This window comes from Hippopotamus amphibius, chromosome 5, assembly GCF_030028045.1.
Source record: "Hippopotamus amphibius kiboko isolate mHipAmp2 chromosome 5, mHipAmp2.hap2, whole genome shotgun sequence".
NCBI lineage: Eukaryota > Metazoa > Chordata > Mammalia > Artiodactyla > Hippopotamidae > Hippopotamus > Hippopotamus amphibius.
The window spans coordinates 84,133,677-84,277,855 of NC_080190.1; the positions used below are offsets into that span (position 1 = coordinate 84,133,677).

The 144,179-nt window shown below is 42.0% G+C and overlaps 3 protein-coding genes across 4 annotated transcripts; 1 reads left to right on the plus strand and 2 right to left on the minus strand.

The window, feature by feature from the left end:
* Nucleotides 1–10,837: 10,837 nt before the first annotated feature.
* GPR137B (G protein-coupled receptor 137B) lies at nucleotides 10,838–54,621 on the plus strand. 2 transcript variants are annotated; one of them, XM_057734427.1, is made up of 7 exons: nucleotides 10,838–11,427; nucleotides 33,309–33,358; nucleotides 38,876–39,098; nucleotides 41,690–41,839; nucleotides 44,353–44,481; nucleotides 52,118–52,242; nucleotides 53,781–54,621. In XM_057734427.1, exons 1-7 carry the CDS (start codon nucleotides 11,059–11,061, stop codon nucleotides 53,890–53,892), a joined length of 1,158 nt encoding a protein of 385 aa, XP_057590410.1. In that variant the 5' UTR covers nucleotides 10,838–11,058; the 3' UTR covers nucleotides 53,893–54,621. The 2 variants fall into 2 exon arrangements, with proteins under 2 accessions (XP_057590410.1, XP_057590409.1); XM_057734426.1 differs by lacking the exon at nucleotides 44,353–44,481 and having other exon boundaries at nucleotides 10,925–11,427.
* A 6,982-nt stretch (nucleotides 54,622–61,603) lies between these two features.
* Nucleotides 61,604–117,923, minus strand: ERO1B (endoplasmic reticulum oxidoreductase 1 beta). Its single transcript, XM_057734429.1, has 18 exons — nucleotides 117,617–117,923; nucleotides 105,968–106,087; nucleotides 99,966–100,049; nucleotides 95,284–95,325; nucleotides 93,637–93,719; nucleotides 87,926–87,999; nucleotides 82,688–82,808; nucleotides 82,504–82,550; nucleotides 79,766–79,777; nucleotides 77,086–77,112; nucleotides 73,854–73,946; nucleotides 73,494–73,740; nucleotides 72,697–72,766; nucleotides 70,413–70,499; nucleotides 69,300–69,433; nucleotides 64,493–64,549; nucleotide 63,568; nucleotides 61,604–62,983 (listed from the first exon to the last, which is right to left on the minus strand). The coding sequence occupies exons 1-18, from the start codon at nucleotides 117,716–117,718 to the stop codon at nucleotides 62,924–62,926; spliced, it is 1,461 nt and encodes a 486-aa protein (XP_057590412.1). The 5' UTR covers nucleotides 117,719–117,923; the 3' UTR covers nucleotides 61,604–62,923.
* On the minus strand, nucleotides 79,016–79,517 carry LOC130853146 (60S ribosomal protein L21-like). The gene has a single exon (XM_057734428.1). It carries the CDS (start codon nucleotides 79,512–79,514, stop codon nucleotides 79,032–79,034), a length of 483 nt encoding a protein of 160 aa, XP_057590411.1. The 5' UTR covers nucleotides 79,515–79,517; the 3' UTR covers nucleotides 79,016–79,031.
* Nucleotides 117,924–144,179: the final 26,256 nt, after the last annotated feature.

The following is a 144,179-nucleotide window of genomic DNA, read 5'->3' on the forward strand; positions in this document are numbered from 1 at the left end:
AGGACTGAAGCGGCCATAATTCTGAGAATTGGCCTCAAGGAAATGGGAACAAACCAACCCTGGAACTGAAGGTTAACTGCACCTAAAACAACCAAGATGACGCTGATCAGACCACTGCGTGACCAGTTTCAAGATGACTGTCAAAACTGACTGTGCTGTTTCTGCATGTAGCCCCCTCCCACTGTCTGTAAAAGCACCCCCCACACCCCCATTGCCAACATCCAAAGTAAAGTGAACTTTCCTTTCTGCCACCTTCACCTCTTGGCTTTTGAGTGGCAAGCAGCTGGACCCCACTTTCAGCTACAGGTCCATTCCCAGGGCATCTCTGAGACCCTAGCATCCAGACCACCTGGACCCCCAGAGCCTGGCCCTCCCACCTGGTCTGCTTTCCCTGCATCCTCTTCCTCCCCTTTCCCTCGTCTCCAGACAGAGGGCCAGAGGATGCAGGAGGCCGCTCCCTGGCACCGTGGGCAGGAACTCATTCTTCCCTTTCTAAACACAAAGCAATCTCTATGCACTGCCTCACAGAGGAAAACTGCAAATGAGGCTCTGGGCGTGGTGAGTCCGGGCTCCAGGAGCCAGTAGGCATTTTTTCTTAGGGAGGCTTTTGTTTTCCTTTTCAGCATCTGGCCTGAAATATGGAGGCAACTCAACATTCTTAATACCATACGCCATGACCGGGACTTTGCGATAAGCTGGGTAAGGAGTGTCACCAACTCAAAGCCTCCTTAAGATGAATCACCGCACAAGGAAACTTAAGATGCCCTGAAAGCTATGATCATAAGGAAAAAAGCTCATTGAGGTTTCCCCAAGCTGACAACAATCCTAAAAATCCCTGTGACTAACAATAACGAGTTGTGAGCCTGAAACTCCCCTGAACTTCAATAACAAAAGCAGTGTTTGATCAGTTCTGGAAAAAAGAATTCTCTGTCTATTCTCTCTACAGAAAATTATATTGCAGAATCGTTCATACAGAGAGCAGTGTGAAGACCAAAAAGAAAAAAAAAGAAAGAAAGAAAGGTAGGGAAAAGGGAATTTAGAGATGCCTCAGATAAATACATAAAAATATTGCACTATTGTTCTGAATTTTGTGGTGTTTGTAGGATTGGCCAGCTTCTTTAAACGTGTGATGTGTTATTCTAAAGCCACGATTCACTTTAGTTCCCAGTTTTGTATCTGTAGTTTTCTTTTGCTTTTCCTAAAGAGGGTCTCTGACCGTGAAGAAGAGGCTTCAGGACTCACAAAAACCAGATGTGGTCCAGCCTCTTGAACGGCTTTCTCAGAAGGATTTTCAACACACCCCTCACCTTCGTCCTTTTGGTCCTGCCCTGGGGGGTATCAGCTAGCCTGTCTTCATAGTTCACTGGACCTAGAAGCTCAGACCACTCTCAGTGGGGAGACCCACGGTGCCATCATAATAGCTCATTTCCCTGCAGTGCACACAATCCTGAAAATAGGATGTGGCCATTCTCACACCCCAAGATGTCATGGAGTTCCATGGGTAGAATCAGTGCCCTCTTTGGCTCAAGCTACCTGAAGTACTATTTCTGGGGATGAGAATGGAAACCTATAAGAAGAACACAGAGCAACAGCCAGCAGTTTAAATGCCTTTCCAAGAATTCCTGGAAAGGACTTCACTGGCGATCCTGTGGTTAAGATTCCACGCTTCCAATGCAGGGGGCGTGGGTTCGATCCCTAGTGGGGGAACTAAGATCCCACATGCTGCGTGGCCAAAATGAAACAAACAAACAAAAACTCCTGGAAAGAACTGAATCTAGATTTCCCCCCAGAGACTTGAGCAAACCCCTGAAAATACCTTCCCTGGAGCAGAGTATGAAGTGAAAGTGCTTTGGGGGATTTGTTGGTAGCAAACATTCCGTTCTGTTTTCAGGTAAATAGGTATTATTCCATGTTCTTGACCACTGCGGGCTTCCAGTTATACTAAGTTCCCTTTTCACCCCATATCCACCTAATACCAAAGTTTTAATGAGATTATTGAATCATTGAAAGAGCACATCTGAGCAACCGTAGGAGAGCTGCACCATCTGCCTGTCTGCTTAGACAGGGTTAAGGATTGTCCTAGATTTAGAGTTTGCTATAAATAATCCCATACCTGACCGAATTAAAATCTGATATACTTGTTATGGGCAGGGCAGGGGGGTGGGGAATGAAACTGTCCAACACAGATTTATGGTAATAGTTGCCCCACGAGGTGAAGTTACTAAAAATCACTGAATTATGCACTGGAAATGGGTGAATTTATGATCCAATAGAGTTGTTTTAAAACTCTAATATGCTTCATGGTCTTTACATTTAGGAATTACAAACATGGGATCAATGAACATAGATATGTAAGTCATATTTCACAAAATGTAAGATGTATTTGTTGAAACAGGAACTTTCCCGCAAGAATCATCTTAGCTTGCAAAGCCCTTATCACTTATGCTATCTGACCCCTTGAATCTCTTAGCATTCCTGAAACATTTGACACCCTTAGCTTTCAGAGTCTGACTGCAATTTAGACCAAAAACAAACACACAAACAAACAAAAAACCCCACAAGCGATGTTGACTTTGTCCTGAATAGCTGAGAACAAAAACTACAGGCATCGAATCGGTTGCTCATTCAACAATGAATCAACCACACCTAAATACGTGTTGATCACGGAAATGAAAAGATGGTTTTGTTTTTCTATCACTTCATGTTTGGCAAAGCAGGACTCATCACTCAGAGCAAAAATAAAACCACACCAATAAAACCAGTCTTGTTAGGAGGGGAACCGGGAGGCTGAAAGCCACATGACACAAAGTATTCAGGGGTTGAATACAAAAAATGTAAAAAAGCAATAATTCTGTGGCCACTGTAACGGCTGGGCAGTTTCATCTAACAATTTACATCCATTAATATGAAAAAACATAGTTTCCATTGTCCGGGAGCTCGCCGTTTTTAGTTGGCTGAGACTCCTAGTATGTGTGTACCTCTTAGGGGCCTTTCTTTACGCCCTTGACTGAGCAGGCTGTGGTTAGTTCTGCCGTTTCTGACTATCCTTCATTTCTCTAGCTGGAATCAGCAGTACCCAGGAGTGCTCTTTCCCAGGAAAACACCAGCAAGGATTTGTTTATTGAGATGAGCTACTTACCACCTTGGAAATTGGAGTTCTCTGAAGTGGAACACAGACAGACACGTTTAACCTGGCGTGGAGCCTGGGTGGAGGTGTGGCAAAGGCCTGGAGGCTGGGCCTGCTGGGGTCGGTAGGCTCAGGGCAGCTGTGCAGCTGGGGGTTCCTGGCTCTCCGGGCGCTTGGTCAGGACAGGAAGGTCAGAGCTGGGAGAGATGCCTGGTGGTAGCGGCATCTCAGTGACCGGCCAAGGGGCAGAAGAGAAATTCCTTCTATGGCCTGCCTTCTTCTCACCTCTTAAACATTTAAAAGAATTTCTGAGGATAGCTGACAGATAATTTAAAAAAGATAATTTCATGCAACTCTTAGATCCCTCTTCCAAAAAGTTACCTCGAAACTTTTAACTATGTGCATCTAATCATCTGGGGAAATCTGTAACAGTATGGGAAGCTATTTGTCACCATTTTCTCCCCCTAGCATCTGAACTCCCTTCCTACATCGGGGAATTTCCTACCCTAGGAAGCAGAAGCACCCACCACGGAAGCTGAACATGCTAGATGCTCATGTTCTCAGCCCCTGTGGCTGCTGGGATGTGGGCACATGGTCTAGGCTCAGCCCATCAAATGACTCTGACCCTGATTTTAATTGGAAGCTCTTGATTCAAAGCAGCATAAACTACATACTCTATTCTAGAAAGGGATTCACTCATGCAACACCTTTTACCAACTCTTTTCTTAGCCTGCCCCTACCACCCAGCCTGGTCATGTTCCTAACTTCTTTCCTATCTCTGGATGACTATATGGCACTCTTCTGGCTGGGGAGATACAGATGGAGGCTTGTCTTGAGATTTCTGGAAAACTTTTGCCTTGTTGCTACAGGAATCACCCTTTGTCTTCTCTCGATTTCTGCCTGGAATGTACATGCAATAGCTAGGGCTGCAGCAGCCATCTTGCAACCATGAGAGAACAACTGAGAAGATTAAAGCCAGTATGCTAAGGGTGGTGAAGCGGACTGAAAGAGCCAGGATCCCTGGCAGATTTTTTAGATACTTGAATCCATGTTTGCAACCACTAATTTCTAGATAGGTGAAAAAAATAAGCACTTATTACTTAACCTACTATTAGCCATGTTTTCTATTGTTTGCAACTGTCTTCATTCCTAACTGATAACAGGCAGTTTCCAGGGTCCGGCATGGGGGAGGTCTGTGGTGCAGACTACCACATCAGAGCCAGGGGTGGCAGCAGCAGTGTTGTTACAGAACTAGTTCTGCAGCATTATTTTGAGTGTCATTCTTCTTTCATAGCTTGCAAACTCCTTCAGAACTCCTGAGGATTTCATGAGCTCCATAAAGTATCTTTTAATGCATTATTTTTCTGCTTAAATTTACCAAAGTTTAACAATAATAATAATAATAAAAGATGAGGTCATTAGGGTAGGTCCTATAAATATGACTGGAGTCTGTATAAAAGGAGGAAATTTGGACACACGGAGAACACCATGTGAAGACAAAGGCAGAGACTGGGATAAAAGAAATTAAACAAAATTGATTTCTCTTGCTTGCAATCAAGCATCCTGAGAAATACAAGAAATTGACATCAGGAGAGGTGACAGCAACATACTCTCAGGGACTAGGGGAAGATTCGAGATTGATTGCCTGGTCTGGTTGGACCTAAGGACAGTGAAAATTCAAGTAGTATTTGGAGAGTTCACGGCACAATGTCACCTGTGGTCGCTTGCGTGGAGGTCACCCAGCACAGTGAAGTTCTCACTGAAGTTAAGGCATTGAGAAATCAAGTGGTTGCTGCCAGAGAAAAGCATGAAGGGCACAAAGGATTTGAAAACTGTGGGGTGGAGTGGTTGATACTAAGACTGGAAAGCATAAGAAGTGATTGGCAGAGTCTTAAATTGTAGTTCAAGGCAGTCTGAAAACCAAGGACTTTCACTGACTCTGCTAAAAGCATATCTTATCTTTTGCAACCACAACTAAACCAAAAAAGAGATTCTGTGGGTTCCTGATTTACAACATCTGTTAAAGTCACAACCTCCTCTTGTGTCTCACGGATAGTTAGGGGACCGATTAGAAAGAGTGAGAATTGGGAGATTCTGAAAGAGGACATGGGGCCCTGAGGACCTTAGAACACACAGCTTCCCCTGTTACAAGAAGTAACCCCTCCTTCTGTATAAAGAGCTGTTTCTCACTTGCTTGACGACCTAGTATATCATTCTTGCCTGAGGAAGTCATTTTGCAAAGGGAATTGCAGGCCCTTTGAACCTCCCCTCTTCTCAGTGTCTCCAGACCAAAACCAGAGCTAGGTTCCAACATACACCTCACTTTATAAAGCCAGACCTGGATGGGGCAGATTGAGACACCAAAGACACGGCAAGAGAAGCTGAGATGCCTGCATTGCTTCGGCATCATGTAGAAGCAGGGATCCAAGAAAATAGGAAGGTTGGTGTGAATACACTGTGTATGACTCACTCGCCAATCCCCTAACTCTCTCACCTGAAAGGGACCGGAAGATACTCCCTTCATCAAGGCATTGAGAAATACACCACCTCTCAAAAGCACTGTCATGGCTATTTCATGCACATCAGGGATGCTGCTGAGAGCTGCTGGGGTCAAACAGACTCTGTCACGTTTCCCAGGATCCCAGGCACCAGAGGCCAGCAGTGGCACAACCACCAGGGGAGGCAAGGTCATTTCGGTAGAAGACATGGTGACCGTGAACATGCCCAGGGTCAGCCTGAGAATCAGAACTGTCTGAACATCAGATGTCCTTTAGCAGAAACTAATTGATCGCGAGCCCCTGGACCCCAAAACAGCTGAGCAGCCCTCGATGGTCCTATGTAATTCTTACAATGGAAGCAAACCAAAATGCTCTAGGTCTGACTTAAGTCATGAACAGACAACCTTATACTCACGTCCAGTGCTTAGGCCTGAACTTGAATGCTACAGAAGTGGCAAATTCCTACAACATCCCAATTGTACCGTCCAAGTGCTGTAGAAGATGGACAGGTCTTGGAGAGTCACGATGGGTTATCATAAACTTAATCAGCAGACCACACAGCCCCTGGAGGAAAGTGGATTTTTTTCTCATTTCCAATAAGCAAAGAACTCCAAAAACTGCTTTGTCTCATCTGGCAGGAATGACTCCCCATCTTGCTTTCAACATCAGCTTGATTATGTCAGTGTGATCCGTAGAAATCTTAATCACCTCAATACCTTTAAGACATAGGGACTGCTACATTGATGATATGTTTTGAGAATCTGAAGAGCAGGAACAGTAGTTATTCTAGTTACATTAGTATGAAACATTCAAATGGTTGTGTGGGAAATATCTCTTACTAATCTACAGAGGCTTGTGACCTTGGGGAAGATTTTTAGAAGGTCTAGTGATCTAGGTTGAAATATCTCCTTCCAAGTGAAGGACAAATTGTTGCATCTTATACCACCTCCTGCAGGAGAGAGATATACAATGCCTGAAGGTCCTCTTTATGGAAGTAACATTTGCCACATTAACCCGGGCTTCTCGGACCCATTCACTGGGTTACTCAGTGGGTGCTAATTTTGAGGAGAAGCCTGGGGATAGAGGAGAAGCTCCATCTGGTCTGGGCTGCAGTGAGATCTGGCCTGCCACCTGCAACTAAGTGGATTCAGTGGTGCTCCAAGTGTCAATGGCAGATTGGAATGAGGTATGGTGCCTGTGACAAGCCCTGTTAGGAGAATCACAGTGTCAGCTATTAGCGTTTTGAAGTAAACACACGCCTTCTTTGTCAAACAACTCTTTTCCTTTTGGAACGAAGAATTGGCTTGCTATTGCACCGTGGAAGAAATTGAATGCATGATCAAGGAAGTCAGATCCCCATGCAGGTTGAGCTGTCCATCTTGAGTTGGATATTATTTTGACACATTAAGCCACCAGGTCAGGTTCAGCAAAAGACCCAGCTACACTGGAGAGTCTCAATAGTCAGGAGGACAGGTTAACATGCCCCAGGGATATTAATGATGGCAGTCAACTTCTCCCCCCAGCTGGCCCACTGCTTATTCAATAATTTATGGAAACAGTGACTGTGCAGGCAGAGACTGAGACCACCCATGTTTTTAACAATCTAGACGTCCCTTCCCAAGGCTAACCTGGCTCCTTACCAGAATTTACTAACCATCTGTGAGTTCTTCCTAAAGGTACCAGGCTTAGGCACCTGGAAGCAGATTACATAGATTGGACTTCTTTCGTCCTGGAGGAGATCAACAATTTGTCCTCACTGGAATAGACAATGCTTCTGAACATGGATGTACTTTTTTTTTGCCCAGCTGTCATCCTCGGACTTTCCAAATGCCTTGTTCATCATCATGGTATCCTATACAATATCACTTCTGACCAAGGTCTCACTTTACACCAGAAGAAGAAATGTGGTGGGTATATTTCTGTCCCCAGCAGCGGCTGGCCTTATAGAATAGTGGAATGACTAATTGTAGATGTAGTTATAGCTACTGCTGAAAGACACATCTGTAAAGACAATATGACTGTCCTATAGCATATAGAATATCTTATGAACTCTAGGCCAATGTATGGCATTGCTTCTCCTGCAGCCAGGATACATGGCTATAGATCCAAGAGGATGGCATCTCTCACAAATACGCCCAATGACCCACTTGCAAATTTTTCGTTTCTGTTTCCTTTACCTCTGGACTCTGCTAGTTTGAAGGTCTTAGCAATCAGCGAGGAATTCTTCCACCAGGGGACTCAAACATAGTTCCCTGAAGATTGAAATTGAGACACTGCCTATTTCAGACACCCCGTGCCAGTGGGTGGGAGTGTAAAAGGAGTGTGATGTAGTGACGATCAAGGGGATGCAAGGTTGCTGTCATATGGTGAGCAAAAGAAGCCAATAGATAGAATACAGCCATGGTGGTGCCTCATGTTACTGGCATGTCCAGTGGCAAACAATTTTTTGTTAGGAAAATTAACATACTCAGATCCCTCAGTCATCAGGGGTATCCCCTGATTAGCTAAAATGCTTGATAAAGGGAAAGGGGTATTTGTAATGTGAATTAAAGACAGGAGTCATAAATTGACATAATGATACACCCACTAAAGACCTTGTGACCAACTGCAGAAATAAGAACTCTAATTTCTACTTATATTTTCTTCCTTGCTGTTATATGTATATTTATATCTATTTTAACTAATTACCCTTTACTTTTAACTTTCTTCTATTTTATATAGGGTAAATTAGTGAAAGAGATCTTAACAATTTAGTCTATGAGATTAGAATATTGAGATGGGACTGTGGCAGAATTAAAGGAGGAATTACTATCATGCAGAGATCCTGGACTTCAGCCGGACCCAGAAAGTGATCTTTTAGTGTGACCCCTTTGGGGGAAGGAGTGAAGGTATTTTCAATTGTGTAAGGAATGTTGCATTATATTAAGTGGGAGCATTTTTATTTTATACAGTTTTTATTTTCAGAATTGCAAGAAACGTTTGATGCTGGGTAGTCAAAGGGACAGACTATTGCAGACATTTGATGTTTTGGGGGGCAGCTTTGGAAGTATGGTGAAGATTGCTAGTTCCTCCCCAAATCCATTCTCTCATTCATCCATAGTAACAGAACCTTGACATTTAGCTGTGCATGTTGCCATGTGGAACAAAAATTACATTTCCCAATCTCTCTTGTAGTTATCTTTTTAAGGTAACTAAGTTCTACCAATGAGCAGTGGATGCATTGTGTGCTATTTCTGGGAAGGCTCCTTGAACAAGAGAGGACAAGTGCCCTTTAGTCCTTCCCTGTTCCTCCTAATGCCAGCCTGGGAGGTGCATTCAATGGCTGGAGAGCCAGCAGCCATCTTGGATCATAAGGTTGTCTTATGAATAGAGGTCTTGCATGGTGGAGGAGAAATAACAGCACCTGGGCCTCTGAAGACACTATATTCTTTCAGTAAAATAAAATATAAACATATTGTTTGATTGTCCAGGCAAGCACAGGGAAGACCAATGTAAGCAAGGCATAGTTTCTATACTAAGGAAACATAAACAAGTGGGGTGTGACAATTATGCACGGATGCTCTGTAAGCACACAGGTGGGGCACCTAACCTAATCCTGAGTGGATGGTGGTGTGGTCTGGGAAGACTTTCTGGAGGAAGTAACCCCCTTACAAATCAATGGGATTTGGCCAGTTGTCGGAGGAAGGGGTGGAAAGAGTTTCCTTGGCAACAGGAGTTAAGAGGTGCTAACACTCATTAACACCTCTTAAGAGACAAGTCTGGTCAGCTAGGGTAGGAGTTCGGACTTTATCCTCAGAACAACAGGGGCAAGTGAGAGAGGGAAAGGATAGAGGAACTAGAAAGGAGCGTAACACCAAAGGCACACCTGGCCCTGATGAAGTCCCTGAAATATATTAGCAGGGTGTAGGCACTAAATAGTTTGTTGGAAAAGCAGGGCTGGTCCAGGCTCCGTGGGGCGGGTGGGGGTTGGGGGGGGAGGATCTTTTAAGGAAAGAGAACGAAGTTGACTATTAATTTGACATGAAAAAATAAATCGCAAGATACGTCTAGAGTCTTGGAGATTCGGGTCCTCCTCTTCTGTTTACTCGAACTGCTTGCCTGGAAGTGCTTCCAGACGGCCGCTTGGCCATCCCTTTCTACCCACAGCGCTCTACCATTCCCCCACCCCGACCCTCACCCCTCGCCAAGGTGATGCTCGAGAGACACCCTGGGGTGTAAACTAAGTCACCGCCTCGGAAGAGCGCCCCCTCAGCCACAGCAAACGAGAGGGCTTGTCTGCCTGACGGGCCGACCGTCCTACTGGATGCGCTGGACCGGATCGGGAGGCAGCAGCCGAGAGCGGCCGCCCCGCTCGGAGGTCCCGCGGGCTCCCTCCGCCGCCCCGCCCCCCGAGGAAGCACCGTGCGGGGCGCAGGGTCAGGATCCCCGGGAGCAAACAGCCCCGCTTACCGCCGAGGCCAGGCGGCAGCCACAGGGACCCCGCAGCGCATACAAACCTGACCTCACACGCACAAAGCCTGTCTTTGCCATTTCTGGGTTTAGAGATAAACATCACTCCAGCAGGAGCTGTGCCAGGAAAAACGCCAGTCCGTTCACAGCCACGGAGTCGCAAAGCTTTATTTTTGTTTAAAAGAATTGCGTTTGTCGCTGTTGAAATAAAATAACTAACTTCTGCAAAACGACAAGTAATCATCAGCGGCGAGCGCGAGGCGCGGGGCTCAGTCACGGGAGAAGGGGGCGACGCGGCAACCGGCGGGGGCTTCTGGGGGCTTCGCCGGGTGGGGCGGGGCGGGGCGGCCCGGGGGGGCGCGCGGGGCGGGGGGCGCGCAGTGCAAGGGGCGGGGAGGGGGCGCGCGGCGCGGGGCAGGGGGCGGGGCTCCGGGGGGCGCGCGGCGCGGGGCAGGGGGCGGGGCTCCGGGGGGCGCGCGGCGCGGGCAGGGGGCGGGGCCCCGGGGGCGTGAGGCGCGGGCAGGGGGCGGGGCCCCGGGGGGAGAGCGGCGGCTGGGGGCGCTCAGTGCAAGGGGCGGGACGGGGGCGCGTGGCGCGGGGCAGGGGGCGTGGCCCCAGGGCCGTGCGTCGCAGGCAGGGGGCGGGGCCCCGGGGGGCGCGCGGCGCGGGCAGGGGGCGGGGCAGGGGGGCCAGACGGGGGCGCGCGGCACGGCGCGCGGGGCGGGACTCTGGGGGCCGGGACTCCGGGGGGCGCGCCGTGCACAGCCCGGGCGCGCGGGGGCGGCGGGCTCGGCGCTGCCAATCGCAGACAAAGGCCGCCCCAGTGAATCATGTGGTGCTGGGGGAGGAAGTGCCGCTTGTTTTCTTTCCTCCAGTCGCCGGGCTCCGGGCGGAGCGCGATGCGCGGAGACCCCCGCGGGGGCGGCGGCCGCGAGCCCCGATGAAGTCCGAGCGCCCTGGCCTCGCCGCAGCGCCCCCGGCCCGATGGAGGCCCCGCCGTGGGACCCCCTCCGCAACGACTCGCTGCCGCCCACGCTGACCCCGGCCGTGCCCCCCTATGTGAAGCTCGGCCTCACGATCGTCTACACCGTGTTCTACTCGCTGCTCTTCTTGTTCATCTACGTGCAGCTCTGGCTGGTGCTGCGCTACCGCCACAAGCGGCTCAGCTACCAGAGCGTCTTCCTCTTCCTCTGCCTCTTCTGGGCCTCCCTGCGGACGGTCCTCTTCTCCTTCTACTTCAGAGACTTCGTGGCGGCCAACGCGCTCAGCCCCTTCGTCTTCTGGCTGCTCTACTGCTTCCCCGTGTGCCTCCAGTTCTTCACCCTCACGCTCATGAACTTGTATTTCACGCAGGTGAGTCGCGGGAGGCCGCCCTCGCGGGCGGGAGGCACCTGGAGGGCGCTCAGCCGGCGGAGGCGATGACAGCCGCGGGGGCGGGTCACAGCCACAGGGCTGAGGGTGTGTGTGTGGGGGGGAGCGTTGGTTCTGGAGTGGTCCGAGCCCTGTCCCTACCTGCAGGCCTTCGTCCCAGGTAACGCCCTCCCAGTCCCAAGGGAGGCAAAGGAGACGGGACAGGAAAGTGAGGGCTGGAGGCCAGCCTCAGCGTCCGCCCTCAGCCCCGCATCACCCAGCGGGTATGGTCTTCCCTGCGCGGGGAGCAGCGTCTCCGCGCGCGCATCAGAATCGGTACTGATGGGGGCTGTGCCCACCAGGGACACTCGAAGTCTTGAGTTTCCCCTCTATCCCCTCATCTCAAAGCATCTTAAGTCCCAGCCTTGTAAGATGACCCGCACGTTGGCCTCCAGATTGGGGCCAGACACTGGCTTTGTGACGGCCGGGTGGGACGGCCCTGGTTCGGAAGGGATGTTTTGAGCCTCCAGCATGGGAGCCCTGCTGCTAACTCATTCCGCAGGATTGCGTTTGGGGTAACACCCAGCTCCTGAGCTGATGCCGCGGAGGCAGGGCAGGGTTGCCGTCTGAGCTCATCTGAGAGGCCCCGAGAACAAGCCGTAAAAGTTTACGCGGGCCCTTTTACAGGCACACGGGAGTCGTTTTATGAGGTAGATTGTTAATAAGCTGATGGGAGAACGTGCGAATGCCCTGACGGTTGACTTGATGAAGGTCAGTAATTGGAAAGTACTTTGCAAATACTGTGTAAAGCATTGCATAAAGGTATAACAGCACAATTCCGTTGTCGCCACCATCATCATCGTCATCTCTGCTTCTCATTAGCTTTCCAAGCACTAAAATGTCCATTTTCACTAGGACCCCGCCCAGGGGGAAGGCACCGACCATGTCACCTGGTGAGGGGAATTTCAGAGCTGTCTCTTAGGTAGAGGCATTGTGCCAGCGAGCATTCCATTCCTTTTAATAGTGTCCTTGTTTATTAAAAGAAAATGCTATTGATTTAAAAAAAAAAAAAAAAAGGGAAGGAAAGGTAGGAAACGGATTGCCCTGATGTAGTGGGAGCCCCTGACTGAAAATTTGCAGGAAATATTGATACTTTTGGCTAAAAACTAGCATATGTACTCTTTAGTAGCTATTATAATCTTATCAAAAGGCATCTATACTCAAAGCCTTCTCCTCAGTCCAGTGTATCAGCATATTTTCCAGTCCACGAGTAATGTGTATCATCTGTCCAAATACAACTTTTCAACCCGAAAACCCGTTCAGGCAGTCAGCTACGTAGCAGACACTCCAGCTTTTTCATTGGATTCCAGCAAGATAAAAAAGTCAAGTAGGTTGATGTTCCTTCAAGAACTGAGATGTTGGGCTGATTGCACGTTGAGATCGTTATTCTGCTCCCTTTTTGAGAAAAGAAGGACAGCATAGGGCCCTACCATGGCTCTCTGGCAATTATATGCAAATTCTGCACTCAGAGCTGGATTAGGGGCAGGGCTGCACATTTTCTGCACCGTCTGCTGGCTGGCAAGTAAATGCTGAGCGAGGGAAAGAGTGACCAGGCTGACGGCCTTGGAAGCCAAGAGGCCACAAGCCACCGCCCTGGTTTCTTTGTAATTCTCAGGACTTGTTTGCTTTATATCTCCAGGGTTGCTGGCAGGGGAAAGTGGTACCAACGCGTGGCATCTCAGACCCTAGCAGAGAAGCCATTCCCTGGCAGATACTTCTGGGGGGATTATAAAGGGGTCGCCCTTTGACTCCCTGCTCTGACACCCCTCTCCCTCTTCCCCTCCCACACACCTTCTCTTAGGCAGGGTTCTCAATCACTGGAATGGCCTGGGGAGCTTTAAGGATTACGGTGGCTTGGGGCCCTGTCTCAGAGCCCGTAAATCAGATTTGGAGGGTGGGGGGGTGGGTAGTGGCTAACCGTGAAGAAGCATGTGCTATGTTGTAGGCACGGTCCTAAGTGGTTTGCCTTATTTATTCTTCCCAACGACCCTCTGAAGGAAGTACAGATGGTGTTCCCATTTTTCAGACGAGGGTCAGGGAGGTTGTATGACTCACTCAAGGTCACACGACCAGTGAGCACAGGAGCCAGGAGTCACACCCACATCTGTGACAGCTGAGTGCGAGGTTTATCCTTCGTGGTACGGTAGTTGAAACTTCTTATAGTGGGAAAACATACCCTACTCCGAATGTCACATCGTGTCCTCTGGGAGCTCAGCATCCAGTTGGAGAGATGCCGAGTGTACATCCGACACCGCAGAGTAATGCTTCAGGGATTTAAGGGAGCGTGTCGTTCAGCTTCAGGGGACCCCGCTCTGCAGCTCCTCATAGTGGCTGCAGAGGCGGGGAGGCGGCTGGTGGTGGGACCCGTTCTGTCGTTCGCAGGCCCTGTGTGGAGTGTGTGTACCTCTGGCCCTGAGTGTCTGGGGTTCTCCTTGGAGCACTGGGCATGGAGTTGCTTCCAGCTCCGGGCCCTGCTGGGTCCAGCAGACTCCTACTTGGCTCCTGCTGCTGTAGGAGATGGGGGTGCTGGGGCCGGAGTGGAAGCATTTACTCCAGAGCCTGTTCTTCTAGCACAGTACTTACTTGCTTTTGGGGGGATTTACTTTATTTATTTATTTAATTATTAATTTTTATTGGCGTATCATTGCTTTACCATGTTGTGTTGATATGCTTTTTTAACGGGGTTTAGAGGGGGCAGAAGCCTGAGAGCTGAGGTGCGTAGGGGTGTCTGCTCATGAGGTGTGACGGGCAGCCCTCTGCCCCCCGCCACCGGGCTGTATGCAGCAGAGGCTCCGAGGCCAAGGCCGCCAGCTTCTGGGCCAGGGCAGCCCCGCATGAGGCAGGTCTGTCTGCAGAGCTGGGGCGGAGGGTCCTGGTGAGGCGGGGGGCTCGGGGACACCTGGGCAGCCGTGTCTTCCAGCTGTTCTCCCTCGGAATTTCTGGGGTTCCTGGGTGTGACAGGCTCAGCGTCCCCCTGGTTCAGCCTCGTCTTGAGCTCTGGGACAGATTCCTGTTATTAGACGCTGGTTTGAGGAAGGAAAAGGAGAAGTGAGGCCTCTCAGTGGGGAAGAGGTGGTGTGATTAATGGACACTGACGCAGGAGCCGGCACCTGCCACGCCTTAGATCGCGGCTGGGAAGCTGCAGGGGGGGTTCCTGTGGGCGCTGGGGGCTCATGGTGGGGTTGGAGGTCATGGGGGGGCCCTGGGGGTCATGGGGGGCCAGCAAAAGCCTGTGACTTTGGACGGCACCGGGAGTGGACGGAGCAGCCCACCGTGTCATTGAAATCCCTTTTCCCACCAACCTGCAACTTTTATGTTTGTCAGGTGGCCGTGGCACCGGGCCTCCCTGTGTGGAGAGGAGGGAAGTCACCAGTTCCTCATAGCTGCAGCTCCCGACACCCAGAGCCGAAGGGACTGGGGGGTGCAGCCGCGCAGCCCTTATTCTGTAGATGAGCCAGCCCAGGCCTCGAGGATCCTGGCGACTGGTCCAGGGTCCCCCAGCCAGGCTCGCGGAGCCAGGAAGAGTGCTTGCTGCATATACCACCCCCACCTCGAAATGCACCTCAGGCCTCAACCCTGCTGACGGGCAGCGGCAAATCTAATCTGGAGACCCTGTCTCCACCCTCACCAGGAAAAGGGAGGTGGTGACCTCAGGCAGAAGTAGATCTCGCTATGGCTTTTGGCCATCCATTTAATCAGGAAATGGTTACTGAATCTGTTGTGTGCCAGGCCCTAATCTAGAAATTGTGAAGAAGGAAGCTTCTAGGCCTGTTGATGATTATGAAGAAGTAAGAAGCTTAGCGACGCACAGAGCAAGCCTTTGCGGGTCCCCAAGTATCTTATTTCAAAGCCAGGACCTGTACACGGTCACACGAGGGCCGGGAATCCTCACCTCTGCACCGTATCGCGGCCGCGCGGCCCTGGGCACCGGCTCCTTGTTGTCATTCAGTGGGCTCACAGCCACCAGAGCTGTGTGTGTGTGTGTGTACACACACCTGTGCGTGTGCCCAGGCCTGCACACGCAGGACCAATAGAAGTTTCCTTATTAGCGTTCAGTCTCCCATCTACTACCAGCACCCCCCAGGAAGTTACTTCCTAATTTTACTTCCAAACATCATCCCCCCCTCCCCCCCACCACCCCAAGAAGAAGCTTTCTAATTTCACAGCCCGGTTTCCTAAGATCTCTCCTCAAAGCACTAGTGCTTTGTTCTCTCTGCTTCCACTCTTTTGGCTTCAGTGCCAAAGGGCTCACCTGCCACCATCAGGGGGTCCAAATTTCCTGCATCTCCTCAGCACTTGTGGGAACAGTTAGCCTCTTCTTGGCGTATCTGAGTGCCTGCCCGTTGACCAGGAAGCCTCGATTTCCCAACAACAGAGGCTGAGCTGCATGACGCCAGCTTTGTCCCCGTGCCGTGAGCCCAGACGTACGGCTCCCATCCCCGTCAGTGCCTGGGTCTGGGTCCCACACACCCTCACGCCTGTAGGTTTTTGCTGCATCCTTTTGCTTCCCTGCCTTTCCTAGGGTCAGGCGGGCAGGGAGGCAGAAACAGAGCACCGTCCTAAGGCTCCTTGCGTTGCTCAGGTGGGGCACATGTGGCCGGGTCGGACAGCAGTGTCCGCCCCTCCAGAGGGCTGTGGCGTGCCCTCATTCTCTGGTCCCTGGCGCTGTCAGCTCGGAGGTGCAGGGTGGGGCACGGAGGAGCGGGCTGATTGGAGAAGAGCATTGATGAAATTGATGCCACTCATCCAAATGACATCATGAAGGGAGTCTTAGGTTTTCAAAAATGTCATAGCGTGTGATCCCAAGATCTGTTTTCATCTACCGATTCCTGATTGCCTCGTGGTTCCAGGGAGAGGAGAGAAGCTTTTTCCTGATGGTGGGTCTGGCAGGTTGGTTTTCTCAGCACAGAAATGGCCTCAGCGCACAGTGCCGACCACACCTGGCACGCAGGCATTCCAGAGGTCTGCAGAGGCTTGTAAATATTTTACTTTTGATTCATCCTGTGGCTAAAGTTTAGAGCCTGTTAACCTCTGAGGACAGAGGAGGTCCGAGGGGTTTTACTCTGAGTGGGTTATTTCCTCAAACATGGGTGTGGAGGGCACAGGAAAGGAAGTCAAGACGGTGTCTGCATCAGTATTTTAGGCCTCGTGCGTCACATTTGGTCTCTTTGTTGCATATTCTTTTTTTTTTTTAGACATCTCTTTAAAATGATAAAACCGATGCTTAGCTCATGGGCCATACATTAACAGGCTGCGGGCTGGACTTGATCCTCAGGACGAGGTTAGGACAAACCCGGTGTACGTCACTGAGCTCCCATCCCACCTTGCTGTTACTTTTCACTGCGGCAGGTCCTTTGGGCACATTGGAAACAGGTCATGGCCTCTCGTCTCAAGGTTAGAGAGTGTCATTCACTCAGCAAACAGATCTCATCAATCACCTGCACACAGGAGTCTGGGCTCAGAGACAGAAAGCCGGGATTTGTGCCTTGAGGGGTCACAGACTACAGGGAAAGACAGACACAAAGGCGGCAGTGCCGGGGGCCACACGCCACCCATGGCACCCAGAGGGGGACCTCTCCCCGCCTGCGGGGGGCTGGGGAGACACAGACAAGGGGCCTCAGGATGGATGTCTTGTGATGTCATCCACTCCCCACCTTTAATGACAGGCATGCCGGTCAAGCTACATAGTTAGTGAAATGCAGGGTAAACGTCTACACACGCTGAAATCAGCCCCCCGGGCTGCACCATGCCTTACCTGCTGCTCTCTCCGCTTCCCAGACCTAAGAGCCGTCAGAGGGCGTGCTGCCCATCAGGCCATGTGACGGTCTGCTGGTCCTGCATAACCGGGGGCAGACAGGGAGGGACGTGGGCCGAATGTGAGCCGGGCTGGCTCCCGTGGGCCCGGCCCCAGCAGGACCACACTCCTGCCCTGGTGAGACGGCATCACCTCCACACAGAGGTCCTGGTCTTCCCAGTGCTCAGTCGCACAGTCTATCGACGTGAAACTTGGAGACACATTTCATTCACTGGACAAAACGTATGTGCTTAAAGTTGGCGTGAAATTCACATCCCGTAAAATTAACCATTTTAATGGGTACGACTTAGTGGCATTTAGTACAGTCATTATTATGTAACAGTCACCTCTGTTCAGTTGCAGAACACTTTCATCACTCCAAAAGGACCTTCCACACCCATTACGCGGTCATTCCCCTGTCCCCGCTCACCCCAGCCCCTGGCAAACGCGCATCTGCTCTCTGTGGACTGGCCTGTTCTGGATACACGAAAGGGATCACACACTGAGCCACCTTTTGTGTCTGGCTTCTCTCACTTAGCGGATGTTTTCAAGGTTCACCCGTGTCATAGCGTGTGTCACTAGCTCATTCCTTTTTAAGGCTGGATGGTGTCCATGGCGAGTGTGTTCCACAGGTAACTTAGCCACTCATCCCCAGAAGGACACGGAGCTTGCTCCAGCACGTGCTTCTGAGTGAACGTTGTTCCCTGGAGGCGGTGCAGATTGGGTGAAGGTCACGTGTGGTTCCTGCCTTCAGGAAGCTTGGTGTTGAGCAGGGAGCACAGACCACATAAAGTCCATTTCCGTGGTGCCATGGGCCCCTGTGACTTAGTGACAGTCCTTACAGTGGTGACACCAAGTGTGAGATGTTTCTGATAGAATATTGGGGGCTTCATTCACTCCATCATCTCTGTAATTCTCCCTCTAGGACACACGCTTTAAAAAGAACCAGTGGCTTTTCTAATATTTAAGTATAAGTGAGATCCATTCCCCTGCTTTGTTCATGGCATCTTTGTAGGGGCCAGGCCACCACCAGGATGGAGAAGTGGAGCTGGGGGAGGAGTGGTCCCAACCCTTGGGGCCATGCGAAACGGTGTCACCCCTCCCATGACAGACTTGGTGGCACAAGTTGCTTCCTCTCGAGTCCTCCCTGCTCGGGGTGGGATGTTCTCAATTCCCTTCATTGCTTCTGATGGGATGTGCGTTTGTCTTTCACTGTCCTGGTCACTATCCCAGGTGTTCCTGTCCAGCGTCCCACAGTGAGTTGGGGGCAGCCCAGCAGCAGAGCTGCATCTCGTTCCCTGAGAGCAGTTTCTGTCACCTCTCTCCTTCCCCTGGAGGAGGTACTGCCGCAGTTGTCTTGAGCAGGATACAGGAGCATCCTCTGACCTTGTCTGAGTCTGTTTGGCTGCTACAATGGAATGCGACAGACTGGGTGGCTTCAACACCAGGCATTTCTTCATTTCTTCTTTCTTTTTCTTTTTTTATAACAATCAATCCATTGCTTTCTTTTCTTTAAAAATTTTTTATTTTATATTGGAGTATAGTTGATTTACAGTGTTGTGTTAGTTTCAGGTGTACAGCAAAGTGATGCAGTTATACATATACAGATACCTGTTCTCGTTCAAATTCTTTTCCCATTTGGGTTATTACAGAATATTGAGTAGAGTTCCCTGTGCTTTACAGTTGATCCTTGTTGGTTATCTGTTTTATATATAGTGCTGTGTATATGTTAATCCTAAACTCCTAATTTATACCTCCCCCCATCTTTCCCGTTTGGTAACCATAGTTTGTTTTCTAAATCTGTGTTTCTGTTTTGTAAATAAGTTCATTTGTGTCATTTTTTTGGATGCCACATGTAAGCAATGTCGTATGATGTTTGTCTTTCTCTGTCTGACTTCACTTAGTACAATAATCTCTAGGTCCATCCATGTTGCTCCAAATGGTATTATTTCATTCTTTTTTTTTATGGCTAATATTCCATTGTGTATATGTACCACATCTTCTTTGTCCATTCATCTGTTGATGGACATTTAGGTTGTTTCCATGTTTTGGCTATTGTGAATAGTGCTGCTACGTACACTGAGTGCATGTATCTTTTCGATGTACGGTTTTCTCCGGATATATGCCCAAGAGTGGGATGGCTGGATCATATGGTAACTCTATTTTTAGTTTTTAAAGGAACCTTCATACTATTCTCCACAGTGGCTGCACCAACTTACATTCCCACCAACTTACATTCCCACCAAAAGGAGGGTTCCCTTTTCTCCACACCCTCTCCAGCATTTATTGTTTGTAGGCTTTTTGGTAATGGCCATTCTCACTAACACCAGACACTTCTGTCTCAGTTCTGGAGGCTGGCTGTCCGAGGGCAGGGTGTCAGCAGGGTCGGGCGCTGGCGAAGGCCTCTTCCTGCTTGCAGACGGCCGGCTTCCCATCATGTCCTCACGTGGTAGAGAGCAGAGAGAGAGCTCCTTGGGGTCCCTTTGATAAGAGCACGAATCCCACCCACGAAGGCTCCATCCTCGTGACCTAAGTGCTCAAAGGCCTCACCTCCTAATACCACCACACTGGGGGTTAGGGTCTCAGTGTGTGAATTTGCGGGGGACACAAACGTGTAGTTCATGACAAATACCACCCTGCTCCCAGCAAGGACACGCGTGCCAGGAAACCTCAGCATTCTCCTTCCTTCCAAGGCAGAAAGTTATTTGCAGCAGGGCGGCGGCGGGGGAGGCCCTGAGGCATCTTCACCGCCAGCCTGTTTGGTCCTTTGCACGTCATTTGCCCAGAGGATCGGGGTCCAGTGGTGAGCCGTGACCCGATGCTGCTACAGCCACACCAAATCCTTCCTTGCCGGAGCCTTGGGGCCCGGCTGGCTGGTAACCCGGCTGAGCTTCCCAGGCGGGGAAATGTGTCCTCCGTGCTGTGATGTGTTACCTCATTTAAGCCCATTTAGAACAATCATGGGCAGGGCCCTGGCTGGTAACCTGTGACCTGCCACCGCCACGAGCCGTTCAGAAACATCCTGATGATCACGGTAGCTTGTGTGGCCACAGCCCTTCCCATTCATGAGCCCAAAGAGGGAGATCCTGCCAGGGAGGCGGATGGGCCGTGTTCATCTCCACCTGCACCAGCGAGGCGAGCTGGGCTGCCCTGGGGGCGGCTGGGCCCACGTCCCGCCCCTCCTCCCCGACAGGTCGGGCCCACCCCCACTTAGGAGCAAGGCTGCAGCAATCCCTGTGGGGCTGCCCTCTGGGAACTTCACGGCATAGTGTTGAAAGCAAAAGTCACTGTGAGGAACATCTGTGCTAACCCTCTTACCTCATAGGGGACACTGAGGCCCAGGAAGGTAAAGAGAGTTTATTAGGGGCAAGCGAAAAAACAGGCTCAGGGAACTCCTTGGCGGTCCAGTGGCTTGGACTTGGTGCATCACTGCCGTGGGCCCGGGTTCAATACCTGGTCAGGGAACTAAGATCCCATGGCCAAAAAAAACCCCAGCAGGTTCACGGTGGTCTGGTCAGCCGCGCCCCTAAGCCCAGATGCTTGGGTGGCAAGAGATGACGTGGGAAAAAGCAGGGCAACTGAAGCCAAGGGGTCTGTGTATCGTTAGGTGACTTTGAGGGCCTTTGGACAGGTGCGGCCTCCAGGGTGCCGCTGCCCCTTGTGGGTGGGACCTTGGGGCCTGACTCGACCAGTGTGGGGCCGATAGCCTGCGGGGTGGCCTGGCGGGTGTTGGTGCTTGGATGGAGCCGCAGTTCTGTTGAAGGGGACAGGGAGGCTCTGCTGAGCTGCTGGGAGGTGGAGGAGAGAGGAGCTTGGCTGCATCGCTGGGAGCTGGAGCAGGAGAGGAGCCTTCAGGAAGGGGCGAGGCAGGTGGAGATGCCTTTATCCTGCGAGACCTCATCCCTTCATCATTTATAAAGGGGCACCGAGAGGAAGGGGCGGATAGGTCTGAGGCCGAGCTCCTGCCTTCACGGGGCTCCCAGGCTAACTGTGGGGGTAGGACGGACACACACACGTGCACGAGCCTGAGGAGGGCTCTCAGGTGCCAGCTCAGCTGGACGGGACGGGGCAGTGGAGCTCTCGGGAGGGCAGGAGAAGACTGAGGATACTTTCAGGGAGTTCTGGGCTTTACAGAAGTTCAGAGGAGAGGCAGCGTCGTTGTTGGTCCAGAGATCACATATGAAAGGAGCTCGCCTAAGGGGACTCTGTGTCCCAAGGGTCAGCGTGAGGACGGGCAGTAAGCAGGACTCACTCCTTGAATCACTTGCTTACCAAGTTCAGAGACAGGAGATGACAGAGTGAAGACCTGACCTTGGGAGCTGGTCACCTCCCTGGGGACCTGTCACACTGGCCAGCTGGGGACACAGAGCACAGCTTGGCTCCAGGATGCTGCACACAGAGTGACTTGGTGTGGACAGCATACTCCTTTTTCTTTCATGGGGTTCTGTGTCTTTTTTTGAAAAAATTTTATCTTTTATTGAAGCATAGTTGATTTATAGTGTTGTGTTAGTTTCAGGTGTACAGCCAAGTGGTTCAGTTCTATATATATATTCTTTTTCAGATTCCTTTCTCTTATAGGTTATTACAAAATATTGAGTGTAGTTCCCTGTGCTGTACAGTAGGTCCTTGTTGGTTATTTATTTTATATATTCTGTGGCTTTAAAAACACGGCCAATGCCTGCAGACATGAAGATATCGCCCTTGCCCTTGCTGTCTTAAAGAGGGTTCACCTGAAATGCCAGACCTGTCTTGCTCCCCTTCATGGATTGCTGCAGAAAAGGAGACATCCCACGTTTGGATCCAGCAGGCTCCAAAACTGAAAAAACCACAGGTGGAGTCCCCCTCCTCTGGTGAATGCGGATGCTCAGCGTGTGGAAACACAGACTGTCACCCCGGAGACCTGGGCCTCAGGGTTTGCATAATTTCCCCAATAGATCAGGAAGTGGCCAGCACGGAGGGATCACGAGTGCAAATGCCAGATGTGTCAGTGGTTCCTGGTCTTTTTGAGTGTGAAAGTTCCTTTTATGGTCGAGAGAGCATTTATGATCACACTGTCATAGCTGTGCATTTAGAATCGTGGTTGGAGAGCGTATGCGGGGACTGATAATAATATAGCAGCGGCAGGGGCAGCACGCCCCTAATGAACACTGAGGTAGAGTCTGATGGGTGGCAGGCATTTGCCTGAGTGCTCGCTCTGTGTTAATTCACCTGATTCTCACAAAAACTTATGAGATGGGCACCACGATGTTCCTCATTTTACAGATAAGGTACTTGAAGCACAGAGAGGTTGGGTAACTTTTCTAAAGTCACATAGCTGATCACTGGTGGAGCCACAATTCAAGTCCAGGGGAGCTAGCTCGGAGTCCACAATCTTAACCATCCTTAGTGGTCTCTCTGCTGGAGATGGACACACAGCTGTGACCTGCAGACAGTGGAATGCCGCCCTTAGTATGCATGAGAGTGTTTCAGCATCTGTACATTGCAGACGTCTCATGGCAGGTGAACAGACAAGTTGCAGAAGGGTATAGGAGGCATTGATTCAAGCAAAGTGAGAAACCATGCAAGAGATATATGCAACCATGCAAGATAAATATGTTATTTATCCTCTTAAAAGTAGAAGCATGCTGGCTATTGGAACACCAGAGTCAGGTGGCCATGCCCTCTGTGGAGGAGGGAGGGATCAGGACCAAGGAGAGAGATGCTGGGGGCTTCAGTGGTGTTTGTGTTTCTTTTTTTTTTTTGGTTGTACCAGGTGTTAGTTGTGGCTTGTGAACTTTTTTTTTTTTCCCCTTCATTGCTGCACTCTGGCTTTCTCTGGTTGCAGCGAGCGGGGCTACTCTTTGTCGCAGTGCGCCGGCTCGTCAGTGTGGTGGCTTCTCTTGTGGAGCGCGGGCTGTAGGCTCACAGGCTTCAGTAGTTGCAGCACTCGGGCTCAGTAGTTGTGGCACATGGGCCCTAGAACATGTGGACTTCAGTAGTTGTGGCGCACAGGCTTAGTTGCTTAGTTGCATGTGGGATCTTCCCAGACTGGGGATCAAACCTGTGTCCCCTGCATTGGTGGGCTGATTCTTAACCACAGTGCCACCAAGGAAGTCCCTCAGTGGTGTCTTTTTATTTATTAGAAATAAAATGCACTGGAGCAAACAGAGCAGTGTCAAAGGTGACTGAACTGCATGGTGGGTAGAGAGTTTTGGTTACATTATCTCTTTGCGTACAGGTGACTCAGTTTATAGTAAAGTTTAAACCTACTATAAATGTGTAGCATTTTCAAACGAATTTGCATACATACATTTAAAAATAGATGTAGAGAACGGACTTGAGGACCCAGCAGGGGGCGGGGCGCAAAGGGGAAGCTGGGATGAAGTGAGAGAGTAGCATCCCCGTGTATACACTACCAAATGTAAAACAGATAGCTAGTGGGAAGCTGCTGCATAGCACAGGGAGATCGACTCGATGATGGGTGATGACTTAGAGGGCTGGAATAGGGAGGGTGGGAGGGAGTCGCGAGAGGGAGGGATGTGGGGATATATGTATAAATACAGCTGATTCACTTTGTTGTACAGCAGAAACTGGCACAACAGTGTAGAGCCAATATGCCAATAAAGAGCTTAAAAAAAATAGCATGAGAGAGAGATAGTATGGGGCAGAAATTGCTTTAGACATGGATCTGTGCTTGGTGCACACAGAGTTACGGACCATCTCGGTTACTCTGAGAGTCTGCAGGGGCCTCAGCCCCCGGGTGGGACCATGAACACAGGACCAGGTGTCCAGCCTGGGCTGGGGTCTGGAGCCTGTTCAGGGTGTGAGGGTTGCAAAGCGTCCACCTGCCTGTTTGCTTCTAAGGGGGCAGCATTTCAGGAAGTGGTGGCACTGAAGTGGAGACTCGGCGACATGGGTCGGGCCTTGGGGGGGGGGGGATTTATAAAGCAAAATGGCCACATAGAGAAATTGTGAATAAAGTGCAGGTCTGGAGGCATAGTGCTTCACTGAGTTGTCACGACTCTGCCTCTAGGGACAGAAGAGGTTACTTTTGTTTCGTTTCGCTGCATGTACCTGGGTCAGTGCCATCCCCACAAGGAAAAGCCTGGGACGTTTCTGCTAGAAGCAGCCGGCATGACATTAGGAAAAGTGATTGTAAAGTAGCAGAGGCCGGGGTTGGTAGGAGGCAAAAACAGGCAGGCAGGACTTCAAAGGGTGGGAACAGAATGGGTGGGACATGCAGGGGCTGTAATTTATGAGGGGAGGGAGGCCGAGGGCAGCAGCTGCTTCTAGAACCTTTGTGCTTCTGTCAAGCACATGCGTCATGGGCGGCTCTCTGGGCCCTGCTGCGTCAGTCATCCGTCAGCTGAGAGGTGGTGGGAAGGGTCTGGGGTTGCCGGGAGGGCACGGAGCCTGCCCGCAGGTGGGGGTGGTGAGGAGGGAGTGGGGCTGGGGTCGGAGGTGGGCTCTTCCCACATCCACCCCAGCCTCCCTTGGGCCAGGTTGGGGGTGGGGGGCGTCCTCCCACTTCCCCAAACCTGAATTAAATCTTCAGAAAATCACCTGGCTTTCCTGTCCTGGGAGTCAGTTCTAGGAGGTAGGACTCTTTAAGGCCATAGAAATGATGGTGAGAACAACAGGAATGGGTGAGGGGAAGATGCTTTATTCCCACAACGTGATAGGAGTTTCCATGGAAACTGCTGCTCAGCCCCTCTCTCTTGCCCTGCACCCCTGCCTCCCACCTCTCCCTCCCTCTGCTCTGCGGTCCTGGGGCCCAGGCTCCTGATCTTAAACCGGGTCCTAGTGCCCTTGAATAATCTCTCTCTCATTTCCCAAACACATTTTTAAACAGTAGCTGATGCTCTAGAATAGACTCCACTTCCTCCTGACTCCTCCCGTCCACCAGTGTCCCCCACTTCCCCCTCCAGGCCCCTCCCCATCTGCCAGAGCCCGGGCCCAGCTCCCCACCGTAATCCTGTGTACTTCTGGGCAGCATCGGACGCCCTGATGGTCCCGCACCCAGGCCTCGCTCTCCCTCTTTGCCCACCCATGTGCTGCCCCCACCCCGGGCCTGCTCCTTGCCTGCCTTTCTGCTCCTTTATGTTGATTGACACCAAGTCACACTCTGTACAGTTCCCCATTTAAAGCTCTGTATCCACAGACTTGTGCAACCATCACCACCATCAATTTCAGAACATTTTTTTAAATTGAAGTATAGCTGATTTACAATGTTGTGTTAATTTCTGCTGTACGGGAAAGTGATTCCGTTATACACATATATACACATTCTTTTTTTATATTCTCTCCCATTATGGTTTGTCACAGGATATTGAATATAGTTCCCTGTGCTACACAGGAGGACCTTGTTGTTTATCCATCCTATATGTAATAGTTCACATCTTCTAACCCCAAACTCCCAGTCCTTCCCTCCCCTCCCTGCAACTCGACGACCACAAGTCTGTTCTCTATGTCTGTGAGTCTGTTTCTGTTTCATAAACGTTCAGAATAATTGTCGTCAACTCCAGGAGAAACTCTGGATCCCTTAGCAGTCACCCTTATTTCTCTCCCCTGCTCCCCAGACCAGGCAGCCGCTAAGCTCCATTGCCTGTAAACATACACCTCCATGTCACCTTCTCTCTGAACTCTCTGAACTCCAGGCCCACTGACTCTGGTCCCCACCCCTGTCCCCTTCTTAAAGCACAGCTCTGAGTTCTGGTTGTGCTGACTCTACTGAAACCCTGCTGAGTTCTCTTACCAGGGAAGTACTTCAGGCTGCAGCCTCCCCCCTCGCCTGTACTGGCATCCCAGCCTAGCCTGCTGCCCACCCGGCCCTCCCCCGGGGGTCCAGGTTCCCCTCAGGCCGCCTCATCTCCCCACACAGTCTCACCTCCCCATACCATCTCACACCCCCTTGTGTCACCTCACACCCCCTCATGTCACCTCACACCCCCTCACACCCCCTCACACCCCTTAACACCCCCTCACACCCCCTCACACCACCTCACACCCCCTCACACCCCTTAACACCCCCTCACACCCCCTCACACCACCTCACACCACCTCACACCCCTTAACACCCCCTCACACCCCCTCACACCCCCTGCCACCCCCTCACACCCCCTGACACCCCCTCACACCCCCTGCCACCCCCTCACACCCCCTGACACCACCTCATACCCCCTGGCACCACCTCACACCTCCTCATACCACCTCACACCTCCTCACACCACCTCACACCCCTCACACCCCTTAACACCGCCTCACACCCCCTCACACACCCTGACACCACCTCATACCCCCTGGCACCACCTCACATCTCCTCACACCCCCTCACACCCCCTCACACCCCCTCACACCTCCTCACACCACCTCACACCCCTCACACCCCTTAACACTGCCTCACACCCCCTCACACCCCCTGCCACCCCCTCACACACCCTGACACCACCTCATACCCCCTGGCACCACCTCACACCTCCTCACACCCCCTCACACCTCCTCACACCACCTCACACCTCCTCACACCCCTTAACACCGCCTCACACCACCTCATACCCCCTCACACCCCCTGCCACCCCCTCACACCCCTCACACCACCTCATACCCCCTGGCACCACCTCACACCTCCTCACACCACCTCACACCCCTCACACCCCTTAACACTGCCTTACACCCCCTCACACCCCCTGCCACCCCCTCACACACCCTAACACCACCTCATACCCCCTGGCACCACCTCACACCTCCTCACACCCCCTCACACCCCCTCACACCACCTCATACCTCCTCACACCCCCTCACACCTCCTCACACCCCTTAACACCGCCTCACACCCCCTCACACACCCTGACACCACCTCATACCCCCTGGCACCACCTCACACCTCCTCACACCCCCTCACACCTCCTCACACCACCTCACACCTCCTCACACCCCTTAACACCGCCTCACACCACCTCATACCCCCTCACACCCCCTGCCACCTCCTCACACCACCTCACACCCCTCACACCCCTTAACACTGCCTCACACCCCCTCACACCCCCTGCCACCCCCTCACACACCCTGACACCACCTCATACCCCCTGGCACCACCTCACACCTCCTCACACCCCCTCACACCCCCTCACACCACCTCATACCTCCTCACACCCCCTCACACCTCCTCACACCCCTTAACACCGCCTCACACCCCCTCACACCCCCTGCCACCCCCTCACACACCCTGACACCACCTCATACCCCCTGGCACCACCTCACACCTCCTCACATGCCCTCACACCTCCTCACACCCCTCACGCCCCCCACACCTCCTCCTATCACCTCACACCACCTCACACATCCTCACACCCCCTCATACCTCCTTACACCCCCTCATACCTCCTTACACCCCCACACCTTCCCATACCACCTCAGACCCTCTCACACCTCCTCACACTTCCCCACACTACCTCACACCTCCCCACATCCTCTCACACCTCCCCACACCCCCTCACACCATGTCTGTGTCTGGTTGTGAGTTTTTCAAGGTCAGGGACCAGCCTTTCCATATTTTCACAATTCTTGATTCCAGATCTGGTGCTGGGTGTCAGCTGACCCCCCAGTCTGCATGTGGGGAGAACTGGAATTTTTCTCTGGTCTCACTTGTTTCCCAGCCACTCACACAGTCCCTGTCATCCTGCCCTGCCAGCTGGTGGGTCTGGTTTTGCAGGGAGCAGGCTGAGCCTGTGCTATCGGCAGCAGTGGCTGTACACCATGAAGGATTAATTCCTCCTCGTCTGCCTCCCACTCAGGAGCCCTGTCCTCCTCCCAGCCGGGTTCCTGCTGAGGTCAGCGGGAGCCAGCGCAAACTCTAGGAGATGGACAGCTCGATAGGAGAGCCGGAGTCAGCCCCGGAGGGTTAGCTCCAGTTCTGGGCACTAATCAATCTTTAATGAAGTTCCTTGGAGCGCAGACAGGAGTGGGGGAGGGGCGAGTAGGAGAGTTTCGAATTTTTTTTTTTGAAAACTGGGTCCAGACATTTATGTACTTTATTTAATGAGGGCAAAAATGACACTGCAATTAAATATATACTATGTCAGTTTAAAATGCCAGGAGTTTAAATACAACTTTAAGGAACTTAGGTTTAAGGGTTTTTAACTTGAAGGACAGGGCAGAGTTTCCAAGCACAGCTTAAAAAGGCCCAGGTGAATTCAAGACATAAACGTGTGACCCTCGAACAACACCGGTCCATGTAGATACGGACTTTTTGTCCACACTGGATACTACAGAACTACAGCAGCTGCGGTCAGTTGAATCCGTGGGTGCGAAGCTGTGTTTACACTGAGGGCCCACGATAAATTGTGCTCAGATTTTCACTCCTGACCCCCTTGTTACTCAGGGGTCAACTGTAATTGCCAGAAATTATAAAGAGTGGACAGAGCTTTCACTAATCGTGGTCAAGGCTTTTATTTTGATGTTGTGATCTGTCACCCTGGCTTTTAGCTTAGAGAGGCTCAAATGGTTTATTTCGTGTCAGACTGTGCCCTTACCTGGTGATGACTTTTCTCCTCCAGGCAGGGATGTGGCCTTAATAAGGATATGAGTTTTGTGGGCTTTCCCCATCTTTTACAGGATGGGGACTTGGGTTCCTTTCAGGGTAAACGCTTGACCTGGGGGACCCCTTGTGCCCAGTGCCTTGCTTGACTGGTATTCACAGGGGTGAATTGCTGAGTTTAATTTTAAAGTCGTCATTTTTTATTTGTTGTGGCAACCATTATTATTATTATTATTGATATTATTAAGGCCGCAATAAACATTCCACCCACGCTTAGTGCCTTAAGGGCAGTGTTTCCCAAACTCTGTTCCCTGGAACACTCATTAGGAACCCCTTCAGTGGCCAAGCAAGTTTGGAAAACTGCTGTGTTTTCCTTGAAGATTGCGTGTGTTCCCTGAAGATTTACAACATGTAGTAATTAGCCTTTTAAAGGCTCTGGGAATTCCTGCAGGGAAAGGCTGGGTAGCCTAGCAATTTCTAACTTTGTTGCTGACGTGGCACTTCCTTCCAGCCACCTTCGTGAATCCCCAGTTCTGTGAGTGCACCTTGAGAAGCCCCGCCTCAGAGTCAGTTGTTACCAGGAGAGTTGTGGGCGCAAAGCACGTGCTTGTTTATAAAGTTCGAGTCCTGGACCAGATAGTCAACGGTCATGGCTGGGAACCCTGATCTTCGCTGTGTTCCAGGAAGGAGCTTCTGGGGTCCAGGCTGGCCTCCCACTCCCCAGTCCCTTCAGTCCATCCCCCATCTGGCGCGTGCAGGCGGGGCTGCAGGGACCACGGAAAGTAGAGAAATGTCTCGTTTTATTTATTGGAGGAGGATGGTGTGCAGGTGGGCTACGCTTCCAGTTCACTGCTTTTGCAGCTCTTGGCTGGGGGTGTGGACCTTCAGGTCCCAGGCCCCGAAGACCCAGCACTGGCCAAGTAGTGGCAGTGAGCTGGGCGCCCGATAGGACACGTGTTGACCCTGATCCACACATGTGCACGCTGGTGCCATCCTGGTGGGACCAGGAACCGAGCGCGAGATGAGGCAGGATGTGGTGAAAGAGCAGGAAGAGCCGATGTGCCCACCACGCGGCCGAGCCCCTGACCCCCTGACCTGCAGATCAGCTCCCTGTGCCCCGACCACCTGAGCCCACAGCCTTCCTGGGCTGCATCTGCTCTTGTCGTTTGCCCTGTCTGGGTCTTCCCTCGCCAGCAGGAGCGTAAGCCTGTTGAAGGCAGAACGGGTCAACTTTTTCTTTCATTCGTGACAGCACTTTGCACAGAGTTGAGTCCATAGGATGGGACCACCCGTGGGTGGTTTCTGGGAGCCCAGCGATGGCCCTGGCCTGCAAGAGTCCACTGAGTTACCTGCCATCAAGTAAGGGGCCCCCAAGTGTGGCAAAATATTAAAACAATATTTGCGTATTTCCTTGACAAGTTCAAACACTTTTTAAAAAATACTGTAGTTTCAATATCATCTATCACTTATGTGTGGAATCTAAAAAATGGTACAATGTAACTTATTTATAAAACAGAAATAGTACCAAGGAATATAGAATTTAGCATAAATTAACTCATTTAATCCTCACAATATCCCTGGGATACGGGTACTATTATTATCCCATATTACAGATGAAGAAATTAAAAACAAAAACAAAACAGAAATAGACTCACAGACATAGAAAACAAACTTACAGTTACTGAAGGGGAAAGTGGGGGGATAAATCAGGAGTTTGGGAGTAACAGATATACACTACTATATATAAAATAAACAGCAGGGACCTACTGTATAGCATAGGGAAGTATATTCACTATCTTGTAATAACCTATAATGGAAAAGAATCTGAAAAATAATATATATAATATATATGCGTATATATATGTGTGTGTGTATAACTGAATCACTTTGCTGGACTCCTGAAACTAGCCCAACATTGTACGTTAACTAAACTTCAATTTAAAAAGTGGTTAAAAAATACTGTAGTTTCTTCTCCTCACTTTGGTATCTGAAGAATTCTCTTGCTTTTGAAAGCAAGTTCCCCAAGTGCTGTGTAACACAAGAGCATTTTTCTGAGAGCACTGCCTGAATCAGCGTTATATTTTGTAACAGAACTTTGAGTCATATATTAACCTACTCCTATCCCTAAGGGAGGTTGTTTTATAACATTTCTCCTTCTCATGGGCTGCAGAGAAATACCAAAGGTGATATGACGTGCCTAAAATCCCACGGGAGCTTGTCAGACAAATCTGAGCTCGGCGCCCCTTTGACGTAAGGGCCGGGTACTCACGCCATCTCTTTGTGTTTTTACCAGATACTTTATTTAGGACGTGAACCCCTACTGCCTACCTCCTTCCCAAAGAGATTTAGGACGGAGACAAAACTCATGTCACAAACAAAACAATTCTTCCATAAGTTTGGAATGCTCCCCTGTGAGGCTCTGAAAATGTTTTTAGAAAGCGGGGCATGGAGTTGCTTATTGTAAAGTCTGTAGGCACGTCTGTGTTCCCCTCACCCCCAGACGTTTATCCTGAGGATCCGAGTCCTCGGTTGGTGGCACAGTACTGTAAGCTTGAGGCGGGCGTGCGCGTGGACGTGGCGGGTGCTGTCCGTGGACTTGCAGCGTCCCCTGATCTCTGTTCTTGGCACCGTACCCGGGCTCTGCGGGTGTCGTTTCATTGCTGTGATCCCCTATTTCAGTGTGTTTGCAGTGAATGATTGCAGAGCTACTCAAGCATATCAGGTCAGGCAGTTGCATCTCTTTAGTATTTCCTACGAGGGGTCCTTGGGCTAGCTGAATTTGAATCCGGATCCCTCGCCTGGGGTGGGCCGTTTATTACAGTGCAGGTTGCCGTGCCCCCGCCAGACCCCCCGGCTTGGCACCTCGGCAGGTGGGGCCCTGGGACGTGCATCTTTAGCAAGTCCTGGGCGATTCATGTGCACGTATGAGTCCGAGAATTATTACCGAAGGTCCTCAGAGGAGTGTCTTCGGAAAGCCTCCCAGGGGAGCGGCTGCTGCTGCTGCACGTGTGCTGTGGGAATCGGCTCCTCGGGTCACCTGAAGGCGCGCTGCCCCTCGTGGCGTCTGTCTGCGTCCGCAGATGGCCAGGCACTTGCATCCCCCGAAGGCTTTCCCCGGGTTACGTTCACATAACCCTCCAGCAAACTCCTTCCTCACTGCTTGCTCCTCTGACAAGAGGGCGACAGTATCAAGCCCCCGTGAGCCCCCACAGGCGCCAGGGCTGCCTGTGCCCTCCTCCCCTGTCACCAGGACCGTGCTCTCACTCCCCACCCTCTTTCTCCGTGGTCCTTTGCTCCTTACCACTCAGGCCGGGTTTCTCTCCCTTAGACAGGTATTCGGGGGCCTGAGCAGATCCTGAGGGAAGGACCAAGGGCCCAGAGGGCTGAGGAGAGGGGGACAATGCGTGGCGGAGGACGGTGGGTTCCAGAGGGGCACGGCAGCCCTCGGGTCCAGCAGGAGGCCAGGGGAGGGCGTGTTTGGGAGCTCCGTGCGGAGGCGGGGCCTGGATGCAGGGAGCGTGTGGTCGTCTGTTCCTCACCGTCCACAGCAAGAGCATCTCAGAAGAATACCCTCCCTTCTTCACGCGTCCATGCTCTTTCTTTCCTTCTCCCGGTGCTGCCCCACCCGCTCCCAAACACCAGGGCTCAGGTGTGTGAGCAGGTGCACGGCTGCCCCCCCACACCCCGAGCCCTGACTGGTGACCCCCTCCAGGCTCCCGGGCACACACCGGGGAAGAGCTGCGTGATTGGTGGGGCTGGAGCCTGAGCTGACACCTGCGTTCTGTCTCCCCTAGTCCTTCCCACAGGCTCCGCCCGGCCAGCCGCTGCCCCCTGCCCGGGCACATTAACAACTGTGCAGGCTGCGGAAATCTGGAGAAATTCCAACAAGCAGCACGTCATCCATAGATAATGATTGAGTTTGACACTCCTGTACTCTAGTGGGCCGCACAGTCTGAGGCCTGAGTTGATGGACCCGTCCATTCAAACCACATTCTTTTGGTGCCAGTGAAAATCCTGATAAAGTGTGAGCGTGAACTGTTTGTCTCTGGGGGAAGTACAAGCTCAAACACAAATCTTTTTTTTTTTCTTTTTTTTTTTTTGGCCACACTGCTCAGCATGTGGGATCTTAGTTCCCCGACCAGGGATCGAACCCATGCCCCCTGCATTGGAAGCGCAGAGTCTTAAACACTGGACCACCAGGGGAGTCCCTCAAATACAGGTCTTAAAATAAGGGACATACTGGGTAGTGGTAGACCAGTAATACCTTTAAAAAAAACCAACAGCATTTTAACCATTTGCAAATACCTTTGCTTTTAAAATTTAAGTTAAGTTTAAATTGTATGCACAGCCTGAACAATGTTTAGCCTCACGAACTTTCTCATGAGGCAGACCTCTCAATTTCAGAGGCCGCTCCTGAGCGCCTGGGCACCAAGGGAAAAGGGAGTTCCGAGCAGTGTGTCCGTGTCAGCAGATTGTGGCCCCAACTTGCTGTGTTTTTTTTTTTTGTCATTGCAGGTGATTTTTAAAGCCAAGTCAAAATATTCTCCAGAATTGCTCAAATACCGGTAAGTACCCCCGGGGCAGTTCTCTATGACAGCAGATAACTGTTTCTCCAGCCTGGGTTTGCACACGTCACTCCTCTGTGAGCTGCCCAAAACCGGCCTCCTCACCTGGGGTTGCGTTCACTGCTCACTGATTCACAGCTTAGCAGGCCTTGCAGTATGTTGGCCTTGATTAGAAACAAGAGTTGGTGCCTTTCCTACCCAGGGAGGATGAAGGGGGGAATTAAGCCATGCATGCTGAGTCTAAACCTCTCCGAGGCGCTTGGGAGGTCAAGGGCTTCAGCAGAAGGAAGACCGGTTCCCTAAAGATGCTCACCTGGCCAGGTGCCCCCCTCCCCACCTTCTAGGTGCAGGTGCCACTCTGGTAAAGCCTTGTCCCCGAGGCCCTGCCCTCCCCCTGGTGGCCTGCCCCAGTCTCTGGCTACCGACTGCTGGCAGGCTCTTTTTCTGGAACTCCACAACCTGTTGTACGGTTACCAGCGAGGCCTGCAGTCTGGAAGGGGAGGCCTTAACTCCCATGCCGAATTCATGGCAGGAGGATGTGCATGTTTTTCTGGGGCGGGGCGGGGCGGCATCCATCACTTTCCCCAAGTGTTCAGAGAGGCCTGTCGACTCCCCAGCAGCAAAGAACCCGTGGCTTCGAGACTGGTCAGCATTGGCCAGAGAGGGAAGGGAGACAAGGTGCCCAGAAGGCGGGAGACGGGCACCACATGAGTCAGGGTGTCCCTATGAGGGACATCGGGACACCCTGCCCGGGCAGACATTTCTTTTTTTTTTTTTTTTTCTGGCTGTGCCACGTGGCATTTGGGTTCGGGATCTTAGTTCCCCAGCCAGGGCTCGAACCCGTGCTCCCTGCAATGGGAGTGCAGAGTCTTAACCACTGGACCGCCAGGGAAGTCCTGGGCGAACATGTCTGGAAAGGTGACTTTGGCCACTTACCTTCTCAAGTCAAAATGAAATTTTAGTTATTTTGTTACTTTAAAAATATGTAAAAATGTATACATATGTTATTTAAACATGTATCATCTTAAATTTACCAAGACTTTTTATTTAAAGTTCGGAAGGTGTATGTTTTCATCCTCCTTTTGTATCCCAGGAAGCTGTTAGTTCAGAAAGTTAGGCGACAGTACTCGGGCCAAGATACAAGTAATAAGACTTGTGTGCTGTGTGTTTGTTTTTGTTTTACATCTGATCTTGCTGTCTCCCTTCATTACTTTTTTTAAAAAAATTTTATTGAAGTATATTTGATTTATAATGTTGTGTTAATTTCTGCTGTACAGCAAAGTCACTCAGTTATACATATGTATTTTTTTTCATATTCTTTTCCATTGTGGTTTATCACGGGATATTGAATACAGTTCCCTGTGCTCTACGGTAGGACCTTGTTGTTAATCCATCCTGTATATAATAGTTTGTATCTGCTAATCCCAGACTCCCAATCCTTCCCTCCCCCACACCCCTCCCCCTTGGCAACCACAAGTCTGTTCTCCATGTCTGTCCCTTCATTACTTTTGAGGAGTTCCGTTCATGTGTCTGCCAGCCTATTCGTTTGGGACTTCAGAGTCTATCATGGGATGATGTTGATTCTAAGAAGGACGGTTTAACGTAGCAATACTTTACAGTCGGCCGTCCATATCTACGGGGTTTGTATCTGCAGATGCGGCGTGTGGGAGGGGCCCACAGTTCCTTCGATGACATGTACTGCACCACTCTCTATAAAGCACTTGAGCCTCCTTGGATTCTGGTATTGGCTGGAGGAAGCTGTCCCTTGCGGATACGGAGGGATGGCTGTTATTAGGAAAACTTGGGGATGTGCGGGAGGAGGAACATTAGGAATTGAGCTTGGACTTGGGCCTCAGTGGAGTTTGGAACATGAGTCGACTTGGACAGAGGCAGTGGCTGAAGACAAGTGCTTTTGAACTTGGTTGTACAAGAGCTGTGACTGAGCCTGGAGGAAGAGGGTGCGGAGCAGAGAACCACGGACTTCATCACTCCGGGGAAGAAGAGGAGGAAGAGGAACCAGGGACCTCCAGGCACAGGCTCAGAACAGGGAAGGATGGGGCGAGGGTCACGCCTTTGAGGTCAGTGAGTAGGTGGTGGGAGGACACGGGGCCAGCCCAGGGTACCTGCGGAGGAGGTGACGCCTTTTTCTAGAAGCTGCTCTTGATGAAGGTGAAACCTCACTGCTCCTGGGGTGACATCAGAGGGTCACCTTGAATTCCCATGGTGGCTGTTTGAGGCAGGAGACTTCGTGCGACCATCCAAGACAGAGAGGGTGGCCAGAGGCCACACACCAGCCATCTGGTGGGGAGCTGGGCCTGGTTGTCTTTTGCTTTCCCCGTTTCCAGTGTCCTCTAGGGGTCCTGTATTATTTTTGTAGTAAAGAAAGAGCAGTAAGAATTTATATCCACCATAGTACTTAAAGCAATATCCAGGAGGACTCTTCTGGAAAAGCTGAATGTCCAGACTGTGCCGTCCCGTGGATAGAAAGTGTGCGCACACAGCAGCGAGGGGCAGACGCAGGAGGGCTGATTCCAGAGGGTTCTGGAGGTTTCCACATTGTGTTCTTCACAAAAGCACAGCAGATACCAATAGAACAATAAAAATTGGGCTTTTGAGGAACCAGAATGCAGATTTTTGGCGACTCCCAGTTGGTCCTGCCTTTGGCTCTCCCCAGGCCCCTGATTCCTGCATCGCTGTGAGAACGCGGTACAGAGCAGATGAGGTGGATTGCAAGGCGCTGGACCAGTGGTCACGTCCTGTAAAAGAACCTGCAACTAATTCACGTTCATTTCCCACCCCCCACGTCTGTTTCTGCTTGAAAAACTTTGAATGCCTAACTACACATGGAGTTGAATCTCTGAGCCTTCAAACCGCTGCCCGCCACCACCCCCATGCACACAACTCCAGGGGGCGCCGGTGACTCTGGACCATGCCCTGGGGCAGTGGGTGGCGGCTCTCATCACCCCTGTGCACATCTCTCGTCTCCTTGAATGGCACCCCCTGTGTCCATCCCTGTGGCTCCTGTCCCCCTGCTTCTGGCACGCCTCCCTCCCCAGCTCCCAGGGGCTGTTGTCTCTCCTGACAGCGTGCCGGCTTTTTATCCCCTCCCTGCTCTGCTGGCCCTTCTTTCTCAAAGGCAGACATGGCCACGTCAGTCACTCCTTTACTTATCAACCTTGAGTGTTTCCCCAGCTCTCCTGTCTGCCCCTCCCGTCTCTCCTACGCCTGTCTGCCTCCCCTGCAGGGCTTGTGCTCAGTCCTACAGACACTCTTCAGCCCAATGGAGCATACTTCTTCCTGCACTTCTGACTTTGTACGCATCATACTCTCTCTTCTACGCACTTCATCCATCCCACCAGTATCTTCCCGGCCACCCTGAGCTGGGGGCCCGGGCCACCTCTTCTCCATCTTGATCTCAGCTCCCAGCACAGGGCTCTGGCAGGAAGAACCCGCAGTTCTTTCTCTCTAACCTTAAAAGAGACAACCCTCAAGTTAAGATTGTTTCCCCAAGAAAGGGGAGATCTAGTAGCTGCCACAGTGGTGTGTATGGAAAAGAAAGGGCAGCCCTCGTTTACGTAGCTAACTGATGGTTTTTGGATTCAAAGTGCACATCTTCATCTGAACTGACTCCTTCTTCCCTCTTCTCTCTCTTCAGCATATTTATTGAGCTCCTACTGTATACAGTGTGGATAGAGGGGGTAAAGGAAAGAGCCAGAGTCTCAACCCTTGTAGTGTACTGCCCAGGTAGAAGCAGCACTGGTCAGACTGCTGTCCACATGCTTCACTGTAAACTGGTGATGTCTGTGAAATTCAAGTGCAGGGGACCAGGGAACAGATCTCAGGGAGACCTGAGCATGGGGGGGTGGGGGGGGCGGGATGTGCAGGAGGGTGTCAGGAAGCCTTCTTTGAAGAAGTGATACTTGAGCTAAGATCTGAAGGTTGAGGAGGAGTGGGGTAGGCCAAGTTCCTTTGGTAGAATGCGGGTTCTGAAAATTATGTGAGAGCCTTTGCCAGTGGCTAGAAATTGTAAATTGCAAGATAAAAAATCCCATTCAGATTAGCTTGGGTAAGTGGGGGGGTTTATTCCATCACCCTGACATCTGATGGCAGGAAATCAAAACTGCAGCTGCACCGTGGCTGCCCCTACCTCCACCTCACCCCCAGTCACCGCACCGGCTCCTGCCAGTGGCGTGGAGCTGGGACCAGAATCCGGGTTTCTGTGTCGCGGTCTGTGATGACTTTGGAAGACCCCAACACCGCCTTCTAGCTTTAAACCCACTTTTAGTTGCTGGTTTTCTGCTTTGGGACTTGCAGATATATTCCACTTAAATGGTCTGTTTTTGAGCCAAACCAGTCTGTTCCTTGTTTGCTTCTTGAGTGATACTTAGCCTGAAGTAGACACGATGTGGACAAGTCCTGGAGAGAAACTTGAACTGACTTCAGTTTTGGTAAACCTGAGAAGCCTCTCTCTAGACCTTGTGCAGGTCACGCAGGCAGCCTGGAGCTCTGAGGAACCACAAGTTAAACACGGCCAATGACATAGCTTGTCCCCTGCTGCCCTGGGCAGGGTGCAGAGGCCGAGGCTCGCTCACTGCGGACCGTCCACTAGTGAGTGTTCCCACGAAGGCTGGGTGCTACCCAGACTCAGTGACTTGGGGGCGGTTGTAAAACCCTTTATGTATTTATTTATTTTGGCTGTGCTGAGCAGCTTGCAGGATCTTAGTCCCCCGACCAGGGATTGAACCCGGGTCCTCAGCAGTGAAAGCGCTACCCATTGGACCGCCAGAGAAGTCCCTAAAACCCTTTTTAAGCATTGTCTCACTTGATCCGCAAAAACAGCCTGCGAGGTCAGTGTTATGTAGGCTGTTTTCGGATGGTGACACGGGGGCGACGTGCCAGGCTCTCAGAGTGTAGGATGGTGGGCGCCAGCCCTGCCTCCCACCTGGGAGGCAGGCTCAGCTCTCCACATCCTTGTGAACAGCGGGTACCTCAGCCCGTGCACACACGGCTCTTCTGATCCTCACAGCCTCCCAGGGATGGGGCAGCGGGGCTCAGGTAGTGGACCTTCCTGAGGGCACCGTATGTCGTTGATGCGCGCCTTAAATCCGGGAACCCTCCAAAGTCTGAGCTATTTTTTTATTTTATTTTATTTTTTTATTGAAGTATAGTTGATTTACAGTGTTTTGCCAGTCTCTGCTGTACAGCAAAGTGACTCAGTTGTACATACATATATACACACATTCTTTTTCAGATTCTTTTCCATGATGGTTTGTCACAGGATATGGAACGTAGTTCCCTGGGCTGTGCAGCAGGACCTTGTTGTTTCCCTGTCCTGTATATAATAGTTCGCATCTGCTGACCCCAAACTGTGAGCTCTGAAGTGTTAACGTTGGCGTATTCTGCTTCTAGCATTTAACAGAAACAAACAAGCAAAACCCAGTTTCTGTGTGCATCGATCCAGAATGTACAGGCAGCATGTGGGGAAGGGTGCCTTCAGCCTCTCTCTGGTCCTTCCAGGTTGCCCCTCTACCTGGCCTCGCTCCTCATCAGCCTCGTTTTCCTGTTGGTGAATTTAACCTGTGCGGTGCTGGTGAAGACGGGCACCTGGGAGAGGAAAGTGATCGTCTCCGTGCGCGTGGCCATCAACGACACGCTCTTCGTGCTGTGTGCCGTCTCCCTGTCCATCTGTCTCTACAAAATCTCCAAGATGTCCTTAGCCAACATTTACTTGGAGTCTAAGGTAAGGTGGACATGAGGTCGACATCCCGCCATTAAACTGGTTCTCAGAAGGGTTGCCTGGTTCACAGACAGAACTCGACCGATGCCTCTCACGCCTGACCTCCTACAAATGACGTGCTGGGTTGTGGTTGCCAAGACACGGAGCCGTGTGGTTTGTTGCACTTTGTATGTGAGAAGAGTTGGCTCTGGGTGGCTCGCACATATGGGGGTGTGCAGAGTTACTGGCAGAGAGCTAAGACTCCAGTTTATGGATATAGTGGTTTAAGTGACATTTTAAAGGACCAGTGGCATTGATGGTGCCGCTGATATTAATAGAAACACACACCTGGTGTTCCCTGTGTTCCGGGCACTTTTACAAGCACTCTGCATGTGGAAACGACTGTAACCCTCACAACTCTATGGGGGTGGGTGTCACCCACTTGATAGATAGGGAGACTGAGGCACAAAGAAGTCAGAGGCGCGTCCCGGGTTGTGCACAAAGGAGATGCAGAGCCAAGATTTGGACTCGGCATCCTGGCTCCGGGTCCAGGGTCTGTCCTCTCCACCACCCGGGCGGAGTGCAGGGAGACGCAGAGCCAGGCTCACCCCTGCCTTGGCTGTGCCCCTGAGAGGGTCCCCCTTTACAGTGGGAACTGCTCCTGGGGTTCAGGATAGCAGGCTTCTCATGGCCACAGGTCAGCCATGGGCCCAGACGGGCCGCGTGTTGGGCTGCACCCTGTAGGTCTGCAAGCCCGGTGCTTGTCCAGCTTAAAGACCGAAGAAAGAGCCGGGAGTCAACACCAGAGCCATCACTGGTTTAATGGATGGGGGAGCTTACACATCTGAAGCAGGGACACCCCACCGTGTGCGGTGGGTGGCGGGTAGGACATGGTGGCAGTCTTCCCTCCTGGGGCGGGGGTGGGTGCAGGGGAGGTTACCAGTTACAGAGGAATTGATGTCAGGTAGGCTCATTCGTTTCCATGGAAACCAGCAGAGGGGCACACCCCTCACCACACCTTTGATAAGAACAATTACCAGATGGGGGGCGGGGCCTGGGGCTAGTACGAAGGAAGGTCAGTCAGGTGAGTAGGTGTAGGTGAAGCAGGCACAGGTCCTGCAGGGGAGGTACCGAGAGCAGAAGAACAGCCGTCTTGAGTGGCGTGTCCACACAGGGTGAGAGGGCAGCCCCTGCCTGTTCTCTTGTTTCTCTTGTGCCCCGCGCCCCGGAGTCCCTGTTTTCCCCTTTCCTTCCCCAGAGTTACGAGAGTGGCAGATGTGCTGGCTGAGGAGCCCCTCGCCAGCCTGGCCCCCGACTCGCCCTCATCAAGAAGCCTGGTGACGTGCGGAGGGTGGGAGGGAGGGATGCCCTGGGCTCTCGCTGGCTGCGGGACCCCAGCCCCCACCGCACGTCACCCCATTGGGTCTTGGTTTTCTCAGGTGTAGAGCTGTTGAGTGACTTCACAGCTGCTCTGCTTCTGAAATTCAGCGATGCTGTGCCCTGCGGCACCCCCTCTGCCTTCCTTGCCGCGTGGTCCACATGGCCGGACTGTCTTTGGCCTGAAGAGTTGAGCAGCTCTGCCCCCCATGATACTGTGTCCTCAGGAGCGATCAGTAGATTAAAGTCTGTGCCTCCAAGTTCAAATATACAGAGACTTCATCAGCGCATCCTGGGACTGGACTGAGCTCTTGCAAAATCCCAAAAGCTAGCATGGCAGTGTCCGTTTTTTCAGTGATAAAGGTCGACGAATTTTAGACTTGACCTTGCCTTAACTTTATTATTTATATTGTCTCCTGTATAAGGGCTATTCAAGGCTTTTTAAAAACAGAATTGGGTTTTTAATAGGAGGGGTCACATTTTAGACTGTCAAATTCCCATTTAGATCACCCCTATGGCAAACAAGCTAATAGACTACCACTGGCAAACTAAAATCATAGCTTAGTTAGTGATGTCCAAATACAAAACTCAAAAATGGATTTCAGGTTTTTAGCTAATGGTTTCTAGCCAGGGGTCATTTAACTGACTTTGGAAATTGATAGCTTCTTAAGTGGGGGCAGAAATGACCCATGTTCAGATAATTCCAAGCCCAGAGTCACATGGGCGCTCCAGCACTCCCAGCCTAGGAGATGCTAGGTCTTGAGGAAGTGCTCACCGCCCAGAGCCACTGTCCGCAGCACCGCTGTCTGCCAGCTGCCATCCCTCTGAGGTTGTTTTGTTGTCCTCAAGCCGGGGGCCAGGCCCTGGGCTCATAAGCTGAGAGGGTCCTTGGGGTTGAGCAGTGACGCCTAGAGATTTAACCAGATAAACTATATGACTTTCTTGTTCTTCCAAACCTAGGCCTTAGGCGGAAGGCTCATATTTTTCAGGTATCTCCAGATCAAGTCCGGGGTTTTGAAGCATCTCTATGAAGATAATTTGAAGTTTTAGGATGGGTGTGGAGTGAGATGAGGCTTACGTTTGGGTTTAAGGTCTGAGGGTGGAGGAGAAGCTCGGAGGAGACTGCAGTGCCTCTGAGACCAAAGGTTTAGCAGGTCCGAACACAGGCCATGTTCTGGGATGGGGTTGGGGTCCTGGGCCTGGAATGGGTGCCGCCCTCACGACTCCTGCTTTTCCAGGGCTCCTCCGTGTGTCAGGTGACTGCCATCGGTGTGACCGTCATCCTGCTCTATGCCTCCCGAGCCTGCTACAACCTGTTCATCCTGTCGTTTTCTCAGAGCAAGAACGTCCATTCCTTTGATTACGACTGGTACAATGTGTCAGACCAGGTCAGTTGGCGCCAACGGGGGCCGCCTGATCCGTGACTCGTTGCTTTGCAGCATCCCATGTGGCAGAGAGGTGTAAGCTCCTTGCTTCTGCTGCTAAATAGCTGGGGGACCTTGAGAGTCACTTACCTGGGTGGTGTCTGCATCTTCACCTGTAAAAGGGGATCATAGTACCTGCCTTGTTCCAGCTTACACATCTTCTGAGAAAACTAGGAAACACACACACATACTCACATACACACACACACTCACACACACACACACTCACACACACACACATACATACACTCTTCTTTCTCCTTTCTGGGGCTTTTGTCAAGCAGTACTTAAATTTTTTAAGTGCTTTCATATAAATGTAATATGTTATTAAAGGGTGAAATTTGCAAAGGTAAAAAAAATTGTATTCAGGTTTCAGAAAATACATAAAACTATGAAGTGTTTTTAAACGGAGCATGTAAACTAACAGCATTTGAGGAAATCTAGACAAAAGTGACGGAGAATATTAAGGTGTTAGTAAGAGCCCATTTTACATCTCAATGTGAAAGTCTTTCTTTTTTATATTATATCCTAAAAATTCATAAATTATAAAACAAAAAAGCAAAGGTAGTGAAATGTAATCTGGCATCCATGTTCACAAAAGCTCAAAATAAAAAAGAATGAGAGGGGAATTCCCTGGCGGTCCGGTGGCTAGAACTTGGCACTTTCACTGCCAGGGCCCGGGTTCAATCCCTGGTCGGGGAACTAAGATCCCGCAAGCTGCGCTGCGCAGCCAAAAAAAAAAAGAGTTAGCTGGCATTCTCTCATTTGAGATTTGAGAAGTATCGATTCTTTGTCTCCAGCGCCGGACAAAGTGCTGGAGACACAAAGAGGAACAGACCCATCCCTCCCTGTAGGAGTTTACGTCCACCGAAGAAAAGACACACACAGATAAGCCGTTACAATAAAGAAATAGAAGCTTGTATAGTAGGAGTCTATTGGATTGAACTGCCAACGCTCCTGAGGTTTTCCTGGAAGAACACTGAATACCCAACTATGGACAAATCCGCTTCTAAAATCCTAACAGTGCTCAAACCTTGCACTGAATCAAGACTCTGGAGGAAAGAATAAAATGACCATGAGAAGTTAAAACTGTGAGGACAAGATGAAATCTGGAAGAGGCACATGCAAGATGTTAGAAAGGATAAAAACCAGAACAGTAACCACCGCCATCAGCCCTCCCCCAAACTCACAGCACAAATACAGGACGGGAGTTAGGCGGGCGAGGTACTGCTGGAGGTGTGTCCTGTTGTGAGAAAGCAAATACATAAAAACCTAAACATTCAACAATGATAAGTTAGAGACTCATTCATAATACACAGAGGGTTTTTATTGTGGTAAAGTATACAGAAAATTGACTGTTTTAACCACTTGTAAGTGTGCCGGTCAGAGGTATCAAGTACATTCACGTTGCTGTGCAACCATCACCACCAGCATCCATCTCTAGAGCGTCTTCATCTTCCCAAACTGAGACTCTGTCCCCATTAAACAACAGAGATTTGGTTTTAACCAAATAATTATTACAGTGTTTCTTTCAATTGAAAGAAGGAGCTTATAATTATAACGAATTTCAATTATCACAATTTTAAAAATTCTGTTGTTTGGGGGATATCTATTTATAGATATCTAGATCTATGTGTTGCCACCAAAATAATCTAGGAGCAAGCAAAACAGACAGCCCCAAGATGCAGGTTATTTGTGCAGAATGCAAGAAGCACACACAACACCCTTTTGAGACAGCTAAGTAGAATTTGAGATGCAGAGTGTGAGAGTAGAGAAGGCAAAAGGATTCCGTTCAGGGATTGGCCCTTTATGGTTTCATGTTGGTGCAGTCTTCCTTTGAAATGATGGCCTTTCTGATTGACTTGCCCAGAAACAGCCTCACACACCTTCCCTCTGCCCTACAGAGAGAGGAGCACTGCTACACCACATCCACTCAGCCGTCTCACTGGTCCAGGAGGCAAACATCCTGGACTCAGAGAGTTTTTTCCTAGACAGTCTAGCCTGCAGGAAAGTTTTAAAGGGTGAATTGTAGGATGTGGTTCATGTGAAGAGAAATTTAAAAACTGACACGTTTATCCGAAGGGTGAGACCAAGGGTAATACGTGATACGCTGCTCTCAAGAATCGGGAGAAGGCAACAGAACATTCTCATTGTTCAGTTGTTGAAGAAAAGAAAATCAGCTTAGAGACTTATTTTGGATGTAGGGTAGATTCTTGGAGGGTAAAGGAATAAAACATCAGAGATTGGCAGTTTCTGTCTTTGAATATTTTGGAGAAGAGAATTATCCATCCTATGTGGTTTAAATAACCCCCCACCCGAGGTCTGGGCCACTAATATCTGATTTCAACGTGCACATTTTAGGGAGAAAGAAATACACTATATTAGATTTAGTCTCTGGCATGTTAGAAAGAATCAAATCAAACTTTTTTCCTCTGCCCTCAATCTAGTGGCTCTTTTTTTCTTCTCTTGTTCAACAGGCAGATTTGAAGAATCAGCTGGGAGATGCGGGGTACATAGTATTTGGTGTCGTCCTCTTTGTGTGGGAACTCTTACCTACCACCTTAGTAGTCTACTTCTTTCGAGTTAGAAATTCTGCGAAGGACCTTGTAAGTAAACCACTTTGTATTTGCAGAAAACATCTCCTAATTCTAATCACAAAGCATACAGTTGGAATTTTTTCTTAGATTTTCAGTACGGAGCCTCTTCCATCCTCTTCTGATAATGAAAACTGCCCTTATCTATTTAATTGAGACTTTCTTTTCCCTTAATTATCTTTTGAGGGAAATTTGTTTTTCAGTTTAGCTTTATTTTACAAAAAAAAAAAAAAAAAGAGAAAAAGAAAAAAATTAAGTTGCATCTTGAGGCCTGGAGATCGTGATTAACTTTTTTTTCCCTAATGAAACAGTCATTCACTAGTACTTGAGCCTTGACTTGCTGTGAACCAAATACAGAAGCTTTTTTTTAGCAGAGAATAAAGAATGGTAATCCAGCTCTTCAGCCTGAGTTGTGCTGGATGGGGATTAGGGAATGGGGTGAGAGGGGAGAGGGAACCTTATTGTGAAGAATGCTAAAGCCACTCCCCCGATTTGGTCACTTTTCTGTTCAAGGAACTTCATATAAATGTCTTTATGGGGGTGGGGTAGAAAGTGCAAAACCCACAAGAGGGAGGAGGCTCCTGGAAGCTTTACTCCGTGGATTATTCCATCCATAGGAACTAGCAGTAGGATTTTGAATCACTGATCTGTGAAGCCCACAGAAAAGTATAGTGAATGGCTTTTGGCCAATGTAAGCAACGTATGGGTGGCAAGGAAAGCACAGATACAATAACCAACCTGTTGTGTTTTATCTTGGTTTTTTTGTTTTTTTTTTCCCCCCTTATTCATCTCTGGATAGTCACTAGTGAGCCAGGAATAGGGAAAAAAAAAAAAAAGGAATACTGGAGCTGGGGCAAGGGGTGCAGAAGCACAGCCTGACCGATGGGCCCCTGAAGACAGAGTGGTGGTGGGCACCTGGAGGCTTCTGTAAAGTCAGACCCAAATGCCTCCCCTGTGCGACAAAGAAACACAAGGAAGGTGGGCACTGGACTCCAGGTTGGAGTCCAGTGCCTTGTTTTCCTTCCTTCTCTGAGGACACAGTTGAAGGTTTCTGGAAAGAGCCTCTTAACAAAAATCCCTTCAGCTCTCCATGGGCCTTCTCTCCACTTCCTAGTGTGTCAGAGGCTTAGGAACTGCACTCCTCAAACCCAAGGCAGGCTGAAGGAGAGAGTGCACATCTGAGTCCTAAGGCGTGAAAGGCTATTGTTCAAAGTACTATTTGTTTCCTTTTGACATTTAACGTTCTTTCCATCACATCTCTGTTGATTGAAAAGGAAAAAAAAATAGTATAAAGAATCATCCTGGTTGAGTTTCAAAGTGCTGTTTTATTAAGTGAATGCAGAATAATATGGACAGTCTCATCTGTACGTTTAGGTCTCATTGTCCAGGGAAATATGTCAGCCTTAACACGCTCTCTCTGTATACAGAGTTACTTGGCTATTGTGTTTGAATATATTTACTGTTTAGGGTATTTTCTAGAGCAGTTTCCCCAACTTTTAGTCTCAGGACTCTTTACACGGATACATTATTATTTGTTGATTTGTTTGTTTATATTGAGTTATAAAACTTTATTTTAGGTTTACAATGTAATGATTTGATATTTATATGTATATTGCAAAATGATCACCACCACAAGTCCAACTAATGTGTCACCACATACAGTTTAGTTTTTTTTTCTGTGATAGGAACTTTCGAGATCCATTCTTTTAACTACTTTCAAATATGCAATACAGTATTAACTATAGTCACCATGCTGTACATGAATCCCCATGACATTCACTTTATAACTTGGAAGTTTGTATCTTTTGACTCCCTTCACCCATTTCGCCCACCTCCCACCTTAGGCAACCACCAGTCTTTCTCTATATTTGTGAGCTTGGGGTCTGTTTTTAGATTCCACATACAAGTGAGATCATATGCTATTTATCTTTTTCTTTTTATCTTTTTCTAGTTGGCTTATTTCACAACATAATGTCCTCAGGGTCCAACCATATTTTTGCAAATGGCGAGATTTCATTCTTTTTTTAAAGTTTTATTGAAGTATAATTGATTTACAATGTTGTGTTAATTTCTACTATGCAGCAAAATGACTCAGTTATACATATATGTATTTTTTTTCATATTCTTTTCCATTATGGTTTATCAGGAGATTCCTTTTTGCGGCCAAACATTTCGTGTGTGTGTGTGTGTGTGTGTGTGTGTGTGTGTGTGTGTGTGTGTGTGTGTGTGTTTGTGTGTGTTACATTTTCTTTATCCATTCATGCACTGGTGGACATTTGGGTTGTTTCCACGTCTTGGCTATTGTAAGTAATGCTGCACTGAACGTGGGGGTGTATATATCTTTTTGAATTAGTGTTTACATTTTCTTCAGATAAATGTACAGAAGAGAAATTGCTGGATTGTGGTAGTTCTATGTTTAATTTTTTGAGGAATCCCCATAGCGGCTGCACCAGTTTACATCCCCACCAGCAGTGCACAAGGGCTACCTTTTCTCCACATCCTCACCAGCACTTGTTATTTCTTGTCTTTTTGATGATAGCCATTCTGACAGGTGTGCAGTGGTACTGATTGTGGTTTTGATTTTTATTTCCCTGATCATTAATGATACTGAGCATCTTTTCATGTAACCAGTTGGCCATCCATAGGTTTTCTTTGGAAAAATGTCTGTTCAGATCCTCTGCCCATTTTAAAATCATATCCTGGTGGTTTGGTTTTTTGTTTGGTTGGGTTTTGTTTTGCTGTTGAGTTGTATGAGTTCTTTATATATTTTGTATATCAACCCCTTATCAGATCTAGGATTTGCAAATATTTTCTCCCATTCAGTAGGTTGCCTTTTCAGTTTGTTGATGGTTTCTTTGGTGTGCAGAAGCTTTTTAGTTTGATGTAGTCTCACTTGTATATTTTTGCTTTTGTTTCCTTTGCTTTTGGAGTCAGATCCAAAAATCCTCAAGACTGATGTTAAGGAGATTACTGTCTATGTTTTTTCTAGGAGTTTTATAGTTTCAGGTCTTACAATCATCTTTCATCCATTTTGAGTTAATTTTTGTGCATGGTGTAAGATGGTGGTCCAGTTTTCCTGACACCATTTATTGAAGAGACTGTCCTTTCCCCATTGTATGTTCTTGGCTGCTTTGTTGTAAATTAATTGACTGTGTATTCTTAGGTTTCTTTCTGGGCTCTCTATACTGTTCCACTGATCTGTGTTTCCATGCCAACATCATACTGTTTTGATTACTATAGCTTCCTAATGTAGTTTGAAATCAGGGGACATGATGCTGCCAGCTTTGTTCTTTTTGCTCAAGATTGCTTTAGCTATTTGGGGTTACACTGATAAATTATTGAAGACCCCAAAAGTTTGTTTGGAGGTGTGTCTGTGTGTGAGAAAAATTTTAAATACTCATTTATTAATTCATTATAAATAAGCCATAACATGTTACCATAAAATTTTTGTATGCAAAAGAACTATATTGTCCATAACAAATTAGTGAGAAGAGTAGCATTGTTTTAAAATTTTGTGACTCTTTTTTAATGCCTGGCTTAGAAGACAGCTGGATTCTCATATCTGCTTCTTTGTTCTCTCTGTTGTGATATGTTGTTTTGGTCGAAGTATATAAAGAAAATCGAGCCTCACAGAGATACGTATTTGCAAAAATGAGTATTTTAATAGCTTTTTTATTAGCATAATTGTGAATATTCTTTAATATACAGCCAAACTCAACAAGTTGTGATTTCTTAAAAGTTAGCTACAATATGGAATCTAAAACCATATCAGAATCTAAAACCATATCAGTGAGCTTTTTGAATTCTGCCGTGCATTAATATCCATTGGTTTACCTTGCACTTTGAATGGATCTTTTACCCATGCATGGTTTTGTAGTTAATATCATGCCTTGGTCATTTGGAAAATCTCGTGTTTTGAGTTATACAGATCTTCTAAAAGTTAAGTTTTTATTATACCATATCAAAAATATATCTCATTCATTAATATCACCACTGATTATCAGAAAAATCTTTAAATAAATATTGAGAAGCTGTCAAGCTCATGGTGGGGAATACAAGTTTTCCGAAGTTTTAATTTTTGCTTAAAAACTCAAATTTGATCAGTGACAACAAATACTGTCCCATGTTTTCCTTGAATTGACAGCTCAGTTTATTCCCTTTTGCTGTGTCTGCCAAATGACAGCGTCTGAAAAACCATGGTTGTCATGAGCTGTCAAGTTGCATGAAAAAAGTAGCTACAACTCAGAGTTGTACAGGTTCTTTTCCTTGTAATAAAATTAGTTTTTCCTGCTTCATTAAGACCTTCTTACCTTTTTTAAACTGTGATTGTGTAGTGGTGAAGAACATGGTAACTACTAGTGCAGTTGGTGTCAGTGCTTTGAAATCTGCTAAGGCACAAGCACTTTTGCTCACTACTGCTTTTGAGCCACTGGTGCCAGTAGCCACACGATGGAAAAGCAGATAGCATCTTAATATGCTAATTTATGCAAATAGGTGCAAACTTGCTGATCCCTAAAAGCATCTCGGGGACCTCCAGTCCTCCAGCGTCCATGGGCCACACTGGTAACTGCTTATCTACAGTAGCATGTTAGTGAATTAGAATGACTGTTTATGGCCTAAAGGACAGTATCTCCTATTTCATCCGGAGAGAGTGAATTCAGCATGAAGGAGACATAATCATAAACGGAAAACCCTTCCCCCTTTTTATATTGTACCCAGGAAGTAACTCTCATTAGCAGGTAATCTACGTGTTAGATTTGACCCAGTGAAGCACCAGTGTTCATAAAATACCCTGGGCAAGGCTACCAGGGTTAATGCTGTTAGTACATACAGAACTTGGTAAAAATAACTTGCAATTATAAAGCACTTATGGATGCTACACTCTGTTCTAAGGACTTTATATTAACCTCTTTCATCCTCACAGTAACTCTGTAAGGTAAAATCTAGTGTTATACTCATTTTGAGATCAGGAAACTGAGGCTCAAGATCCCCATGGCTAGTAGGAGACAGAGCTCAGATTCAAACGGAGGCAGCCTGGCTCCTAAGTCCATGATTTTATTTACTTTATTTTATTTTATGTTTTATTTTATTTTATAATTTTTTGTTTCTTTTTGTGACTGGTTTATCTCACTTAGCATACTAAGCCCATGATTTTAATTCTGTGCTGCACTGTGGTTTTACTTGGCATAATAAGGTTTGCAGAAGAAATTAAATTCCTAATGACTCAGTAATAATCCTATTACTATCTGTAACTTCTGTAATTGCTTGGAGAAAAAAGTCAAATATTCTTTTGGAGTGAAATTTATAATTTAACTCATATTCATTGACTCTAAAAGAGCACATACTGCAGGTGGAGCATTTAAAAAAAAATGTTATCTACCATTTGTATCCAAAGTACAGTTGGTACAAACAAGCCTCTACACCTGGCATCCCTAGAGTGGGTGTAACACTATACTGCAGGTGTGGCTCTTTGCCGTCCACATCAGAACCCCGAGGCCTGCTTGGTATGAGCACTGACGCTTAGGCTATGCTCTGGACCCAGTTCAGAATCTCTGGGGTAGGTTCTGGGAGTCCACATTTTAAATAATTTAATAAGCACCCCAAGTGATTTGAATGCACTGTAGTTTGAGAATCTCTCTCCATTTCATACATATGTATATGTTTTTAAACAGCTTTATTGAGGTATAATTCCCATACCAAACAAGTCACCCATTTCACATGTATAATTCAGTGGTTTTTTTCAGTGGGATGTGCAATCATCACCAGTTTTTAGAACATATTTTATCACCTCGAAAAGAAACGCCATACCCTTTATCTATGACTCCCCATCTCCCTGCCCCTAAGCAACTACTGATCTACTTTCTGTCTATAGATTTCCCTGTTCTGGACTTTGATATGAATGGGATCGTATAGTATGCCACTTTCTGTCACTGGCTTCTTCCATCTAGCATAATGTGTTCAAGGTTCATCCATGCTGTAGCATGTGTCAGTACTTCATTCCTTTTTATGGCCAGTTAATATTTCATTGTGTGGATATGCCACGTCTTGTTTATCCATCTACTGATGGACATGCGGGGTGTTTCCATCTTTTGGCTACTTGTGAATAATGCTGCTATAGACATTCGTGTACAGTTTTCAGTACGTAGGTCTTCACGTCTCTTGGGTATATATCTAGTACGAGTGCAGTTGCCGGTTCATTTGGTAACTCTAAGTTTAACTTTTTGAGAAACGGCCAGACTGTTTCCCACGAGAGTGCACCACTTTACTTTCTCAGCAGCTTCTGGTTCCTCTGCATCTTCCCCAGCACTTGCTGTTATGACTTGTCTTTTTACTATTGAGTTGTAAGAGTTATTTTAGATACAAGTTCCTTGTAAGATATGTGATTTGCAAACATTTTCTCTCATTCTGTGGCTGTCTTTTCACTTTCTTGATGGTATCTTTTGAAGCAAAAAATGTTTTTAATTTTGAAGTTGTTTGTTTTTTGGGTTGTTGCTTATGTTTTTGGTGGCATATCTAGGAATCCTTTGCTAAATCGTAGGTCATGAAGATTTGCCCCTATATTTTCTTCTAAGAGTTTTATAATGTTTACTCTTACGTTTAGGTCTTTGATCCATTTTGAGTTACATTTTGTATATGTGTGAGGTAAGGGTCCAACTTCATTCTTTGTATAGACATTTTTTTTTCCAGCTGTGTAAACTCTGTTGTATAGACATTCTTGAACTGTTACAAATAGGAAATTTGAAGGCGTCCCACCTTGTATAAGTTCCGCTTTGCTTCCTATGTTTGGCTAGATTAGTCTTAGAAAAGCAGAAATTCACATATAGATACGCATCCTAGAATAACCTTTCTTCATACTCTGTTGGTTAACTTTTAAATAGACCACTAGGGACTTCCCTGGTGGTCCAGTGGTTAAGACTCCGCACTTCCACTACAGGGGGCACAGGTTCGATTCCTGGTCGGGGAACTAAGATCCCACATGCTGCATGGTGCAGCCAAAAAAAAAAGAAAAAGACCACTAATGATATGTACAAAGATGTCAAACAAATGTGGGATTTTATGCCAGGCTGAGTCCACAAATGTGGAACCTCAGCATACAGAGGGCTGACTGTACTGTGTCATTTCATATAAGGGACTTGAGCATCCTCAGATTTTGGTATGGGGGGCGGGGCGGTCTTAGAACCAGTCCCCTGTGGACAACTGTAATTTTTTTTTTTTGAGAGGTGAACTCGGCTTGGGAACAGAAACAGGAGAAGCAGATTATAGAAACTGGCTAAACTGTCTCAAAATTTCATCATTTCATTATTTTAATTTGTCGTGAATGCCCACATCATTATACGGGTTCATATCTAATTTGGGGCTGTCTCATTTGACTGATTTGGGCATTGTCTGGTTTTTCTGTAAGAGATGAAAACGGTGATAATTCACGGCTATAAGCACAACTCCGAAAGATGATTTTGTCCATAATGAGAAAAAGTTAATACCTCTTAAATATAAAAGCAATTGAAATGAACACGCCAGCTGAACAAGCACCTCCACTCAGGTGAACAGAACATCTTTAGTCTCTTGCAAGAAAGAGATGTTATTTATCTTTGCCTCGTGTGAGGCACAGTGTCTGAAAGTGTACTGAACAATTACACTGTGTTTCTAGACCAACCCTGGAATGGTCCCCAGCCATGGATTCGGCCCCAGGTCTTATTTCTTTGACAACCCTCGAAGATACGACAGTGACGATGACCTTGCCTGGAACATTGCCCCTCAGGGACTTCAGGGAAGGTGAGACCCTAGTTCCTGTTGGAGGGGCGTGGTTAGGAGGCTGAGGGCTGAGCCAGTGAAATGGATCCAGACTAAACGGAAATGCCTGCATAAGACCCTGGAGCTGGAGGTAGGGTGAGGCCAACAGAAAAAGGAGGGGAAGTGCCTGAGTGGGGAGACTGACTGCAGCCAGAGTCTAGACCCACCTCCTGGGGTCATGCGCTTCACGCTGTCTGCCAAGGCCATGGTCATGGTCTGCAAACAGGAGGCGTGGTAGCTACTGGATTCCCTTCCCCCTCCGAAGCCCAGGGACGCTTCAGCCACACTCCACCGCCCAGCGATCACCCTGTCCCCTCTTTCATCCTGTGAATCTGGGACTTCAAAGCCAGCAGCAGCGTCGAGGAGCAGAAAGGGCTGACCTCGTGTTTGCCAAGCCCCTCTCTGGATGTCCTCCCAGGACCCCGGACTGTTCCTGTGGAGGGGCAGCTTCAGGAGGAGTGTTTCTTAGAAATGAAAGCTTATCTTATGTAATCCTTTGTGAATTTAAAGACCTGCCAGTAACATTTTAAGGTAAAGTCTTTCTCCTCCTGGGGCAAAAATGATGAAGAGAATATACGCTTGCTTTCTGCTGTTTACTACTACAGTAAAATCTTTAGAAAACCTTAAAAGAGGTCTGAAAGGAGCCCTTGTTGTAGGGACAGGAAAAGCTGGGAGAAAACCATGCTTTCTCGGTGGACCAGGGAGCAGAGAAATCCTGGTCACGTAGAATAAAAGATGGTGCTGGGGAAACGGGAGAGCAGAGCAATCTGCCAAGCCAGCGGGTGTAAAGAACACAGATAATCTGGAAAGGAGTCAGTGAGCAGGAAGGACGTGGAGGTCAAAAGGTGTCCTAACTCTCTTCCCTAAAACTGTTCTCTTGTCCAGTTACCCGACTGCATTGCCTGTTCCCTCTGTAACCTGCTAGAGCAGCCCTAACCCCTCACCAGAAGAGACACAGCTGAGGGCACTAGCTTTGTGGAAGAAGAAAAGATCCCCTTTCCATTACATAGAGGAAAATAATAATGATGATGATAAAAACAGCAGTGTACATTACTGAGAGCTAATTGTATATTAAGATTCTGTTCTAAACATTTTACAGGTATTAACTCACAAAAGCCCAACAAGGTAGTTACTAATATTACTCCTGTTCTAACAGATGATAAAATTGAAGCACAGAAGTTATTGGTCCAAAGACACAGAGGCAGTGAGCTATACACTCCATTAGGATTCAGATACAATGTGTTGCTAAAGCATTTTGTTACACACAGTGATTGGCTTCTGGCTGCAGTATTACTACACTTCTGGGCTCTGTATATAGGGTTCAGGTAACGTCTTGGGGGTGGTCCTCTAGCCACCTTGCATAGAACTGTTGCGTGGGAAAATGGGCTTCAGGAAGCTGCTTTGAAAAGCTTTGGGATGGTATAGTTTATACACAACCCCAGTTCTGTCTGCCTAAAATAGGCATGTCATCAACAGTCAGCATGTTTCAGGTCACTGAAATTTCACTTTTTCTCTTCAAGTTTTGCTCCAGACTACTACGACTGGGGACAGCAAACTAACAGCTTCCTGGCACAAGTGGGAACTTTACAACCAGACTCAATTTTGGATCCTAACAAACCAAGCCATGGGTAATAGCATCAGTGAATGGTTTTATGGAAGATGCCTCAGCTGAAAAGCTTCAGAAAGACTGACTTAACGACAGCTGAATTTTTAGGGCGTTTCCCCTTCGGAAATAGGACTTGATTTTTATTTGTTAAGGTTTCTGATGGCTCCGTAGAACTAAGCAATAATTTAGATGGATAAAACCTTATTTTAGTACTAAAACGGGAGCCTGGCTGCCTGTGTCAGTGAGTATAATTTAAACTTTAAAAAAATTCTGTACTTTTATAAAGATGTATTTTATATAACTTAATGCTAAAATATACTAGGATTTTTTGAGAATGTTATTACAATATATGTTGTAGTTTGCACAGACTTTTATGCATAATTCACTTTAAAAAGTAGACAGTATATATATGGTCTGATGGTTTCAAGGCTTTTGGACTCAAGTATTCCTCACATCCTTACCTCTTCCTGGTAGACTCTTAAGTACAGCTGACATCTAGAAAGCCGGTGGCCACTCCAGTGCTGAAAGCTCTCATGTAGCAGAATGTCGGCCAACTGCATAGTAAGTAATTGGCTCCTTAGAGCTGCTGAAAGCACAGATGATTGGTTCCTCAAAGAACCTCCTAAATTTTGCCAAAATTTAGTACTCCTTTCAACAGGGTGCTACTGTATACACTTTGGTGATAAGCTGATAATGTTAATAAAATCATTGATAGAATTGACTTACACTATTAAACCTCCTCTGCTGTATTCAGAGATCTTTGCACAGTTTGTTAATAACCAGTGAATCTAATACCCATAACCTCGGGGCTTCAAGACTGCGCCTTTCCCAGCTCACTGAACATTCATTACTGAACAAAGCAGAGGTACTCAAAAGGGGATTAATAACAGATACCCCTGGGTCCTTGAGCCCTTTCAAAAGACTATGTGGAATCCTAAGAGTTTTCTAATAGTTTCCAACCATATTTAAAATAATACCCTTTATTTTTAAATAGCTCTGAAAGCAGTTTACTGGAAGCTGTATGTTTAAAATGGTAGTAGCACTGCAATATCCTAGCATGAGTCCTGCCTCTCAGCCATGTAAAAGGGTGTGTTCCAGACAGTTGCCTATAAATTTCATTTAAGTGAGACACATGTCATGAAAGACTAGCTCCCAAACTGTAAGTGCCATTCTAAAAACCTCCAATACCAGATAGATAGATAGATAGATAGATAGATAGATAGATAGATAGATAGATATGCAGTTATAAAACTGCCTACAATAGGAGACTGTACATGGCTCTGTCAGGGAGGTTAAGGTACTAGAGGAAGTACTGTTACCAGAGAGAAAGTATCCTTCTGCTCTGCCTAGGAAATCTCACATCTGGAGACAGAGGGAGGGGCAGGTGAAAAGGAACTTACATTAGTTCTGTCTACACGATGAAATCCATTTCTGATGTCTTACTTCCTAGTTTGGTCTTCAGGAATAACTTATCTCTGGGCATTGATTTCACAGGGATCAAGTCTGCTTCTCTGACCTTGATGGTATTTAAAATCTCAAGTTTTCAGTGGGTCACGATTGGGTTTTTCCTATGTACGGAACACCTTCACCCTGCATGATCACACAAAACACCATTCTTGCTTTGCAGTATGTGGAAGAATTTGGGTCACATATTTAAAATAGTTACTGCCAGGGAAAATTCTACACTGAAGCAAAATTTGCACTGATTCTTCAGGTTACCTTAAAATATCATGTTGTTATTCTGAATAGCTTTAAGAACACCCTACTTGTCACACTGTCGTTATTAGGGATACTTAGAAGAATTTAAAGAGAGACTCAGCGAATGCTTAAAAATCCTTTAAATCATGCTTTCAGGAAGTACTGCAGTTCTTAAGTATTAGGTCATTGAAGGGTAGATATATCTTTAAAAACACCACTAAGATCATGCAATTATTATACTCATCCTGTGATATACAAATATTTTATTATTCTATTACAGGCAGGAAAGTTGAAATACTCAGCATTAACTGATAAAAGAGCTATAATCTATTTTTTAATGATTAAGCTGCTAGTTACTGCTAGTATTAATTGAACTATTATTTTTTATCAGAAAGGATAGAAATGTTCTAAGTGCCTATTTTCCTCTTCTTCCCTTTTTTAAAAGTAATGCTAAAGTACAAGTAATGTAAACACATCTAGAATGTGAAACACTATGATTGTAACCAACTAACTTTCTCTCATAGTAAACGATCACATATACTCTGAAATGTTGCACATAGGGTATGGAAAAGCAAAACTAAAATTTCCTTTAACTTCCTAAATTACTTTTGCTGCCAAGTACACTAACAGAGCTACTCCTAGTGGAATACTAAAGGCCAAGAGAAGGCAAGGGGTGGTGATTACTGGTTCTAAAATACCCAAGTGTCCTCTTGTTTTAAGGCAACATGATGAAATTAAACCCCCCATAATTTGAACATTAAAAAAGTATGGGCAAGAGGCAATATCACTGAAAATTTTGTACCATCATTTAGCGAAGTCTGATTCAACACTAAAAGGCTGCATCACTGGAAATGCGCAGAACAGAGTTAATTATGGAGTTGTCTAAGGAATTCTAACTGATCTGTGTACAGGCAGACCCTTGGAGATATGGCAAGTTTGGCTCCAGACCACTGCAATAAAGCAAAGTATTGCACTGAAGTGAATCACACGAATTTTTTCGGTTTCCCAGTGCATATAAAAGTTATGTTTACACTACACTGCCGTCTATTAAGTATGCAGCAGCATTATGTCTTAAAAACAATGTAGATAACCTGAATTAAAAAATACTGCTAGAAAATGTTAAGCATTACTTGAGCCTTCAGTAAGTCACAGTAGTGACATCAAAGATCACTGACCACATATCACAACAAATATAGTAATAGTTAAAAAAAGTTGGAAATGTGAGAATTACCAAAATGTGACAGTCAGTGAGCAAACGCTGTGGACGAAATGGCGCCGATAGACTTGTGCCACGCAGGGTTGCCTCGAACCTTCAGTTTGTAGAAAATGCAGTACCTGAAGTGCAATAAAGTGAAGCACAGTAAAATGAGGTCTGCCTGTAGATATCTTTCATTGGCTCTTTCTCCTTTCTACAATCAGCCCATTTAATTGAGCTGGTGATTCAAACATCCAGTGTTCACACACAGAGCTGTGGACCCTAAGAGGTTTCGATTCTTACGGTACACGCACACTAGTCGCATTTAGCTATGCCAGTTTTCTTGAATGTGTCAGGCACCTTGTTAATGACTGTGCTGGGTTTTGTGTTTAGCTGCTTACATCAGGCACACTTGCTAATGCATCCCTGATTTTTCTCTTACCAAAGCCAAAAGAATGGTTCTCTGTTGGCCTTGAACAATTAACGCCTATTAAGAGGAAAGGAATAATCATTAGTAAACCCTAGAGCGTGAGAAGTGCTTTTAGAAAAAGGTTCTCATTTACATTTACATAGTCAGTATTACAAGAATATTGCTTTTACTTTTTAACAATAAAGATGAACTTATATTAGAACTAAATTGGTCTAAATATTTGAAACTATCAAGATTTCCAACTAAAAAAACTTAAAAAAAAATTTGCTTTCATATCTTTAGATTCCTGCATGATAAAATATGGATTAGTATATATAGGGCTGATCAAAGACACACCTAATATGCATTTCTAATTTTTATCCCATATAGGTGAGGATTTTATTAATTAAAAGATCATTTCTGTATATAATGCTACTTTAGACTTTGCATAGTCCAGATGGAGGAGCTTTTAGAAAGGATCAAGCTAAAGAGTGGAATTCTATAAACAAACTGAAGTGAGGAAACATTTTTTTAAAGGGACCATGAGGATAAGGAAGTGGAATTCAGTCAGTGTTTATTGAGCACCTACAATGTGCCAGACCCTGGGCTCAGTACTTGTGTCTGTGGGTCTGCCTTTAGACTCAGCACCACCTTACATTAATCCTACTCTTGGCCCTTAGCAGGTATGAATACATGAAGAGCCCTTGCACCAAAGGGTACCTTAAAGTCGGCTAATGGCCGTGTGCCTGCAACCTAGATCTCTGAGTTCATTCCCCATACCTGTCACCCAGCTGCTCAGGGCCTGGGCACTGATGTGGGTTCATTCAGTGTGGGGTTCTAAGACTGGCTGCCAGGTCATCAAGTAGGGGTTTTCCAAGTCCTCAGGTCGAAACCCGTTGACTCAACAGCTCCTAATGGTATCTACCTGGTTCCTCTAAAGCTGGATTCCGTGGTATCATCCCTTGACCTGTGGCTGGGACCTACCCTCTCTTTTCTGGGAGACTCATCGTACCTTGCAGGCATTCATTCTTCAGCCTCCAACCCTGATCCATCCTTTTGGAGCCTGGCTACCCCACCACTCAGAATATTAGACTCTATCTCCAGAACAGATTTTCTGCCTCTGAACTTTAAAAGCCTAGTCAGAACTAATGATGAGCTGACTGCTCTCCCTAGCTAGCTCTATGACCTGTTTCTTTTCAGCCTGTATGAGCTTCAAAATCCCTTTTTCTGATCCCTGTCACTCTGACCTTTCTTGACTCTGACCTTCAGTTTCCCATGAACCTTGCGAACCTACAACAGTCCCTCCCATCTCTTTGCAGTCCTAAGTCATAATTGCTCCTTGAAGACTTTAATTGAGGTATAGGAAGGGTACGTTCAGGATAAACAAATAATGTTTTACCAGTGCCATTTAACGTGTGCTACTGTATATCCTTGGTGTGCTATTCCCCTGATGCATTCAGTAGCCCTGAGTCTGGCCTTCGGGTTTGCAAACTGAAAACCTGTCAAAGAGAGAACACTTACCCACCTGGAGATACATTCTGTGAAGGAAATCCACACAGAAAAGTTAAATGATACCAGAGTGGTGCATGGCAAATGCGGACTCTGCCCTCACCAAGGGGTGGCAGATAGATGATTTTAATTGATTTTAATCAGTCTGTGACAACTTGATAGTGCTGTCAAGCAGACACTAGGATTCATTCACATCGAGGGTACCTTCTCCACTAGACAGCTTTCTATCTTACCTATTGCTCTTTGATATACATCATGAAGGTCAGCTGAGCCCCAGGCAGTCAGAAATCTACATATAACTTTATAATCAGCTCCCCATATCTGTGGTTCCAAATCTGCAGGTTCAGCCAACCACGCATCGCGTAGTACTGTAACATGTATATATTGAAGAAAACCCGTGTGTTAAGTAGACCTATGCAGTTCAAACCCATGCGTTTTAAAGGTCAACTGTATTCTTCCTCTGGGTGCATTCTCACTATAAATTAGATACAACCTAGTGAGGTTATAGAATTCATAAGTTACGTGATGGCAGGGATATGTCTGTTTTATTCACTGCTACATGCCCAGCTCCTAGAACAGTGAGTGCATACGCAAATCCTGTTCTTCTGGTAGATATCATCAGGGCCTTTTTAAGGTGACTTCTTGCACTTGCACTTTTATCCACTGCATATTAATTTTACAAGTTTAATACTCACTTAAGGGCCCCTTCCTGTTTTGTTATGAATCTTTGACCGATATCCAACTTTTGGACAAAGAATCCATAATGGAATAAAAAAGGAAATAAGGATTGTATAGCAAGATAGCTTCTAAGAATGATTTGAGAACTAAGTCTTAAAACAGAAGCACTGAGATGAAATTCTGTCTACACAGGCACCTCATGTTCTGTCTCTTTGTCCTCACCTGTTTGGGCACTGGCAAATGGAATACTGAAATGATTAACACAACAGATAGTAAAAAGTAGATTCTTATCAGGTGAAGTATCAAATGAAAAGAACAGTAACACATTATGTGGTTAAAAGTGCAACCCTCCAGAGAAAACACTGAGGTAGGCAGAGTTTTAGCATGATTCATATGTTAAAGGATTTTTTTTTAAGCTCATATGGAACAAATAAGAATAGCTTAAAAAATTATTTTAAAGGGTGGGTGGGGGGGGACTGAGAGGGGACCAGTGCACCAGATATTAAAACATAGGCCCTGAGTAATTAAAACAATGTAGTACAGGAGTAAATAGATCAATGAAACAGAGAACCCAGGATTTCAGACGTGATACACACAGCATCTCAAACTAGTGAGGAAAAGATGAGCTGTTCGATAAAAGGTACTGGAATAGCTGGGTAATCTGGGAAAAAATTAGGTTGGGTCCTTAACTTGGACTTTATGCCAGGAGACACTCCAAGGAAATCAAAATTTAGATCTAAAAAAAGAAAACTATAAAAAGTTCTAGAAGAAACTATAGGTGAATTATTGCTGTGGAGTGAAGAAGGCATTCTTAATTATTACTTAAAATCCAGAAGCCACTAAAAAATTAATAAATTAGACTGCATAAAAATAAAAAGATTTCCATGGCAAAACTATCATGAGCAAAGTCAAAAGACAGACAACAAGCTGAAAAAAAAAAGTATTGCTTATTACAGTCAAAGGATTAGTATCCGTAATGAATAAAGCACTCCTAGAAATGGATAAGATCAACAGTGCAGTAGAAAAATGGGTAAAAGTTACGAACACAGAAGGAAATATGGCTCTTAAACATATTAAGAGGTAGTCAGCCTTACTTGTGATAAGAAAAATACAAACTAAAACATATTGCTATGTAATTTTGCATCTTATCAGAATAGCAAAAAACCAACTTTTTAATAACACCTATGGTGGTAAGGTTGTGGGCGAGCAGGCATCGTCTTAAATTGCAAGTGGGTATGTGAACTGGTAACCATCCCCAAAATTGACCCAAAAATCCCATTTGGGGGAATTTAGACTACAAGTACATATGTGTAAAATGACATATATACAGTGTCTGGAAACAATCCAAATGCCCATTAACAGGAGATTGGCTAATTGAATGTGATTGCACGTTCATATAATGGAATAACAAGCAGTTACCTAAAAAAAAAAAAGAAAAGAAACAAAAAGAAAAAAAAAGTGATTAAGCTATCAACAGGAGAAGATTGCCAAGAAAAACTAAGTAAAAAAAAAAAGCAAACAGTATGTATATGATGCCATTCTTTGGGTAAAAATGAGGGAGAAAAAGACTTTTCATCTGTATTTGTTTGTGTATGCCTTCAAAATGTATGGATGGAAACATAAGAAACCAAGAACAGAGGTTACTTATGGTGGGGTAGGGCAGGATGTGCAGTATGGAAAGCTGGGCCAAAGGCAGCAAGAAGATATTCATTCCACTGTGTAGCTTTTTATACTTTTTGGTTTTTGAACCATGTGAATGTATTACCCATTCAAAAAATTAAATAAAGTATATTAAAAAGCTTTATGACTCAATACAAATCAAAAGATGCTAAAAGTCCCCAATTTTTAGTTGAATGGTAATAAGCCAATTTATAAAATAACACAGATACACCACATTCTGAGCCGAAACTCTAGTATCAGACTTTCTAGTTTTAAATTCTGGTCCCACAGCCTAGGATTTGTGACTATGGACAAGTTACTTAGCCTCTCTTATCCTCAGTTTTCTTATTTAAAAACAGAGAAGTAATTGTACTCAGCTGCTAGGGCTGCTGAGACGATAAATAATCCATGCAAAGCCCTTCAACAGTGGCTGCCAATGTCTGCAATTATGATTTTAAAAAGAAACAACCACAGCCTACTTATTTTCTCACTTCTCCACAAATTATAACCAAATTTTCATCTCATAAAAGGAACATTTAAAAGGGGTTAAAAAAAAAAAAGGGAACAAGATAGGAAGATTGCAGAAACATTTACTTTAATTTACATTTTCTATAATCTGGTGGGTACAATAGCAAATTATTTGGAATTCTGTTCAAAATCAAAGCTGCACCTGTAGATGTTACTTAAAACAGAGTATACATAAATTTGGTGTGTGTCTGTGTTGTTTTGTTTTACCAAATAATTTCCATGATACCATGCACCCAGTCGGTGTGTTTTGGTGAACAGCTATGGTTTCTGCAGGTACTTCAGTTTGCAAACTGCTAAGAGCTTTACTGTGAACTGTTCCCAAATTTCCAGATGAAGGCAAGGCTGATGGAGATCAAAATAGCTGTCCTTTCTCACATACAGTGGCACCTAGGTAAAGTCAGAAAATACGGCACAGTGTTTCACATACATACAGAGATTACAAGTATTGAGTAATTTACAATGTTAAAATGTCAAAATAAAACGTCTGACTTATCAAATTTCAAAACTGTAAAAACCACTACTAACATTCTGCCTGATCCTCCTCATAATCTAAGAAATCAACACAAGAGAAACATTTAAAATTTACCAATTTTAATATGTAGTATTTCTAACTTACATAGATGCCACTTAAAAGAAACTCATGCCATTGAAGGAAGGAATATTCTCCTTTTCTTCATTTTCATTACTTTATCAGCTGGTACAATCATTTCTGTCAAGTTATATTATCAAGTGCTGGATCTTTAAGTTCAGTGATGAGATAAAGACAAAAATGCCAAGAGGTATTGCCAGCCAAGCATTTCCACAATGCAATCGGTACTCTAATATCACTTCACAACAAAAGGTATGTGAGTTGGAAAAAAGTTTATATCACAAGGACCATAAAAACATCACCAGGCTCACAAAACAAAGATTCCTATCACTTACACATTCATTTAAGAAATATACACATACACAAACATGTAGGCTGCCCCCAACAATCTAATTTATGGTAAGATAAAGTTAATCAAATAGATTTCATCTTAAGAATACTTCATTTGTTTATGTTCTTGGTAGTGAAAGATTTGTTAAAACCTTTAAAAAAACTTTTTACCCTAACTAGACATTTTAATTCCTAGCACTCATTCTAATACACAATTTTAATTAAACCTGAAACAAATCACAGTAAAGAAAAGAAATGGAAATGACCAAAGATTTTCTCCAGGAAATAGAGCTTAAATAATAGCCTTTATCTTTAACTGAGGAAATGGTGAAGTAACACTACCAAAAAGATTTTTAAACTTACAGCAATAATAGACAAAGTGCAAAACATTCACATTTTCTTAGACTCTGAAAAACACTAAGACTAATTCTTATTAATTTACCAGCAAGATTACTTAGATATTCACTTTTTAGATAAATTTACCTGAAGGTCCCCCTCTCCCTCCAGACAATACTTGCATCCCTAAAAATGAAAAGAAAAAGTGGAGGAGCCTCCAACCAAGTCAGCCTGTTTTATTCAACTTAATAACAACAACAAAAATACCACCACTATCAACAACATGAAAATTCCAGGTCTATAAAGGTTAGAAATTGGGTAAGAAAATGATCAAATAGTGAGATCTTATTCCCTCCTCAAACCATATCCCTCCAAGGGATGGCTAAATATTTTTAAAAGAGGGATAAGCCGACTAAACACAAGTTAAAATATGCCACTAACTCATCAATGAACACATTTCAGACTTTGGCAGGATAAGATATGGGTTTAAGAGCACTTATTTACTTCATGAAAGACTGTTACCCGCATTACTTCTACACAGATGCAACCTTCCAAATTAATCACATTATATATACTAACACCTTTTAAAATAATCAATATTTTAAATATTAAGGATATTTAAATCCCAGGTTTAGAAAATGACAGTTTAGGACTTATGAAGTCATCTGTTGGTACAAGTCAGACAAAGTACCATTACATACAAAGAACTAAAAAAGAAAAGGTGGGAATGGGGACGCTTAGAGAAGGCATGAACTAATCTACTTAAATACTCTACCAAAGAAAATGAGATTGAGAGAGGATTGCATAGATTGTATTCTAAAATAAAATCCTTTTAAAATGCTTACTTTAAAATAGTAAGTTTTGTGTATATAATGTTTTCAACTGGTGTTTTTATGCAATTTTTTTTGTTTTCTTAAAAATTTCTAAAACTGGAGTAGGGCCAAAGAAATGCAAAATCAATAGAAACTGATTTATAGAGTCTAAGTAAAGAATCCTCTTGAGCCAGCCCACTGCAGGCACAGGAAATCTGGCTGGGTAGCATAGGGGACAATACTTTGCTGAAGTAGGTCCTTTAGACCAAAACAAAACACAACAACTAAAAATCTTAAATAAAACCCAATGAAATCTGAAGTTGAAGTCGTGGGGATCCTTAAGTAACTACTGTAACTGTACACGGGAACGGTCACGCATCATGCTGATACGCCATATTATCAAAGGTGACACACAGAGCGAGGCAAGGCTAAAATCACATTTAAAAATCGTTGACAAATTTCTGTCACTGCTACCTGCCCCTAAGCAATACGTGCTCCCTAGCTCGCCTTTTCCATAACAGACTTTAACAGTGCGATTCAGATGGAGAGACAGTCATTTAAAGTTTGACAACTGGAAATAAAGTACAAAGCCAATTCTAAACAAATGGAATAGCAGAATAGTCAACAGATGGAAAAACATGGAATTAAACACAGAATCAGTGTAATTTACACGTTTTAAAAGTATATATTTCATTTATAAATATCTCTAAATGATGATCTATTAAGAAGATAAATATTCAAGTGAACATTTGAATTTTCTCTTTAAGAGTTCAGAATTCTTGAAGTCTGAAGATTAGTCTCCTTCTGCTGAAATGTCCAAGACTAAAAAGGCTTCACACAGTCACTTTATGTCTCTAATTAGACATATAAAAGCCTCTATTACCTACTGTGTTGCAATAAGACTTTGAAATTCTGTAACTCTCTTATACTTGTAGAAAGCCTACAAGAGGAGAAAAAAAAAAAGTATATTAGTACAGCTAATATGTGTACACATTTCAAATTACTGATGCTGTCATATGGGCTATAATTTGAAAGCAAAATTGAAAATAAAAAAATGTAAACAACACTGAACAGTGAAGTTTCTACTTTTAAATGTGTATGCTATAATTATTAAAGATGGACAAAACAGAGCTGCAGTACATTAGCCCTGGTTTAGAAGGGGCAAAGTAAGCCAGTCACTCTCTGTTATCAACAGATTTTAGATTAATGATGGGAACAGTGATATGACAATTCATCACAATAAAGAATCGCAAATCATTTAGACTTGGCCTTATAAATTCATTTCACACACTCCTCTCCAAAAGTCCACTTCTTTCTTGTTGCTCCCCAGACACAGATTTGTTTTAAACCCAAAGGTACATATTCTGTTTATTCTGTCTACTGATGAATCCCTGTGCCCTCCACACACCCATGTTTATAGTGTTCAGTAAATTACTATTGAATGAATAAATGAGTGAAATGCTTCTGAGCCCAGAACCAGAAGTAAAACTCTGGAATGGAAATCATAAAAAAAAATTCTATAAGCTCAATTATCCTTATGTACAATTCACGGTTCATACAATAAAAATCTAATGTTTTTCTTCCTATAACTTAAGATGATGTAGAATGCAGTAAAGAGCTCCTTTCTTTAAGTACTTAATAAATACTAACTTTTCTTATATTGAGAGCAAGGTATGGTAGGCAATGTTTGAGCCCATCATACATATAATCTCATTAATTGTTAAAAAAAAAATTCTACAAGGTAGATAAAATTAACCCTGATTTTACATTTAAGCAAAACTGAGGGTCACATAAATCAACTAATTTTCCCAGGGTCACTCAGCTAGTAGGTGGGTTCTAACCAGCTCCTCAGATCTCAAGACCAAAATATCTATGGTCTCAAAAACATTTTCTTTATATTCTTACAAGTTGTAGGATTAACAGAAAATGAATTCTTACTCTAATTCCCTGAATATTAGAGGACTGAAACAGTATTTAACTATCAAGATAAAACAATATGATTATTAAACAAAATGTGTAAAATCATATGCTGTACCTCAAAGTACCTGTTTTTTAAAAAAAACCTATCAAAATACACATGAAGATATGGTAGAGAACAAGACCATAGCTAAAGAAAAGAGCTCAGTAAAGAGTAGCAGCTGAAAAAAGTATGCTCAAAGTCTGATTTAGACACAAAATGGAGAATATCAGAAAACTCAAAGGTTATCATACAAATTAACTGCAAGTTACTTTTTACCCAGGGAGTACAAACTCACCACCAGTATAAGGGACCAGAGTCTCTGCGAAGATGTATTCCAGACCTCACAACTTATTATGCAAGAGAGATTTTCCACATTCCCTATTATTATTCTAACAGACACAGAGCATATCTGCGTTTACCTACCGCTTTATCAGCATTTTTAGAGGGATGCTAAAATATATTTTAATATCCAGCAGGTATATTAATTTGTACCCTGGAAAATAAGCTATTTGATATAAATATTGAAACTATCAAAAAATGGCTATTAGTGTAGGAAAGCCATTAGCAGAGTATTCAAGATAAAGAAACCACATTTCCCAAGCCCATTTCCGGTTCCTTGGCCAGAACCAAAGACAATGCTCACTGTATGTGTCTGCCCACTAGCATCACATGACAAAGCAATGCTGTCCTGGGTGCCCTGAGGCAGAACTGTATCATACAGGTTGTCAGACCAAGCAAACTACCAATTCACTTAAGAGGAACCAATGCACAAACCCCCCAAAGTGTAACACAGTAATTCTGTGTTAGTGCAGCCAAAATCATTTACTATTTAAATGGACTGATAATCAGGTGGAAGATACAACGAACAGCTCTCATTAACAATGATTAAGAAAAACTAATTTTTTTAAGGAAAAAGTAAGAAATGTATAGAATACATATGAAGGAAACAGTTAAACTCCACCAGGAAATAAGAGAAGAATGACTAAATGGTGGTTATGTCCATGTAATAGAATATTGGCCTATATTAAAAATAGTGCTTATGTATTTAAAAGTTGCTAAAAGAGTAAACCTCAAAAGTTCTCATCACAAGAAAAAAAATTCTGTATTATGTATGGTGATGGATGTTAACTAGACTTACTGTGATGATCATTTTGCAACATATTCAAACATTGAACCATTATGCTGCACACCTGAAACTAATATAATGCTGTATGTCAATTATACCTCAATAAAAAAAAGCAATGCTTGTGAAAAAATTTTAATACTTCTGGGAAATGATTACAATATAATGCCAAGTAAAATAGGATAAGAAAATATACAAAATATATGCTTTCAACTCTAAATACATACACACACGTACGTAAATTTTTTACTTAAAGTAGTGGGAAAATACACATTAAAAATACAACAAATATTGAAATAGTCCTAAGTGGAGGGATATGAGTGATTTTTAAATTTATTTTCTAAATTACACTTTCACATGTTTTTCCAAATTTTCTATAATGATCGTGAATTACTTTAATAATTAGGGGAAGAGAAAGATGAATATTTTAAAAGAGCTTTAAAAAGTGGATGGCTGCTACTTATTTTCCCTGGGGAGGGAAAGGGAGATTAAATTAGGCTGCACCTATTTGTGTAACCATCCCACCCTGAGTGTCATTACCGTTAAGAAAAGAAAGGTTTCTCACATCTAGCCTAGCCATTAAAAAAAAAAAAAGAATTTTTTAAGTACTGAAAATATTAGAGCACTAAACATCCAATGGTGTTTGTAAGTCACCATCACCTCCACCCCCACTGCCATGGACTTCAGGTAGCATCTTGTAATTTAAAAAGCGTCACACAGAACCTCATTTTATCTTCATGTTAACTCTGTGAGAAAGGTTTTTACTCATCTTCATTACATAGAGAAAGGAAACAAGCTGGAAGAAAGGAGTGCTGTCTCATGCTGCCAGTAGATGGCAGGGCCAGGACTCCAGAACGCTAGGACCCAGTTCCAAGTCCAGTACTTTCTAGAGGACAAAAGGCAACAGCAGGCTCCAGCTAGAGAACTGAAGCTGGAAGGGCTGCATTTGTGAGTAATTCCTTATGAGACTCAGAGTCTGAAGAAGTTAACATCTGCTTCTTTTTCAATTTAATTTTATTTAGATTTAAATATGTTTTCAGAAGCAGATTCACAGCTATAGAGCACTAGTGATTACTAGTAGTTACCAGTGGGGAGAGGGAAGGGGGAGGGGCAACATAGGGGTAGGGGGTTAGGAGGTACAAACTAGTATGTGTAAAATAAGCTACAAGGATACACTACAACACAGGGAATACAGCCAACATTTTATAACTATAAATGGAGTATAACCTTTAAAAACTGAACCACCATACTGTACACCTGTAATATATAATACTGTACCATCAACTATACTTCAATTAACTGTCTAAATTGTTTAAAATCTTTTTCATTTAAATTTTAAATAATTTAATTCAGTTTCTTCTGTTTTATCTTACTACAGCCTCATAAGTGGGTGAACTGAATTTTTCATGAAACATCACTTAGCAATGGACATTCTATGTCTGTCTCATGTTTGAAATCTCAGCCTATATGGGCATTTTTAAACACAGAGGAGCAACAGGTGAAATCTCTCCTATTAAGATGGGGAAGGGGTGATTAATTCATTTTTAATTTAACTGCCTCTTTTTAACTTAAAAATGCATGTTGGGCTTCCCTGGTGGGGCAGTGGTTAAGAATCTGCCTGCCAATGCAGGGAACACGGGTTCGAGCCCTGCTCCAGGAAGATCCCACATGCTGCGGAGCAGCTAAGCATGTGTGCCACAACTACTGAGCCTGTGCTCTAGAGCCTGCGAGCCACAGCTACTGAGCCCACGCGCAGCAGCTACTGAAGCCCGTGTGCCTAGAGCCTGTGCTCTGCAACAAGAGTAGCCACCGCAACAAGAGTCCCCACCGCAACAAGAGTCCCCACGCACAACGAAGAGTAGCCCTGCACTCCGCAACTAGAGTTCAAGCGCAGCAGCGAAGACCCAATGCAGCCAATAAATAAATAAATAAATAAATAAATAAATAAAATGCATGTTAGAAAAACTTAAGAATCTCTGTATTACTGTTTCCCTATTTTATTAAAACAGAATCTTCCTTTTTTGCTTTTTCCAGGGCAGTATAGTATTATTTTCTTTTATTTTCTATGATTCTTTTCCTTCTCTTCTGTATTCTTCAGTTAGTTGGTACTGCCCACATCTCTGTAGGCAAATTCAAATTATTTTTGAAACCATCTGTGGTAGAAACAATAAGCAAACTGTATGTCTGTATAAAGAAAAAAATGGAAGAATGAATGAAAGAAAAATGCCTCCTCAGATTAAGAAACAGAGCAGCTGAAAGGTTTAACCTCTTTTTTCTTTCCTCACCTTCTGAGCCAAACTCTCCTTACTCGTGCTACTGTACTTGAACAAACTAAAACCAGCTAAAGAGAATTTTATTAGGAGAATATCTCCCCACCAACTTGAGAAGGCAAACTGGGGAATGCTGGCCATCTGAAACTACTGTTTTTTCCTGTAACCTGTAGAGAAATTGGCTTTCGAGTGCAGGTGTGATACCGTATGACAATAATGCTTCCTCTTTGTCAAGAAAACAAAGCAAAACAGAGGACTTCAGCAGAGAAGATGATCGCTGCAGTTTGTTAAAACCAGCAGGGGAATCAAAAGTCTTTGCTATGAAAACAGTTCTTACCTTCCAAAAGCATTTAACAGAGCAACTATTTCCTGTCGAGTGAGTTGGAAGCCTTTAGATGGGCTATTCTCTGGAAGCTTTTGGATTTCTTTTTCTGAGAATAATATCTTCAGGGCAGTTCCTAAACCCTGAGTCTAAAGAAAATAGTGATAAACTTGCAATTAAATTCATGAAGTAATAACTGCTATAAAGGTTTAAAGGAATATTCAACCACTGTTGTGAGAAGTCAGGAAATGCATATGAACTCAACTTTTCACCACAATGTTCAACTATGTAAAGTACAGTTTCTACTTCCTCACAGATTATACATATGATAAATTTTAAGCTGTTAAGGAAACCTGAATAGTTTAACACTTTTCGGATATATATCATACTATTGCAAATTACTAAAATGCCTTTTCTTAACCTAGAAAATACAAAATTAGGATTATAGTGTTCAATATGTAACTGTGAAAGCATTCTTTACAGCCCCTAGCAATTCAAAACTTAGAAATTATGAGTTTTTAAGTAGAGTGATACCTACATGTCTTCTCAATGATTAGCACCAGAGAAAAAGAAAAATCTGGTTTCAGTGTAGCCGCCATTAAAAAAATTGTCTCTTGACTTTCTATGACTTAATATCATTTTTGCAAAAAGAGGAAAATATCACACAATCCTTTTTACACTGAAATATATAGGGAAATGGGCCTGCTGGGCAGAACTTTCCTATTTTGTGACTAGGGAGCCTCCTGTTTTTGATCACTGACGCAAATTCAGAGACCAAAATTTGATAATTAAGTTTTTAATATAATTATATTTTACCTTTTATATTGGTATATAAAATACCAATACACTCTATCTATAACCACAAACTTCAGAAATGAATCTGAGATTGTACCAATAGAAACAGATACAATAAAACCAAAATCATTAACCTATTCTAGGTAGGAAAAACATCCTTACACATACACATATAACATACAGAGTTTATTTTTTTCATAAATAAAACAGAAAAATCACACTTTGGATCTCTAACTCAATAAACAATGAGGACATTTTAATAAAAACTTTCAATTTCCCGGCAGAGAAATTTAAGGTTAGTAACAGTTTCAAAACAGAAGACAACACACAAACCTGTAACTTCCCCCATAATCTGCATTTGTCACACCCAACGCAGTCCATTATACGAGAGATATTCTTGAAATGCAACCGGAATTCCTCCTAACATGCAGAAAATATTTTCATTCTAGTTAGACATTAAAAATTAAACTGCATTTGACTGAATTATAAAAGTTTTGAGGCTTATTAATGAATGAGTTGTGTTTTTCAACAATGAAGAAGTATCTGAATTTGTATATTACAACATGGCACATAAAACAGCTAACATTAATGGCAGTTTATAAAATTCATTCTACATATATTAATTCAACAAACTTTTTATTGAGGGGCTACTCCATGCAAAGCACCAACATGTACACTACGAGGGACACAAAAATAAACACGTGGCTTTTACTTTCAAGGAGCTTCACTGCTGCTTCCACCTGATATCTGCATACCAGTGGTAAGTAAATCTATATTATGTTTCATTTATTTCTGATGCATTGCTTTGTGTGAGTCTAAATCAGAAAGCTAGTCCTAGAACTATGATCAATTTCCATTTCTCTCCTTAGGACCACACCACGTTTATAACATGTACTCCATCAGCACCAATGATCACAGGGCTATAGAAGGGGTATGGGCTCACAGGCCCCCACAGGTGCTAATGCAGCTTCTCCAGGGATGCTTGCTTACTGGGTCCTTGACTTTTGCTGTATTAGTTCCCCACACAGGTAGCTCTTCCGCCTGTGAGCATCTGTGCATGGGTTTCTGTGATTCTAAGGTCAGTCTCGCCTTCTCTAAGGACAAAACTAGCTAAGAGAATGTTTCCTCATCTTTTTCATAGGGCAAACGTAGAAAATAAAAATCATTTCACTGTACTGAGGTAAACATTTCATTGCATAGAGCTGGAGTGAGTCACCTGAAAACTTAAAGCGTCTGGAGGAATCAATACCTTGGCCAAAAGAAAGACAACATAAATAGAATGCAAAAACTCCTTTGCTCTCCATTCTCATGTAATTCATGTCCTTTGGAGCAGATGGAAAAATGAACTTACATTCTCCTTTATACACTTCTGAAAAACAGCAAACCAAATTTCCAGCATTTTATACTTGAAAGCTAGCTGTGAAACCCTGGTCCATTCTCAGTCTTACCTTCCTCATCTATCAAAAGATATGTAATTATAGTTGTCGATCAAAAGTGTATGTGCATAAACACTAAGAAAACAGGGAGCGCTACAAAAATGAATTAACATTACGTTAAATACCATAACACTAATACACCCCTAAAACAACCACAAAACAAAAAAACCTTCCAAAACTAAAATACAGCTGTGGCTAAATTACTTCATTTCAGAAATACCAAGAAACCCTTACTAATTTATTCATTCTTGTAGGATATCCACACCTAAAACATCTCAGGGCCAAAATGTGTTTCAAAATTCATAATTTTTCAGGTTCTAGAAATGTAGTGCATACACTATTTATCATGCAACACCCCATCAGACTGTATGGCAACACCCTGTAATCAAATACATGATTGTTTTTGCAACAAAATGTAAGAATATTCATACAAAGCAGAATTTTTTTTTAAAAAACACCATAAATATCCTCACATCAGTTCAGGTTAGGTTTTGCTAACAAATTAATTTGTACCAAACAAAAGAAAAACATTCTAGTTTTTGGAGCTTTTTGGATTTCAGAATTGCATATAAAAAATTGTGGAGCTGTGACAGAAGACCATTTGCCAGTCAATTTCAAATACTTTTAGGAATACCGTAAGGGTACAATGTATTCCTTACTTACTATAAAGCAAGTGAAAACGAAGTGCTTGTAACTGTGAAGTTTCATAATGTTCCTAAAATACAGTCTTGATCTGTTATCACAGGTCGACAGGTAATTTTTGCTGTATATGTTAGTCCATTAGGACAAAAACATGATAGTTTCAAAACTAACATTTCATAAAATAAACTTCAGAAAATATACTATTTACTATCTTCAAAGTGGCTAACAGTGGCATGATTTTTTTTAAGATGCATCAAAACAACAAGTAAAAGAAAGAAACAAAACTTTCTCTGAAAATAATGCGTTTTGAAAAGACACTTAAAAGGTGTCATTAGTCAGAGTCATGACTCAGGATTCACTAAGCAGTTGGGCAAACTAGAAAGGAGAAAGGAATTGAGAGGGACCTTTCTGTATGATTAGCAGTAAAATCCAATCAGACCAACAAGATGGAGAACTGGAAAAGAAAGTTTAAATGAACAGGATCAAAACACAACCAGTAAACTGCTCCCCACCCTGGCCCCCAATCAAGAACTTTTTACCTTTAACGATTTGGCCCCCTTTTTGTCACCTGCAAACATGGATTTCTCGTCAAAGTGCATGGGAAAGGACCTGATGAAACGAAAATGTTATAAGCTACAGATGAAAAATGTAAGCTCTGGTAGAATTTTCTATCCCTACAAATATTTAAAATCCATAATTTACTCATGTGTAAAGTCTGGTAACATGGGAAGGTAGCAAAGGGCTTACATATAAACTATTCGATAAAAGAGGGCTTTGTAATTGTTCTGAAGAAATTACATGACAAAAATAACCTTAAAAATTAACTAAAAACAATTTGTGTGAGAAAATTTAATGCATAATTTACATTTCTTACCCTAACTTTCCTCCATGCTCATTTAACAAGCAGTAAACTGCAGTTTTATAGACCCAGGATTTTTTTTTGAAGGTTTTATTGTAGAACATAAGGCTAATGTCCTCTTAGGTAATCTACCCTTATGCTAATACATATTACCATCTGAATTTAAATAGCAACTGGAAGAATACGAAATTGGTAGAAAGAACATTAAAATAGCATTAAATTTTGATACTACATAAAATTTAAAGTTATATTTAAAAATACAGCCTATTCTCAGTGTGAAAGTTTACGCAACAAAGCTTTATAGATGCTTTCCAGTCAATGTTTTTAGAAAAAATTTAAATGCTGCCATTCTATGGAACATTCTCCTTCTCAGTTATAATTCTCCCTTTTCCTAACTTTCAGGAGTCAGTTTTTGTTGTATCAATACCTCAAGAACTACCTCATTCAACTACAGATCACTGATAATTGAATTCTTACTTTGTATCTTGAAAGATATTCAGTAGAAGGGTTTTTGTGTCAGCATCCTCTTTTACATTTCCAGTGTACAGATCAACAATTGAGCGCTCAAAGTATGGGGCCACCTTTGATAAAGCTCGAAGCTCAATTAAATATAAAAAGTACAGATTCTTTAGCCTTCTTGGGCCTTCTCCCTTGGTTTCCACAGGGTCGAAGCGGCGTTTAAATTCTTTCATATTGGGTCCCCAGGTAGGTTTACCCCAGGTTTCTAAAGAGAAAGAGAAATATATTATACACTTTTAATAAATAGGATTTTTTTCTCTATAGAGAATATCTATTTTCCCCCAACAATTTTTATACGAATAGAAAAAATCTGATTACCTTCCAAAAGATAATTTGCACACAGATGTAAATTGATACTAGCATGAAGTCCTGATATAAGCTTATAGAAGACTCTCTTCTCCAAACACAAACCTATTCAGAAAAATATTGAAAAAGAAAATCACATTCATTTAGATAACAGAAATACTGAATCAAGAGGATTAGGTACAAAGGCTTATTTTCAAAGTTAAGATTCAATGACATTAAAAATAAGGACTAATATAAAATAATTAGATGTAGATAAAATAAGATTCCGACTTCGGAATGGAGTTAACTGAATATGATAACTTAATGAAGAATAAGGTACAAATGTTTGGGCTACTGGAAGTCAAACACTATGGATACATTTCGTAAGTCCTCAGGTTACCCAGAAGGCAACTGCACAGATTTTTCATGGTTTAGGGTAAACAAAGCAGACTGTAAGGTCACTGCTTTGGTGTAACAATAGCTGTTTCTCCTTTTCCCTTCCCTACAGATGTTCTTTATTGAACCTACTTGATGGTGGAGAAAGAAGAGACTGAATTCTGTTTCTCTCCTTCCTTCAGATTCTTTAGTGTGTCTTCTTAATCCTTTGCCCTGGAATTCTCTAATTCTACTTAACTATATGTTCCACTTGTAAGGAGCCGACACTTGGAAAACAAACATCTAGGAGTTTCGGCCAGTAAAAAAAATGTGTGATCATTTACTATGTGAGTAGAAACATATCAAGATGGAGTTCAGGAATATGATGGAAATCTATTTTGTGTAGCCTTCTTAAAGGCTTCTGCTCAAAACAGAGGTCAAAATTATTTTGCCATCCTATTCTACCCCTGCCTCCATTTAAAAATATTTTCTATTATAAGAGTAATACACATTGTTGATGTACTTAGTGCTATTAAATAAATTTTGAAACGCTTAAGGTAAATTTTATACTGTTTATATTTTACCACAATAAAAGAGATATTTTTAAACTATTCTTTATAGAAAAATTTAAAAATAAATAAAAATGCAAAAAGTAAGTTTTAAGAATCCACTATCTAGTGGACTAGCAGCTTTTCCGCTTTCCTACCACCCAACAGAGATTGTTTTTGTCTTTGTTTTCTTTTAATTCTCCCCATGGGGAAAAATGGGCTTCCACAGTAGAAACTAAGAAATAATCTCATTTACATGCGGAAGGATTTTTAAAATGTTAAGAGTGTCTATGTGGCTTATTTTGCATCTTTTCAGGATCTTTTAGATCTTCAACTTACTCCGCCTTTATGTTCTACCATAGATGGCTCCGAAGCAAGTAGCTTCTAATAGGAAAAAATAATTATTTTGAGATCTGATTCCCTAATTCAGAACTCTTCTTAGAATATTCTCATCTCATCTCTCACGGATAGAGACCAAAAGGTAGAAATTAAATTCTGTTTTGTGGCTTCCTCGTAAAAGTATATGACCAATTTCAAATGTTTATGGTAACAAGGGATATGAACAATATGAATAACTTTGATAAAACATGAGGTACTAACTTCTCTAGTAAAGCTTTTAATCAAATCTGTTATCAAGGAGCAAAAGGATCAGCTCTGAAGTTCACTTTCCCTTCCTTCCAACCTACTTCTCTACACAGTAAAATATCTAAAGACAAGAGAAGGGAAAATAGGCAAAGCAAAGCTCATGAAAATTCATATGCCTAAAAATGAGAACATAAAACATTAGGAGGCAATTCTAATTTGCAAAGCCCACAAAGCCACTTACCTAAAACAGGGATGGGTGATAAGTGGGAAGGGAGGAGTAGACATGTACTTCTATAAACTGTGAAAATTAGGTAACTTCAAGCAAAATCTTAACAATAAAAGATGTGCCAAGTGAATGCACTAAGAAGAAACATACCACTCTTAGCAGGAAATTGCTAGAGAGCTGCTCCCCGCCTGCAGCCTGCTGTATAAGGCCTAATGGCTGGCAAAACCAACTATTCAATTTAGAAAGTGGTTCTCCTCTTCCTCTTCTGGGTTTAATTTCACTCAAATTCATTTTCATCAATTGAATTACAGGACACCAACAAACTGACAATTTTTTCTCTCACAAAAGGGCTAGATGTACTGTAACACTATTATTTGGCATTTGTACACTGTTTAGCGATTTTTCAAAGCAATTTTCACAGGCATCATCTACACTCACAGTGTAGGTAAGTTGCATGGCTACTGCCACTCTCGTGCCCCAGATAAGGAAACTGAATCTCAGAAAGGTTGAGTCATTGCCTAAAAATCAGAGTGCTCGCTGGACCATGTATCAATATTCAGGGACTCACATCAGTAGGATACCAGGAGAGTAGTTAACACAGTAAACCCTAGAATCCGATACTGCCCATAAATGTCATTCCCATCCTCCATTATCAATACGCAGAGTCTCTGACCACCTCTTTTAACCTAAATACTACTTTTCACAATTTGCATTTTTAGAATAAAGCTAATTAAACAAAGCTAAGCATCTTTTTCCCACATCGGCCATTTATCAATATAATTCCCAGCAGTATTTGCACGTCAAGATTAGTTCATTAAAAAACAAAGAGAAATCACGTTCATAAGAGAGCACGACTGATTAACAAACATAAAATGTAAGTAACTTCTTAGTTTAACTCGGTAGAGTTCCTATAAGGTTATGGCTATGAAATATCCATTTTCCTGTATCATTCAACTTGCTTATCTTTCATTAATGTATTTCAACTTTTGATTTCATAAATTAATGGCAATGTGGTAAATCTTTTAAAAGCTTCATACATCAAGTTATTAACCAAAGTTGTTAAAATCCTAGAGCGCTGAAGCTTTCCATTACTAACATTTCATAATTTCAGCACTTCTAGAAAATATAAGATGAGAAAGTATCTGATGTATTGGGATCTACATTACTTTATTCTTTAGTTAGACAAGTTTAGACTGTATGTGTAAACATGTTTAAAACCTTCTGAATTCAAATTCACCTTCCCTTTTTCATATATAAAAAAAGTACTTCCTTCCAAAAAGAATGTCTCTACTGATGACCATATCTGCCCTGTGTATTTCCATAACACTTGTTTTTAGTTGACCAATATCCTCAAATTTTTCAAGTAATTTTATCCTAAACTATAATAACCTAGAACATGTTATTTTCTTTCAAACACTGTCAAAATTGGTTGTCTAGGTAATGAATCCTAAAACTTACAAATATATATTAAATAAATCAATTCATTTTTTGCAAGATGCCAATAAATTTAAAATGCAGACATTAAGTTTACCTTCTAGCCATGTGTAGAACGATTCTCCTAAAAAACAAGACAAAAACAATCAAAATTATACACACACATACACAGAATTGGGTTAAAATGTTCAAATGGTCCTTCATAAATAAGAATAAATTAAGCCTATATTTCTTATGACAGACTAAGGAATATGTCCACTGCTTCATGTATAATGGAAAAATATGCATATGGTTCTAGAGAATAAAGTCCAAAAGTAATTGAAGTAATTTTGGGAAAATGTTCTCAAAAATGACATTTTGACTGCAGAATTTTTGAGAAAACTTTCAGTCAAAATATTATATAAATCTTATTCACGTGAAGGCTTAAATATCCGTAAGTATGAGGAGAACCAATCAAACTTGCCTTTGATGACAGCAAGCGTAGCTCCCCCCCCTCCCCAGCTTTTGATCACTGCCATAGTGCTGTTCAAAACTTTCAGGAAAAAAGTAAATTATAATACAAAAATTATAAAAAACAAAAAATTATTAATTATTCCATTTTCCCGGAGCCAGTGAAGCTAGGTATATTTCCTCAATTATCTAAAACTACTAAGTTTTAAGGGATAATAAAAAGTTTCCTAGTTTTCAAGATAATTCTTCAGAAAAGTAAATGACCAGAATATGAAGGGGCCTTACTTGTGTACTATGCTAAAAGAACTATTTCTAGCCCAATATTGTTCTGAGTGAAAAGAAAAATGGCAGTCAATAAAGATAAAAATAGTTAATATAATTCCTAAGTTACCCATCCTTATTTTAATTGCTAAAAGCAAAGCATGATGATAAAATCTCAACACAGAGATGAGGTGAGCAAGGAGTCTAAGGGATAAATTAGATGGTGGGGAATTACTTTGTATCCTGAGAGTCTTCACCCTTTGCAAAACAAGGCAAACACCTTCCTATTCATTCATTCAACATATTCTTAACTTATATGATACTTTTACAAAAGATCATTCATTACCTCATTTGTTAATTCAAAAAGCCCCAACTGCTAACAAGAAAACTAACTCCCCAGGTCCTCAATAACCTGGCCTCTACTCATCTTTCTAATTTAAACTAATTTAAACTCTATATGAAGTCTTTCCTACTGCTAACAGGGTCTCCCCAAACATGCCTCGTTTTTCCTTTCTCATCCCCTTGGTCCATGCTCTCATCCAAGTAGCACATACTATCCAATTCCACCTGCTTAAATCGGTCCATTATTCAAGTCCATCTCAAATGCCACCTCCTCCAGTAAATTTTCCCCACAAGGCAGAATCTGTTCCACCTCTGAAGAGCTACACCACCTACTGTTTGTACTACGTATGTAATACGTCATCATCACTTACGTACAGTGCTTATTATTTCTACGGTATGTGTTTTTAGCTCCTAGAGGAAAGGCATGTTTTATACATCTTTCCACCCTGTACAATGCCCATCACAGTGCCCTTGACACAGATAAGTAAACATTCATCTGAAATAATTATTTTGGCTATTTGGAGGCACATTATGACCAATACTCATTTAGTAACCTGGAGTGACCAACTGTTAACAAATTACCATTCATCAGATTATGTGTTATAAATTTCAAAGTCATAAAAATTATCTGGTAAAACTATTTTAACTTCTCTCCATGTCTTTAGAACATATTCAAGTAGATCATATAACCAGAAAATAGGAAACTTGGAATGTGATCTTGTTTCTATACAAAACGTGTAAGTAAAATGATCTTTTTTTTTTTTTCCATAAATAACACCTGGCAGTTTATTAACCAATGGCATACACTGCACGACAAACCACCTCACATGTTTCAGAAAGAAAAATCACTAAATTTGAAAAGACATCATCCACTGAATTTGGACACAATTAAAATGTGATTTAAATACTTCTTTGGGGAGGGGACACACACTTCTACTCAATGAAGAGAAACATCTGCAGAGTCCAGGCCTTTTATTTTCTTTACACCCATCATGCCATGAACTCGTAGGGAATGGGCTCCAGCAGCTCAGGCTCCTTTCTATTAGTTCTCACGAAGTGTGCTTCTCTGGGTGGAGCAGGCTGGCGCTTCAGCTGAACCCAAATACCCTTCTCTTTGGCTTCCTTCTTTTTCTGATCATTTTCCTTCACCCGTTTCAGGAAGCTATCTTGGCTCTTAGAGTGCTTAATATGCTCGATACGCACATTAATTCTCTTGGCAAGAATCTTGCCCTTAACTTGTTTGTTTACAATGATGCCAACAGCATGCTGGGTAACACTGTAGACTCTTCCGGTTTTGCCGTGGTAACATTTGTGGGGCATTCCTTTTTGTACAGTGCCCATTCCCTTGATATCTACAATATCACCTTTCTTGTAGATTCGCACGTATGTGGCCAAAGGAACAACTCCATGTTTTCTAAAAGGCCTAGAGAACATGTAGCGGGTGCCCCTCCTCTTCCCTTTTATGCTGGTCATTTTGGCAAATTACTGGAAGATGGCGGTTCCAGCTGAAAGGCAGTAGAATGGTCTTTATACTGTTTTTAACATAGGGTAACTTTAAATTATAAAAAACACTCTTATTTTTTGGTCACCATTGATTGGTAGCTATTTTCTGGGGGGAAAAAAGGGATACTTTCTTTTGAATTAAAAACTGGAAAAAATCAAATTTTGATCATTAAAGATACTTCTACACTTGAAGCAAAGATAAAATGAGACTTTTAACTCACCATCATCTTCCCCTGAAAGAGAAAATAATAGACAGGATTTTAGAATATGTCTTACACAGTTCATATTCCAATCCTATTTATTTGAATATGGGATTAAAACTTACTGTGTAACTAATAATTATATCATGAACCTTGGTCAGTGTGTAGTTATTTTGCAAATAAGACTTCTTAATAAGAATATAGGCCAAAGAGTACAAGATTTTCACACGTTTTATGCAATAAGTAGTATCAGAGAGCATCTAAAAATAATCGTAAAAACCACTAGTTTCAATAATTAACAAATATATAAAGTCACTTTTAATCATTACGTACAGATTCTCTCTGAACATGAGTTTCCATACTGGAGTACTTTTCGTTTTTAAATCATTGCTCCTCAGCACATATTCACCTTAATAAAAGCACTTTCCAAACTGTAGTTAGTGAAAGCATCCCTGCAGGGGCTACGGGGCTGCCTAGACGTGAGGAAGAGGCCAGAAGGCTGGGCTTTCGGGCTCCACAGCAGCCTTGCCTTGATTAGGTTTACATGTGGAGTTCTGCTATAAGATTTCATTTTTGGAAAAAAGCTGTTGGAAAGCTAGTTGTGGAAGCCCAGCTGTTATGGCTTAGGAATAGTGTGGAAGAAACATAGTTAAGAATATTAAACAGCTGTTAATCAACAACTGGCAGTTTTGGTGGAGAAAGGACATAAACAACATTAGCAAGAGCTATTCCATTACTTACTGGGGTACCCACCTGTCAACAAGAACCTATTCTCTCCCTTCACCTAGTCTTTTGTCTCCCTCTTCTACACTTGTTTTTTCTTCTCTGCTCCTCTTTCCTCCCTCTATCCTTTTCTCTATGCGTTTTCCTTCCTCTCCTCATCTTTCCTGCAGTCTCATGTCTCTAGTTTATCATAATACGGAAGTGAAGTATTTCTTAGGACTTGATGCTTTTATTAAATGAACAATTATATTTTCTGCTTTAACAGTAAGTGATCATAGAAAAGGTCTGGAAGGATACCTTCCAAACTGTGTACTACGGAAAAGAAAAAGTGTGTGGAGGCAGGTAGGGGTGGGGGGAGTGTTTCATTTTTACTTTGTATAACTTTTGTATTGTTTCAATTTTTATAAAATCTGGTACAATGAAGACATTTAAGTTGAAAATAGAAAAGTTATGAGGTAAAAGCAGTGAAAGAGACTAAGGATAACAAGCCTTGCACACCTTCTTCACACTCCTATTACCTTGTCCAGGCAGTTTCAGAATGAATTTGAAGAAACTATTTGCCACACTGTGACACAGAATGCACCTCCGAAAGCAGTCCATTCATTCAACCTTCCTAAGTCTCTCTGGTTCTGAGAAATGCCTAAAGAGATGAATCTAGACCAGGAAATTCAAGTTCCTAAATCAATCCTGGTCTAAAGAAAGCATCAGAGGGATTTCCCTGGTGGCACAGTGGATAAGACTCTGCGCTCCCAAGGCAGGGGACCCGGGTTTGATCCCTGGTCAGGGAAATATATTCCCACATGCATGCCACAACTAAGGAGCCACAAGCCACAACTAAGGAGCCCTTGAGCCCCAACTGAGACCCAGAACAACCAAATAAATAAGTTACTGTTAAAAAAAAAAAAAAAAAAAAAGCATTAGAATGGCACGTCAATCACAGGGCTGCTCTCAGGGTTTGGGTCCTCACTGAGAACAGACTGAGGATATGCCTAATAATTTTATATTGAATAACCTCCAATTGCATACGACAATGCTGTCCCATAGAAATATAACACCAGCCACTCAAGTGATTAAAATTTGTTTCTAATAAATTTATAAGGTTTTCTAATATCCACATTTTAAAAAGTAAAAGGTATACATGTACTGCGGTACATAAACAATTCGTTTTGTGTTGCAAGAGTTAAAGTAGTTCTACCAAAACAATCAGGTTCTGTTTAATGGCAAAAATATTTTACACTGCTTCAGTTTTTAAATTTAAATGAACTAAAATTTCATAAAATGTAAAATTCAGTTTCGCACTAACCACATTTCATGTGCTCTACAGCCTGACGTGACAAGCGGCAACCTAACTTTCTGATACTTCTCTGCATCCTTCTGACTCAGAGTGTGGTGCACAGATCAGCACTTGAGCATCACCTGGGGGTCTCACCCAAGACGTACAGAATCAGAGCCTCTATTTAACGAGGCTCCTAGGCGATCTGTATGTGCACTGAAGTCTGAGAAGCACACTATAAGCCACTGGTTCTCAAAGTGGCTGCATACTGGAATCATCTATAGAGCTTAAAAAATACCAACGCCTGGGTCCTAATTCCAAAGACTGTGACAACTGGTAGGGGACAGGGTCTGGACATTCAGATTTTTAAGAGTTTCCCAGGAACCTCTGACATATATGGATTACTCACATATTCTAATTTGGTTTTTTTTGTTTTTTTAAATTAAATTTATTAATTTATTATTTTTGGGGGGGTACACCAAGTTCAATCATCTGTTTTTATACATATATCCCCGTATTCCCTCCCTAATTTGTTTTACATAAAGCTCCTAGTTTAGGGCCTGGCACATGTCAGGCAGTCAATAAATGAGAGTAATTATATAAAACATATCGAAATCTTGAGACTTAACTATGAACTAATCTTACACGTTTGATCATTCAAATTCAGCAAAAATATAAGATAGTTAAAAAATTTCTCAACATATAATTAACAAAGATATTTGTAAACAATTTCTAAAAGCATGAAAATGTATGAAAAACCCACCTCGGCTGGGTGCCAGAGGATTTAAAGGACGATAAACAGATCGAGGCCTGAAAAAGAAAATACAAAACTCAAATGTAAAATGGTTTGACATTTTGATGTAATTTTTTCCAAGAGAAACAAATATTCCCCTTCTTCCACCCTCCCTCTAGTCAATCCTCCTCCTTCCCCTACCCCCTCCAGTTACTTGAAACAGTTTTCTTCATAGATGCTGTTCCACACTCGCCACGCAGAGGACCCTTTATAGCCGGTGTAACGCTCGGGGTTCAGCAACAGGTCTACATACTGGGCAGCTGGAGATCTCTCATCTGAACAAGAAACAACTCATAAAACCATCCACATTTCGTCATTTATCTAAAATTTACTGTTACAAAGCAAACAGGACTACCCAAATTTAGAGAAATGCTACGCTTTCAAGTCCTCTCCAACTTAAATGCTAGAGCAGTTAGCACACTTATGACTGTGCTTGACCCAGGACTTATAATAACTTGAACTTGAGAGAGGAAAAATAACTGCTCCCTTTCTTCTAGACTCTCAATGCTCTCAAGTAATGTAACAGCCTTTACCTTATTAGAGGCATTAATCATTTCTTAACCTTTAACCACCAGGACTGATAAGACCTAAGAGAATCACAACCTGCTTTAATATTTTATGTGATTGCCCCTCTATGTATATACCTAGCTAAACACATGCTTGAAACATTTATTTTGTTAGCATGTACTGTATCTAAAAAAGAGAGAGATTTTCCTGCTACTCTCTACTTGGACTTAGGAAGCAAATGGTACAATAACTTTGTGATTCAAATTTGATCATTCACAGAGTTACACAATGTTCCAGTAAAAAAAAAAGTTACAAATTTATTTTTACCAATGTTAATATACTGGTTAACATATTAACTGGTTAACATATTGGTTAGCAGGTACAACTTCAAGAACTTATTAATGCATTTAAAATTAAATAACCATTTTCTGTATTGAAATTCAAATTAGCATTTGCTAGCCTCCACTCTCTGGACAACATTTTGATAGCAGTCTCTGGGGGATACAAAAGATGAAGAAAAATGGTCTTAATGGTCAGATTCTGGGTAGAAAATGGAAGCACATCCTTTCCTATCTACAGAAAAATTATAATGACTATGCTTCACAAATCTATGCTAACACCACCTATAAGTTGAAACGTTATGTATATCAACATGGATATATTCTTTTATGTATATGCTTCCTAATTTTTGGTGTCATGATATTAAATCAATGGTATATAGACACTTGACTTGAAACAGGGACCAAACATGGTTATTAAAATATGGTCCCTCTTGTTTTCATTACCTATCGGTCAAAAATATTCGTTGGCCATTCAATGATTGCAGATTGAGATGATCCACAATCCTAAGGGAAAAAAAAAGTGCATCCTGGTCCATGCCTTCCAAAAACCACCTGATACTTTTGTGACGTAGGAAGAGTACAAAGATAATTACAATTTACCATTACTAAATGAATGGTATCTAACTTATAGATAATGGAAACATGATTTTGAAGAATACTGGCTCTATTTGCAGCACTAACATTACATAGATATTCCACTGTATAAGTTAAGACACAGAAAACAGTTAATTTACAGGTGGATGAACAGAAACTGTCTAAGGAAATTTACTGATCAAGACTGAAAACAATAATTTAATTTAAAAAATCTTAATTGAAAAATAAAAATTCAAATCATTTAGTTAATAAAAGTATGGATTTTATAGTAAAAATTTTAAGTTTTACAATTCGCTAATTTCTGTTATATATTTTAAATATCTTTGAGCTGTTCTCGATCAAGTTCACTTGCAAAATTGACTTAGTTATGTATATAAGCTTTAGAAATATTAATATCATAAATATATACTCACTGACAGCCATGCCTACACATAACCTACACCTACGTACAGTCATCTATGAACGTGCAGACTGAATCAATATCCACCTCTTCACCCAATTAAACTAAACAATCAACAAAGAAAAAAATACCCTGGATTCAGATATTAAAACATATGGATTTAAAATATACTCTAAGGGAGTGGAAAGTCATATGAGTAAACTCAATTATATCATTAAATTACTTAAAACTTACGTTCTTAATATTCTTAGTGTGTATTCCCTTAATTCCCAAATCAAAACTTGTTTTAAAAAATTTAATACTTTTTCGAATCATGAAAAAGGAGTTCTGTTAACCTACAGAAGGTGTTAGTAAACTATGGTCCACAGGCCAAGTCTGGTCTGCTGTGTATTTTTGTGAAGAAAGTTGCTTATGTGCTACTTTCATATTATTACGGCAGAGTTGAGGAGTGCAAGAGAGACCATATGGCTCACAAAGCCTAAAATATTTACTATTTGCCCATTTACAGAAGAAAAAGTTTGTCAGCCCCTGACCTATACGCACAAGAATTTCATGACACCCACAGTGAGGAAGGTATGCGGGAGAAAGCACACACAGGCTGAGGTTCCCTAGAAACACACCCATCCTTACTCCCAGGGCCTCCTGTGACATGATCTTAATTAAACTGTTCCTAAACAATAACTTCTTCCCATTTGTGCAGCCATATCATACATTCAGGTAATCCTCTTGGATCCCTACTAAGTGCTCCCCTCAAAAAGTTCTCTCTTCTTCCCCCCTCTATGAACCTGCTCCAAAGCTATTCTTTCTTTTTGACCATGCTAACCATTACCTAAGGATTCAAAGAATGTCTATTGAATCAAAATACCTAATTCCGGGAATTCATCAACTTGAACTGGTGTTTCTTCCTCCTCCTCAAGTATACCTTTTTTCCCCAATTGAATTTTCTTTTCACTGTCCTAATTTAGTGTTAGTGTTACAAGGCCACACTGCATTCTCTAGGGTGTCAGGCACCTTTCCCACCTTCTAACCCATATATCTCTTACTATGTAATGGTTGCATGGGCCAACTTAGTGTGCAGGCTTTTTGCTTAGGGACACAAACAAAAAATATTAGGTTACAGACTCAGGATTGAGCCTACAATCCTCTATCTCCAACACTACCCCAAACTGCTACCAACTCACTATTAAAACATAATTTCCTCAGTCGAGGAGAATCTATAGTTCACAAAACACCCAAGTAATTTTGATACACAGCCAGGTTTTAAAATTACTGTTTTAAGCAATATTTTTAACGTATCAATGAACCTGTTTTAAGGGGGCAAATAAAAGAAAAAATTTATCACACTGTTCAGGTTATTTATGAACTACTTCCTTCAGCAAATATTTACTGGGCATGAACCATAGCTAGACAGTGTTCCAGGCACCAGGGATATGGTTGTGAAGAAAAAGACATGGTCCTTGCCCTCAGGAACTCACAATCCAGCTGAAGACAGACAACAAACAGATAAACTAAATAATGTCTCTCACATGGTTCTTAGTGCTCTAGGAGCAGGCAGCAGTGGAGAGAGACAGAGAATGAAAGCGGCTACTATTTTATGACAGCAGGCTTCTCTGATGAGATGACATTTGAGCAGAAACCTGAAGCGAAGGAAGCAGCAAGCCATGCATAAAAACAATAACAAAAAAATAGAGGGCTAGGGAGAGCAGCTTACCTTAAACCGCTAAATTATTTTAAAACCTGCTATTTGATCTATAAGGATCACCTTCCTTTCAAATAACAACGAAACCAAAAACAAAACAGCAGAGAGCAGGGGTGTTTGGCTATATTTCAATAAACAGGTGAATACTCTTCAGATTTTTTGTTTTAATCTAATGAGTTTAGATTACTGAAATAACTAAACAATGACTCCAAAGCTACTCTGATAGTATTTTTTTAAATTGTAGGTAAAAACCTTTGGGACACACATGAACATTACTACCCAGAAGAATTGTGGTAATCCAACTAGTAGCATGGTTTCACATGTTTAAGAACTACATAAAATACAAAATAATATAAAAACAACTAGTTATTTTAATTATGTAATCCTAAAAATTTTAAAGGATTTTACGTAAATTTTCAAAGGACACCTTTTCCACTTGTACAGTTTAAGAAGCTACTGTTAAAAAATTAATTAACACTTTATATTTATAGCAGGTAATCGAGCACATCAATTTAATCATAGCAAGTAATCTCTATAGTTGAGTAATATTTTTTACTAAATACCTGAAGAGAAATACATATTCAGAGAAATGATTTTTTAATCTGAAAACCTATTAAATAAGCACTACCAAAATATTTTATTTTAATCAAAAACTAAGTAAAATGAGAAGTTGGAAAGAAGTGACTGTGAGTGTTAAACACTCAAATATAATTAGACTGACAACCAAAAAGCAAACGAAAGAGCAGCCAGCAGGTGAGTGCGCACCCAGGGATGATCGCTTGCTTTGATAAGACCTCTGCCAATTCTAAATATCATAATAGGGGTATTTTATTAATTGCCCATTATTATATCAAAAAAAAAAACTTTGCTCAGATTTCTTAACAATATCCTAGCTGAAACCATATAAACCATGGTAATAACACTCCCTCTTCCAGTAAATTTCTCAACTTACCATACTATTGTAGAAGCTCCCTGTCACTTATTCCATTGCAGACCGGATTAATAACAATTCTACATATGAATCTTTAAAAAATCTTTAGAAAGCAAACCACTCCAGATGCTTTAAAAATTCAGAAGAACTCCTGCTGCCTCTTTTCAGTTATGCATGCTTGAACCTCAAGTTCTTTTCCACCACCACAAAATAACAATACCAAGGTAAAAGGTGAAGAGAGGCCAAATGAATGATTTAAGCCTACTCAACACAATTACTGAGAGTATTCTCCTACAGATAAGAAATTCTGAGTCACGTCAATTACCTTCTGTTAAAAGAACTGGTTATGACAATTGAACTACCATTTATTCCATTCCAGGGCACTCCTGGAAAGATGGCTATGGGGAAGTCAAATTAGAGTCCTCCACGATATCAGAAGGTATCTTTATGTTAGTTTGTTGAGACCTCCAACTAATTTGAGTTTGAACATTTCTATAATATGGAAATTATATATATGGACCTATAACTAAGTGGCTTGAATTAGAGGTCCATAGGAGATGGGGTGTCATGATGCAAAGAAGACAGGTTTGGGATTCAGCCAATCTGGGACTGAATCCTGTCTCAGCCTCTTGCTTACTGTGTGATCGTGGGCAAGTTACTTCGTCTTTTTGAGACTGGATTTCCTCAGATATAAAACAACACACACCTATTAGGGTAGTTGTAAAGCTAAGAAATAATGTACTTAAGGCACTTAGCACAGGGCCTGGAACACCAGTTCTCAATAAATATCATTATGAATAACAAGATCCACATACAACATCCTGTATATTAAAGCTATAATTCTGACTAATTTCAGTGACTTAAGTGTCTTAAAAGGGTTAAAGTTAAAATAATGTAATCAAAATAGCTTCTTTTATTACCATCAAGTTCACAAAAGTGATCCTGTGAATCATCATATCTTGCCCAGTCAATGAAAGCTTCTTTGCTTTGATTACTAGGGGAAGGAGGAATAAAAAAGAACAAGGATTAAATTTGGAGCTGAAAACTTTAACACTGTATTCTAGTGTATTAAAAATAAGATAATATGAGATCACTTCTTTATTAATTAGTTGGTGTTACAAATTCAGTTAGTGGTCACATGAAGGAATGATTAAAACAAGTTATAGGAAAGACATATTAATTTCCATGAGTGATTTACATTTCTTAACTATAACTATTTTAGCCCTAGTTCAATAACTACTTTGACCAGAAAACTAATTTACAAATATATATAAAATGCAGTTAAACACAAAATTCAAGCTGGTCTTTTCAGTTGACTTAGAAACTGTAGTTAACTATGTACTATTTTTCCTAAAGTAGGAATTAAATTTACTTTCATACTTCTTTTAATTTAAATTGCTTCTCTACTTATACAACCCAAAATACAAAAAATGCATTTCTAAGATCTTCCATCCAACGTGGTATTCCCTAGTAATATCAGTTCTACTCTCATCACAGTATATCATTCATTTTACACATGACCTCACATTTAACAAAATCTACCATCGAGATTTCTGACCTGGAGCACTGATAAAGGAACAACTACACTCATTCAAATAAACTTTAATCTATATTCACGTTAACCTACATTCAGACCTTCTCTATCTTAAATACATGATGGCAGCACATATACCATCTTTATTCACTACATAAAACAAACAAACAAAAAAGAGGCAAAAAGATAACATACCAAGTGTAAATCAGGTATTCCTAAATGCACCGTCACAGCCAATAATTTATTTTGTACTTGAGAAGGTGCTGCACAGCATAACCACTACAAGAAGTATACAAGGCTGGCCGCACTACAACAACTTTACCAAGAAAAATTTCCAATTCATTTGCCATGGGATTTTTTTCCCTATGGGAATAATTAACTTAAAAGTTAATGGAAAATTTTATATCATAGATGTTTTACATCATAAGGGACTCAGTTGAAATATGATGCCATAAAACAAGAATGCCTAAGTTCTAATTACAACTAAAATAACTATAGTTATCTTTAATCAGGTAAGTTTTCTGCTGAAAACAGTAAAGAAAAAAGCATTTTTGATATCAATGCCTATTTTCTTATTAGTGATATGACTGACTTAGAGGAACTTTTAGCAACCTTATTTGATGAAGTTTTATGATTGTTTCATCTAACCCTTGCCTAAAGCCATGGTAGGAGAAAAGATATGGAATGTTAATCTGATGCTAATAGAGCTGGCCCAGTTCGGTTTATAAATAAGTTACAAGGAAACTCAGAGATCATCTAGTCCAGCTTTTCTAAAAGCCAGTTTAAAGATGGATGCCACAGTACCTATAAAAGAATTTCTTGGGCTTAATCTACAGCTTTCTATCAAGACAGTGTTGTGAGTTAAAGTAGTTATCTTTGAAGCGGGAAACGAGCAGGAAGGGATGGGATGGAGGGATTACACTGGCATGAGAAAACTTTGGAGAGTGTAGATGTAACCATCTTGATTGTGCTGATTTTTGTGAGTATACACAAGTCAAAACATCACATGGTACATTTTGAATAGGTTCAGTGTATTTTATGTCAATTATACTTCCATAAAGCTGTTTAAAAATTACACTATGACTGTTGGAGAAGCTGTGGAATGTGGAACTCCTGTACACTACTCTAGCAGCAATGTGTTTTGGTACAGTCATTTTGGAAAACCATTTAGCGGTTCTTAATTCCACTCCTAGGTATACTCTCCACAGAAACGCATACCATATCCACCACCAAATATCCACCTAAATATTCTGTGAAATGGCCAAGACACCCAGCAGAATGTTATTCAACATCATGTTGCAACAAATAAGCCAGATACAAAAGGATACATACTGTATTATTCCATTTACATAAACAGACAAAACTAATCTTTGCTAATATAACTCAAAATCATGGTTAACTTCAGAAGGTGGTAATGGCTAGGAAAGTACATAATGTGATCTTCTGGGTAGCAAGTATATTGTTCTGGATGGTGGCTAATAGAGTTGGTTCACTTTGTAAAACTTAATATTTGTATACTTTATTATATGTGTTAAACTTAAAAGTTTAAAAAATTAATAACTTCAGTTCAACAACAAAAATCCATAAGCAAAATTAACAGACAAGCCCTAACAACCCATAGAGCCAACAAAGAATTATCGTCAGATTATATGAAGAATGCCTACAGATTCATTTAAAAAGGCACCCCTTCCCCAATGGAGGAAAAAATAGCAAAGAATACGAACAGGCTATTTACCTCAAAATCTTATGACTTAAGGCCCAGTCCCTGGATCACTTCTCTAGTTATATTCTCTCCTTGGTAATCTCACTCAGGTTTATGGTTTTTAAATACCACACATCCACACATTCATTGAATGACTCTCACATTTTACCTCCAGCCCAGACCACTCCCCTGAAAATGAGAATTGTATATCCAACTGCCTGCTGGACATTCCACAGGCAGCTCAAACTTAGCAAGTTCAAGGTCGAACTAAAACTTCCCATCAAACTTGCTCCTCCTGTGGGTGTCCCCAGTTCAGTAAATGGCAGCTCCATGTTTTTAGTTCTGTCAACTATAAATGGGCACTTGCCATGGGCACTTGCCATCTACCTCTACAAGGATTAAATCACACGTGCTGCTGCAGCTGCTGACCTTCCACATCCCCTGAAGGGAATTCAGGGTGGAGATCAGGAATGAGGCACTCTGTGCTTTGGAAAAATGGGTGGAACAGGTCTTCAGATAGTTAGATGTTTTCAGGGGCTGATTTTGTGAGCCAATCCTTGCATCTCCCCATATGTAGAAAAGCACTAAATCCCTTCATGGTGATGTCTGCTCCCGACTAGCAGACTCTCTACAAAAATATGTGTTTGATTGCACGTACTCCTCCTTTACCAAGATTACCTAATACTGACCCTTCCCCACACCTCTTCAGAACAGTTTCTCAGAGCTATCTGGGATGTTGTCTCCCAGGCTGCAGTCCTCATTTTGCCCCAAATAAAACTTAACTCTTAACTCTCACGTGCATTTTTTTTTTAAATCGACAGTTTCAAATCTTGTAATCATTTATAGCTCCTGTTTTCATACCCTACATCCAATCCTGCAGCAAATACTCACTTCTACCTCCAAAATCTATCTGGAATCTGACTACCACCTCTCATCATTTCTACTGCTATCATCCCAGTCAGTCTAAACTAAATCACCACCATGTCTTATCAGGTTACTACAATAACCACATAACCAGGCTTCCACAACATAACACCTGGCTCCCCAACACACTCTCTCAAAATCCTCTAACGACTTTTCATTCCACTCAGTTTAAAAGTAATATTAATAATAAAGTGTCTTCGAGACTCTGCAAGGTCTCCACCCCACCCTACCCGTGCCCACTCCCACCTGTAGTGTCTTCTGATCTTGTCTTCTGTTACGTTGCCCTTGTTCATTATACTCCAGCCACACTGGCCTTGTGCTTCCTTAAGCAGTCTAGGCATGCTCTGGCCTCAGGGCCTTTTACCAACCATAACAGGCACTGGGGATACTCTCCCCCACCCCTCACCCACCCAGGCATACTGTCACTCAGGCCTTCATGAGCACTTTGCCTATTATCGTTCTGGCCTTCCTGGACCAACAATTTAAAACAGTGCAACCACCTTCGCTCCTAGCCTTCTCTCTCACTCTTCCCTGCATTCTTTTTCTTATTTATTTATCTACTGGCTGGGTTGGGTCTTTGTTGCTGCGCACAGGCTTTGTCTAGTAGTGGCAAGCAGGGGCTACTCTTCGTTGCAGTGTGCAGGCTCCTTATTGTGGTGGCTTCTCTTGTTGCAGAGCACGGGCTCTAGGTGCATGGGCTTCAGCAGTTGCAGCACACGGGCTCAGCAATTGTAGCTCGTGGGCTCTAGAGCACAGGCTGAGTAGTAGGCTTAGTTGCTCCACAGCATGTGGGATCTTCCCAGCCCAGGGATGGAACCCGTGTCCCCTGCATTGGCAGGCAGATTCTTAACCACTGCACCACCAGGGAAGCCCCCTCCCTGCATTATTTTTCCCCCAGGCACTCATCATCATTTTTTTACTCGGCACTAACTTTACTTGTTTCTTGCATATCTCTGACTAGGATTAAGCCACATGAGGGCAGGAATTTGTTTCCTATGTACCCTGCTATAATTCTAGAATAGCACCTCACATATTGCAGGCATTCATTTGTTGAATGAATAAGAAACCTGAATGCCCAATAAACAGAGGGAAACATGCCCAAACTAGTAATCAACAAAATCTAAATTAAGCAAAAATGAGATACTATTTCACACTTAATCAAACATTATCAATTTTTGGCAAGTATGTGGAAAACAAAACAAGTTCTCAGTGCTGAAAGCAGTACATGGCTGCACAAGTATTTTAGAAAGCCATCAGGTAATGTGAAGAACAGCTGCAAGAGGGCAAGCTTAGGATTCAACAATTTTATTTCTAGTGTGTACAAAAAACATTACCCAGGATGCTCAAGGTGACATAATGTGTAGAAGTAAAAAACTTGAAACAATCTAAATGTCCATCAGTAGGGGAACAGATAAGTAAAATATGGCATATTTATATGATGAAAACAATTTACCAGCAAAAAAAAAAAAAACAAACAGATTTGTCTCATTCTAACATGGATATATCTAGAAAGCAAAATGTGTAGTGTAAAAAGAAAGTTGCAGAATGTTATCACATTATATCATTTACATAAAGGAAAAATAAAATCATATCCACAAACTATATATATACATATATATGCATATACATGTATAGTTTATATGTAAATAAATTAAAAACAAAAACATGGACTGGATACATACCAAATTCAGTTACCTCTAAGAAAAGAGGTAAAGAGGTTTAGGGAATAAACAGGGGATTTCAAATTCATCTTTTAGCATTTCTCTTTTCTCATAAATATGGTAGAAAATGTTAACATTTATCCATTTGGAGCAGAGGATATATGGGTGTTTATATTATCCTTTCTACTTTTCTATATTAGAAGTTTTCATCAATAAGTAAGATACATAAAACTACTAATTTTATTGTCTTTAACAATTACAGTACATAATTACACATCTTAACAGGGAAATTAAAAAGAATTTCTGTAATAATCCCTTCCCCACTCACAACTACATATCTGCTCAGTCATTTTACACTGCATATTCTAAGACCACTTACAAATTATTTATGTTGGCCTTCAAAAGCAGGTCTGTACTTAGAGCAAGTAAAGTCAACAGAAAAAAATCTATGAAACAGTTGTTTTAATAGAAACCTTTATCATTCAAAATGTAACACATAGACTGAATTACTATTTTAAAAAGACAAAGATTCAAGTTCCTTTTCCCATAATAATCAGGAAGAATGGACCATTAACCCTGCTAAATGAGAAATCACCTAAATTTTTTTTTAATCATCATTATTGATGACTTAGAAATTTAAGAACGAATCAGCTAAGAGGAAGCGAAGTTATCACAAAATTTAGGATAAAGAATAACTTTTTCCTTTTAAAAATTAGTTGAAACTTTAATCAAAATCACAAGAAAACCTGAAGATTTCTAATATAAATAAACAAGAGAATATGTTCGTACTACCACTAAGATAAAGCTCACCTTAACGTGCTGTTTACTGCTCCCAGTTTACTAGCTTGCTCACAGTCCTCTAATTCTTTGGTATTGTTTGCCACTTTCGAGTACTGAAAGGAAGTTCATAATATGTAAGTTTAGTAATAATTATTACCTTTCTCTTTATTTCAGGTTCCATTGGCAGAAGAGTCAATTTGTCAATGATGATATATATTAAATATAGATACATCCTATTACCAAAATCCCTAACACATGGAAGAAATGCAAATGAAAATATGTCACAAATTTCCACCTAATAAATAAGCAAAGACATTAAAAATGTAGCAATTTGCATTGGTATGTTGGTGTGATGTGAACAGAGAAGACCCTCTTGAGAAAGTAATGCAACAGTATTTATGTAGAGCTGTAAATATGAATAAATCCTTGAGCCAGCAGTCCCACCGCTGAATCCATACCCAGAGCAACAGTTAAAAACAAAAACCAATACCACCCTAGAAAGTTGTTTGGTACTCTCTCGTAATGTTGAGATAGGCATACCCTTTGGCCCAGCAATCTTACTTCTAAATATAGACCTAGAGAAACTCTTACATATGTGCACAATTCGACGAAAGACAAAGATGCCAGTGCGTCATTGTTTGTAATAGCAAAAACCTGAAAACAGTTGAGATGTCCATCAACAGGGGAACGGCTATTCACACAATAATACAAATATCTATACAACTGAATACTTTGCAGCTATTAAAATGAACAAAATCTGCATATATCAACAGAGACAATTTCAAAAGCAATACTGAGTAAAAATATAAGGTAAAAAATGTTTTTAACTTGAAGAAATACAAAATACTGTAAAATTTTCAAAATTTCATATAAAAGATCTATTACTTGTAGATACATGTGTAATACAGTATGAAAATAAAAAGTATCACAGAAGGGTACACATCAACTTCAGCAAAGTCGCCAGCTCTAGGGAGAGAGGAAATATAATGGGATTGGGAAGGAGTTCAGAAGGGATTTCAATTGTCTTTATCCTATTTTAGATCTGAAACAAAAATTAATAAAAGAGTGAGTACAAACAAAAGACTGCAAAGGGTAGAGAGCACGAGAAGAAAATGGAGAGAGGATGCGTAGGGAAGCAGAGAGAGAGGCTATGACAATGTTTATTATACATGTATGATAGTGAAAAACTAGAAATATACTGTTATTTAAAAACATATGAATGCCAAAGTAGATTATGACATACCCCAAAAGGAAAAGGGTAATCTTTTAATGCCAGTGAAAAGTACTATGCTCAAAGTATCTTGATAATTGTTTACTCTATACAATACAATCCTGAATATGACTGAAATAGTTGAAAACAGTTGCAAAAGAGTAAAAACACATACCTGATAAAACCATATGTTAATTAAGTAAACTGACACTGTAGTTATACTTTACAGTTCTTGTAGAAGTTCTAAAAACAGAACTAAAGTATTTCAAAAGAAGCTATATAATTTAATTTTAAGAATACACTACACCTCACTGCTTGCTACAAAATTAGGAATTTGGGATTCCCAAGAAAAAATGTGTCCATTCCTAACTAACCATATCATGGTTCTCTTCTGCAACCACATCAAGCAGTAAGGGGCAAGTTTCACCATGGAAAGCAGAAATATTTAAGGAAGAAAAGTGACTTACCTTATTAGAACTTCCAGCTTTAATTCCAACTGGAATTTTACTCTTAAAATAAGAACAACAAAAATTTAGAAAATTACCTTCATATTTTTTGAGCTTTCTTCACAAATTAATGCCATTGTTCTAATTCAAAAGCTATTTTAGTCCAGAAGGAGAAAAATGTACATTCATTTAAACGCTGTTTTCATACTGCCTCTTGAGGTGAAAGGTAAAGAATTATCCCAATTTACAGACTTGTAAATCATAGTATAGAAAACTGCAACAAAAAGTGTCAAAATCAGCTCTAATAACTCTCAATGCAATAATTAATAGTTTATATAATTTTAGGTTAAAAAAAAAAAAACCTAGTGAAATCACTTTTTCCATAAACTTTCTTTCCACAAAAACAACTTTTTAAAAATTCAAAATTACTTGAAATATATTATGCTCAATTTAAATTTCTGCTCTAGGTTGACATTTAAAGTTTAAATAATTTTGAATTAATACTAGAAAGCAAAAGTTCTTTGACAGACCTGTGGTTGCCAAGGGGGCGGGGGAAGGGAAGGACTCAGAGTTTGGGATTAGCAGATACAAACTACTATATATAGGATGGATAAACAACAAGCCCCTACTGTATAGCATAGGGAACTATATTCAATATCTTGTGAAAAAGCAAAGTGGGAAAGAATATGGAAAAGTATACACATGTATATAACTGAGTCACTTTGCTGTACAGAAGTAATTAACAACATTGTAAATCAACCACACTTCAAAAAAAAGAGTAAGTTCTTTGGCTCATATGATTAACCTAGGGTTTACTGATGTGAGAACTGCATGTAAGTCTATCTTTCCTTTCTGTAAAACCAATAATAAGTTTCAGGCTTAAATAAATCTATGAGTTATTACGACTGGTTTATCAAATACAATCTTAAATAAAAATCATATCTGAAAGCAGGCAATCCCAGGCTGATCCTCTGATCAACCCAGGGGACTGATTTCCAACATCTGAATCTATGGGCTATCAAAATAATAGTAAATTACCTATTAAAACTTTTTCATGTTTCATAGATAAAATTTAGTCAAATATTCAGAATAAATATTTTTCTATCAGGCTGAAGAATGTAAATAACAAAAATTTCCCCCAAATTAACAAAAAGATCATATAGTTAAAACGTTACTTGCTGCCAATATTTTATTATTTCAGTGTTTTCTAGCACCACTAAGGGAGGGCAGAAGAGAGGAAACTATAAAACTCAAGTCAAAAGTAGCAGTTACAGTTATCAGACCCAGAAATTAAAATATAGAATACTTATCAAAACACCCTCTCATTACTGTTGTCCTCTAATGAGTATAATATGCTAAAATCAAAGTATTAGCAGCTTTTTAAAAGGTTTGATGCTAAATGCAGTAACTTGACTTAAGCAAATCTTAATATAGGCTATTAGGAAATCCTGGGATAGGCACCACAGATGATCATCATGAATGACATAAAAATCACGAAAAAGAATTATTAGAAGTAATGATAGGGGACTCTAGAGCCCGTGCACCACAACTAGAGAGCCCACATGCTGCAACTACTGAGCCTGTGTACTCTGGAGCCCGCCCACCACAACAAAAGATCCCGCATGCCGCAACGAAGACCTGACGCAGCCAAATGAATAAATACAATTTTTAAAAAAAAGTAATGATAAATGTGAAGTTAATAACTGAAATCAAACATGAAATAAACCTGGTTGTTGCCACTAACAATATGAAGCAACCTGCAAATTACAAAATTAAGTGAGCCTCATGATTAGAGGTTAAATTATAGAATGTAAATTGTAACTCTGTATCATGACTTTTTCCCCAGAGAAAGAAATACAAATATCCTCATATTAGTTGAAAGAACCAATATAAAGGGGTAGTTTTCATCTCTGGAAAGAAAGGAAAGAGAATGGCACTGGGAAGGGAACAGAAAGAAATTTTTAAATACATATGTTAGATTTCTTATGTTGGGGATTTACACGCAAATGAATACCTTCATTTATTTTTATTAGAAATTTAAGACTACAGAGGAAGATCCACTGTAGACAATAACTGATTATTTTAACATAAAAACTTAGAAATACGTACTGTGCAAAACCAAGTAACTCTCACAACTCAGCAATAAAAAGGAAACAATTTAAAAATGGGCAGAGGATTTGAATATTTTTCTTACAAATACATACAAATGGCCAATAAGCACCTGAAAAGACGCTTGATTCAGGGAAATGCAAATCAAAACCAAAATGAGATGCTATCTGAGAATAGCTAAAATAAAAGACAAAAGAGTAATAAGTGTTGACAAGCATGTAGAGAAACTGGAACCATCATACATTGCTAGAGACAACGTACAGTTGTACAGCCACAATGGTAAGAGTTGGCAGTTCCTCAAGAGTTAAAGTTACTATATGACCTAGCAATTTCACTCCAAAGTATACTTAAGAGAATTGAAAATATATGTCCACACAAATATCTGTGCCTGCTTATTTATTCATTATTCATAGTACCCAAAAAGCGGAAACCACCCAAATGTCCATCAACTACTGAATAAACAAGATGAGGTATGTCCGTACAGTAGAATGTTACTCAGCAACAGAATGAAGTACTGATGCACCACAACATGGACGGACCTTCAAAACATCATGCCAAGCAAAAGAAGCCAGTCACAAATGGCCATATATACTGTATGATTTTATTTACATGAAGTGTCCGTGATAGGCAAATTCATAACAACAGAGAGTGGATTAGTGGTTTCCCGCAGGAGGAAGGAGTAGAAAACAGGGAGTGACTGCTAACAGGCAGGGGTTTCTTTCTGGGGTGATGAAAATGAATTACAACCAGACAGTGGTGATTGTCACACAGTTCTGTGATATACGAGGGCGAGTCAAAAACTATCCACACTCTGGCTGTCAAGCTTACAGAAGTCTTAATATAACCACTGGGCGGATAATTTTTGACTCACCCACGTACTAAAACTCACTGAATTGTGCACTTTAGAACGAGTCAATTTTATGGTATGTGAATCATGTCTCAACAAAGCTGTTATAAAAAAAATCACAGTTAACAATATTAAAATAATAATTTGAGTTCATATTGACAAAAACATAATAAAGTTCTCACTTGCAACAGAATGCCAACTAATAAATGCAGATGAAATGGAATCAGAAAATCCCTTTTTGACAACCATCACATAAATAATTCAGGCAAGAATCATCAATGGATGCTAAAACTATGACGATAAAAAAATGGGATATTTTCACAGTGTCAAAAAATTTCCCTACTTTACCAGGAAGAAATATGGCAAATACCACCTTAATCTCATGATCAAATGACACCATGTGCCTCCTGGTATGACACTGAGGACACAACATCACTTCTATGGTATACCTAACCAAAGCACACGACCTTAATCTAATAATTAGGAAAGACCAGAAAAGCCCAAAATAAGGGGTGTTATACAAAATAACTGGTGTATTTTAAGGAAGGGAGGGAGGAAAAAAGGAAGGAAGGGCAGGAGGGAGTTCATTAAAGTCAAGACAACAAAAGACAAAGAAATACTGAGGGACTATTCCAGGTTAAAAGAAGACTAGAGGGATATGACATCCAAACGCAGGTATGATTCTGGATCAGAAAATTTGTTGTTCTTGCTGTTGCTGTAAAAGCACATTATTAAGTCAGTTGGCAATGTATGATCAAGGTCTATAAAGTAGACATTAGTATTGCATAAATGTCAATTTCCTGATTTTTTAAATTATGCTGTGGTTAATAATCTTGTCTTAAGGAAATACACACTGAAGTATTCAGGGGTAAAAGATCATCATGTTGGTAACATACCTGAATGGTTCAGAAAATAATAATATTAGTATGTACATATAGAGGGAATAAAGCAAATGATAAACATTAACGTTTAAGGAATTTTTATAAAAGTATATGGGAAGTGTAGCATTATTCTTGAAACTTTTCTGTAGGTCTGAAATTATTTCAAACTAAAAAGTTAAAAAACATTTTATTCTTAAAGGAAAACGTAAATAATTTTTTTAAAATTTTCCCTTTGGGAAAGATATTGGTTCAGATGTTTCTTTTCTGTTTTTAAGGCAAAAAACTAGACTGATTAGGTAAGAAAAGCAAAAAAAAGAAAGAAAACATAACTAATTACTACTGAAGAGGAATATAATAAATTATGCTACATGTCAAAAAACAATTCTAAAATGTGGCATTCCCTTACTACAGACTTTTTTCCCCCTCTAATGTAGCAAGACCAAGTGAAGATCTAATTCCAAACCCTGAATTTCCCAATTTTTTGCACTCTAATTCCCACTCTAAATTTGAAATTTAAAATCCGGTAGCATTTCCTTTGCCCAAGAAACAAGATGCAGATTCAATAAAGCATGAAATAAGAGTCAACCATAGATCCAGTCCTAGAACAGGCCTCCATTTTAGAATCAAACTATACTTGCACATCCCATCACCAACACCGCTGGATACAAGAGTGTCTTCAAACCCATTTTGGTGGCAAGTACAGAATAAATCTTCCGTAATCTGATTAAAAAGAAGAGAGCTGAGAGCTCATGTATCTGATGGCAAGTCCAAATGCTTTGACATTAGCCTAAAGTGTAGAGTTCATGCTTACCTAAAAGTTCAAGAGAAAGCATTTCTTTTCTCAATTTTTAAAAAATTTATTTTACCTCTGGACAAGGCTCCACATGACAGTCTTTAATGGAACAATGGCCATCTTCTGCCCAGAAAGGACATGGTCGCTTCAGGTTGACCTTGAGAGAAAGAGTAAATGAGCATTAGTCAGTGTGTGTCACAGTCCTGCAGGGCTAAGATCACTGTGCTGGGCTCCAGGGACCCGGTGGTGAAGGAAAAGCACCCTACCCTGAGGCATCTATGCACATCCCAGATATAACACTAATTATTTAAAATAAATGACTGCTATCAGTCCTCTGACATTTCAAAAAGGAATAAAGTCCAAGCACACTGCTCATCTGAAGAGCCTGGAGAGCATTTCAGGATACTCTAAGGTCTCCCAGCCCCTTACCGCCACCTCACTGCCTGGGTTCTCCCAGACGCCCACTCACTTAACAGATGCGCCCTGAGCACCTGCTACACCTGCTACCTATGAGGCACTGCGCAGGCTTCAGGGGAAAAAGTCAGAAAAGCGCTTTCCCCCTGCAACTTACAGTCTCCTGGAGGGAACAGGAATCATACATTTGCATGCTTATTTAATTACAAATTGTGGCAAATGCTACAAAGGAAAATCCAGAGTTCTGTGATGGAAAATAACGGGGCGGGGCTAGTGGATGGAGGTCTCTGAGGAGGTGGTGTTTTAGTTGGCAGGAGTGTGTGCGTGTGGAAAAGTGATGGGGCTGGGGACAGTTCTGGGAACTGAAAAGCTGACTTAGTTTAACTGACTTTTAGTGGGGAAGGTGGAGGGTGACAGGGAATGGGGGGAAAGTCAGACAAGATGGTGCAAGACATTTTACCATGGTACAAACTCTGGATTTTCATATTCTAAACCTAACGTTAAGACAGTAATTCAACAGGACTTCCACATGGATTGCCCAAGCCAAAAATCAAAGTTTTATTCTTGCTTCCTCCCTTTTTTTTTTTTTATCTCCTGCAAACAATTCATTATTCACTTCTCACTACATCTTCTGTCACCACCTACCCTTCCCCCAACTACTGCAAGTCTCCGTGCCCCTACTACCATCTATTCTCTACACAGTAGCCATAATCATCTCTTTGAAACACAATTCAGAACATACCAACCTCTGCTCAAAACTGCCCTGTGGCTTCCCATCACTTTTAGAGTAAATCCACAGGCCCTCCATCACCTGGCCTCCTACCCACCTGTCTGACCTCCCACAGTCCTACGGGGTCTCAGGAAGGCCTCCGTGGTAACATGTAAAACAGCTATGACTAGAAGTTTCCTAGAGAAAGATTTCTAGGCAGAGGGATCAGGATGTCTAAAGGCAAAGAAGCTTAAAATCACCTGGCAAGCTTGGGAACTGCAGGTTGCCCTGAGCTCCTGGCTTGTAAATCCACCTCCTCCCTGACATCTTTACAGGACATGCACAGGCACCTCAAACTTATTATCACATCCCAAACTGTGCTCTGCTCTTTAGGAATTCTTGCCCTCTCAAGTAAACAGCAACTCCATCATTCTAGCTCTTCAGGCCAAAATCATGGCATCATCCTTGACTCTTCTCTTTCTCACCCCACATACGACAGCTCTGAAAATCAGGTCAGGTCAAAACCCAAGTCCAATTCAATGGCTGAGAAGGCCTTCCACAGGCTGGTTGCCTAGTTTCCTGCCACTTGCCCACTGGCTTCCTCCTGCTGTTCCTCAAATACATGAGGTGCACCATGGTCTCGGAGTCTTGGCTCCTGCTGTGCCCTCTGCCTAGAATGTTCTTTCTCAGACATCCACATGGCTTGCTTGCTCATTCCCTTCAGGTCTTCCTCAAATGCCACCTTCTCAGTTTGCTGTTTTCAGTTGCTAAATTTTAGGCTTATCACACAGCAATAGATAACCAATACACAGGGCAAGGAGTGGGCGTGGTAGACACTGTGACACACTGCTCAGGTCACCCTTCAGGAGAGAAAGGCTCTTACGCCAGCCCTGGAAACACTGCATGCAGCCAACTTCAGCTAAAGAGGGCCACTCTGCCCGAGGTCGCGTCACCCCTTCCTACGATGCCCTTCATCCAATTATTGGTGTAGGGATATAAAGGCCTAGACATCCCCCTGAAGTGGGGACAGCACTGGGGGGTTATCCCATCTTAAGAACTCACCCCTCAAAGGGTCACCTGAGGTTTCCCTGATGCTGCATCACAGCTTTACTTCTCCCTTGGCACAATCCTGATGTCCTCTCTTCCTTTTCCTTCCCTGCGATTGTTGGTTCCAAGAGTTGCCCCTAATTAATCACTGTGTCAGAGTTGGCTTCCCAGGGAACTTCACCTGTAACAACTTGTCCGGCTCCAGAAAAAAACTATTGGTATTTTTATTGGGATCACATTAAATTTATATATTAATTTGGGGGAGAATTAACATCTTTATGGTATGAAAGACATCTGTCCATTTGTTTAAGGCTATTTTTGTCTTTCAGGAGTATTTTGAAGCTTTCTTCCTTTAGGTTTTACATATTTCTTGATACATTTATTCCTATATATTTTATCTTTCTTTTGCTAATGTAAACAGGATTTCCTCTCCTTTATATATATTTAACTTATTGTTTGTATTTATCAAGATATTGATTTTTCAATATTAAATGTATAAGCTATCTTAATGCATTTTTTTTATTATTTGTGCTTATTTTATTATTTAGAGTTTCCTAGATCTACTTTTGTTATTTACAAATGGAGACAGTTTTATTTATCTTTTAAAATTTTTATGCCTCTAGTTGTTTTTTCTTGTTTGACTATACTGGCCAATATGGTCTAGCAGAAAAGGAGATTGTAGGTACCCCTGCATCATGGTTCCTGACCTAAGGGAGAACTCCTCTAGCGTTTCCCCATAAGTACGGTGCTGGCAATGCCGATGTTAGGGTTGAAACCACCACGTTAAGGAAGCACCCAACATTCTTACTTTAACAACTTTTTAAAAAATCCGGAATGTGTATTATATCACGTTGAAGACCTAAAAGCCTCATCTTTGCATTCTCAGAATACAATCCACTTGGTTATATAATATATATTTGTAATATGCTCAAAACTTAAGCATCATCTTTGATTTCACTTTTATCCTCACACCTTACAATCAATCCATCAGAAAAGCTTGCTGTTACCTTTCACATGTGATACTAATCTGATCATTTTTCACCTCTTCCAACTCTACTAGTCTATTCCGAATCCATATCATCTTTCACCTGGACCGCTGCAACAGCCTTGAACATGGTTCCTCTATTTCCTGCCTCACACCCTCACAGTCTCTTTTGTACAAATTCCTCCAATAGCTTCTTATCACACTTTGGATCCAACAGCCTTATGTGGTTAATAAGGCCCTCTTTTTTTTTTTTTCCCAGTCTGGCCCCTACCTACCTCTCCAACTCTCCCTCTCGTTCACTTTCCTCCAGCTGTACCGGTCTTCATTCTCTGCCTTTATACCTGCAGTTCTACTCCCCCGCCCCTGGAATGTTCTCTCTCCAGATCTTGTCAAGACTTACTCTTCTGCATGAGGTAGGCCTGTGCTCAAATGGCACAGCAGCAACGCCTTCCTTTCCTGACCACTTCTTTAAAACAGGGCTACCTCCCCCACCCCGTCATTAATCTCTATTTCCTACTTTGCTTTCTTTCTCTTCATAGCATTTAACTTCTAATCATAGGAAATGACATTTTGTTTACTTGTTTATTGTCTGTCTCCCTAATCATAACAAAAAGTTTCATAAGGTCCAAGTCTTTGTTTTAGTCACTATTGTATCTACAGCATGTAGAATACATTCTGCTACAAATTATTCAATAAATATTTGGCAAATAAAGGAATGTAATGGATAATAGAAGAGAGAAAACAAATACCAGCTACAGCAGCCAACTGACCAGTTGACAGAGGTAGACTGTTACTTCTACCTCAACTTCCTTGCTTGCTGAATCATAAGTATGTATGTGTTTAAACTTAACCTCTTCTCTTAGCTTTCCTCTTCCACCACTAGTGCACTAATGGTGCTTAAATTTCCTTTTTTAAAAATTCATAGGTTGACAGAACTACAAGGACAGTAGATAGCACCCAAATATGCTAGACTTGAAGCTAACTGCATTAACTATCTCATTGCATTACCCTCCTTTGGGAGAGAGTATGAATATACTCCAGTCACATACAGAGTAATTTTATTATGTTGGTTGGAACATTTTTTAAATTGCATGTATAAGGATGTATGTTGGCTAGCCAAGGACTGCATTGTTATTTTTGCCTTCTCAACTTTCATTTTTCCTCCTTCTGTAACATCCCCTAATTTCCCTCTGAAAAACAATATGCAAATATGCAAATGCAAATAGGACTACTAACCAAATTCTCTTAGTCAGGGGGTGGGGTTACTTGACCCCACCTAGACCAATTTAGACCCTTTCTCCCAGAAATTTGACTCTTGTATAATATAAAAATATGGGAAAATGCTTAATCCAAAATTTTGGTGGTATCATAAAGAGAATGGTCATTAGTTCCTGCTATAATTTCTGTCTCTTCTGAAATATGCTTCTTCAGCTTATCTTTCAATTTCGTGAGCTGCTCCACACCTTTTCTTAACAAAACTTCTGTTTTGTTTGTAAGTCAACAGAAGTAACTAAACCACTGTTTCTTCTTTGGAAAATGTGGATAACGTTGACCTAACAGGATTTCAGTGTAATGATGAGATATTCATCCACTTATTCAAATGTTTGAGTGCCTACTACTGACCAGGCCTGTGGGGATACAGAAACAGAAGAGACAAGCCCAAAAGGGAGGAGTGAAAGAGTGACGCCATGACATACTGAGTGCACAGGTGCTCTGGACGTTCTGTGAAGGGACGGTCTTTGATGCAAGGAACACTTCCTTCACTGTATTAGACTGAACCAGATGAAACTGGCAATATTCAACCATTCTGACCTCTAAAAGCAACAATTTCATATGGTTAAGCCTAGCAGTAGAAAGGAAGCAAGAGAAAGAAATTACAAATGCAGACAGACTTACAGATTTAGGAGCGGGAACTAGAAGAAGCTGTTCTAACCTGTGTTGTTTGTATGTAAACTGTTTAGAGTAATAGACAACAGTTTGCTTAGGCATAGATTTCTTTTTGAAATAAGTTTATGGAATCTGCATTCCTAAAGGATTTTTTATAGAGGAACAACATTCACTTTTCTGTACATTCTTGGTGCTGATGGGAAAAGGGGATGGGTTTCCAAATCTTTAGGTCTTGACTTTATCTTTCTGCACAACTTAAAACTGTCCAAATAGTGTATGTTTAAACCCTCAAAAATACTTAAAGGACTAAGACAGCCTATACAGAAACAGGATAAGATCATGCTCAATTTTTAAAATAAACTAAAAATGAAAATCAAAGAAATTATACACCCAACTGAATACTGAGAAAGAACACAGGCAAAAAAGCACAACAGCAGCTTTTAAACTATTGTTCTTTTGAATCTCTGTTATTGCTACTGCCTTTAAACCAGCACTGGTTATTTTGTAAAGGCCTAAAGTGGACTCTTGTTAGACTTAAGAACCAATGCTGCAGTCTTACTATGGGTACTGTTCTGCTTCCATCCTCAGGCTGCTTTGCCACCCATCCCAGTGAGCTACCCAACAAATGCTGCTGTGGAACTGTGCACCGCTAGCAGTGACAGCACACGGCTCTGCCGTCAGCACAACTCAAAGCCTGGGTAGGTGTGTCTAGATGACAGAACCTAATTTACAACGGAGGTGGACAAAATAAGTCCCGGGCATTTTCAACTTCTATAGAGGAAGCAGTCTCTGCCTCAAAACCCAGCTTGAACAACGAGAAATTCCCCAAACACAGAAAGGGGGTTCAGATTCTTAGTGTTCAAAAATACTCATAGGTTTTCACGGCAATACTTAACACATTCCAATGATAAAGGATATACATGGGGTGCTGAGAAGAATAGAAATGAGTTTTCAAAAAAGTCGTAAGAGTCACACCTGTAGAGAGTTATATAAAAATCTTCAGTACTAATGGAATCTAAAATTATAACCATACCTTGTAGTAACGGAAATAGTCTCGTTCTTGCAGCTTTTTTATTTTGGGGAAGATTTTGAAGGTGTTGAAGTTATCGATGCTATCAATATCACACAAGCAGTCATCTAGGACTCCAGTGACCTGGGCGAAGAAACATGTATAATTGAAAAGATGTAAATTACTGATATTTCAACCTTAACAAATCTGTACTATTACATAAAAAGATAAATGACGCATTCAACTTAGCTAGTATTTGCTGATTAAGACACGTAACATTTAAAGCAGTCACTTTTTACAATGGTCAGTTAAATAAAGAGCAATAAAAGGATTAGATATACCCATTCTGAAGAACTAAACATTCCTGTTCAGTGGTCAAAAAGAAAGCTACTGAATGCTTTCTCCCTTACCTGAACATATATAAAATCCAAATAGTCATTGGAATGCTAACACAACTTCTTCCAAGATTAACCTAGAAATCACGTGCTGTAATAATATTGCTACAGTAACTCTGTCTTCCTTTCAGACTGCCACTTACGGAACACTTATGTGACAGGCATGATGCTAACAGCACCGCTTATGTTAACTCATTTATTCTTTAAATACCCTATGAAATGGTATTATTATCATTTTATATATAAAGAAATTAAGGTTTAGCAAGGTTAAAATCATTTTTCCAAAGTAGACATGAGACTTATTCCCAAGTCTTACTGTATTTTGAAACACATGCTCTTATCTGCTACTCAAAGTATACATTAATCGAAGAAAAGAAACTGATATTTACAAAGTGAGTTCACAGTCCAAAAATCTCATAAAATATTCTGCAACTAAATTTAAAAACAGGACTCATTAACATGTACAACTTGGATGAATCTTTATGGAATTATGCCGAGTAAAAAAAAAAAAAGCCAATCCCAAAAGGTTACATACCATATGATTTCATTTACGTAACATTTTTCAAACGACAAAATTTTAGAAATGAACACATTACTGGTTGCCAGTGCTTAGGGACTGGAGTAGGGGATGGGACCTGGAGTTGGGGAGTAGGGTAGGAAGGAGGTAGGTGTGGTTACAAAAGGGCAAAAGAAAGGATCCTTGCAGTGATGAAATTTTTTCAGTATCTTGACTGTGGTGATGGACACACAAACCTATATGTGTGATAAAAATGTATAGAAGTAATCCATACATACACAAATGAAACAAGTAAAACAGACACAAATGACTGTATCAATGTCAATATTCTATTTATAAAATTACACTATATGTTTACAAAATGTTACCACTGGGAAAAACTGGACACAGTGTAAAGGGTAGTAACGTTTTTTGTATTATTTCTCACAATTGCATGGAACCTACAATTACCACAATTAAAATTTAAAAACAAAAATGGAACTCAGTCTGTTAAAGGTTATTCATGTGATCCACAAGAGGAATATATACAAAGAATGATTTAAAAAAAAAAAAAAAAAAAGGAAACTTCCCAGTTGTTTCTGTCTCATACTTTTTCTCTAGGAGTGTGTCCCCAAACTCCCTACAACATAAAGAGTTAGAGCTATATTACCTTGAGATAAAGAAAAGGGACCATTATCAAATACTCTGGCTCTGAAATTCTATTATGTTTTGCTACCCCACTTACAAAGATCCTGTCACTAACTCCACCTAATTTCATTCCATTGCTCTAAGTTTACTACTTACAAAACTTCAAATTTCAAGCCCCTAAATAATAGGAGAAAAAAAGGAAACAAAATACACACCGAAAATCTTTCTAGCCTTTAAAAACATTTTACCCAGTGACTGCTCATTCTTACAAATTTTTCTTAAATTGTTGACTTTTAGTTAGTAAACCACAGTATTTTTAAGAATTTAACTGTGGCAGGGGTTGGAGTAAGGTATATAAAAAATACCATGCACTTGTTTCTAACTCTTAAAGACTACTACTAAGACAAAAACTTGTGTATAACCAAATTAAAAAAAAAAAGAAATTAGACAGGAAAAAGAAATAAAAGGCATCCAAAGTGGAAAGGAAAAGGTAAAGCTCTCACTATTTGCAGATGATATGATATTACTCACAGAAAATTCTAAAGACTCCACCAAAACACTGTTAGAATAAACAAATTCTGGAAGTTCTAGGATACAAAAATCAATATACAAAAATAGTGTATAGCATTTCCATACACTAATAAGAAATTATCAGAAAGAGAAATTAAGAAACAATTCATTTACAATTGTGTTGAAAACAATAAAATAATGCCTAGGAAAAAACTTAACCAAAAGGTGAACGACCTATAAACTATAATATATTGATGGACAATATTGAAGATACAATAAATGGAAGTCCATTCCATACTTATGGATTAGAAGAATATTGTTAAAATATCCGTAGTACTCTAAGCAGTATAAAGATTCAATATAATCCCTATCAAAATTCCAACAGCATTTTTCACAGAAATAGAACAAACAGTCCTAAATATTTGTACCATAAAGGACCCAGAATAGCTAAAGCAATCTTGAGAAAGAACAAAGCTAGAGGCATCATGTGTCCCAATTTCAAACTATATTACAAGCCTAGGACTTCCTAGGTGGCGCAGTGGGTAAGAATCTGCCTGCGAATGCAGGGGACATGGGTTCAAGCCCTGCCTCAGGAAGATACCACATGCCGCGGAGCAACTAAGCCCGTGCGCCACAACTGTTGAGCCCATGTGCCGCAACTACTGAAGCCCATGTGCCTAGAGCCCATGCTTTGCAACAAAAGAGGCCACCGCAATGAGAAGCCCACGCACCACAAATGAAGAGCAGCCCCCGCTCACCGCAACTAGACAAAGCCCGTGTGCAGCAATGAAGACCCAACACAGCCAATAAAATAAAAAATAAACTTAAAAGTCTATAGTCATCAAAACAGTGTGATATTGGCAGAAAAAAACAAACATACAGATCAACAAAACAGAATAAAGAGCCCAGAAAGAAACCCATGAATATATGGTCAATTTATGACAACCGAGCCAAGAATATATAATGGGGAAAGGATAGTTTCCTCAATAAACAGTGTTGGGAAAAAAAGACAGCCTCATGTGAAAGAATGAAAGTGGACCACTATCTTAAAGCATACACAAAAATTAACTCAAATGGATCAATGACTTGAACATAAGACCTGATACCATAAAACACCTAGAAGAAAACACAGGTGTTAAGCTCCTTGACATCAGTCTTGTTGACTTTTTGGATTTGACACCAAAAGCAAAGGCAACAAAAGTAAAAATAAACAAGTAGGACTGCATCAAACCTGATTTAAAAAATGGACAGAGGATCTGAACAGATATTTTTCCAAAGAAGACATATAGAAGGTCAACAGGTATAGTACATGAAAACGTGCAACATCACCAATAATCAGGGAAATGAAAATCAAAACCACAATGAGATATCAGATCACACCTGTTAGAATGGCTATTAACAAAAGAGAAGTAACAAGTGTTGGCAAGGATGTGGAGAAAAGAAAATCCTTGTGCACTGTTGGTGGGGATGTAAATTAGTGCAGCCACTATGGAAAAAGAGTATGGAGGCTTCAAAAAAAAAAATTAAAAATAGAACTACCACACAATCCAGCAATTTCACTTCTTGCTATGTGACTGAAGAAAATAAATATACTAACTTGAAAAGATATATGTAGCCCCACATTCACAGCAGCATTTATTTACAATAACCACGTATGGAAGTGACCTAAGTATCCATTGATGGATGAACAGTTAAGAGAAAATGTGATATATATACACAATACATCCAGTCATGAAAAAGAATGAAATCTGGCCATTTGCGACATGGATGGAACTTGACATTATGCTAAGTGAAATAAGATAAATACCATATGATCTCACTTACACGTGGAGTCTAAACAAAACAACAACAAAACTAACAAAAAGAAATCCAAGCCCATGAATACAGAGAACAGATTGGTGCTGTCAGAGGTGGGAGTAGGAGGGTCAGTGAAATGCAGGAAGGGGGTTAAAAGTATAAGCTTCCAGCTATAAAGTCATGGGGAGGTAATGTACAGCATGGTGACTACAGCTAATAATACTGTATTATATATTTGAAACTTGCTAAGAAAGTAAATCTTAAAAGTTTTCATCACAAGAAAAAAATTTCTAATAATGTATGGTGATGGATGTTGACTTATTCTGGTGATCGTTCACAATATACAGAAATATCAAATCATTATGTTTTGGCATTACACCCAAAAACGGATATAATACCAATCATATCTGAATAAAATTTATAAACAGAAATGGAATACCGCCAGTATCTTTGAAGTCTCTTTTTAATTACATTCATCTCCCTCCTCTTAGAGGTAAAAATTTTATTTTTGTTAATTTCTTTTCTTTATAACTTCATCACATATGATGTATTCCTAAACAATATACTTAGAGCATTCTTTTCTCTTGTTTTTGAACTTTAACATTAATATAACCTAATGTGTGAATTGTTATGTGACGTGCTTCTTTTGCTAACATTTTATGTTGGTATTTATTCAAGATGATGAGTTTTGTAGTAGTTCATTTATTTTCACTGCTGTAAATGTTACATTATATGAAAATATCACAATTTATTTGTTCTATTGTCGACCTATATGGTAAGGAGAAAAATGACCCCCCAAAGATGTCCATGCTCTAATTTCTGAAACCTGCGACTATGTTATTTTATGTGGCAAAAGGGACACAGCAGATGTGATTAAGTTAAGCAATTTAAGATCGATTACACTGGATTATTCAGGTGGAACCCATACAAAGTTCTTCATAAGAGGGAGACAGGAGCGTCGGAGTCAGAGAGAGACTGGAAGATGCTACACTGCTGGCTTTGAAGATGGAGGAAGAGCCCACAAGCCAAGGAACACAACAGCTTCTAGAAGTTTGGAAAAGACAAGGAACAATTCTCCCCTAGAGAAAGGGAGAAAGAATGCAGCCTTCTTCACATCTTTATCACACCTTTGAGACCAATTTGCAGACTTCTAGTCTACAGAACTATAAGATAATAACTTTGTGTTATCTTAAGCCACTGAGTTTGCAAATTTGTTATAGCAGCAATAGGAAACTAATACAATGCATATTTAGGTTATTTCCAAAATCAGCTAAAGAACAATGCTATACAAACATTTTTGTACATATCTCCTGAATATATATGTGTGTAAGACTTTCTCCAGGTTATATGCTTAGGAGTAGAATTACTATAATAAGTACATATTCAGTTTTACCAGGGAATGGCAAGCTTATTTCCAAAACAGTTGTACCAATTTATACCCTAAACAGTGGATGCGAGTTACTGCTGAGTCAAATCCTCATTAATATTTTATATTAATCTATGTTCTAATTTTTGCCAATCTAGTAAGCATGAAAGAGTATCTGATTTTTTTTGCACTGATGAAGCACAAAAATTCTAATGTTTTTTAAAACATTTGTATTTCTTTTTGTGTAAAATGTCTGCTCATATCTTTTGTTCATTTTTCTACTGTTATCTTTTTTATATTGACATGCAGTAATCAATATTGCTTTTTCCTTTTTCTATTTCACTCTTCTAGAACTCCAGTTATCATATTAGACCTTCTTACTCTATTCTCCATGTTTTTTTTTTTCTCTTTTTTAAAAAAATTTTATTGGGGTATAGTTAACCCACAATGCTGTGTTAGCCTGCGTGTCTAAAACTCTAACATTTACTATCCTGTTATCTTTCTGGACTTTATTCTGAATAATTTATTTGTACTTCCTTTCCATTCATTTATTCATTCATCCAACGCATTTACTGAGGGCCTGACATAAGCCCTGCACTGCTCTAATTACTGGGAATGTAATATTAGAAGAAAGAGAAAAAAACAGATAAAAATCTGCCCTCCAGGAGTTTACATTCTCATAGGAGAGGGGAAAAAAAAATGAATAAGTATAGAGACTTTTAGATGGTAATAGTGATATGGAGGAAAACGAGAATTGAGACAGGTATTACAGAATTGGGGCTGCTAAATTTTTAAAGAGGGATAGTTATAGAAGGTCTTAATGAAATTTCAGCAAAACTTAAAAAGGGGAAGGAGCAAAACATGACTTTATGGGGAGGGAGGGGATGCATTCCAGGCATTTTGAATACTAAATGCAAAGGCCCTCAGGCAGTAAGCTTGCCCAACAGCTCTGAGAAACAAGGAAAACCACGTAGTAGGTAAAAGGAGAATTAGGGTACCATTATTAAGATTTTGGCTTTTCTGAGTCCACTGTTTTCTCACACCAACCAATTCTCCACCTCTCCAACATCAACTGGGTGCCCAATTCGATTCTGATACTATCTGGAATTAGAGCAGACTCCACAGATTAAGGGTTTAGTAACATAGGACCACCCCCACTTTAGACACCAGTCCCAAGCCCTGGGCCACCCCTGTACTGACTGACTGGCTATAAACAGTGGTTCCCACAGCTTCCCTCCCAGGTTTGATAATTTGCTAAAATGGCTCACAGAACACAGGAAAACACTCAACTTTTACTGGTTTACTGCAAGTGGAGGAGATGCACAGGGTAAGGTATTGAGGGGTACAAGTGCAGAACTTCCATGCCTCTGCGCTGCCCTCCCAGCAAGTTCACCAGCCTGGGAGCTCATCAAATCTCACTATTTTAAGAGTTTTCACAGAGCTCAATCTACAGCACCCCTCTACCAAACCTGGAGGTCAGTGGGTGGGGCCCGAAGTTCCAATCCTCTAAGCACCTGCCCTTTCTGGACCAGGCTCATCCTGAAGCTCTCTAGGGTTCCCACCTAAGTCACCTCATTAGTATAAACTCAGGTAGGACTGAAAGGGGCACTCTTTTTTTTTTTAATTTATTTATTTATTATTTTATTGGCTGTGTTAGGTCTTTTTTTACCTGTACAAGGGCTTTCTTTTTTTTTTTTAGTTGCGGTGCGCGGGCTCATTGCCGTGGCTTCTCTTGTTGCGAAGCATGGGCTCTAGGCCTGTGGGCTTCAGTAGTTGCAGCACGTGGGCTCAATAGTTGTGGCTCACGGGCTCTAAAGCGCAGGCTCAATACTTGTGGCACATGGGCTTAGTTGCTCCGTGGCATGTGGGATCTTCCTGGAGCAGGGATCGAACCCGTGTCCCCTGCACTGGCAGGTGGATTCTCAACCACTGCGCCACCTAGGAAGCCCCTGAAAGGGGCACTCTTATTTCTCAGGAAATTGCAAGGGTTTGAGGAGCTCTGTTGCAGGAATAGGGGACAAAGAGCAAGTATGTTTTTGTATTACGTATACCACACTGAGTGAGATAGGAAGTCGCTTAGAGAGTTTTCAGCTGAGGCTACAAGGAATACGGAGAACAAGGTGAGGACAAAAGGCTTCTCTTTTATGTTGCATGGTCAGGAAAGACGACAATTTAGGTAAGTGGACGTGGCAGATAAGGTGACACTTTAACAGAAATCTAAGAGAGTGAGTGCATGAGCCACATGAATACATGAGGAGAGTGTAGCTAGGCAGAGGAAACGGCTAGTCCCAGGGCCTCCATGCAAGAACACATGTTCCGTGTTTGAGGAACACCAGGCAGGTCAGCTTGGCTGCAGCGTACGTTTAAGGGCGAGTCGACTGTGGGAAGGGCAGATTTGAGGAGAAAAAAGTAACCAGGAATTTGGTTCCTGATACATCAAGTTTGAGATACCTATTAATTATCCAAGTGGAGACACTGAAAAAGTAGCTGGATGTACGGATCTAGAGCTGAGAATCTTAGTTTGGAGCTTCTGAGATGACCAAGGTGGAGAGAAGAAATAGTACAAGATTTGAACCCTGAGGTTCAAACGATTAGTGATCAGGCACAGAAAAGAGGAACAAGCAAAGGATTCTGTGAAAGACTGGCCTGTACAAAGACAGGGAGGAAATCAGAAAAGTATACTATCCTGGGAGCCAAAAAACATATTTCAAGGACAGTGAGCTGTGAAAAAACTCTGCCAAAACTTTTTAAATCTTAGCTTTACCAAACTATTGCCTTTAGCAGCAAGGAAGACATTGGTGACCTTGACGAGCAGTTCTGGAGAAGTGGTAGAGCCAAAAGTCAGGCTGGAATGGGCTAAATGATCAGAATAGAAAAGATAAAGATAACTCTTTTGAGGAGTTTTCCTATAGAGGGGAACAGAAAAATTGAGCAGAGTCAGAAGAGACAGATGGGTCAAGAAAGAACTTTAAAATAGTAGAATTAACAGCATGTTTTATGACAGTAACAGTCCATTAGAAAAGGAAAAAAAAAAACAACAATGATCCAGGAGAGAAAGGGAAGATTTGCTCCAGCCATGTCCTTGAACTGGAAAGAAGGAATGGGACTAAAATACAAGTAGAGGGATTGGCCTTTGATAAGAGCACAAAGAGTTCATCCACGGTAATCTACAGGAAGTCAGAATATATGGGCCAGAGACTAGTAGGTGGACAGGAATAATTATTCTTATTACTCCAACTCTATTAGTGAAGCATGAAGCTAAAAGTGAGAATGGAAAATGAGGTGTTGGAGGATAAAGTAGAAAGAAAAGGACATAAGATGGTTGTCTAATAATTATTTTTTCTGCTGGGTATAATCAGCTACTTAACCCATCCACAGAGTTGTTAATTTCATCTCTAGAACTTCTATTTCAGTACGTTTTAATCTTTTGAGTCACTCTTCAAAATTTCTTGTTCTTTTTCATACTTCCAAGTCTTTTTATTTAAACACATTAAACATAGTGATTTTAAATTCTCTCTGATATTTTCAAAATCTAAGGTCATTACAGGTCTATTTCTATAATCTAGATTTCTAATATCTCATTCATGGGGTCTTTGTGTGTTTTCTGACTTCTTGACTGCTAGCTTATTCTTCTTGACCTTTATCTTCAAGAATATTTTAGGGCCTGGGTTGTAAATAAATTCCTCCAGAAGGGACGGGTATTTGCTTTCACCAATAAACTGGGAGTACACCAACCTGAGACTGCTACAAAGTAAATTTTCTACTTGAAAATTTTCCAGCGCAGGTGGCATGAATTTGTCCTGTGTCAGGGCTGGCTCATGGCTACAAATTCTCAAGGTAGGTTTTTTGTTGTTGTTTTGTTTTCCCTTCCCCTAGCAAGTTTCTTCACTTTCCCCTTACTTGTGCTGGGTTTCATTTCTCATTTACCCTTATATTGAAGATGTAGCTGCTCCAAGCCCAAGATTTATGGTGGGGCCTCCTTTTATCTCCCTCTCTTTGGGCAGACACAGGCTTTATTTCTTGTTCACTCTACTCCATGCAATTGTTAAGGCAGAAGCTCAGGGTCTTCAGAGTTGGGGGGAAGTCAAGGTAATGGGGCTGAAGCAGCACTGTCTGAGTCTCAAGATTCTGGCTTTTCCATCTTGGTGAGGGTGGGGGGAACTTTATATATTCCTTTATTTCATGCCACCTCAGAAATGCATTTTAAAAAGTTTTTAAAAATATTTGAAGTTACTTCTTTACAGGAAGATTAACTTTATATCACTTGTATGCACTACGTTTTTGGTTCCTAGTGTTTTGCCATACTACAAAGCACATTTGCATTTTATTTATAAGTACATGGGGTATGTGATGTACAAACACCTATCATTTCCTGTGTTTAAAAATAATTTTATGCTTTTAATGTAAGGAGATAATATTCAATATAGTCATCTCCTTAACTGACTTCTTGTGAATAGAAGTATTTTTCAAAAAATAGAATTCTTCCCTTTATTCTTTACTGTTTTTCTTCCAATTTAGTATATGAAAGAGAAGAGAAAGAACTGGCTTGGTGCCACCCTTTTATTTTCCTTGGTCTCCCTCTTCCTTACTTCTGTACCACAAAGAAGCAAGCATACGGAGATGCACTGGATAGACCAGAAAGAGGCCTACTCAGGCTCCAGTCTAATCTTGTTCACTTACTTAACAAGTGTGATATTAATCATGTAAGCTCTTTAATGTCAGTTACCTCAACTTCCCGACAGATGTGTCAAATAAAATGAAGTAATGTATATTTAAACACGTTACAGATTAAAGTACTATCTAAAATATGATCCAACACCATATTACAAAGTACTACTGGAAACAAAAACCATTCATATTCATTTTTGCGGATTCTTTGGCACAATGCTACCTTGAATATGCACAAATCTTTAACTGCTGAACTATATATATTCATTAGGACAAAACGAAATTTAAATTACATATATTCATTTGGATGCATGCAGTTATAAAGTATTAATACATATAATTAGTGACTGGAACCTACACTGGTGATACAGTATACACTTAATATATGCTATATAAAAAGAAAGAAAATAAGAAAAATCAAATTTGAGAAAAATATCTAAATGTAAATTCTACTCAAAAAGAAACAGCCCACTAATAACTAGAAAATAATTTTGCCAAAGACAATTTGGAAAATATACTTTTCGTAAGTCTGGTAGATGCCCAGATTGCCACTATCTATTTCAGTGTTTCCAACTGGGGTTAAACGATAGTTATAAGGGTAACTGCATTAGTTACTTGCAAGGCTGGTTTAAAATGCTGATTCCTTGTTCACACCCAGATGCATTAAATCAGAACACCCGGTAATGGAGCCAGAGAATCTGCATTTTTAACACCTCCCACCCTCCCAACCAAAAGTTTGCCCCTTTTATTTTTATCACATCATTCATTTGCAAAATATTCAGACAGGTGCAGAAACTGAATACTTGGGCACTCAGGGATTCAGAACACCGTAACGCTCTGAAAAAAAGTGTCTGAATAAAAAGTCAGAAAAACATGTTTACACGGTTACCCGCACAGTCATCTTCAATTTTACTTAACAATCAGCATTAATTGCTTCAACCGACGTCTCCCCTCATTAGCGGGCCACCTGAGACACCTTATTTTTTGTTTTTTGCTCCTAGTAGTCCGGCCACTTTGCAGCAGGCGCAGGCGAGAGAGCACCTGGCAGCAGTCTATTCAGATTCCGTATTAAAAAGCAAACACCCTTCTTGAGGCAAAAGGCTCTGGGATGCTAACCCTCTGGCTTCCAGCATCCTGAGAACCCTTCTGTAAAGGTCCGCCTCACCAAGGCAACCCCCAAACCCCCGTTTACCAGCCAGCACCTCACTGCCGGTGGAGCCCCGAGGCCGCACGCTGACCCCCGACCCCCTACTCGGGCTCACCTGGCGATACCACTTACGAGTGCCTACAAGCTGGGTAAAAACACAGCGGTCCCGAGCAGGGGGAAGATGCCAGGGGCTCTCCAGCCCCGAAAGTCGAGGACGCGAAATCTCGGTCCCCTCGCGATGCACTCGGCCCCCGCAGGGTCGCGGGGTCTGTCACCTACCGCCCCCGCCCTCCGGCTCTCCCCGGGGAGGGCTTCCCCATTTCTCCGCGCGCTCCCCTTCCCTTCCCGTCCCCTCTCCCGCCACACGCTCGGCCGCTCAAACAGCAGAAAGATAGAAACGAAAACACCTCGGGGAACCGTCACCATCTTCCTCTTTTTCCTGCCCCCCCCCACCCCCGCGAGCGGCGCCATCCCCGCGCCCCGCAGGCGGCTGGCGGGCGTTTCCCGGCCTCGACCCCCAGGGGCTCAGCCCCCCGTCTCTTCCGCTCGCCGCAAACCCCGCCGGCCCCTGCGCGCGCCTCAGCCGCGGCCCGGTCGCCGCCGGCGTCCGGCCGGGGGTCCCCGCGCCGCCATCACTCGGGCTCACCTGGACCTCGACGACGCTCGGGAGGACGCTCAGGGTGAGCAGCAGCTGCACCGCGGCCGCCGCCCCCTGCCCGGCACCGGCCCGCCGGGCCCCCCGGCTCATGCTGCCCTCTCCCCGCGCCGCGGCCGGCCGGGCCCCTCGGGGCCGGGGAACGGCGGGCGGCCCGGGCGACGACCCACGCGGACGGCTCCCGGCGGCCGAGAGACTCCAGTGTCGGAGGTCCGCACGCCCCTCGGGAGGCACGGATCGCTTTCCGCCGCGGCGCCCGGCAGCGGTGAGTGAGGCAGGCAAGCCGAGCGCCCCAACTTCATCCCCCAGGCGGCCCCGCCCCCGGCTTCCCCTGCGCCCGGCCACGCCCCCCCCCCTCCGAGCGCGAGGCCTTGTGGGAGTTGTGGTCCCGCGCGGCCCGGAGGGTGCCTCCAGCCGGAAGGCGGGGCCGGCGGCGGGGGGGGGGAGCCCGGGAACTACAGTACCCGCCACTCCGGGGCCCCGGGCTGCGCGGCGGCCAATGATGGGGGACCACGCGAGCCTCCAAAACAAGAGGCGGTGCGGGCGGCTGGGATGGAGCGTCCTCCCACGCAGCGGGCGGCTCCTCCCTCGGCAGTTGCTCCTGGAAACGGGGCGGAGGGGCCCCTCCCTGTGCGGTTGCTCCCCTGACACCGCTCGGCCGCGAGGCTCCAGGCTTCGCCGCAGGATCTACGCAGATGAGAAACGGGGGCTCTTCGTCTTTCGGTGTCAAGCGCCTGCTTTGTCTCATCCGCTTTTCTGTAGCTTCACATCTACCGTGGGAACCACCTGCGACTTGTGGAGATGGCTCCGGTTCCTCCTTCATCGTATACGCTCCGGCCGTGGATGTCGTCTTCCGCCACGTCCAGCTCCCATCCCTGTGCGGACACACACAAACAATGCGCGTTGAAGAATGGGAACAAACCCAAGTTCATAATAAAATCTGGAAATGGGGATGAACACAGAAAATTGTGGAGTGATAACTGGGTTCAGCTGCCACCTCGAGAACATTCTAGCCACTTAACAGTGGCTTTAGACAAGTTACTTAATCTCTCAGAGCTTGTTTGTCCGTCTGTAAGTGCACTCATACCCACCTCAAACATTGTTCTAGGGTTGCATAAAATTATATATATAAAGGGCTTAGTGTGGTGCCTAGCACAAAAGAAATATTCAATAAATGACAGCTGCTATTTTAATATCCTTGATTTCTTGTAAGCTAGTAATACATCACCTTACGTTTATGGAGTGTGCATTCGTTTCCCATCACTTTTATAACAAATTACCACCGATTTAGTAGCTTAAAACAAATTTATTATCTTACAGTTCTGGAGATGAGGAGTCCAAGTTGGATCAGCAAGGCTGCATTCTTTCTAGAAGCTTTCTCTAGGGGACAATGTTTCCTTGCCTTTTCCAGCTTCTAGAGACCACCTGCATTCCTTAGCTCTTGTGCATCACATTTCACTCCCTCTGCTTCTGTTGTCACATGCTTCCTCTTTCTAACCCTAACTCTACCGCCGCCTCCTTGTGAAGACCCTTGTGATTCCATTGGGCCCACTAGATAATCCACAATAACCTTCCCAACTCAAAATCCTTAACAGAAGCACATCTGCAAGTCCTTTTCGCCACATAGGGTAACATACTTACAGGATCTGTGGATTAGGGCATGGACCACTTGGGGTGGGGGGGCATTAATCAGCCTACACGTAGTGCGTTATATCTTATGAAGCACTTTCATAGCGCAAAATGAAAATGCAGGGTCTTGGCCCAAAAAATAGTAAGAATTTCAAGACAGTGACAGCAGAGCATTAAAGCCAAGGGCAGGGCCCTTCTGAGCACAGGTCCCATGCCCAGAAGTCAGCCCCACTCTCATTTTCGTCTTCAGCACCTCTTTCTCCTGCCTCTAAACATGTCTAGCTCATCCCTAGCTTAAAAACAAAAAATTTTTACTTGATTCTTCCAACTTCTTTTCCATCCCTCCTTTTCTTTTCTTTGCCAAACCTCTATTTTCTGCCCTCCATTTCCCTCTTTCCCACATAGAAACGTGCTCAGTCCCCATCAGTCTGCTAAAGCTTTTATCAAACCCAGTGGACTTTCCTCAAGCATCCTCATCTCTCAACACATGCACTCCAATGTTTATCGCAGCACTATTTACAATAGCCAGGACATGGAAGCAACCTAAATGTCCATCAACAAATGAATGGATAAAAAAGATGTGGTACATATATACAATGGAATATTACTCAGCTGTAAAAAGCAATGAAACTGGGACATTTGTAGAGACATGGATGGACCTAGAGACTGTCATACAGAGTGACGTGAGTCAGAAAGAGAAAAACAAGTATCGTGTATTAACACATATATGTGGACTATAGAAAAATGGTACAGATCAACTGGTTTGCAAGGCAGAAATAGAGACACAGATGTAGAGAACAAACATATGGACACCAAGTGGGGAAAGCGGGGAGGGTTGGGGGGGAATGAATTGGGAGATTGGGATACCAAGTTGTACACTCTAAATATATGCAGTTTATGTCTGTTAACTGTATCTCAAAGTTCTTAAAAAAAGAAGAGTCCTCGTCTCTGTTCTGCATTTAATGTTATTGGTAACACACAATTCCTGGGACGATATTATAAAAAAAAATGCTGGCAAATTTGTATTGTTGTTAAAAAGAGTGGATTATAAATTTGCTTGTTATAAAATCTCAGGTCCTTGGATGGATCTTTATTCTCGGGTCCTCTCATGGATGTGCAGTTTAAACCTTTCCATCCCTAATGCTATGGTTGGAAGTTGTAACAGAAGTAAAGCACATGCACTAATTCCCTTTGGTTACAAGCCACAAAAATCAGCTCTAGCTAGAAAAAAAAAATTTAAATAATGGCGAATTTTAATAGCTTATAGTACCGAGGAAGATTTCACCACTCACACCTTTGGAAAGGCAAGTCCATCAGGACAGTAATCAGGGACTCGGAGGAGAATCTCATCCAGCACGCTACCATTGGACTGATCAATTCCAATCACTGTTGTCTTGGTCCTTCCTATCAACATTCTAATTTCTGCTAGAGTTTAGCTTGAGGGGAGGGAGCAAGCTCTTTAATTGACAACTCCACAAGACTGCAAGAAATGAGCAAGAGGTAATTACACAGATGAACAGTGAGCGCTACTCCCCTCAATCATTAAAAGAAGGGAAAGATGCTGGTCAGACAAAAGCAACAGATGATCTCTTCAGGAAGTCGTGGTTTTATTCGGGTACTCCTTTTGCATATACTTTTTTTTTTTAACCTCAGCGTATATTCACACATTCGTTAAATTATCCCAGATGCCCTGAATGCAGACCAGGAAGCACACCTCAGGATACTGGCAGCCCAGAAATAGCAACAACATGCCTTGTGTAGTTGATGTAATTTTTGATTTACCAACACCATCTGGATTAGATGACCCTAATTACCTGGAACTAAGGTGTAGAAAAATTGACCACATTTTCCAAACGGAAGCATTTCCAGACCTCCCAGATCTATGAATCTGAGAAGGGCCAGCTAGGAAGTCAATCAGTACAACTCCCTCATTGCAAACAATGACAACTTAGAATTGATTTGGTTGGGACAGATTATTGGAGGGAGTTAACCTGCAGAAGCAATCGTAGTCTAGATGGTAATGCCACTAGGGCCGGCCATGACTGTATTTTCAGTGATTCTTAATGGAATCAAACAGAATCAGCTGTGGATGACCTCGGTGTGCCTCAGCTTTTGGAATGAATAGTGTGAAAATGTGCCTAAGTCAAGATTAATAACATTCATATTTGACACGTAGTCACACTGACACCATGCATGAAAACAGATTTATATTTTTTGCAGTTTCCGTTTTGCCCTTAAATACAAATGATTCCCCCATCTCTCCTGTCCCTTTGTTTCCCCTCCCCTGCCTTCCATTCCATATCTCGCTTCTTCTATGACAGGATGGCCGAATTATCTCATCCCTGTAGTCCGGAGTGAGTCATCCAGAGTCTATGGCAGTTCCTACCCACCACATTCATTTAGCACCAACGATCTGCCACTCTGCGTTGAGCCAGCTTTTCCTGTGAACATGTGGATGATAGACATCTAGAGTATAAAGTTGTAAAGGACTTGATCTTCTTATACTATATTCCCTTTATTGGCTATCTCAGTTCCTATGAACAATAGTTGATAAATACTTGTTGACTGATGGTTAATATTATTTAGGATCTTAATTTGTCTTGGAAGACATCTATCTCAGAACCAGTCCTGGGTGTGTCCTGTGGACAGCTGGGAAGAGGCTTCCTTAGACCAGAACATTTCCGGTGAAGGCAGTAAGATGAAATTTGCAGCCTTTCTTTAAGGCAACGGATTACAGTTCCTTAAACAGAGGTGTACTGGGGGGACTAGCAAAAAAAAAACAAAACTGAGGGAGTAACAGACTTGTCAGAGGACTAGTTGAGACCAATTACTGGAAATCTACTACTTCAAGAGTTTGGTTTTTTTCTGAAGCACTTTTTGAAACTTCCATAGCTAATGTTTGAAGCAAAGCCTTGGGAATTGTCTTGAGTAGATTACTGTAATGCTTAAGAGACTGTGAATTAACCAAATTGCACTCAGTATTTACATTTCCAAGATATCATCAAATTGTGTTTCTTTGATGATTTTTCTTTTTCTTTTCGGTTTGGTTAACTTGTGACTTCTAATGAAGGAGAAAATCGTTGATGAATGGTTCTAAATAAAAGTCAAGGTAATGGGGTGGAAATTTAATAACGCCAGTAATTTTCACCCCTGATAGCAAGCTGAATTTGATTAATGAACCTGCTGAGTAATGATAGTCCGTTGTGTTTAAACAACTGTATTTGTAGATAGTACTGGTGTGTTAACAACTGGCCACAGCATTTTTTTAAGTGGATTTCTACCTGTAACTTAGTTATAAAGGGAATTTTTGCCTGAAGATAGGATTTCTGAATTTTACGGAGGGCACTTCTTTCCCTTTTCTTTTCACAATAGGGATGAAAATAATCAAAAAAAACTGGCTGGCCTGTGGCTTGTTATTCATTACCTACCTAAAGCATTCATTGTTTTTCTTGAATATTTACTCAGCTGTGACACTCAGGTATTTTCACTTAACAGCACTGAAACTGATAAACTTAAGTTAGAATTATTTCCATTTCTAAAGGCGTTTACATGGTGATATATGCAGTTTGTTACATAAAACTTTCTTTTAGATAACAAACATTATGGTATTATGCTAGAAGTCTGTATATCATGTGATTGGGGAAACACTTATTAAATATAAATAACTGGAAAAATTAATTCTGCCAATTTCATCCTCCCACCTAATTTAGAGAATGCAAAAGGCTTCACACAATTACAAAGTTCTTTGTCACTTCCTACACGCTGGAACTGTCTGACTTCTCTCCACTTTCCTACTCCAGTCTGCTCCACAAAGGATCCAGAGCACAGGACAAGGAGGGCTAACACCGAGAAAGAATGTTTGCACAATTTAAAAATGCACATCCTAGGAAGTGAAGAGGAACAAGGTCGTGGAGATGGTGACTGGAGACAGGGAAAGGCAGAGAAGATCCTAGGTAGTCATTCAATGCCTGCTGGAGGTGTTTCTGTGTCGGCAATGCCTGAATTCTTCCCTGTTGTCGATCCATACCCCCAGCCACTGGGAACCTCAAGAAGTTTAGTTTCTCCGAACCCAGTTGCTTTTTCCTGAGTCCAGTCAAGTATATATATTTGGAGTTCAGTCAACTGCTTCATCTCTGCGCTGCTGCTGCTTCTCCAGTGATCACATTCCCACTTTCTCCCCCACTACTGCCTTACTCTCCCTTTCCCCAACACCTTCCCCCAGTAGAATCTGGTTTTGATTGTCCAGTATCAGTTGGGCAGAAGCCTGACCACCTGTGCACCATTCTCTCTCACTTGCCAACATCTTGACTCGGATACGGATTTCATTTGGCCTTAACAGAATCACATCCTTGATGGTTTCCACGTCATATTACTTTCTTTGTTCTACTTAGGAAATTTTGTTTTTCTGTTTTTTTTCATGAGGTATAGTTGATTTACAATATTGTATGTTTCAGGTGTACAGCATAGTGATTCCATTTTTTAAAATAGATTATAGTCCATTTTAAGTTATTGTAGGGACTTCCCTGGTGGTCTGGTAGTTAAGACTCTGCACATCTACTGCAGGGACTGTGGGTTTGATCCCTGGTTGGGGAACTAAGATCCTGTATGCCGTACAGTGCAGCCAAAAATAAAAATAAATAAAAAAAATAAATTCAGAAAAATAAAGTTATTGTAAAATGTTGGTTACATTCCCTGTGTTGTACAATATGTCCTTGTAGCTTATTTAGTTTTGATAATCTCTCATAGATACACATTCTTCAAGCATCTTCTCCTTCTACTGGAGCAGGACGACCATCTTGCATTTAGAGTGTTACATAAAAACCCTGTGCTCTTTTATTGCTTGTGATAATTGTCTACGGTCACCCACAGAAGCAGGATGAACCACCACACTAAACTGCATTCTCGGGGTTCTTCCAGTCCCCCAGGAATGAAACAAGTCATTCATGCCTCTCTTTTCTTCCATGATTCCAGAGATTCGCTTTCCATTCTGCTAAACAATAAAATCAACTAGCTATTTCTTAGAAAACACTACCTATTTTCACCCGTCTGCAGTTGCCACCAGGTTATAAAACCATCAGAAAACCCAGAGATAATACCCAGTTATCTCAGAGATTACTTTACAATTACTTAAGAGAATCTTCCCCCCCAGTTTTTCAGGTTCTGCTTTAAAAAATGTCTGAAAACCCGATGCTCCTGGTTTGTGGTGCTTTTTTCAGACATCCCTGGATTTAGTATATGTGCTGCCGAAGCGAGCACAAACATCCCTGGATTTATCATACAACTAAATTAGAGTGAGTCTTCACCGCACAAAATAATTTACCAAAGAAGTAAATGTCTTCACTGTAGTTTTTTAATCGCCATGGGTAACAATTTATCAAAAATGACTCTACGTTTTGGAAATGAGTAACTGTGCTTATTCAAAAGCTTGTGTTTACAACTGAAGGCTTTTTGAAATCATTTTTTGATAGACTTTATTTTTTTAGAATAATTTAAGGTTTACAGCAAAACTGAGCAGAAAATAGAGTTCCCTTATACCCCTGCCCCCTACAAGCCCAGCCTCCCCTACTGTCAACATTCCCCACCACAGTGGTCCGTTTGTTACAGTCAATGAACCCAACCTGATATTATCATCCAAGGTCCACAGTGTATATTAGGCTTCACTCTTGGTGTTGTACATTCTATGAGTTTTGATCAATGTATAATGACATGTATCCATCATTAGAGTATCATACAGAAGAGTTTTGTGGCCCTTAAAATCCCCTGTGTTCTACCTATTCACCCCTCTCTCCCAAGTGAAATCATTTTTTTAAAGATCTTTTATTGAGATACAATTGACATACAATAAACTGCATATATTTAAAGTGTACAGTTTGATATTTTTTTCTTATTAGTAATGTATATATGGCAATCCCAATCTCCCAATTCATTCCCCCCAACCCTCCCCGCTTTCCCCACTTGGTGTCCATATATTTGTTCTCTACAGCTGTGTCTCTATTTCTGCCTTGCAAACCAGTTGATTTGTACCATTTTCTATATTCTGCATATCTGTGTTAATATACGATGTTTGTTTTTCTCTCTCTGACTCACTTCATCTCCCACGTGAAATCATTTTTTAGAAAACTTACTATCTTGAGGTTTACATCAAAAATGGAAAAGTCTACTTCATCTGGAATTAATTCTAACTATGTAGATTAAAACAAGAATGAAACAGCGAATTCGTTAACCTGAAATGATTTCACTCTGTCTGCATTATGTGCTTTTAAGAGAAAGAAAACATTATGAGTAGATGGGTCCAGTTATCTTATTAAACATTAATGATTATAAACTCAATCTTTTGACCACAATGATGAACCAGAAGGGTGGGATTTTAAATCTTGCAGCAAACTAGGTGTCTTGAGCTAAGTCCAAGACAAGAAAAGTGTCTGCCATGATGTCAAGGTTAGGGAAGAAAATGAAGATACAGGGTAGCTTCGGGGTAGCAGCCTCCAGCTCAGACTTCCCACATCATCCTTTACCCTCACCTGAGAAGTGACTAGTGCTTCAGGCCAGGATTAGCTTGCCATCCTTTGCATCTCAGCCTGCTACACAAGATAATTATGCCACCTGCATTTCCCCATTTTGTATCTAGGTAAAAGCATAATTCTGATTTATAATTCTTTGAGTAACCACTGAAAAATCTCTTGACTGCCCTGAAAAGTTTCATACAATTCATCACCATTTTAAATAGAAACTTACGAATGCGTCCTTGCTTGTTAATTTCTATGATGTAGAGGAGTAAAGTAGTCACTTTCCTGGCACTAGAGCACAGGAAAGGGTGGACACACACTTAGCAGAGATCTTATAGGGGAGTTTAAGCATCAAATGAATGATCAGGTCAGATAATTTTTAAGAGGTTTTCCAATCCTGACTTTTCGTGGTATTACCTAAGAAACAGAAAGCTGTACCAAGCCTTCTTTCAACCAATCAACCAACCAGTGAACAAAAGCCTTTTTCTAACATATTTTAAGCACTTTAGAATGATCCCTCCCCATTTTCAGTACGAACATCAGTGTCCGCAGCTCAGTAAATGACCCATTATCCTGTGTTCCCACATTTCATAGCTTGAACTGGAAAGTAACTATAAATTGCAACTTCAGTCAATGGAGCAGTCAGCAACCATATTTCACCAATTTTTGAAATAGACTAGACTACAGGAATAGATTGACCAAGAAACAGGAATGTAGGATACTTTGAGAAAAAAAAAAAATAGCAAGAGACTCTCTGTAACTCAAAGATCTAAACTAAAAAAAGCTGGTGTTTAGATGAAGGGGGCTAATTATTTGGGGGTTATTTTAATAGAATTATTATTAAGTTACTATTATTAAGATTATTAAAGAAACACTTTAAAACCTCCAGAGAGCTGTGTCAGAAAGAACTATTTGGGAGAAACGTCACCAGACTGTCTTGGAAGATCAGTACGCCATTTCTCTCCATATTCACAGCAAGTGTTAGCAACACGCGGACTTTTCAGATTTTAAAGATAATCTTGTCATCCCAAAGTGAGTGCGTCATCCATCACTATCATTACATATAAGTACGATAACCAAAATTCCTATTTCATTTGCAAAAAGCATAGAGAAACCAAAGGATAGCCACGTCTCTCACCACCACACGGGCCTGGCCTGCGTCTGCATCCCCTCGTTGGCCGTCCCTCCCCTTACACACTAGGCCTATTCCTTCTGCCAACTTAAGAGCATTGCTCTAACAATTCTCTCTTCTCTTTCCTTTGTGTCAACTTGCCACGCTACAGACTTCCTCCATCAGTATATAAAACCGTGTTGTAATTATGCCTATCCTTTAAGAACCCTTTCTTGACCCTATTTCTACCATGCCTTTCTTTCTTTTTCTTTTCTTTTTAATATAATTAACATATTTATTTAAAACAAGTCATAAAGTCACTCTATATTGAAAACTGTGGAGTCTGTTTGTGTGTTTGCGTGACCAGGAAAATGTGACACACTGAAATAAAGATTTGGTTTAAAATATAAAACCATCATAACCTTGAGAATCAGGACATTTCTTACAGCTGTACAGGAAACACAGAATTGACCCATTTTCAAAACATATTTCCCATTCTATCTTCCACTTGGATTATATACACATCAAAATTCTCTAAAGATAGGACAGTGTAAACAAATAAGGCATCTGAAAAACCTAAACAGTAACAATTTCAGTTCAACTTCTACCCAAGGAATAAAATTGTTCAAGATTTACTCACCAATTTATTAAAAGATTAAACAAGTTCAACACACATTCATGAACACAATTCAAAAAAACTTGAAGAAAGAAAAGGCCAGTACATGACTTTGAGGATAGTCTTCTCTGAAAGCCATTATTTTCTCTCCTAGTGTTACCGAGTCCAAGCTCATTCTGCTTGCCGCACGGCAGGCCAATGCATTGGAGACGAGTACCACAGATTTCTTTTTATAGAACACTCCATGAAATAGTTCTCTATATTTGCTTCTGCCCAATTTGGCTCATACTTTCTCACTGATCCACACCCATCACGTTTTTGTCCTCACTACTCTACCATAACTGCTCTTATCAGAGCTTGCCATAGACCTCTAGACTGCTGTATCCAGAGGTCACGTCTCAGTTCTCATATACGTGACCTAAGGCAGCATTTGACACAGTTGATCAGTCTCCCCTGGAAACGCGTTCTTCACTTGACTTCCAGAATACCACAGCCCTGGTTTTCTTCCCTTTGTCTCCTTTGCTGATCCTTCCTCATCTCCATGACCTCTAAATATGCTCTTCTTTTTTATTTCACTTCCTTGGAGCTTTCCTCCAGTCCCTTTACATGCCATCCTATGACAGTGACGCCCAAATTTCTGTCTCCAGCCTGGACCTCTGCATTCAGCTCCAGACTCACGGCCATCTGCCCACTCGGCACATTCACCCTGGTGTCTGACCAGCATCCCTGCCCCGGGATGCTCCTCTCACCATCATCGCTGTCTCAGTAAATGGCAACTCCCTCTTCCCGTTATTCAGGCCAGAACCCTTGGCGTTTTATCATCTTTTCTCTTTCTCTCTCACTCCAACCTGATCCAACAGCAAATCCTGCTGGCTCTCTCTTCAAAATACATCCAGAATCTGATCACATGTCACCATTTCCACTACTACCACCCAAGTTCCAGTCACCATCATTTCTTGTGTGGATTACTGCCAGAGTTTCCTAATCATTTTTCCTGCTTCTTTCCTTGCCCCTCTTTAATTTTTTCGGCAAGAAAACAACTACAGTACTTGTGTTAAAGCATACATCAGTCATGTGACTCTTCTGCTCAGAATCGTCAATGGCTCCCTTTCCGCTTCTCATAAAAGCCCAGGTTTTCACAGTGACTTATGAAACCCTGTGTAATCTGCCTGCATTATTTCTCTAACCTCATCTCCACTTACTTTCTCCTTCGCTCATTCATCTTCAGCCATATTTGCCTCCTTGCTGTTCTTCAGACACAGTGAGCAAGCTTCCACCAAGGGCCTTTGCAGCTATTGGTCTCTGCCTGGCAGACTCTCCTCCAAATAGCTATGTAGCTCACTCCTTCACCTTCTCCAGATCTGCACTCAAAATTCACAACTTCCTGGTGAGCTTTCCATATCTAGAATTGTAATCCCTCTCACCCTCTCCTTTCTCTCTCTTCTCTGTTTCATTTTCTCCTTAGCACTATTTTAAAATACCATCTATTTTATTTATCTTGCTTATTTCTTTTCAACTAGAGTGAAAGCTCCATGGGGGTGGGAATATTTATTTGATTTGTCCACTGCTATATTCTCTGCACCCCTAATAGTCATTCAATAACTATTTGTGGGTTTTTTGGTTTGTTTGGGGGTTTTTTTGTTTTGTTTTGGGGGATTTTTTAAAATAAATTTATTTATTTATTTATTGGCTGCATTGGGTCTTCGTTGCGAACAGGCTTTCTCTAGTTGCGGCAAGCAGGAGCCACTCTTCATTGTGGTGCGAGGGCTCCTCATTGCGGTGGCTTCTCTTGTTGCAGAGCACGGGCTCTAGGCATGAGGGCTTCAGTAGTTGTGGCTCATGGGGTCTAGAGTGCAGGCTCAATAGTTGTGGCACATGGGCTTAGTTGCTCTGCGGCATGTGGGATCTTCCTGGAGCAGGGATGGAACCCCTGTCTCCTGCACTGGCAGGCGGATTCTTAACCACTGTCCCACCTAGGAAGTCCCAATAACTATTTGTTGAACAAATGAATAACATTGTAGACTTTATGTCAAGCACTTTCTAATCCATGCTGCATAAATGTCCCTCAATCTTCAGTTACAAAAGTAACCTTGTGAGCACTAAGGAGAATACAATTGCTCTGGCTGAGGATAAGAGCATAGTTCATGTTTAGCATAATTCAAACAATGTATCAGAGACAAATAGTGAAAGTAACTCATGAATGATTTTTCTAGTATTCCAGGTACCAGGAGAGTACTGGGGGAAGTAACTTGGGGTATTCTGGTTCAGACTCAAGAAGTAAAATGTAGAATCACAACATAAGTATAATTAACCCCAAGTTGTATCATTTGTTAACCAATAAATGGTTAGTGACTCCCTGCTGTAGTTCTTCAGGTTTTTTCAGAATAGGCATTCCTCTGGTGGGCATACAAATGGATTAAGGCAGAAAAGGAACAGTTGCAAAGGTCAAATTGACCCATGAAGCACAGTAAGTTTTGCCAAAGTTAGTTACCCTGCTTATGGTTCTTAGAAAGCCCAGAGTTGAGCAAGAAACAAATGTTTCTAGTTTTTATCTTTCTTTTCAGCCTTTAGCAAACAGAAAAACATTTCCTATACTTGTACTGACGACCGCGAATTTATGACTTAGTGAAAAATTAATAGATATCCACCCAGACTAGTTTAAGCAGAAAGGAATAATGTGCTATAAGGATGCAGGAGTGACTCTGGGGCCACAGGAGCAAGGAAGCAGCCAGGCTGTGTTACCGAATGCAAGTTCATGTGTCTGATGCACAGTTGAGGCCAAACAATCCCCAAATGACAGAGTTTGGAGCAAAGAAAGGTTTACTTCAGGGCCACGCAAGGAGAACGGTTGGCTTATGCCCCTGCCCCAAATCCTGAACTCCCCGAAGGGTTTCAGCAAAGCATTTTTAAAGGCAAGGTGCGGGAGGGGCATGGTTGCTTGTTGCAAACTTCTTGGTGTAGGAATCCTTTGTTCTCGTAGCTGTCCATGTAGGTCAGTTCATGATATTCTTTTAAACCTCTAACAAGATAAATGTCACTCTTTGTTCTGCAACTTTTTATCTCTATATGAATGGAAAAGTGTTATACCCTTAAAGGTCAGAGCCTTGAGAATGGGCGGTCTGTATACATCAGGCTATAGGCAACATTCTCAGCTAGAAGCAAAAGCAATAGAATGCAAAGTTTCAAGCAAAAGAAACAGATCTAATAAGGAGACAGATTTGTTGTTCCCTATCACAGCTGTAAGAATAAACTGGAATTAGGGTCTCAAATTCCTCAGGAATCTCAGCGTATCTCATCTCTGCCTTTTCTGGTTGTCAATTTTTCACTGCATAGCAGCTTTTTCTGTTTATCTGTCCACATAAGCAGAACATGGCAGCGCTTTTCTCTAAGATTTACTTCTCTTCCTTTCTAGAATGAGAATATAATCTCTTAGTCCCAATTCCAAATTCACAGATACCCATGCCAGAAGTACCAGATTTGTATAATCATAGATGCTATTTGAACTGTATAGAGGAAAGTGGTCAGTTGCCAGAATGCTTAGGAGTGGGTCAGGGAACAGATTGATTGAAGCAACCTAGCAGATACATACTATACTTAGGTTTCTTGGAAATTCATGATGAAGTGTTATATTTACAATACTAACTTTTCTCCTACCCCTCAGTTAAGGTTCAGTCTGATTTCTCAAAGGCAGTTAAACATTTTATGGTGAGATTGGGGCAACCATTTTTACTTTGAGCACCTCAAGTGATATTAAATAAGAGAGTGGAATTGTCAAAAAAGAAGAGACAACTTTAAGCTCAACAAGAATAAGGAAGGGTCATGCTTGACCTGTTCACTACTGAATCTCCACTCATCCAATCAAACCTGGATAAGGACTCTTGTTAATGTCAGCTGTTACTGTTATAATAAGGTCTCCACAAAACTCATTGAATACTGTTGACAAGGAGGGGAAAAAGGAGCTATGAGAGAGGACAGCATATTTCCTCAATAAAAGCCTTAAACGGCACAGATATTTTAGTTTCTCTGACCTTGTTATAGAACCGACACATGCTGCGGTGGCAGCAACTGACAACACCCAGGAGGATTTGACGTTAGAGGGGTCATTGCAACAGCATAAATAAATAGCTAAAGAGGATCTGTATTACATAAGCCCTGGTATATTTCAACAACCCTAAACAGACTTGTTAGCTACCAGTCTCTTATGTCCATTAAGTTGGTATCTCCAGAGATGGCCAGGGTGTCAATCTCTCTCAATTCTTTCAAGCTGTGTTTGCAGTCTGGGATAGGATTCCATCTTCATTCTAGTAGGCCTGCTTATCACAATAAACAGACATCTGAAACAAAAGATCAAGTATCAGTTGTGATTACCGTTGGCTGAATTTCCTTCCCATGTCTGGCTCATCAACAGAAACAGTAACATGGGAATTCCCTAGAAGTCCAGGGGTTAGGCCTCAGTGCTTTTACTGCCATGGCCCAGGTGGCCTGAGTTCAATCTCTGGTTTGGGTACTAAGATCAGATCTTGCAAGCCGTGTGGCCTGGCAAAAAAATTATTATTATTATACAGTAACAAAAACAACGTACTGTTGTTTGACTTGATGGAGGACAACAGCTCCTACCAGGAATGAGCTGTAACCTCACCACTTCATCTTCCTCTCAAAGCTGCTTCTACTTGGTTTGGCGGAGATTAGGTTATAAAGGGTGGAGGCAGTTTTGCCTTGCTCCACTGTGAGACCTGGAGACAGGCTGGGATCTGGGACCCTTTGCTGCAGTACTTGCACCTGGACAAACATCTCCTCCAGCAATGAAATACAAAGACACTATAAGGGAATTAAATTAATTGCATGTCTGTGCAGCGGGGCAAATTATGGACAACAAGATGCAAAAAGACCAGAAACCCAACTGCCATTTCTGAGGAGCTGGGAGCAAGGGCAGGGTACTGAGCATGCCCCCTGCACACAGCACCACCAAAGAGATGGCAAACACCTAAGCCACCCCCCAGGCCTGTCCCCTGGACACACCCCCACCCTCACCACATATAAGGAACCAGCTTGCGCTCCACACCCCCAACCCCCATCCCTGCTTGGGGAGTGAGCAAGGGAGGCTGTTACTTGTTTTCACTCCCCCCTTGCTGCAGCAGGGGACCCAGTAAAGCCTTGCCTGAATTTCTTGTCTGGCTTCTTATCAATTTCTATTGATTAAGGAGGCCAAGAACTCTGAGTGGTATCGATTTCACTTTGAGGACTTCTTGGTGGCGCAATGGTTAAGTATCCATCTGCCAATGCAGGAGACAGGGGTTCAATCCCTGGTCCGGGAAGATCCCACATGCCGAGGAGCAACTAAGCCCATGTACTGCAACTACTGAGCCTGAGCTCCAGAGCCCATGAACCACAACTATTGAGCCTGTGTGCTGCAACTACTGAAGCCCACGTGCCTAGAGACTGTGCTTTGCAACAAGAGAAGCCACTGGAATGAGGAGACCTCACACCACAGTGAAGAGTAGCCCACGCTCGCTGCAAAAAGCCCGTGTGCAGTAACAAAGACCCAATGTAGCCAATAAATAAATAAATTTATTTTAAAAAATTTCACTTTGAGGGGGTTTCCTAGGTGGCGCAGTGGTTGAGAATCCACCTGCCAATGCAGGGGACACAGGTTCGATCCCTGCTCCAGGAAGATCCCACATGCCGCGGAGCAACTAAGCCCGTGCGCCACAACTACTGAGCCTGCGCTTTAGAGCCTGTGAGCCACAACTATTGAGCCCACGTGCTGCAACCACTGAAGCCCACGTGCCTAGAGCCCAAGCTCCGCAACCAGAGGAGCCACGGCAACGAGGAGCCCGCGCACCGCAGCGAAAGAGTAGCCCCCACTCACCGCAACTAAAAAGAAAGACCGCGCACAGCAAAAAAAGACCCAACACAGACAATAAAATAATCAATCAATCAATCAATAAATTTATTAAAAAAAAAATTTCACTTTGAGATTTCTGTATCAGGGTACCCTATCCCATGCATCTACTTTCAGGGCCTTGATTAAGCTTTCCTCAGTGCTCCATCTCCCTAGGAGTCCACCCCTCCTTCTCCAGAGGAAAGGGAAAGTAGCCTCTCTTAATCCAAGGTTGGAGAGCTTTGATATAATCAAAACAAAACAAGGTCTTATCATGTGAGGAAGAGGAAACAGTTCTATGCTTTATACTGTAAAGAATTTATTTCAACTAATAGACGAGGAACTAAGGGAAATAAAGATATTAAAAGACCTAGTGAGTTGAAAGCTGATTGATGAGTAGAGGGCAACTGCAGATAACATCACTGTGATTATTAGGCTAAGCCTGTGGCCCTTGGCATGATGATGTAGTCCAATCTAAGGTTCCCCACGTAGCGAAGACACTTAAATCAGACTAAAGTAATCTCATGCTGGTAGTATTGTCTGCTCCTCATAGAAACAAACTCAAACCCTCTCCTGGAGGAAAAAAACCTCCAATTTAGGCACTCTGGATTCCCAGAGATTAATTTCAATCAAATGTGTATGCACAGTTTTGAAAAAAATCACCAAGGAAACAAGAATTACCTGTTATGTAAAAGGCAGCAGAAACAATAAATAACAGATTAGGCCTCTGAGGATTCCAACTCCAGGCAGACCCTAGAGATGTTGTGAATTTGGTTCCAGACCACCACAATAAAGTGAATACTGCAATAAAGCAATTCGCACAAATCTGGGGGGTTCCCAGTGCATATAAAAGGTATGCTTACACTACACTGTAGTCTATTAGGTGTGCTGTAGGAAGACATTCAGGAACCTTTCTGAAACCTTGAAAATGTTAAAGTATGTGGGCCGAGCGATGGGATTCAGAATGTCCTGCTTGAGCAGTGGAGGAACTGAGGGTGCAGGGCGTGGAGACTAATATCACCCTGTTTGGCCCTGAAGGACGGCTGGTTAGCCAAAGACGGGTAAGATACCTCAGAGGAGGAGCAACCTAAGACAGGCACAGCCGCAGAGGGGCCAACAGGGGTGGTGCATAGAGCCTTCCTTATATCACCCTGTTTGGCCCTGGAGGATGACTGGTTAGCCAAAGACGGGTAAGATTCCTCAAGGGAGGAACAACCTAAGACAGGCACAGTCGCAGAGGGGCCAACAGGGGTGGGGCACAGACCCCCAATATCTGAGAGAGGTCTCCTGCCCCCAGGGCTGTTTTGCTCTCCAGGCCCAGCTCAAATCCACACCTGCTCAACTTGGACCCAGGAAGCAAACAAAGATAATTGCCTTAGTCATGTGAGGCCTTTGATTGTTTATGGGTGTAACCTGAGAATGTTAGCCGACGAACTCAATAAAAGCAACCTGGGATGAGTCAGCAGGGCTCTTGATCCTAGAGGTCTTGAGCCCCCCGGTCCCACTTTTCTCTTCAGTCTGTGTCTGTGTCTTCTTCAAGCTTGCGGCACCCGTCACTCACCTCAAGTCGCCGAGCTGTCTCGGCAGTGTGCAATAACATTATATCTAAAAACAGCAATGTATATACCTTAATTAAAAAATACTGTATTGCTAAAAAATGCTAACCATCATCTGAGCTCTCAGCAAGTCATAGTAGTAACATCAAAGATCACCAATCACAGATCACCATAACAAAGTTTGAAGTATTGCAAGAACTACCAGAATCTAACACAGAGACATGCAGTGAGCAAATACAGTTGGAAAAATGGCACCGATAGACTGGCTGGATGCAGGGTTGCTACAAACCTTCAATTTGTATAAAATGCAATGTCTGTGAAGCACGATAAAGTGAAGCACAATAAAATAAGAGGTATGCCTGTATGGGAATTATCAGATTCTGAATATAAAATAGCTATGTAAGACATGGTTCAAGTATGATCACATTAAAGGAAGACCAAATTTTAAAAGCGAAGAAACAGCAAGTTGATATTAAAAAAAAAAAGAATAAGAAATAACATTGAAAAATAAAGAATATAGTCATGGATATTTCAATCTATATTTCAAGATAGATTAAAAAGTAAACTAGGCACAGGTGAGAGAATTAGTCAAACTGGAAAATAATTCTGAAAAAATTATCCAGATTTCAGCATAGAAACTAGGAGATGGAGAAACGCAAAGATGAAAAAGAAATGAGACATGAAATCTATAATGAAGAGTTCCAACAGACACTGAATCAAAATCTCTAGAGGAGAGAAAAGAGAAAGTGAAAGAAAGGCAATAGTCAAGTAGATAATGGGCAAGAATTTTCTAGAAATGATAAAAGTCGTCTCTTACAAATGTAAGAATCACAGTGAATCTTAAGCAGGATGACTAAAAAGAAATCCATATGTAGTGAAATTGCAAAGTACGAAGTCAAAGAAAAAAATCTTTAAAGCAACCATAAAGAAAAGGCAGATCACTTCTTAAGGAATGACAATTAAATATAGACTTCTCAAAGCAACAACGTAAACAGGATGACAAAAGAATAAACAACTTCAAAGTCTGAGAGAAAATAAGTGCCAACCAAGAATTATGTACCATCAAGCTTACCTTTCAAAGATGAAGGCAAAATAAAAACATTTTCAGATCAACTAAAGCCAGAGAGATTATTTGTAACAGATACTAAAAAGCCCATAGAGTATATATTTTCAAAAAAAAAGACTTCCAGAAATGAAAGTCCAAAATGTAAAAATGCTTGATAAAGAAATAGGTAAATACAAGTTAATATAAATACTTTCTGTATATATTAAAAAAATAACATTAACGTCTAATGAGAAGTTTTAAAAGACAATAATAGCAACTAAATTGGAAAGGGGTGATCCGTAGTCTGTTTCTTTTTTTTTTTTTTTTTTAATTTATTTACTGGCTGCGTTGGGTCTTCGTTGCTGCACACAGGCTTTCTTTAGTTGCCGCAAGCAGGGGCTACTCTTCATTGCGGTGCGTGGGTTGCTCAATTCAGTGGCTTATTTTGTTGCAGGGCACGGAATCTAGGTGCATGGGCTTCAGTAGTTGCGGTACATGGGCTCAATAGATGTGGCTCACAGGATCTAGAGCGCAGGCTCAATATTTGTGACGTTCAGGCTTAGTTACTCCATGGCATGTTGGATCTTCCGGGAGCAGGGATTGAACCTGTGTCCCCTGCATTGGCAGGCAGATTTTCAACCACTGTGCCACCTAGGAAGTCCCGATAGTCTATTTCTTGATCAATGTAGTGATTACATAGTGAAATTACTTTGTGAAAACCAAGGTATATGTTTATATCATTTGCATTTTTTTGGATCTATGTTGTACTTCAGTAAACATACACACACATATACGTACATATACATACACATTTTCATATATATATATATATTTTTTTTTTTTTAAGAAAGAAAAATGTCTGCATCTGGCCAATTTAAAAGCAAGTCCTACTAAATTTGAAAGGAATAGATTATTTCAAACTTTTAAAACCTCCTATGGAAAATAAAGACAGAGGAAATAGTCTCCAATTCATTCTGCTAAACCTTAAAAGTGAAACCAGACAAAGACAGTTTAGGAAAGGAAAATGACAGTCAGTGTCACTAATGAATAAGATGTCGAAAATCTCAAACCAAATATTAGCAAACTGAATCCAGCAGCATATAAAGAAAATGACAAAGTTGAGTATATACCAGGAATATGAGTGCAATAACATTAAACAATCAATTAATATAATTCAGTGTATCAACAGATTGGAAGAGGAAAATCTATACAATAATCAAAGGATGCAGAAAATTATTACACTCAATAGCTATAATTAACGGGAAAAAACTCTTAGCAAATTAATAACAGAAAGGAACATCCTTTATTCAATAAATTTTATATTTGAAAAATACTGCAAACATTGTACTTAATGGAAAATCATTGATACCTTCAAGACAAGTGATGCCCAATACCATTGCTATTGTTGAAAGTAGTATTTTGAGGTCCTGACTAACGCTATCTGGAAATGAAAGAGATAAAGGATGTATAGTTCAATAGAAAATCATCTGGAAAAAAAAAAAAAGATAGAGAGGAAAAATAGCCCAGGATTTTGAATGTAATACCTTTATATTACAAGAATATCAATTCTCTCCAAATTAATCTCTAAATTCGGTGCCATCCCAAACAAAATTCCAGTAGGATTTTTCTTGAGAAATTTGATAAATTGGTTTTAAACTTTATTTAAATAAATGGAGGTCCATAAATAATTAAGTCAATCTTTAAAAAGAAAGGGAAAGGGCCTTCCCTTTTGACACAGTGGTTAAGAATCTGCCCACCAATGCAGGGGACATGGGTTTGATCCCTGGTCTGGGAAGATCCCACATGTCGTGGAGCAACTAGGCCCATGGGCCACAACTACTGAGCCCGTGTGCTGCAACTACTGAAGCCCATGTGCCTAGAACCCGTGCTTTGCAACGAGAGAAGCCATCACAATGAGACGCCCACCCACCAGAACAGAGTAGCCCCCTGCTCCCCGCAACTGGAAAAAAGCCCACATTCAGCAACGAAGATCCAACACAGCCAATAAATAAATAAATAATTTTAAAAAAGGGAAAGAGAGAGAACTTTCCCTTTCAGATATTAAGACATACCTCAAAGTCATTTAAATAAATTTTAAAATGGTGATAGTGGCCAAAGAACAGATAAATAGCTCCATGGAACAGAAAAGAGAGCTTCAAGGTAGATTTACATGTAGATGGGAACAAAGTATACCATAAAAGTAGTACCACAAATCAACGGAGGAAGGACAGATTACTTATTACAGGCTGTTGGGATAAAACAGTTTACTTTATGAAGAAAATTAACTTATATCTACATGACACCATGCAAAGGAGTTCTGGATGGATTAAATATCTAAATTTGAAAAGCAAAACTATGAAGTTAATAGAAAATGCTACAGGAGAACATCTTTGGAACATCATTGGAAAAGGAATTATGAAACACAACTGCAAAACACAAACCTGACACATTTTATTACAACAAAATTAATGATTTCTGTTCAGTGAAGGATATCATCAACAAAGTGGCAGTTCATCACAAAACAGAGTCCCTACAGAGTGTGAAAAGTGACGGCAATATAACAAGATTTGTTACATCTAAATGAAAGCATCACAATTGTCAGCTCGTTTTTATTTTCCTGAACACGTGTGCTAAGTGTGTAGCCATTCAGTACCACCATGGTTACATTAGCAACAGTTCATTAGCAACAGCCCAGGAGCCCTGGATCCTGTTCACTGGAAATTCTATAAAGATATTTCATGATGGAAAGGAACAGTGCGTACTGTTCTAGCTCAGCCACTCAGTGGAAGAAAGATCAAAAACAAAACCTAACAGTCCATCTAGGAATGATGGGTATGATGTAATTCACTTGTTAGTGCCACTGTAAGGCTCACAGTTTGTACTCAGGCAATTATTTTTTTTTTTTTTTTTTTTTTTGGCACACGGGCTTAGTTGCTCCGCGGCATGTGGGATCTTCCTGGAGCTGGGATCGAACCTGTGACCTCTGCATTGGCAGGCGGATTCTTAACCACTGCGCCACCTAGGAAGCCCCAGGCAATTATTAATGGCATTATCTGATCACCTAAAAAAGTATCTTCAAAGGCTGTGGTTCTTAGGTCAGCATTCAAGAGAAGCAGGACTAGTCTCCCCAGGCCAATGTAATGAGGGAAAATGGGACTAATCTCAGTGTGTGAACCTTCTCCATTTAGGTACCTGTTACGTGAAATAGCTTTATACAAACGTAGTCTAAGATGGAGGGATACTAAAATTAAAATTGTTGGAAAAGGAGTCTCATCTGTGCAGTTTTTCAACCCCTACTCCACCCCAGTAGTCCTGGAACACTTCCTTCTGAAGAGATAAAAGAGTCCCTACAGCCTCTGCTGGCCTTGTCACCTTGTGTGGGGACATCTTCCTCTATTTCAGACTCAATGTCTACTTCTTTACACTTCTTCAGCATGTGTGTCATGTGGCACCTGGCCAACCCCACTGCTCTACTGTCCCTTATGGGGAAAGCATGGGTCCCTTCTGGTGCAGCTCAGGAGGGGTGCATGAGAGCCAATTGCCCTCCGTGGGCTGCCAGGGGCCATGGGAGACAGCGGCCACTACTGAAGCCCATCTTGCTCTGTCTCCTCCATGTGAGGAAAGCATTGTTCCATCCAGTGCTTTGACTGTGTCTTGTTTTCCTTGGCAAATCCCATGCCAAGATGCAGTGGGCAGAAGTGTTCAGTCTTCCACTCCAGGAAATAAGCCAGCCAAGTCACTTGCTCAAGAAAAACTTAAACCACCAGGCAAATATACAAACAAGGGACAAATCTGGAATGGTGAATAGTCATCTCCAGACTGTTGGACTAATAATACCATTGCTTAGAAATTCTGAATTATTATTATTATACTAGGAGTTGTTATTTAGTTATTTGTTGTCAAGTCAGGTAAACATTAGCTCCCTGTTTTTAATTTGCTATAAATATGGACCAATATGAGATTGGACCAGGCCTCAAGAAATTCCTCACGCCTTTGTCTTCATTCAATAGGAAAAATCACAGAAGGATCCTTCCATGAGGCCTGGGAACTACTTACGTAGTTCCAGCCAGAGGGTGGAAGCAGGTTCCAGACTGTCAAGTCCTAAGACATTGGGATGTGTTTTAGCCTAGTGTTTCTCAAGCTCTCGTGAGCATACCAGCCACTCAGGAATCTTGTTAAAATGCAGATTCAGATTCAGGAGGTCAGCAGGGAGCCCAAGATTCTGCATTTCTAACAGGCTTCCAGGCATGCCGCTGTTGCCAGTCCCTGAACTCCACTTTGAGCAGTAAGGTCCCAGTCAATCTTCCAATTCCTGTTTTTACCAGTTGTGGTTTTGAATGGCCTGAAGAGCTGTGAAGAGCCTCTGTGATTAATAACGCTCAGTCTTTTAGAGGAACAAACCTAAAATCTAGTGCACTTGAGACTACAGTGTGGGCGTGAGGAACATGTAATGAACATGTACATTAAACACGTGATGAACATGTTCATTAAACATGTAATGAACAAACATGGAATCCGCATCTCAAGGAGGCTTTCCTTTTCACTCACCATATCAGACATTTTATGGGGAAGGGTTTAGACCTTGACGATTCAGGACAGAAGCTTTGCAAGCACCAAGCTAACTGTATTTACTTCTTGAATTTACATCTTCTCTAAGCTTCTTAAAGGAGACAATGGTCAACTAAAACGAGAAAGAAACCTCAGGGGATGAAAATAAATTGTGAAAAAGTCAACAGCACCCTGTGTTCTGGTATCCTTTCACGTCAAACGTGACTTTTTTTTTCTGTTAAGATGGCTATTTTCATCATGGAGATACAAAGGTAATTTATTACAAGACAACAAGTGTTCCAAAGTATGTATTCTGATGAAAATAATATTATGTTCTATTATTTTGCCATTTTTATAGGATGATCTGTCATAATAGAGCATTTAAATTGATCTTTCCTTTTTTTAAAAAAAATTTTAGAACAATTTTTAACAAGTCATTTATTTCCTTTCTTCCCCAAGGATTTTTTTTGTCTTGTTCTACTTCCACATGTAATCTCACCTCAAAGTGCTTCCCACGTCTAAATGCAAAACTGGTGCACCTCTCTCTCCTACCACCTCTAATCCACAAAGAAAAAAAGTCTTAAAAAGACTTTATTCTTTAGTTGAGGGTTCAATTATAGACAATCCTAAAGCTTTTAACTGAATAAAATGAATGTTTAAGTCAGCTAGGGTATTATTATTTACATCCATTAAAAAAATAAAAGCTGAACCATGATTAAAAACTATATATGACATTTGTAAGAACATGGATAAGATCAGGACAGAAAACATAGCCAAATGAAAGCAGTTTGATATGCTTGCAAGAATGTAGGTGTATTTAAAATTTTTATTTAAATGCATGTTAATAAGCTACCTTATATATGAAATAAATTTGTAAAGATATTAAAGTTAGTGATGACACTAAGGATCTACTGGATAGGAAGAAAGATTGAATGGGGGCAGGTAGGTAGGTCTGACCAAATCTTTTTCTGAAGATTATGCTGTTCCAAACCTAGGCAAAATTCTAGGTATCTATATGACCTTTTCTGCTTTTGAAGGTTTACTATCAGCTCTAGGAAACAGCCCTAAGTTCAGAGTTTCAGAACTTGTGAATTCTTTGGAAAAGATGTCTCGAAGTGGGAATTTGATGAGACAACTGACTGAAGGGACTAATTCTGATAATGCTTAATTTTCATTGGGATCTGATACACTCGAGTTGTTTTCGTTTTTGTTTTCAGGCAAAGCTGGACTCTTTGGAGGAAGTACAAAGGAGATTTTACTCAAAAGGAGCAAAGAATAGCAACGTCACTCTCTGATAGCCTGCCTGGCAGGAAACCAAAGTTGCAGTCCCTTTTTTCTACCCCACCTCCCCCAGTAGCTTTTATGACCATAATCAAGTCACCTATAACCTCCCTTTATACACGCTCACCGGGAAAGTGAGGGCAATGATACCTGCCTGCTTTAACCTGATAAGGCTGCTGCAAGACTAAAACAAAATAACAAATAAGATTTGTGGGTACTGATGCCTTCTACATCCAGGCACTTTTCCTTTAATTTCAACGAAGCTTCATTTGGGGTTCATCATCATACTACAAGACAAGGGCTAGAACTAAAACCATATTTTGGATTATAAGAATTGCAAAAGTAAGAATGGCGACACTTTCCAAAGGACACCAAACTTTAACCTTCATGAAGGCAGGAGCAGGGGTCTCTGTTGAGCCTAACCGAATGCTTAGCTCCAGGCCAAGAGGCTAATTCAAAAGCAGTCGAATGGCCAGGAAGATTGGCGCTGGTGATTGTCTGTTTGGAGAAGCTGGCCGAGAAAGTTGCCTATAGGTAGGGTCTGAGTTCAGTGCTCAGTGTTCTGCCTGATATGGAAGGGAACCAAAGAGGGAGGAATTTGGAAAGTGTATGCTAATGGCTCTCTGCTTGCTTAACAGTATTCTATGTTTGACTTTGAACCCTATACATGTATTACTGTACATATAAGCAATGCAGTTGGAGATTATACAAAAGAGCCATACATGACTTGGTGTGTTTTCCAGGGTTAAGGAAATCACTGGCTCTTCAAGCCTTATTAGGAAGGTAGTAGACTGTAGTTTGGTGCAAGTTAGAGGGTTTGCTGGATAGATTGTTGTTCATGGCTCATTTGGTTTTGGTTCTAGTAACTATTCTTTTTTACCAGGTTATATAGTTGTATAATAAAGGACGGGTTGAATGCGCCTCTTTATAACGATTTAAATTTTTTCATTTCTGGGTCATTTTGGTAAACGTTCTCTCTCTCTTTCTAACTTAGGAGCCAGACAAATACACTTAGGATCCTTGGAGCAAATATTTTCCTCTCCTGAAAGAAAGAGGGAAAATAGGAAAGAGGGAAAGAGAAAGATTACATTTTATAATTTGAGCGAAATCTGATCCTGGCATTGGTTGTAGTGAGCTGAGCCTGGCCAGAGAGCCTGGGAAATGAGGAATCCCTGCTTTCCTGAGGACAGGTTTATAAACAGCCAGGACTTTATAATGGCTTGCAATATTCTTTTCATCCTCAAACTGTGGTAACTTAAAATAGAATAGGAATACAGTATTAAAAACCTGTTAGTTTGAAGCCTCCTACTTCGTCATCATTTACTTTTATTTTTCATTAGACTGTATATGAGGTTTAGAAACTTCATATTTGTTTTTTCTGCCTGTCTTTTCTTGCTTAGGATTAGATCTTTATCTACAAAAAAGTTTTCTAGTAAAAATATTGGTTCCATTTTTAAATTGTAGTTATTGTACCAGATAAGAGTGAATTTGGTAATTACATTGGACCGATGTTCTATATGTATTTTTTATTTGGTGTTAACTTCTTTACACAGCTTTAAGAGAATTATTTTTACCTAAGAAGAATGGATTATTGTTTTATTGTCAGGTTACAATATGACCCCTCAGTCCCTAGCACTAGGGGAATATTTCAATGCCTCCTTTCAAATGTCTCACTTAGAACAGAACTTAAAAATCACAGTTTCTTTTTATATGGCATTACTTAAAATCACACACACACAACACAGCATCACACATCCATAGGTACAATGTAGTTTCTTTAAGAGAGTTAATTATTCATCCTTAATATTGCCAGAAAAGATCCTCTCTAATGGAAATAGTGAGGAAAAGAAGATTCAATTTTAATGTTAATCTATTAGAATCATTCTTTCTATTTTCATACCCATTTTACAGATGTGGCAATGGAGGTGGGAGAAACCATCACAGGAGGAGGACGTAGGACAACAGCAAAGCTGATTAGCTGGAAGACCGAAGCAAAGGTAGCTATGTCCCCTGGGTCCTCCCCTGTCCCTCTTCTGGCCTGGGGCATTAAGAGGGGAGGAGATCTGCCTCGAGGTTGGAGATGTGAGAGTGGGTAACAAGTCCTACTTCTCCCTCATTCCCACTAGAAATGGGCCAGGATATAAGTCTGTGATGCTTCCCTGGATTACCAGCCCCCCTCCCCCAAGAGGTGGAGGGAGAATGAAGGCAACAGACATTCTACAGAGTCTCACCTGGGAAGAGAAGCCCATGTTCTAAAATGACCAGGTACCTGGGGAAAGCTGACACTCTGGAAGAGAGAAAATAAAAGGACTTACTGATTTGGGAGAACATGAAGGTAATAGAGCCAACAGGGCAAGGATATTTTGAAAGTATAATGAATG

Bases quoted from the DNA above. Each gene is read 5' to 3' on its own strand.
- GPR137B (XM_057734427.1), top strand. From the start codon at position 11,059: ATGGAGGCCCCGCCGTGGGACCCCCTCCGCAACGACTCGCTGCCGCCC. The intron at 11,428-33,308 runs GTGAGTCGCGGG...TTGTCATTGCAG, and splicing joins TGAACTTGTATTTCACGCAG to GTGATTTTTAAAGCCAAGTC. The intron at 41,840-44,352 runs GTCAGTTGGCGC...CTTGTTCAACAG, and splicing joins GGTACAATGTGTCAGACCAG to GCAGATTTGAAGAATCAGCT.
- LOC130853146 (XM_057734428.1), bottom strand. From the start codon at position 79,514: ATGACCAGCATAAAAGGGAAGAGGAGGGGCACCCGCTACATGTTCTCT.
- ERO1B (XM_057734429.1), bottom strand. From the start codon at position 117,718: ATGAGCCGGGGGGCCCGGCGGGCCGGTGCCGGGCAGGGGGCGGCGGCC. The intron at 88,000-93,636 runs GTGAGCTTTATC...TCCTTCCCCTAG, and splicing joins GCAGTAAACAGCACGTTAAG to TAATCAAAGCAAAGAAGCTT. The intron at 70,500-72,696 runs GTAAAAAGTTCT...TCTGCATGTTAG, and splicing joins AGGGGGCCAAATCGTTAAAG to GAGGAATTCCGGTTGCATTT.